The sequence below is a fragment of the Daphnia carinata genome, chromosome 1, assembly GCF_022539665.2.
Source record: "Daphnia carinata strain CSIRO-1 chromosome 1, CSIRO_AGI_Dcar_HiC_V3, whole genome shotgun sequence".
In the NCBI taxonomy this organism is placed as follows: Eukaryota; Metazoa; Arthropoda; class Branchiopoda; order Diplostraca; family Daphniidae; genus Daphnia; species Daphnia carinata.
In genome coordinates this window covers 5632606-5735517 of record NC_081331.1, presented here as the reverse complement: position 1 = coordinate 5735517, position 102912 = coordinate 5632606, and the positions used below count along the sequence as shown (strand labels likewise).

Below are 102912 nucleotides of genomic sequence, written 5' to 3'. Positions count from 1 at the left end.
TGTGGAAAGTAAAAAAATGTTTTTATTTAAAGAATAGCGAAAGTGAAGATTAGCTACCGCAAACCTTGGCGCATTTCGCCTACACTGGCCAAACCTCCTCCGCCTCTTTTACCTACTGCACCAGGAGCTCATTCAATTCTGAGAAAGAAAAAAAAACAAAACAAAAAAACATTGTTGAATACGATTTAGTGATTAGCCTACTTTTCTTAAAAAGTCAGTGATGGGAACGCATTCAACACGATAGATCAGCTATCTCTTCAAGACCCTTTGATGGTTGCAAAACGTTCGAATAGATTTGGCACCGCGCACGCTAGTCTCTCTTTTATAGAACCTAAAACTGTTTAGCTATGCTGTGCGCAGAATATTATGCAAATGCAGACGACTTATTGCGTTGGCCAAACGGCCAACAAATACCTGATGTAATAGATCGTAAAAAACACGAATCTTGTGCGGGTGTTTTGCGTAGGTTTCATTCAGTCTCCTGTGTAATAGTATTTTCGAGAATGACTCAAACAAAAATCTTTGTTGATTTCCCTTTTTATTTTATTTTTTCCTTCGTCCCCCCCCCCCCCCCCCCCCGTCAATGCCGTTCTTTCACTGTGGATACTACACATGCGACACAAGCGGATAGAAAAAGAAAATGGGGAGCCTTACGGGACGGAGTGGGAGGGACTTTTACTTGGAAGTTGGCAGAGCCCAAAAGCAAAGTTCAGTGCGCCCCGAGTGCTCAGTCGCAGCCTGACGCTGGTCCAGTACGGACCTCGTTTGTCTGTAGTTCTACGTTGTTCTAAAAGTTTCGATTTCATTTTCCAAAGTGAATCTGTTTTCGTCGTACACGTCGAAAATTGTTGCGTTTGTCAAGTTATCTATTGACAAATCGAATTGATTTATGAATATATATATACGAAAACATTTTCGTTTTTTGGGGTGGACGTTTTGCTACACCCAACAGGTGGCTGACAGTGTTCTTTTTGTGACAGAAAAACGCCCCCTTTATTTCTCCTGAATTCCATCGTGGACATATTCGTTCAAGTCATCTCAAAGTGTTGCTGCTGCTGCACCAGAACAAGGACAAACATTTCGTATTGTGAGGCCAGTGTCGTCCATATGTGTGTGTGTAATCTTATCCTCAGTGTGTGACTGGTTTTCAAGACCCACCATCTTTTTTTCTTTTTTTTTTTGCTCTTGTCAAACATCCGCCTTGTTTATTCAATTTTCTTTTATTCTCCCAATTTTTTTGTTCTTCCCTTTTGGAACTCGTCAATGTTCAGTCGACTGTTGGGATTTGTTTTCTTTCTCTTTTTTCGTACTCGTTTTCAAAACACACACACACACACACAATTATCCGAGAAGTGAGTGACACATGAAAGATATTTCGGCACATGCCCATCAGAAAGAAAACCCAAGGTATACTTGCTATTTTTTTTTATTTCATTTCTTTCCCCCTCCCCTTTCAAACGTATATTCCCCACTTGATATCTTCTCCCCTTATCTCTCAAGTGTGTGTGTCCTTCCGGAGTTAGCGAACTGGAAAAACACACTCGTTACATTACGAATTGATAAATAGAATATAAAAATCAACATGTTGTTGAATAACAACGGACCGAGTGACACTGTTGTCCAACCACCGGGAGGCGTCTTCCGGCGACAGAAGCAACAAGAGGCCGAACGGCACAGCAATAACAACAGCAGTAAGACGAAGAGGAGCGGCAAGAGCGCATCGGCTGGAGGTGGCACTTCATCTGTTCGTAATTCGTGGTCTTTTACGAGCGAATTGCCCATGCAAGTGCCCACTGTGCCCACTGTTAAAGAGAACATCTACGTCGATCCGGAGACGTTGATCAACGCCAATGGGGAACTGAAAGCCGTCTCGCGTTCCAGACTGCGACAAAGGAGCGTGTCTAACTTGAACGCGGCTGCGTTGGCCGGAACGAGAGAACGTCGTGATCACAGCTCGTCTAATCGCCATCAGAATGGAGGCACCATGGCGAAAGGTGTGGACTACATCCGCATCCATCACCCGACTCCGGTCCGGGCTGCGTTAGCAGCTCAGCACCAACCGATCGATCTGACGGCCACCGCCTTACCTCCAGCCACGAACGTCGTTGACTTACAGATTCAAGACAGGTCCGAATACGGAAATCCAGACGGATCTTCGGCCCATTCGACGGCTGAACGGGACAGCGGAGTGGTGGCTAACGTGAAAACTGGAGATCAGACTGGATTGATTCATCCAGTCATGGATTTGTATCAAGCCATCAATCAGAATCAATCGAACGATTACAAGATCATCCAGGGTTATGTGATCCAGCCGGAAATGGGCGCCGATGGCTGCATGAGCTCGCAACAACACGCTCATCCGGGCCAAGCGGCTAACGCGCCCATGGTGCGACACGGTTCCGGACGTGGATCAGCAACAAACGCACGTGGTTTCCCATCGTCATCTTCATCATCGGCCGGATCGACTGGCAAAACGTCGGCGGAAGTTCATGCGAGCCGGAAACCCGCAGCTGCTGGTGCTCCAGTGCCCACCAGTACGGGACCGAATGCTGTCAAAACCGAGTGGACCTTCCTTCCGTCGCCTACAGCCAACACCACCGAACCCCAACACCGTGAAATCAACTCCAAACCAGAGGTATGTTTTACTCTGCCCTTTTTCTTTTTTTTTTTTTTTTTTTTTTTTTTTTGGATGGTGTAGGGGGCTCTTCGTTACCTACCCCCTGAAACAAACCCCAATTTAGGGAATGGGGGTTTTAAAAATGGGGTAAGGCCAGATGGTTACTCAACGTATAGCACAAACACATGCAATAATGTATATATATTTTTTTTCATACCGTTAGAACGCGATAAGAATTTATTAAGTGTAGTACACATGTAGGCGAGTTCATAAAGAAAGTGGGGGAGGGGGGTTGTCGTATCCCATCGTTCATCTTGAAAGAACAAAAGGATTTCTTGGAGGAAGAAAGTCGCACGTTTGGCACGTCTCGATCCGGTTGCGCCCGTCATTAAAAACAAAATAGAAATAAGAAAACTGATACGCTCTCTATTTTTATTTTTAGAGGGTTGTGTATGGGGAGAGAGAGAGCCCAGGTGTTGGGTGTTTTATTTTTTAAACTCACGGTCCCGCCCGTTCTTCATTTTGTTTTCTACCGGTTACACAGTGAACAGAGCGCTGAAATGTTTGAATCGATTATCTACCCCGAGCAGCGTGAATCAGCCACAACAAAAGGCTTTAATGGTGGCGAGAGGACTGTCCTCTCACTCACGACCTACCGCAAAATGCAAACGTGGCTGCGATGTTATGAAATCAAAAAAAAAAAAAAAAAAGATTTTAATGTTTCTCCTGGAAAAGGCCAATGCTTTACGGTGTGCCCAAAACAAGAAGAAAATGTCGGTTAAAGCCAATGGATTTTGTTGGGAAACGTAAAACCCACGGGGTGGCATTTGAGAGGGTCGACGACAACAACGACGGAAACCTACAAAAATATAATTTTCTCCCTTTTTTTTTTTCTCTTCTTATTTTCTTTTATTGCTCTTTCCTTTTTGTTATGTCGTCTGTGTGGCCCGTAGTTGCCATGGACGCGGAAACACTAGTGACGTCGATATGTAGACTTGCACGCATAAGAGCCGCGTGCAAAGCCAATTGGCGCACTCTAATATTTATGGACGCACTACGGCCATGCCCGTGACTATGGAAACTATACAAATGCACACCGTCGATGATGATTGTTTCAATGGGCATCCCCCCCCCCACTATTTTTTATTTGATTATTTGAACTGGAAAAAGCAAAGAGGGACATACTTTTAAAAAAAAAACCAGCGCGCGCGCAGCGTCAGTTCCAGCCGCTACTTTATCAGCCTCACCATATAAGGTCTTATCATTTTTTTTTTGTTTTTGAAAACAAAAATAAAAGAAGAGGGTTTCTAACCTTGGGAGAGTTGAAAAAAAAAAGAAGCATTCCGTAGTGAAAGATATATACATCGTCGACCCACCCGCTGTTCGCTTTCATTCTCGTTCTCCTTATTTTATTTTATTTTTTTTTGTTTGAAAGTTGAAGGATTCGATTTAAGAGCTTTATGAGGCATGTTCCAATCGATTTCCAGCCTTTTTCCTTCGTGTTGCGTATCGTTTCGTGTAAAGTCTCTCTTTATTCCCGCACTGAATTATTCAAAACACCAAACTTGGGAGAGAGCGAGAATTATGGCCGTCATAATAACATTGACCTTACTGAAAAAAAAAAAAAAAAAGCACAGCGCAAGAGAAATGCAAGACAATTGGCTAGCTCTCCGTGTTGATCACATTTATAAAAAAGAATTATTTTATTCTTTACCGAGTTTAAAAAAAAAAAGGGAAACATTCGACACGGTTTCAATGCTGGTCGATTTGGAACTCTCCCAATTGTTTGTGTTGCGGTTTGCGTTATTATAAAGCGCACACACCGCGATAGCGGATTCCAAAAGAAAATTTCCATCTAAGCAGCTTCCAGGATTTCATTTTTTTTTTGTTCTCCAATTGTTTTCACATTTTTTTTTTTTTCATTAGAAAAAAGGAATTTCTGCTTCGTTATTTTTCACGTGAAGCGCACGGGGGAAAGCCACACTTTTCCGGTTTTCTCTTTCTGATCTGGTACCCCCCTAGCCCCCACGATTTACAAACCCTGAAATGCTACAATCAAACAACAATACCTCTTAGGGGGCATTGAGCAGCAAAAATAAATCCTGTAGAGGAGTAAAAAGGCTCAGGTTCCAGCCCTCGCTAACTGCGGGATATTTTTAGGGTGTAGTTTTTTTTTTTTTTTTTATATTTTATTTTGAACATCCAACTCGCCTTTTTTTTTTACACCCTCTCTATATACTACGTCGAGCTGAAAATGAAGATTTATTCTTCTCGTAGACTGGCGTAATTGCGCAACATGGAGGCCCCTGCGGAGGATTTTTTCCCCTACCAGTAGAGTGGGGAAAAAAGAAAAAAAAAAAAAAAAAGATGTGTTAATGATTATGAAAAAGATAGCGCGACTGTTGGCGTCTGCACGCATTCAGAGGTTTGTTGATTGGCTAATCGCACCACACGCACTAGAGATGATGAACTGTTACGTCCCTTCCCATTTTCACGAAAGGGCCAACACAAAAAGCAAAAAAAAAAAAATCTTTTCTTTTTCTTTTGTGTTTTTAAAGAGGAGGAGTTTTGATCTACCAGTGAGTGTGAACATCTCGCCAAGATGAAGTGGATTTCATTCTGTCCAATTTCGTGTCAAGTCTCTCAAAGTCACGCTCGTTTCACGTCAACCGTGCACAATCTCCGGCGATAGATGATTATTATTATCCTGTTGTATACGCACACATATCCTGTTGAAAAGGCTTTTTTTTTTTTTTTTTTTTTTTTTTAATATTCTTTTCAAATGTCGGATCACGTTGGGCATATCACGCGAAAGGATTTTTTTTTTTCGATTCGCTTGTTCCCAACTTTCATTTTTTTTTTCTTTCCAAACTCGAGGATCACTAAAAAACGGGCGATACGGTGAGGCTTTGAATCTCTTATTTTGTGGTTGCGTGTATTATAAAATACTCCACACGCAGACAAACATTAATAGGACTTTCACTCGTGAACGCATCTTGTGTGTACTTTTGGTTTTGCGAATGCATCGGGTGACGTGGAGCATGAAGAAACACGCCCTTGTTTGGGAAAAAGATGGACGACAATCAGCCATCGATCGTTGGCTTTTCCACGTCGTTGTTAAACGAACGTCTACACATTATATCAGATTGCTGGAAAAGGAGCGCACGAAGAGAGCCACACGCTCATTAATTGCGGCCGCGCGAAGAAGTGCCCCCTACCACTTTCCTGAAATCTCTTGCTGTTTTCTTTCTTTCTTTTTTTTTTTCGTGCTTTTTATAGATGCTTTTTAACCTAAAAGCCTGCAAGAAAATTATAGTCAAAAGAGAGAGAGGTAGAAAACAAGATTTTTACCTTTTTAAATTGATATCTGTGGTTACCCGCTTATTAGTTCCTATTTGGTGTACGCTGCGAACGGTGGTAAATTATCAAAGCAAAACGCATACACAACAATAGGGACATAATGCTAAACCGGTCGGGATCAAACCGGTGCTGAACTTAATCGCGACCTGGCTCAGTGGCGCTCGTTTCAAAAAGGGCCATCATCTCTGAAAAGAAATGGGCGCCCTTGACTCTCTCTCTCGTGTTCGTAATATTTACCATATCAAACCGTTTTTTTTTTTAAACATGTTATTTATGGGACGTGCATCTTCCGTAGCTCTTTTAATTGATTAAAATTTTTTTTTTTTTTTTTTTTTAACAGGAATCTTCGATGGTGCGCAAGGGACTTCTATGGGTCATGCGCGATCGCATTTTCTCCCGCTACCACGGTAAACTATTTTGCGTATTTAAAATACAGTGTTGTCCAAAAATACATGTTTCGTCGTTCATCATTTGAATAATCGTTCTACTCTGTCTTTTGTTTTTTTTCCTAGAACGCTTTTGTATCCTGACCCGAAACTACTTGCACTGTTTCAAGAAAGGCTCCGAAGCAAGTTTGACTCAAATGGGCAACTTCTTGTTCAAGGTATGCACGGAACAGTACTAAAAAAAAAAAAAAATAAATTACATATACATTTTATTTATACATAAGAGAAAAGAACTAGGAATACATTAGCGGACCACTCGAAAAAAAAAAAAAAAAAAGTAAGAGTGGCCCTTTTTTTTTTTTTTTTTTTTTGAGTAATTGAAACCCCCGAAAAAAACACACACAAAAAAAAAAAGTGGGCAGACAGAAGAAGATGAAAAAAAAGGGTAAAATTTGAATATCTATGCGCTCGAGTTGCTATCGCTTGTATTGCCGAAAATGGACACGCGTGTAGAGAAACAAAAAAAAAAAACAAAACAGATCGTTAGTGAACTCGTATACATAACGTATGTATATTCACTAGCTGCCTTGAACTTTGGATTTGTAGACCGATCAGCGCGAAAAGAACCTTCCTTGTTATGTTTTCTTTTTAACGACTCGTGTGTATGTGTAACAAACTGAATTATATATTCCATTTGGGATGTGAGGAGAGTTTGTTTTTGAAAAGGAAAGGGGGGGGGGGAGCATCGTCAAGAGGTCCGGCGCGTGTCGTAAACAGTTCAAAGAAGAGCGAACGACTTCAGTGACGGCTCCACGTTATGTGAAATCCTCCATTACACACATGAGAGACTAAAATTGGTGTGTGAATATGCTTATGTAGCCCCCCTCTCTGTCATTTATTTTAATTTATGTAAGGGGAACATGTTTTCCCAATATCTCTTGATGACGTTTGAATACGTTACCATGACGATATTTTTGGTTCACCTTTTATTTATTTTTTTTTTTCCCTACAAGCACGTAACATGTTTTAGGCTGTATATAGCGTAAAACAACCCTCCGGATGCAAAAGAAAAAGGGAGGGAAATGAGTGTTTGCTTTAAGGGCGTCCGGAATGACCTCCGCATTCTCTCCCCCTCTTTTTTTTTTTGTGATTCCAATTCAAGTTAACTATTATTGTTCTTCTATAGTCATCGCTGTATGTGCTACTCATCCAAAGGTACACACAAAATAAAGGGGGGGGGGAGGAACACATAGGAATAAGGGGGGAGAAGAAAAGACAAGGCTTGGGAATTTTTACTGTCAAAGAGAAAAGAAAAGAAAAATTCTTTTGTTAGTCGAAGGATGTGCTTTTTGGAGGAACCTGTTTGGTGACATTTTCGTCTTTTCCAACAGGTGAACTTGGCCGAGGTGATTGCCGTCCAATGGCTGGACAAGAGGGGGACAGCTATTGTGTGCTTAACGCTAGCCAAAGAGGGCCGACTTCTGCTCAAGACGTCTATGGATCTCAACGGATGGTTTGACGATTTACAGGTTTGTCTCTACTTCTTTCGTTTTACCTGTTCATGCCGTCAGTCAGTGTCAATAACGATCTGTCACGTCTTAGTGTTGCGTCAAAGAAACCATTGGACGCCGCCAGACTTTGTTAATGGACCAGCGAGGAAGGACTGAAACTTTCACGTCATCGTCCGTGTCCGTTGCTCAGCAACAACAGCCGCAACAACAACAACGACCTGCTCCAGTCCAATCGGTTTATCGCGATCGGAGTCTGGCAGCCAGGGAAAACAATAAGCCAACCAATCGATTCTCTCGTAAGTACCTCCTTTTTCTTTTCAACGCTAAAATGCAAAAGCATTTGCGCCCCTCTCTTCGCTTTTAATGGGTTATAATAACTTGGCTAATGTGCAGAATCGCCCCCCCCCCCCCGAAAAAAACAAAGCCAAAACAAGGATTTTTTTTTTTCTCAATCAAACCATCGTAAAAAATCTTTAGGATATCAGATCAGTTTTATCACGTTTTAGTGCTACAGAGTGCTTCTCTATCAAAGTCAGCTGAATCGTTCATCTTCTGTATCACGTGAGTTTTTTTTTTTTTTTTTTGCCCTCTCGGTGGGTTTCTTCTGCTGAACTGTCGGCCTGTCACAGTCCTCCGAAATGCTAAACAATGGCCACTCTTACCGGTTGATTGTCGTTTGAAATCTAGAAATCACCAGCTTTGCACGTTGGGCACACGTTCGGGAAAGCCTCTTAGGACAAGTGAATTGTTTTCGATTTTTTATTTGTGTTCTCCTCTTCTACTTGTACACTCCATCACGTGTCTAACTGTCCGTGACTAGAAAACGTCGTGCTGTCGAACGGTCACGTTGCTAATAGCCAACGTTGCAAATGAGCGGTTTTTTTTTTTAAAGGGAGGAACATTCCAACAGTTCAGTCACGCCAAGCATTTCCTTTTTTGTTTTGCAAATTGTCTTAAAATGTTGGCAGGACAATGGTATCCATTTTCTAAGAAAAAAAAACTGGGAAATCGTAAAATATTTTGGTTTCGAAAAAGAATTGCGTAATAAACTTTGGGCTAGTCAAAATACATAAAAATCGAGTTTGCTTTTTTGCAAGACAAAAAAAGAATTTTGTTTTGGCACTTTCGGATAAAATCGACGTTAAAGTGTTGTACGTTTCACATGCGACAAGATACGTGAATTGAGATGTAAAAAATGCAATTTTTTTTTTTTGTATTTTATGATTGCTGATTTTAAGAAACGGGTCATTTGAGACGTTTGAAATGCAAAGCTTGTGCGTCACGTTCTCTTTCGGGGGTGTCGCAGTAAAGATACTATAAACGAGGAAAAAGGGAAACGCGAAACGATGAAACCGCATCAATATTAAAAATTTAACAGTCCCTTTTTTTTCAATGCACACTCGTATTTGCATGTCCCTTCCTTTTTCTTTTTATGTATTTCATATTTATGTGTTTTCTTCTTCTTCTTTTTTTTTTTTCCTGATATGTGCAACTTTGATTGGATTGGCGTGTGCAGTGATGGTTGACCACGAAGTGAAATTGACAGGGACCGGCGGCAGTACTTCAGATCATTCAGACAATGGGCTGAATAATAGTGCAGTATTAACAGCCGAACCTCAGAGCCTAGGAAACTATAACGCCGTTCCGGCTCAGGTGACGTCTTCAACTCCGCCACCCGCAGTACAGAGTCCTCCCGTCCCGGTTCCCTATCGAGGTTAGTATGACGAAGATGCGGCTCCTCTTTTTTTTTTTTTTATTTCACAAAGAACAAACCGTTTTCTTAAAAATGAAATTAGGGGACCAAAAAAGTACATAAAAAGAAGTCAATAATAAAAAAGGCTCGCTTCAGTGATCCAACTTTGGTTTGGCCATTTGTGTTACAGATTATTCTTCCTTGTCATCGTTTTTTTTTTTTTTGTTGTTGAAACTTTCCTAGTTCTCATGACCCAACTTTTTTTTTTCTTTCCGTCCCAAATAATCAACAGTTCGTATCTTGATTTTTTAAAAATGTCCCTTTTGTTTTTTTATTTTTATTAGAACGTTCCGTGAGCTTCGACAGGTCCCGTGCATCCAAAGCTGAAAGGGAAGCCAAACGGAGATCCTACTACCCCAGCAATCACGTCACGCAAGTGTGAAAACAAAAAGGACAACAACAAAACAAAACAAAATCAATAATTTTGGAGTTTAAATATTGAAAACTTCAGATTCAACACGATACGGCTGGTGGACGAAGCCGTACCATGTTTATATATATATGTATCCGCTTATCCGATTTACAGTCGTTGACAGAAAAAAAAAAAGGGGAGGAGTAATCATTATCATGAAATCTGAATATCTTGTGTCTAGTCATATAGGAGCCTCTTTTAAAAACAAAAAAAAAACAAAACAAAGAAATAATGCGATGTGTGGCCCTTTCTACGTCGTTTTGGACAAACAGTAATAATCTCTCAACTAAAAATTATTCGCCCTTTTTAACCTAAAACAGTTTGGTAAAGTCATTCCGTTTGTGACGAGATGAGAATCGTTAATAAATATAATACACTTGTGTATCATTTTCACATGTAATTTAATCGCTACTTAAATCATAACATTACAAATGAAAAAAATAGTGGAGACAGCAGAGAAAAGATCTGTGATTGAGACCTGTTGTTAAGCATGGCTTACCGTGGCAATTTTCAAACGAAATTGAAAAACAAGAAATCGATGGCACCTATAATAAGGAATTCGCAATTATATAATGAAAATTCCCTTCATTTCGTTTCAGAAGTCACGATCGTCAATGAGATGGTACTTTAGGAAAAGGACAAAAAAAAAAAATTGCACGTTATGACAAGGACTTACAGACGGAAAGACGTACTACACACCGTTCAAACACAAAGGCATTCGACAATGACTCGTTACTGTTTGGAACTTGTGCCCTAATTAGGGGCCAAGTTTTTGTGTGTGTCTTTTGTTTTTCGTCCATTCTCGTCCGTAAGTTTTGGGCGGGCGATCGGTCAGAACGAAATACTTCGTCACGAGACAACGCGCATTACAAGATTACAAGTGAGAGAACGGTCGTTGGCCCGGTGATGATGACGAGACGTCCGGATTCAAAAGTTTTGTTGGCGCTTCTTTTTCTGATCGATGGCATCCTGAATAGGTTGGCGTTTGGCCTGGTAACGACGTCGTAAGTCATAAATCTCTCGTTCCATCTCCGAGTCCAGGTTGGACATTCTCTGCTGCAATTCTTCAAAACTCAGGAACTTGAGCTGTAATCATCAATGCATTGTTTTAAGGAATGAAATGACGATCTGATTAGATAAGAATTTCAACTTCATCAGAAATGCCCCCAGCTGTATGGGAACGCCATGCTCCCATTTCGTTTACAGCGATACCTTTGGCCACTCTCAATTTCTTGGTTCAGCTCTAATAAGGAGGTTAGCGTGACATTATTTTCCCACCCTAGCTGCTATCGACAACAGCCCTATACTTGGGAGTGCTATATAATTCAGGGGTCTGTAAAAAAAAAAAACTGGTTTTCAAAAGCGATCTTCAACAAGGAGACACAAGAGAATGGATATCCTCTTTCACACTCTTCAAAATTCGAGAAGAGCTCGCCAACGCAGAGGTACAAGTTTCTACATTTGTCAGGTATTGTTCGTCGTGTGTGCAATCCAAGAAAATTGCTCAAACGGAAAAATGGATATCACTTCTCTTCAAACGCATCTCCGATATCCCCTACGAGCACTTCAAAACTTGCTACAACTGGGAATGAAACAGACCAGAAACAAACTGAAAAAAAAAAAAAAAAAAATGGGGAGCCAGGAATGTGCGCTGTGGCAATAGCACAGCTGAAGGAGGTATCCGGTGTCAAGAATGAGGAGAGGGGTGATTGTTCAGATTGCTCACGAAGCTATTTCTTTTGAACTGCTTGAAGACAAAAAAGAAAACAAGAATAAACATAGCTTTCTAGCTCCTCTTCCTCCCCTTGTTTCTATCGAGATTCTCCTTTTTATCAGACGAACGATGGAGTGAAAAAGGATGAATGCAATACGCAACTTACGAATTCAAAATCTCCATCCATGAAAGGCCGTTGCATTTTAACGGGATTCTCCGCATGAACATTGGCGCCAGGAATTGATGGCGGGATAACAGCTACTGGAGCCGGTTCTTGACTGGGTGCCGACATTACTGTTCGTGCTATCACGCCAACCGTCGAGCCTGTGCCAATCGAGATGGTAGTAAAAAAAAATAAAAAAAAATTAATTTCCGCCCATCGTATTATAAAAGCACGAAAGAGAGTGGTGAGTCAAAGCGTGTTTCCATTACCCGCTGAAATTTGATTCAGCTGACGCTGTAGGTTGCTCTCAAAACGTTTCTGTTCTTCCGGGGTCATGGGAATGGGTTGGGCCACGGTTGACGCCGGAGACACTTGGGCGGGAGGCGCACCGTCGGCTGAGAGTTTCTCAGCATCTTTCTTTTCGAAATGATCGAGAAACAACGGACGATACTTGCTCTTATTTGTCTGACCATCTGAAGTTTGATGCCCTACATGAGCGCAAACATCATCAATTATTAATCATATGATAAGACATTACAGATGTACTATTTACTTTTCATGGTTGAATCGGCATCCTCTTCTTCATCAGTATTAATGACCATGGTGCCTAAGTTGTCGGTCAAGTCATCATCATCAGTCATTGTTCGACCGCTTCGGCCGTGAGGTACTAGGGTTCCCGTGCAATGTTCAATCATGGTACCCTCGCTGGTTCGACTTCCAATCATTGTTCCGTCGTCGAAGTCTTGCGAGGGCACCAACGTTCTATCATTGGCAGAAGCGTTGATCATGGTTCCACTGTCGGGTTCATCGTCATCCTATGTAACCGATAGGGGGGGGGTTTTATAATATGGGAACAGAAGCCTTGTGGTCAATTCACTCACCGACTCGACCAAGTTTCTGCCGCTCAGTCTGTAGACCATATTTTCTCGAATTTCTTTGGCTTCAGCTATCATTTGACTAAGAATGGCAGCCGGTTGGGCCATTCCTATGAATTCGTGTTGTAAGAGTTCGGTAGCAGTAGCGCGTTCGTCTGGATTTTTGACAAGGCACCTACAAAGTGGGGAAAAACAAAATAGCACAGTTTAATCTCATTAACGAACGCAATGTTGGGCGGAGTGCCGATATTGCTACTTTCCCCTAAAGTAAACCGGTTATTAAATGATTAGCATTACAAATTTTGCGTGGTTTCTCGTTCTTCAATCAGCCTACAGCGAAATTACTCAATGCATATTTTATACCAGTCATGACATCCCAATTACGTGAAAATTATTCAAGGGAAACCCGCAAAATCCAGACAAATGACTCCTTATAAAGAATTGTGGGCAGACAAAAAAAAAATCTAATTTTAATATTTTTGATAGAGTACCTGGAGACGAAGTCTATAAATTCGGGAGACCACTGATCTGGCTCTCGGAAAGACGGCGGGGGCTTAGTTGGGATCATAAATATTGCGCGCATCGGATGAATATCTCCATAAGGCGGTTTTCCTTCAGCCATCTCCAAAGCCGTTATTCCTAAAAAAGAAGAAATCATGTCATTAATTAAGAATTCACGAATGAAAATGAAAATGATCTATCCTACCTAAGCTCCAAATATCAGCCACGCAATCGTAACCTATTTCTTGGATCACTTCGGGCGCCATCCAGAAAGGCGTTCCAATCACGGTGTTTCGTTTGGCCATAGTATCCTATAAGTATGTAAAAAAAAAAATTCTTATTTAACATGCCCATAAGTTATGCATATATCATGAATGAAACTCACTGTTAATTGGCCAGCTACCCCAAAGTCTGCTAGTTTGGCATGCCCTTCTGAATTCAGGAGAATGTTTCCAGCTTTGATGTCTCTATGAATTTTCCTTCTCAAATGTAAGTACTCTAGGCCACGAAGGGTGTCCAACAAAACTGTGGCAATTTCAACTTCTGACAGAGTTTTCTTTCTTAATCTCATGATGTCAGAAACTGAGCCAGCACCACAATATTCCATTACAATCTATGGGCAAGACATTTTTATAAATCTTGATTTCAACTGATTCATTAGATTTTATGAGCTTACCCAAAGGTCTGTATTTTTGAAATATGACCCATAATATTTTACTACATATGGAGAGTCACATTGTTGCATAATAGAGATTTCTTTTATGATTTCTTGCAGGTCTGTGTCCACAGGAACCTGTTTGATTGCCAATACTTGCCCGGATTCTTTGTGCAGGGCTTTGTAAACACTGCCATATGACCTATGAGAATTTCAAGTATAAAAATAACACACACATATAATAAAAACAAGCAGAACATTGATTGATATTATGTTACCCTTCTCCTAATTTGCATATAATGTCAAAGACTTCTTCTGGTTGTCTAGTTAAACTCTCCTCGGACAGCTTCTTTAATTCGCTAAAAAAAAAAGGAGTAGAAAAGAATATGGTAAATTTTTTTGCAAAAAATTGTGTGCTGTTCTTTGTTACCATGTACATTTTGATAGAAAAAGTTAAGCATGAATGTTTAATACTACAGAAAATTACTGGTGTAAGATACTTACTTTTTGGAAGACATTTTCCTGTGTATATTCGGATTTGAACGCGATATATAAGTAAAAGTTCTTTCAGCTTAAATCATCCTCTCCAACTACGAATCGGTACACTTTCAGATGAAAAACGTAAAACTTTTATTTATTTCCAAGTTGACGAAGACTGCCAATAAGCCGCCATGTACCCTATCACTTGTCAAATATCAACACACGCTAAACATTTTGTCGCTAGGTGGGGTTGGTAGCATCAATATGCAGCAGACTGCTATATTTGACTCTCCGCCTACCGAGTGTTCTACAGTTGCTTGCAATTTTTGGATTTCTTTCCAATAACGTGGTTGTTTCAATCTCCTGTCATAAAACCTGAATCATCAATGCCACGAAACATTTAAATTGCATTCCCGTTCGCATTACTTGATAGCTCATTATTTATAGTGATATGTCGGTGCCACACAGGAACCAAATAGGTTTCCTGCAACAGCCTTGGAACCAGGAAACGAGATTAGATCGACAAATGTGCTGCGGCTGTGCTGCAGTCATGTCCGACTTCCGGCTGAAACTGAGAAGATTACATAAATCTATCATCAGTTGTAAAACTTAATCACGTAATCGATGAAAAATAATAGAAATCGTATCCCTGACTCGTCAACACCTGCGGCACAAAATGGCGCCAATGAAATCGTCAGCCATCCAATTGCTCGGGTTGACAATTCGGATCAATCCATCTAAAAACAAGCAATAGCCCAGTGATGTGACAATACATTGTGACCAAAAAAAAGTGAAAAAACTCCCTCCGTCAACCAAAAGGAAAGTTAACCGCGAGGCAAGAACGACCTCGCTACAATCATCTTAAACGCCAAAGTATCTCTCTTTTAAGAGACACGTCAGGTATGTGAAATTATTTCAGCTAACTTGTAGTGAATATGGCATAAGGAAAACGAAAAAAAAAAAATACGCAATAGTCGTTGAATCGTGATGAAGAGGCATACACTTTGGAAGGTCTTCGCTCCCCGGAGGCTAATGTACTTTTTTGCACCTACCTTGACTGGGATTTGGCCCTACTGATTATAAGTATGGAGGTGGAACGAAAATGCGCGTCGGGATAATCTCAGTACGACCTTGGCTACTACATTAACAAAAGACTTGTGGGAAAAATAAATAAAAAGGGAAGCAAGTCTCTCGAGGCATTTCACTGCAACAATTCTCAAAGACTTGGAAAATTAGCAACCGGTGGCTGCGCGTTGCCTTTTTCTGCGTGACGAGGAACTTGTTTGGCGGCTTACCGCGTTCAGGAAGTTGCACGATTGTAGTCTGATATGCAATTGCTATTGTGAGGGCGTCCCTTTACCGTTTATGTCACAGCAAATTTGCACGGGCACGGCCTGAGACATCCGGTATGTCGTCAATGCAATTTTTTTTGGCACATTGGCTACTAAATCGGACGTGACAATTTCAGAAAAAAACACGAGATTCGTTTTTTGGGTTCCTCTTCAGCACTTTATTCTGGCTGACAGTCATCAGGGTTACGTCAGGTAGAATTACGAACGTTGCGCAAGAACAATGTCCTCTTTTTTCCTTGCGGTTTTGTTTCAACAGATTAGCCTTAGGTATTCGTTTGTAACTTCAGGAAACCCATGTAATTGCGATGGTTCTGTAAAATCATGCATGGTGAAACGGTGAATCGAGTTGTTTTCCACTTTGTTCATAAAAAAAAACGAATTATCTAAAGGAAACCTGTCGATTTATTGTTTAGAATTCTTTTCTTGTAATTTTCCAATCGACGAAAAACTTTCCATTGCATTTTACTTCCATGTTACATAAAAGGTCTGTCGGGGTCGTTTGTTGGATACGAGTTTTCCGAGGCCACTTATTCCGAATGCACATGTAAATGTTGAACATTGCGTTTTTGAACTTGCTTTAGTTTCCTTAAACGAGCCTTTCATTTACACGTGGCATTCGCGTTTGACAATGGATTTCGTGATCAACGGTGAATTGCAAAGCGCTGATTGATATTTTGACATTGAAACTAAATGCGCTGTTACCAGAAAAAGTTAATGTTACACGTTATTGTGTTAGACAACAAGCGATGCGCGAAATTGACGTAACGTATTGTGGCGGGTGGATGTGACTAGGCAATGTTCAATTGTTTACACAGAGCTGATCATCGCGAAGGTCGGCCATGTGTTTCTTTTAAATTTATCGTTAAAAAACTCGCAAGTGGGCACAGCGCAAAATAGTCTTGATGGTCATCCTACCTCCTGAATATTTTTCTTCGAATTTCCTGTGACCATTGTGTTTGAAGAAGAAAGACCTTGTGTACGGGCTACTAAACCCTGGAAATGAGCCTTTTGCTGCCAAGATAAATTGTTCCGCAATTTTAACGTTTGCAATGTATAGGTAACTGTTTGCGTCCACCCTTTGGCCAGCAGCAAAAGTTGTTTTTACGGTTCAATTAAACAACTTGCGCTCGAGGCTGTTGATCTCCAGCTTATACCTGAAGGGTTGGTTCTTCAGGTGGTTATGCTGAATAAAAAATAAGAGATACGAAAAATCCATCCCTGACTCCGGGCACTCCGTGTCCCGAAGGTACATACATCTACGTAACGTGTGGCCAAATGCTGGACCCGATCGTTGAAAGTTTAAAAAGAACCAGCCAAACGAGTTCCGCAGGCGGAGGCCGCAACGGAAATTGACACCCGTCGATTCAAATGACTAAAAAAACAGAGAATATGCTAAGTACGGACAGTGCACTGTCAGAGGATGTGGTATGTCCTAATGAGATCACAAAGGTGTGGGGGGAGGGGAGAAAAAAGAAGGTTGCAACAAACGAACAAAAAAAAAAAGTGGAAAACATCCATACATTGGCGCCGTGCAGCCCAGACGGCGGTAGCCTACAACGCCAGTTCCGCTATACGTGAAACGCCAAAAACCAACACAATCAGAATTGTCATATAGAATTTTTTTTTTTTTTTTTGAGATTTAGTTACTATACTTTTTGAATTTGCATTTTGACCAAACAAAGACGTCCGGTCCAATTTTTTTCTTCGCCGTTTTGACATGTCCCTTCGCCGAATAGCGAGTTGCAAAAATAGGTCTTTTGAATGCGAAGATAGAACATAACGAATCTTATAGTGCCACGGAACACGATGTAAAAATGTTAAAGACAACAACGGGAGAAGGGTATTCCGAACGAAAGAATATCACGAATAACGCTCGCAACCTTGTCGCAACCGCTAGCGTGGTTTTTTTTTTTGTTTTGTGTGTGCATGTCCCTGACTCTCTGCAGGCTTGTGGTACAGAGCGACACAGAAGAAAGAGAACCAGCAAGAGGGGGGGGGGCTGGGGAAGGGGGGAGGGAGTGGAGTGGAGTGGAGTGGAGGTTTTTTTGGACGGAATGTACACGCATATAGAAGGCCGCCAACTGGCGAGTGCTATTCAGTCGACTAAAAGACGAGGTGCTGCACAGGTGCGACACCTTCCGTGCCTTAACAATATAAAACAAAAAAAAAAAAACTTTTAAGCCGCTATTTTTTTTTTCTGGACGTGATTTTATTGAACAGTTTTTTTTACTTGTTTTGCTTACACCTGGTGATATCAATCTGCAATTGAATTTTGTGGGGAGCAAGAAGACAAGTGTCCCAGTTCGCTCACCTCGCAATCAACCCCCGTGCACGTCTGCCCAAGTTCAACGAACCAAACTCTTTGTTTACTCATCCCGACTGTTAAAGCGACATCCGTGCACGTACGTGTATCCCTGCCAACGGCTAATCTTCGAACTTGAAAAACAAAAACTGTTTAGAAACCAAGAAGAAGGGCAACGTATTTGCCAATTATAAACCCGGGGATCGCATCAGACAGAGAAAGGGGTCGGAAAAGAGAGAATCAAAAACTGAAAGTTTCCTCGGTGTGTCTTCAACTGAACGTCGAAAAGAGTAAGTCTTTTAGGCAAAAAGAGAAAATCTGGCCACCATGGGCCGATGGATGCATTTCTGGATGGCCGGCCTCCTCTTCTGGATGAGTGCTAGCTTGGCTCAGGATCCGAGCGTCGTCCTACCCCAGGGCGAGATACGCGGTGTAAGTTTCTTCTTATATTTCTTCTTTTTTTTTCCTGTATACTTGTCGCCTTTTTTTGTTAAGTTCTTCTTTTTCCTTTTTTTTTTTTTTTCTATCCTCGTTTCTTTTTCTCTTCATGTGCGCAGAGATATACAGCTCTGTTTGAGGGTAATAACACGTTGCCAGCGGGGGCTAAGAAAACATTCAGGTCATCTCTTGGTCCTTCAGACAAGAGTTACCCGTTCCAGCCGGAGCTCTGCCGGTTGACCCGTCTGCTGCACGGCATATGCGGAAGTCGAACGGTGTAGTTGGTTGGTTTTTCGGTTGCAGCGTTCACTTTCTAATCATTTTTATATTTCCAATCGACTCGATTTGGAGCAGTGCCCGGCGCCAGTGAATTTCAGTCCGCAGGCCATCGAGCCGATGAAACGAAAGCTAGTCGACCAAGCCTTTTTGAAAGTTTTTGTTATTTTTTTTTTTTTTTTTTTTTTTTTAACTCAATGAGAGTGAAGTATATAGGAGAAAGAATAAGGTGAAATTGATAACGAGAAAATAGGGAAAGAGGGGGAGGAAAAATAAAGTACCCACCTTTTATACATCGAGCTATCTAAAAGCCTTTTTCGAAAAAAAAGAATTGAATTTCATTTAGTATTTCCGCTTTTTTCAGTACTTGCCAGTCTTTTGAAAAAAAAAATTTATATGTTGAATAGTTTGTCGAAAAGAAAGGACGGAAGGAAACTCACATTGTTTTCCAAATGTATATGGAGCAGCCGAAAAACAGAAATGATTAAATGTTGAAAACACATTGCGATTGCGCTTCTTATTATCGCGGTTTTGGGTGTGTATATATATTCCACGATTGCCACTCTCTTGAGGTCTGACCATTGGCGGTTCACAATTTCGTGTTGTTGTTTTTTTTTTGTTTTTTTTGTATCTAACTGTGCAGGTAGACGTGGCATGAAGCGAAACGTTAACCACTGCATTCTTCTTTGATGATCTTTCATTTCCTCAAGTGCTTCTATAACAAGACACGATTCATCCGCTGGCCAGAAAGCTAACAACGGATGGCCGGCGCATGATGTTATTGTTTTTTCCAAAAGATGACTCACATATTTTTTTTTTTTTTTTTTTAGGTAAAAAAACCTTCGAATAAGCGTTCCACCGTTGTCGCCTTCCTCGGCATTCCTTATGCTCAGCCGCCTGTAGGACCACTCCGTTTCCGGGTAAACTTATTGCATCACATCAACATTTCGTGTCTTCGTCAATTGCTCATGATACCCTAAGGGCTAGATTCAATGCTACTTGCGCGCGTAGACACAGTGAGAGAGATAACAGTCCACCTACATATAATGTCTAAAGCACTTTAATTAACCGTGGATGCCGATTATCTACTCTTTTTTTTATTGCTGTTGGTTTCTTACCTGAATGGCTCAAGGACTACTAGATATTGGGTCGTCGACCTTGTCCGAGAGTACGGGGTATATAATCAGACGTCCTTTTCTTCCCTGCGGAACAAATTTGAGAAAAAAAGGGATTTTTTTTGGTTTTAGAAGATTGAAACCACCTGATTAGGAAAAAAAAAGGATTTATGGGTCCATGTACTTTAGGGGGGGTTTCCATTAGTCTAAAGTCTAGTCCCTTGTCGTCCATACGGATAGAGGGTTGGTCGGGTCAATCAAACGTCTGTGCGCTAATGGGTCATAGAAATCGACATCTTTTTTTAAGTGTCTTTTCGTTCTCTCCGCGTTCTACTTTTCTCGAGTGTAGGAACGAGTTTTGAATGGAGGGGGGCACATTTGTCCCTCATCCCAATATCCATGGCGTCTCTCTCTGCAAACACTACATAAACCCAACGCCGTAATCATTTGGCCCTGATTGTTTCGGGGGGGGGGGGGGCACCTGAGACGGCGCCGAAACGAAATTTCTCTTGTTGGCGCTAGTTTTTTTTTGCTGCGCATTTTGTTGGAAATTATTCATTAATCATTACGTCCCCCCCCCCACACACACTTTTTTCGTTGTTGTACGAATTCTTTTTTAGCCAATTTACGTCCATTATAAAAACCAAAACATGTAAAAACATAACACGACGCGTTACTATGTCAAAGAGAAAGTTTATTTTGTAACGAGTAGTCGTTGAGAGGAGGCGAGATTGTTGCAGTCACAACATGGTGGGAGCTTGCATTGAAACCAAGAGGCGATAGGTCTTTTTGGAAACGGCCAGCGCGTATGGGAATGCATTAATGAAGCAAGCGTTTTTTAGTATTCGATCGTAACCTAGAAACGGCCGTTCCTTATATGAGCTGACTGGTTCAAGGTGAAAGAAAAGGTGGGGCCTTGCCACGATGAAAAAAATTTCCAAATTCGTTCGGGAAAACCGTAAACAAGGAAATCTAAATCCAAGGGGAAGAGTCGCGGTAAAAATCCGTCGATAACATCTGCGCGAAACAGCGATGGGCGATTCTTCTTTGCATATTATGCAACGTAATGGATTTCCCCGTGAAAAAAGAATTTTAATTGTTTAAAATTCATGGTGTGTTGTTTGATTTTTCGGAAAATTCCAGATGCCCGAAGAAATTCAGCCATCAAACAAGGCCATCATCGCCACCCAATTTGGGCCAGCGTGCCCACAACCTGACATGGATCGATTGAAAACGTCAGAAGATTGTCTTTTCGTGAACGTTTGGGTTCCAGAGGTAAGATTTATTTTTCATTATTCATTGGTTTTTTCCTTTTTTGCTGCTGTTTTTTCGTTTACTTCTTTCTTATCGATTGGAGTTGGCGCGTTGACAGCAACCGTTTCAGCCAATTTCACGAATGTCGTGACAACTTGACGTCATCGTGCAAAACCCCATAAACTCTCCCTTGTTTTCCTTTTCATCTGTAATAATTTTTTTTTTCTTTTTCAAACTTTTCTTCGTGTTTGATGCTCGTTTTGCCATTTTGCTTCCCCAAATCGGGACTGGGGAAATCCAACGTTTTCACTGTTGCCTCTGGGCTGATTTTCACTCTTCAATGGTTTTTTTGTGTTTGCAATGATGGCGTCATTTTCTTTTCATTTTTAAACCAACTTCCATTCAATATATTTTTTTTTTTTTTAAAGAAACTGTTCTGCCTTTACAATTCCAAGAATATTGAAACAAATCTTTTAATTTTTTTTCTTCATTTGTTTCCAAAACAGCTACCAGTGGACTTCAAGACCTATCCGGTTATTGTGTTTCTGGAAGGTGAAATGTTCACTCAAGGCAATCCAGGAAAATACCCAGCAGAGGATCTTGCTGCCGAAGGACTTGTTATTGTCTCCGTTCACTATCGATTGAACATTTTCGGTATGTTTGAAAAAAAACAAAACAACTGTTGATAATCGTTTGTTGAAAATCTGTGTTAACTGGAAAAAAAACAAACAAACAGCTGAATGACGAAAGTTTTTGTTTAAAAAAAAAATTCAAGGCTTTTTATCATTGGAGACCCCGGAAGCACCCGGTAACTTGGGCCTTTGGGACCAGCACATGGCCCTTCGTTGGGTGCAAAACAACATTGGAAAATTTGGCGGAGATCCGACTCACGTCACACTTATGGGTCACGGATCGGGAGCGGCTAGCGTTTCCATGCACATGGTTTCACCAACCTCGAAAGGTATTGTTTCTAATTTCCTTTTCGCCATCGGCAATGTTAACCTTTGTTTTTGTTTATTCCTTTTCATAAAAAAAAAAAAAATTACGGCAATAATAGGATTGTTTGAACGAGTCATAGTCATGTCTGGGTCGCTTTTCGCACCATGGGCCATTTCGCACTATCCGAAAGATGCCGCTCAAGCTGTTGCCTATTTACTTGGATGTCGATCTCATCGTGTCGACGAACATTTACTTCACTGTCTGCGAGAGCGTGAAGTGCCCGATATTCTTCAAGCCTTTTCTCGCCATCAGAAAGATCTGAACACCACTGAACTGTTTGGCCCCGTTGTCGACAGTTTCGTGCCGATGGAGTCAGCCTTTTTCGGCAAAAATCCGCAAGCAACTCTGCAGAAAGGCGATTTCGATAAGAAAATGCGTGTCATGACCGGCGTGGCAGAAAGCGAAGGCGCTGGCATGTTGAGTAAGTGAAACTGTTGTACAAAAAAAGACTAGACTTGAATGAGTTGCAAATTGAAAATGTGTTTTGATTCGTTTGCTCAGGCATGATTCGCAATTTGGCCCGTCGAACTTACGACGATCTAGTGCATTTGGTTCGGACAGCTTCGATCCCGCGAGCCGTTGACTTTTACGGTTTTCGTACCGCATGGCAAGCTGTCTATCGCACGATCCGTTACCACTATTTCGACAAAGTTGCTGACAAAGATAAGGCCGGCATGTTGCAGCAGTTGCTCCAATTCTACTCGGAAGCATACTACAAGGCTCCGCACGATCATTTCGTCACCGGTCTGGTCCGAAACAACGTCCCGACTTACATCTACCGTTATGCTTACGCTACCTCCGATCCGTTCAACAACGTTCTCAATACAACAGGTGCGTTTTGATCTATCTGATTGATTGGTGTCTGGTTTCTTCTGTTATTAAAAAGGAATTGCTTCGTTTCAGGTGCTCCGCACGGCTCAGAATTGCTGTACTTGTTCGGTCCCACCGTCTACCGTCAAGAGATTGGCGTAGGTTTCAGCAGACAGGACGAGGCCGTCAGTGACTTGATGAAACGTGCTTGGCTCGAATTCGCTACGTTAGGGTAAGTTTGAAAGGGATCACGACGTCTTTTACGAACAGCAATTTTTATGCGATTAATGTCGTGATATTACAGAGACCCCACACCTTCACAATTTGGATTCAAATGGGAACCGTCAACTAAAGATGAGCTGAAAAACTACGAAATCCGCGAACAATTGGCTCGTGTACCTTACCCACGACACAAAGTGGAATTCTGGAACGAGTTTTTACCGTCATTGGAACGAGCTGCACGTGGAGAAGAAGACGTTGCCAATCCTACCAACAGGCCCCCATTCGACAGCCGATTCCGTGGCGGTAATTTCATTTTAAATCTCTTGTGCATATGCAGATTGAATTGAAAAGGTTCTCATTTGATTACAGATCCAACTCAGCCCTACCAGTCCATCATGTGGGTGTTGATTGCGGCCATTTCCGTCCTGTTGGTGGCCTTCATTTTGAGTTTGGCCAGCATGAGACGTAAAACGCCGCTTGTCTGAGGATTTGCCGGCAGAACTACCAAATATCGCACCAGTGCAATTCCACCATCACCATCACCCACATCATCACCTCCACCGCCCATCTATCATGTCCATCCTTCACCACCACCACCGTCGAAATATTACTTCAACCATTCCGATCAAGCGCCGTCTCGCCATCTTCCTTCGCTGGAGAAGAGATGCACCATTCGATTGAGGAACAATCGACGCCTTCACGACCGTTTAAACGATCGCTATACCCTAAGTTATCATAGCGATGATGACTGCTATTGGGTCAACCCCGTTCAGCGCTGCGACACCGTCAAAGCGGGACGCACATGCTGGCTGCAGCTGGAGGAGCAAGCCAAAATGGCTCGTCTGAGAAAGAAGAGACTGAACGACAATCCGCAAATCCGTTTGGCCAACATTCTGCATTCATCGCTGGGCGCACTTCCGCCGGGCCAGGCACAGGTGCCTTTACGTCGTCGTCGTTCGGTATCTCGTTTAGCCTACTGCTATCAATCGCAGCCCGATTTGCGTTGTCGTTCGGCCGGCTTCCCGCACGCGGATAATCATGAGCTCATCCTGACTGCATTGTGACTGACAGAGATAGTTCTCGTCTGATGGATTTCTAATGTGTGATTCCTACATTGTGTTACCGTTTTCCTGCCATGAAGAAGAATTGAGTTTGTTGTCAATCCGATTTGCAGTGCTGTTGTTTGGGGATTCTGAAAACAACACGCACACAAAAAAAAGAAAATAATTCACAAAACTATTAAATAATTAAGGTTATTCAAGTGCCAGTGCTTTCTGCATTTGTTTTTGTTTGTTTTCCTCTTTTTTTTTTTTTGAGTTTTGAGATCGACACACATCGTAATCTTTTTGGATACGTCTATCATTTTTAACACGCACCTTCTCCTTACACGAGGCACTAACATTACATAGTAGTTCTGTCGGCTGATAGCCTACATATAAAATTTTTGATGTTCTTGCTGTACGTGTTCTTTTCTTTAATGTATGCGATTGTGACATTCTTTTTTTTAAATGTTTTTTTTTTCCCAATCTCACGCGCAAGTTTGTACAAGGAGTCGTTGTTTTGTTGTGAATGTGACGAATGCCGCTGTATGCCATGTAAGTCGATCAGCGTCCAGAACCGGACATTGTTGTTGTACGCGTCGAATTGGAATCAATGCGCTCTCTTTTTTAGCCTGTACCAATACATTCATTTTTGTTCCACATTTTGGCCTTATTGATTGAAAGAGGTCACCAATACAAACTGGATTGCATCAGACTGAAAATATTTGATGGTCACTGTGAATTGAGTATCAAGAATGCAGATAAGGTGGAATTACAAGAAATTGTTCGGAGAATTGAACCACTGTATATTCATTCTTTGCACAGATCATAAAGAATTCTTGTATTTCTTAATAGTGTTGATTCAGGATACATTGTAACAGAAACAACGTTTGAAAGAGTAAAGATAAACAAAAAAAAATTGCTTGAACGGCAAAAAATGATGCTGGTACAAAGTTACGCAATTAAAAGAAAGACGTTACAACAGTCAAATAACTCAAATATATAAAAGCCACACATAAATGTCACTGGAAAATCCACTATACAAAATGCGGCAAGTATTGATAACGGTATTAGTCTAACCCCACATATTGTGATGAAGTTGAATCAGAATTCTTTTGCTTTTCTCCCCCATCGAAATACTTTTTCTTAGAAATCATGGCTAGAAAGTCCAGGATAATTTGCATTTTGTGGCTGTGCGCCAGTGGAGGGTGTTTTCTCCGTTAGTATTCCTATCAACGTGTCTAACTGTTTTTTCGTAGAAAACCATTGATTCTCTAGTTTAGACAATCGATTTTCCACCGAACTATTCATGAGGACTATTTGTGACACGCAATTATGGCACAGTCTGTGGACGTTTTGCATCAACTCATCGAATAATTCTTCAGTCAAAGGAGATGACTGGTTCGTACTACTACGATGAAGCTCCCGATAGGATTTCTTGTGTGGTTTAGCTAAAAGAATTTTCAATATATTGTCTTTGATATCTGGAGGAAAACGATTGTCACGTGGATCGTTAGGTCTGACAGTGTACACTCGGTGATGAGTAGGAGGGACAACGAGTATCTTTCTCTGTATAAATTTTCTAGCTCGTGTGTCAAACCAACAGGGCAGTTGATTCAACCAAGGTGAAAAAACAATACTTTCCATGCGAGCAATCAATCGAGTTTGCCTGACTAAGCGATCCAGTCCAGCAGATTTGCGAAGTCCTTGAATGTCGGAGACAGCCAAACCAACAAGTAAGTTCATCAGTACGACGACGATGAAAAGAAGAAAAGCTAAGAAGACCACAAGGGTAGTGATTGGATAAGTAGGATTATAATCCTCATAAAAATATTTGCTGTACTCTAGCTCGCCTGTCATCATAACTATCGTTGTCACCAATGAATATGGTAACCGTGCAAGGGATTCGGTATCAGGATAGAGGACAGATAATCCCAAAGAGAAACCAACAATTAAACTCATGTAAGCTGTTAAAAATTTTGCAATGTTTGCAGCGACGGTTGTGAACATTTGCACGTAAAGGCCGAACACTGTTGAGTGAAGAGAACGGGTGTAAACGTGTGATGTGTAATTAAACAATTCAAGTTATTTGGTGCTAACCTGGGAATCGTCCAACGTGCATCATCAGTTCCATCCAAGCCACTACTATAATGATTGCAGCCATATGTTGTTGCCAGTCACCGTGATTCAAATTCTTGGGCAGATTGATGGCCACAACACCGATAATAAGGAAGCACTGTATGTAGTTTTCAGAGCTACGAACATATTCGCTTGGCGTTTGAAGCAGCTGAAAGAATTCCTTTCCCAACGAAAGAGCTCCAAAGGCCTTATTACGGTTAGAATAATTAGACGTGATTATCATATATGACATACACCGTATTATTACCAAATTCAAGTATTTAAAAGTGTCTTGCAACCACAACGGCCATTGAGGATATAGACAATGGGTTGAATCCAACGTTACATCTGATTCATTGTCCACTGACGGTTGCTGATTATTGGCTATCGAACAGTTGCGGTTGCGATGGACGACGTAGATTGAAAGAATGTTAGCACTTAAAGAAAGAACGAACGCAGCATGAAAAAGAAGTGAAACTATGAAAAGAGCACGAATTTTAAACCATTTCAAGTGAAGAAAGGCTCTTATGATGGGATGCTGAAGTATGTGCCTCTGTCCAGCTGCCACTAAAGTGATCAAAAAGCCCGTTTCACCAACCCGTTGCTGATCTCCACCAGGCACTATAACTTTAAAGTCCAAATGGAGTTCGCAATCAGGGTCAAGTGGATCGTGATCGGCCAGTATCACAGCGGAATCGAGTCGACGAGGAATAGTGGCAAGAACGTCCGGAGTTCGTCGAACCAGAAAGTCCAAAGCAGAGACTCCGCCTTTTGTTTTAGCTGACAGATCTGCTCCCGCTTGAACGAGGACTGTAGCAGCTTTGGAATTCTCATTGATGGCTGCAAGATGAAGAGGTGTGCAACCGAAGTTGTCGCGTCTGTTAATATCAGCTCCAGCAGTGATCAAAAGATGTACAATATCAGTGGAACGTGAGGTTTTAATGATGGCGCTGTGCAGTGGAGATTTGAGTTCGTTATCACAGATGTCGTGCCTCGCCCCTGCTTCTAGCAGTGCTGCAACCGATTCGACTGATTGTGATAACGTGGCCAAATGTAGAGGTGTTTGACCGCGAAAATTAACGGTGTTACAATCTGCTTTGGCATTCAGCAACAAATGAATGCAACCAGAGTTTCCGCGTTCCGCTGCCAAATGCAAGGCACTCATTCGCTCACGACCGAAGAGGACACGAATGTCTGCCTTTTTCTGCAAGAGCAGCTCCATCAGGTCTGTGTCTCCTTGAGTTGCTGCTACGTGTATCGGTGCTTCGCTATATGCCTGCGGACTGTTGACAGCAGCTCCGGCTTCAAGCAAATGGATTGCACAAGCGACACTACGGGCTCGAACGGCCCAAACGAGAGGTGTCGAGCTGTCGGGATACTTGGGATCCGCCAAACCAGCATTGACATCAGCACCAGCGTGAAGCAGAACTTTAACCGCATCAGCATTTCCTGCGGCTGCTGCACAAATCAACGGCGTAGCAATTCCGAGCTTATCCCAGGGATTGATTTCAGCACCGTACTCTCTCAGTGAAATGATACAGTCGGCTGCTACCATCGCTGAAGAACTGGCCGCGTAATGTAGTGCTGTTCTCTGCTCGGAATCTGCAGCCTTGGGGCTAGCTCCGCGCTGAAGAAAAAAACGTAACATCGCAATGTTGGTCGTCATTGAAGCGTACAGGATTGCTGCATTGAAGCAGGAAGAAGGTAATTCAGACCAGTTGCGTGACTGTTCAGTTGATCCTAGTATGGTTTTGATGTGGACCGAGCTTGCTTCTTGGTTGCTCAGTAATTCATCTATACTATTCTTAAGTTGATCCTCTGTCCAAACAGAGGAACAGCTGAGCCATAAGGATGGCTCTCCAGTTTGAATATTGCAATTCTTCAATTCTGTGCGACTTGTATTTGATTCGCTGGATATGCTAAAAGTAGGATCGTCCACCACGGTATCAAAATGATTAGGATTGCAAGTTGCACCATTCGTGGTTGTCCATGGCTTCCGACGATCTTGAAACGCTTGGCGATTAGCATACTTTCGAACTTTTGCTCGACCGCTTCTCGTTCGAAAATCTTTGTTATCCCGTCTCTCTTCACTGCACTTTTGATCACCGAGTGTGCTGGGCATGTCATATTTCCCCATTCTTGAAAATGTGGAAGACAAATGAAATGAATACTCCACTCAGACAGCCACTGCACGATAGATGAAGAGAACTCAAACGTGAACTGGTATAGGCTTCGTCCGACGAACTAATGGCCCCTCCCTTCCTATCCGTCTCTCACTCCTCTTCCTTCAGTTTTTTTCCTCTGTCTATGACTGCAACACCGTTTGTTTATTTTTTAAGACGCCCAGAAGAAGCGGTCGTAAGCTTGCAATGAAATTGACCCCAATCCATCAGATACACATTGGCAACTCGCAAACGGCATTTTACTACGAAGAAATAAAAATGAGTCATTTCGCATCCACAGATCTAAACAATTCCCGCACATTCCCTTTTTCACTACATTCTTCTAAACGCTGAGAGTTCGTTAATCACGTTCTCGATAGCAAGGTTCCCGATGGGAGAGAACTGCCAAACAAAGGAAACTCGAAAAGCAGGAAACGTCTTGGTAAACGATTGGGGTTTACAAAATTCATATTTCACCAAAAGGAAATAATAAAGACAAAAGTCGCTATTTGGCAGATTTTATTACGTATTTTACGGTCCAAAGTCAACGTGTCTAAGAATAGCACGTTAATCGTTCGTCCACAGCAGCAAAAGTTAATTGCTACGTGGGTTTCTTTGAAGCAATTTTTGTGCTCTGTTTTCGTTACCATTTCATTTTTTGGTTGTTCGCCCCCCTTTTTAAACAAGAACATTACACTGTTATCTAGTTTCACGATTCATAGATTTACGAAGCATGATGGCTGTTTAAAAAAAAACTTTGCGTAATGATGAATGGAAATTTCAACGCCATTTTCTACCTCAACGTGCTAAGGTATGATTGAGTTTTGCTCGTCTGTCTTATTTTGACATTAAACATTGGCTGATTGTAATTGTTTACTTTGCTCCGGCGAGCAACTAACCTAGTTTCCCTCATCGGTGGCGCATTTGCACCGAGAAAAGTAAGACCGAATGTTTACCAGACTTTGCTCTCCGGATGTATTTACGGATTGTATCAATCGGCTAGCTCTGGTAACTGTTAATCTTCAGTGGCCGGCGATAGATCCAACGACCTGAAATAGACGTCTTTCATGGCATGAAGGATGGAATGTGTTAGTTCCAAGATTTGACGATGTTGATTTCACCGTTATGTTATTTCTTGTCTAGCAAACCATTTTTTTTTCCTTTTCGCAATGGCACGAGGAACGTGTGGACTTCCGAAACGTAACGAAACTCACTCGAAGCCCAGTCATTTTCCAAACAACGCCCTTAACTAAATCGTGCAAGATCAGGGGGAAAAAAACATTGTGATACTGCTATCCAGTAGCCAGGATTCGTAATCGAATTTTTCTTTTTCTCGATTTTTCTTTTCGACTCGTCCTCTCCATAAGCAATTTGAATGCTTATGGGTAGGAAAAAGATGCACCGAAACCTGCAGAATCTCACCGAAACCCAAAACAACCAAACCAATCGACCAAAAAACTACCCGATTTACGCGGGGCAGATCCCCAAATTAGTTTGTAGATTGGGTTGATTGACGGGCACAAGCAAAGCGGCAACGTCGGCAGAACTACTTTGTTTATGCGTTGCGCCGTATGGAACAGCCAAGTCGCGCGTAAACTCACTGACATAAAAACTTCCTTTAGTTTTCCATTATATCTAGTGGTGGTATATTCGAGTGTTGGCACGAAGTTGTTTTTAGCTGAAGATGTTTGATCTTTTCCTTTATGTAAATTAATTTTATGTGTGCCATTATGTTGCTGAAAAAGAAAACAAAAGTGGCAGAGCTGAGAGAGTCTGGTGGGATGACAGAAGAGAGAAAGTACTTTTTGATTTTGCTATATATTGTTTACCTTTACGTAAGTTGTCCCATTGAAGGCATAGTTTTCAATTGCAAAAATTCTTTTTTTTTCTTTTCAGAACTAAAGTGCATGCACAACGAAAATTTGCTCAAGGAAGTCCAAGTTTTACCCTTTTAAAAGACAGAGAAAAGGAAAGTGGATCAACATACCAAACAAATCAATCAACTGCACCTGGTTCTACATATAATGACCCAGCAAATTATGTTGTTCCGGACGTTTGCCCGAAGACTGAAGATTTTTTAGAATTTTTGTGTTTTCGAAGTTGCCCAAATTTTCTTCCAAGTTCCTTAAACTATTTTGGGGATCCTGTACATCACAATTTCCCTAATGGAGTTCCCTCTTCAGAGCCTGTCATTCCATCTGGAAGCACAATTACCAAGCAAGAAATTTGCAGCAAAGTTGATCTGAAACAGGCAGAAGCCAAACTGCCAATGGCTTCCAAATCAAAGCCACTTAAACAAACATCACAAGTAAAGAAAATACCTAATGTTAATCAAACAAAAATCTCAGTTGGCCGGATTCATTCCAGCTTTCGCAAAACTATCGTCAATTCCGGAATAATGACTCGTATGGGTCTTATGAAATCTTGCACAGATCTTTCGGCTTCCAAAACCTCGAGAAACCTAACTCATAAAAATAAAAAGGTTCGTAAAGCAAGTCCCTTGCCGAAGAGAGTATCCACCCGTTCGCAGTTACGAAATGCAAAATTTCAGTCCAGTTCGAGTTCAGCGTCATCTAACGGCGATTCAGATTCGGATGCAGAAAGCTCAGATGGGCCAACTCCATCTTCTGCTACTGTGAAAAAAAGAAAACTGTCGCAAAACAATCGTACCTTATCCGCCAAGAAAATAACTTCAAACTTAGAACCTGTGACAATGAAAACTCGAATCCGTAACAAGGCGGAGAATCCCAGCGTCCCCGTGAGCAAAAATACTCGTCAGTCTTTAAAAACTGTGGTAGCATCTAATCATCCGCCAAAAAAAGCTTCCAAAGACCCTGCTAAAGCCGAATCTGTTCACTTACAACGAAAGCCATTGGATTCGGAATCGAAACGCTCTTCTGTTAACGAGAAGTCAAAAGTCTCATCTATCAAAGAAAATTCGAAAACAACGATGTTGAGGGAAAAAAACAAAAACTTGGTATCGGATTCTGACACAGTTAAATCGACTGTAGCAGCAAAACAGACTCGAGAATCATCTAAAAGACTCAAAAGCCCCCCAGTCGTTGCTTCCCCAACGCGACGTCCATCACGACGAACTAAAGAAGCTGCCACATTCTTTATGACGCTTATCGGTCAGGAAGAAGAATTTTATTCATCCGAATTAGACGATCACAATATACTTCAATGTTTGGAAGACGAACAGAAATCACCCCCTAAGAAGAAAAGTCGGATTCCTGTTGAACGCAATTCGAAACCGCACCCGTCGCCATCTCCTGTTGTTCGAGGAAAAAGAAACAGTGCTGAATTGTCAAGCAGTCGTGCAAAACGTCGATCAACTATCTTGCAAGAAGCAGCCAAACGTTTCACAGAATCGCAGAGCTCCAGCGACAGTTCAGATTCTGAAAAGGACGATTCATCATCCTCACTCTCTTCTTCTTTGCGCTCTTTATCTTCTTCGTCAAGCGAAGACGATGCACCTGTTCGCAGTATAAGAACGCGATCATTTGATCCTACTCGTTGTACCAAAACTTCGTCTAGCAAAACAAAGAAAGATGACACTCGCGGTGCACGAGCAATTATGACGAGGAAGAAATCATTGAGCCAAGCGCAAGAAACAAATACAAAAAAGCCAGCGCGATTGGAAACCAAAAATACTAAATCCACCAACATAGTAAAATCGGAGGCCAACACCCGCAAGCGACCTACCAATATCAAGAGGACGGTGGAAACTCCCCCATTAAATTATGACCTGAGTTCGTTGATCGATGCACCCGTTTTCCATCCGGACGAAAAAGAGTTTAATGACCCCATCGAATATTTAGAGAAAATTCAAAATGAATGTGAACGCTTTGGCATCTGCCGCATAGTTCCTCCAGCTTCATTCAAACCCGAGTGCCAAGTAGCAGATGGAATGCGTTTCACTGCCAACAACCAATATGTTCATCGAATGTTTCGCCGGAGAGGCACAAACTCGTGTATTTTAGAAGCCATTCACCGTCATCTTAGAGAACTCAACATAGATTACCAACCGCCCCCTTGCATTGGTGGCATCGAAGTAGATCTCCCTGGCCTCTATGAAGCTGTCCAAGATTTAGGAGGTCCAGGACACGTCCTCGAGAACGATTTGTGGTCTAAAGTTGCAGAGACATTGAAAGTAATCCACATCTCAATCCGATTGTCTTTTGAAACATTTAATAAAATCTTTTTTCTTCAATGTCCAACCCCAGATTCCTCAAGGTGCCCACGATCGTTTTTCAAAATTGGACTCTATCTATTGCAAGTACCTGCTCCCTTATGCGACTCTATCGGACGAAGAGCGCAAAAAACTAATGCACAAGATTGAATCCCAGAAGAACCGACATTTAACTGATGACGAAGATGAAAACGAATGCGTCGTTAAGGGCAGCAGTATGTCACTGAGTACGTTTTATCGTATTGCGCGCAATACTTTATCGATTTGGTTTCCCAATGCTAATTCATCAGCCACTGATGCATCTGATTTAGAACCAGCGCAGGTAAAAAAAACATAACTTCTAAGCATTCCCAAAGCAAAGAGATTATTATTGCAGGTGGAAGCCGCTTATTGGAAGCTAGTCACAAGACGTGCTGCACATGTGTGTGTCCATTCTGGTAACATCGATTCAGGCCAGTCTGGTTATGGATTTCCTTGCAACAAGACATCTAGACATCCATGGAACTTAAAAGGTATTTTTGTAAAAAGATTGAGCCAGAGCTATGTGATTATCCCTTTTTTCTCATTCTCTTTTTTTTTTAAATTGTTTATCATGTAGTGTTAACCAACAATAATGGATCGGTTTTACGCAGTCTTGGTCCCGTTCCGGGTTGCACTGTTCCCACGCTACACGTCAGTATGCTTTTCAGTGCCTCGTGTTGGTACCGTGACCCTCATGGCCTTCCATGGATTGATTATTTGCACACTGGGGCAGATAAAATATGGTAACTTAGCAATCTACCAGTTTAATCATAAAGTTAAGTATATTCTAAACACTATTTTGGGCTATCTCAGGTACGGAGTGCCTTCACTACAGGAATCTGTTTTACATCAAGCCATGAATAAGCTTGTTCCGGATCTCGTAAAGGGTGACAAATCCGTCTGGTTGTCTTCAGATACTGTCATGGTTCCTCCTACGATGTTAGCCGATCAGAAAGTCAGCCTGAGTCGCACCATACAAAAGTCTGGCCAGTTTGTTGTCGTATGGCCACGCGCGTTTACTTCTTCGCTGTCTACAGGTATGGTTTAGAGCATACAGAAAATCTAAGTCAAAATATGGGATTTAAAAACAAATTTGTTTGTTTACTCACAGGTTATAGCGTTTCGGAAAGCGTCTGCTTCGCTCCTATGGATTGGCTTTCTATTGGGGACGCTTGTTTCAAAGAACTTAGAATCAACAACGAACCCACTGTTTTCTCTTTGCAGCAGTTACTTTGGAGTATCGCTCATGACACTCGCTCAACTGTCAACGTCTTGAAACGTGTCCTACCCATATTGAAACCGGACATTGACGAGGAAATTCAACTGCGATCCAGTCTAAGAGACTTTGGTGTTCAGCAGTGGCGGAAGTTGCCAGTTACGACTGAGTCGAGCTCAAAAGATGGGAAAAAGCGACGGCAGACTTCTGTCACTGATGACGGTGAAATGGAGTGTGAAATATGCCAAGCTAGTCTCTTCTTTTCGCGAGCTGAATGCCATTCCAAAGCAGATTCACCTGTAACTTGGTGTCTAATGCATGCTCTTAAGAAAATCAAAGACCACCCTCGAGTCACACAACATATTAGGGTGTTTTACGTTCACGATGAAGCAGAGCTTCGTAAAACAGTGCAAAGTCTGCAAGATCACGTAAAAAGTAAAGCCTTGCGAAGGGCGCCGGTGCATCACCGAAGCTCGACTTTGTAATGAAAACAAGCTCCAGAATAGATTTTATGGATTCATTAATCAAACTTTCAAGCAATTGGTTTACAAATTACAGTTGCCAAGTGTGTAAGTATTTAACCTCAGGAATTTGAAAACAGAAACTCGTTTGTAATAATTTCCTTGACATGTGTAACTAGGTTTTTAATAAAAAAACAACCGTGGAAATCGAAGAGCAACGAATGTATCGTCGGCTCCTTCGACATTTGTCTTTTCCCTAATTTTCAGAAAACAGAAAATATTAATTATAGTTAAACTTAAACTTAAACTTAAACTTAAACTTCTAGCATTGTAGGTAAATGCTTTTTGCATCTAAAATACGAGGGTACAATGTAAAGGTGCCCATTTGACTTCCAGCCAAGAAACAAGTGAAGTATATGCGGACCCGTTACGGGCAAAAGGGTCCTGTTTGGTCAATCCAATAACTTGACGCCGCTTGACTTATCAGGGCTCAATTTCGTTGGTAGGCAAATCACGCTAATTTTTTTTTTTTTTTAAATAATTTGGCGCCACTTAAGCCGCCATTTTTAAAGGTGACTACTTCCTTTGACCACTTACACCGAACTGAATCGCTTGAAACAAATCTACCCGGGTTGTAAACGATTAATACTTTTTCAGGCAGACCGGTGCGGTAGATTACAGGTAATCGGGGATGAAATCTCAACTGGGTAGAACTTTATTAATGTATCAACAAACTTGATTTTGATCTTCTAAAATGAATTCAGGGGTACATGGCACGATGGTCAACCTTTAGGGCTATCCTACTTCCTGCCCCACTTTGACAAAAAAGTTACTTAATCGTACCCGAGTAGCTTTTTTTTCGAAAACCGTGAGGTGGGAACCCCGATTACAGTAAATGAGAACCGGATCCCTATGTCTGGTGAACGATAAAACTGTTGACAGGAAAGAGAGTCCCTGTCGGGAAATTCGTCTGTCTGTTTGGAACATTTGCGTTACTGAGCGTTGTGTTTAAAATGATATTACGTACAAACAATGGCGTGTTTTAATGATGACCACGAATTAGACAACGAAAAGTATTATGTAGAAATTCTTCGTTATCTTGAAGATCCAACTGGGGTGAACATCAATACCAGCACAAAAGCCCAATGGATCAGAACACAAGCCGCAAATTATTTCGTATGCTATTGTGTTTTTTTTGCATCTCATATACAGTTGTTATTTCATAATTCTTATGCTAATTCTTTGAAGCTGAAAAATGGAGAATTGTACTATGGTAGGCGCAAACCTCGAAAAGTTGTACTCGATAAGAATGCTAAAGCTTCAATTTTAGAACAGATTCATGTTGATGGAACTAAAGGTAAGTGTGAATAGGATACATAAAGGAGTGCTTAACATGCTTATAATCTTAGGCTTTCACAATGGAGTTAAAAAAATGCACAGGATGTTACAGCAAACACATTTTTGGAGATACTCTTATAAAAGCATAACCGAATATGTCCAAAATTGTATGGTGTGTAAGTCAAATTCCACAACAACTCTTCACCTTGTGAAACCAAACAAAGTTACGTCTCCTTGGACTGAAATTGAATTTCATCAAATCAAACCAAATCAATCTTCTCAAGAGAAGTTCTTGCTGTTGATACTTTATGATCCAGTATCCTTTTGGATTTCAGTAGCAGCAATCAAACCTAGTTCTTATGACATGGCTGAATTCTTGTTTGAAAATTTGTGCAGCTATGGTGTAGCTATATGCACAGTGTATGGATTGAATTCATTTGAATTCATGGAACTCAAAGGAGAGTAAGATACTATGATTATCAGTAAAAGTAAAGGATAGTTGATTGACTGATTAATTATCACTAAGGTTCACCAAGCTGATTTCTGCGACAGAAACAGCTACTGTTCTAAATGCGGAAACCCACTTAAAATTCTCGGAGAAGGAATCTGCTGAGTTTGATGCCAATATTAAAACAAGAATAGACACGTATCTAGCGGAACATCCTAATGATTGGCACAAACGACCAACGATACTCGGTTGGTTATGGAAGGTAATGTTGTAGACTTCATAATGTTAGGAGGAAATGATTGCAACTATTTGTTCAATTTCCAGTTAAGGAACGAGATTGTCAAAAACACTTCGGCGTTGGACACCATATCCAAACGCTGTTTTACGAAAACAAGCGATGCCGGAAATCTATTCCCAAAAACACGGAAAAAATCGAAATTGTTCGATTGTCCCCCATGTGACGAAACATCATCTAGTGAAAACCGATTGACGCGGAGGTCTAACTTAAAACATCGGATGTTGGGCGCTGGGAGCACGCTCCATGAAACAGATGATACATCCGCAAACCCATCTTTGGACAACAGAACGTCTACTTCGACTGCCGTAGCCGCCGTTAGAGCTTTAATCGCCCAAACAAAGGATGTGCGCAAATCAAGAAATGAAGGTCATAAGCGGGGTGAATATCACCGCTACACTCCTGAAATGAAGGAAGCAATCGCAATACATGCCATGCGTCATGGTACTCACAATGCCGCACGCACTTTCAGTACCTCTCTAGGTAGTATGTTGGGCATCCTTCGTGTAAAATCATTACGCTTTGCTGCACATTTAACAATAATCAGGTTTCCCGGTGAGCTACAGCAGTGTTAGGAATTTCGTTCAGGCCCACCATGCATTCAGTTCTCAACTTAAGGCAGAAATTGGACGCCATGCTGCAGAATGTGGGCTTGACGCTACCCAAAAGCTTTATTCAACTAAGTTGGAAAAAACGATCAGCATCTCCTTAATAAGAAAGTTTCGTCGTATGTATCTCCGTATGACTCCAGCCAATCAACTTGATCATAGGTAACTACTTAGTTTTTCTGTTAAAACTTGTTTTCATTGGGGTGTACATTTTCAGTGGATCACGGAAATCGATATCACTCGCACGCCATCTATTTTGCGCCTCAGTCCGAGAAGAAATTGGAAAATATGCGGCTGTACATGGAGTACCAGCAGCTGTGCAGCATTTCAGTGACAAATTGCAATTCTCTGTAAAAGAAAGCACGGTGCGGAAATTCAAAAAAATATTTGGGACCCCAGCATCAGAGCTTCGTCGTAAGCTTTCGTCAGCATCATCTATGCATCCTCCACCTCCTCCCCCTTCACCACCTTCATCGGTCGCCCCTCCTTCCTCTTTACCAGTTCTTCAGCAACATCCGGACGCTGGTTACTATCACCAACCTTATGGGCACTACACCAACACACACATGTATGTCGGTCATCAGTCAGCAAACAACTACCATAACCAACACCAGAACATGTACCATGTGATGTCCCAGCCAGTCCCCCCTTATCCGTCCTACAGTTCTTTGCCACCACCTCCCCAATATCAGCCATCTTTTAGCTCTGTCCAGCTACCAGCGTATTCAAGGAACTGGAATGAAGAGTGTTCTGACGTTTCAGCGTCCATAGTTCACCATCCTTCGGAAAATCCTCCCACGTCCACTTGCCTTCCTGTTCCTAGAACTCCTTCCCCAGCGATTGTTCCTCCTCCTCCTCCACCGCTTGAATTAAATCCCGCTGTTCAAACATCCGTTCGACATGAGATGCCAGCTCAGAAAACTAAAACGTCAAAAAAAAATGGTCGAGGTAGCTATGCGACGTACCCTCCACAATTTCGTTTAGAAATTGGACGCTTTGCAGCCGAGTATGGATGTCAAGAAGCAGCAGATTATTTCAAAGTACGTAAAAGAATTTCTTCTGAGTACGCACTTCGTAAGTTGATTGTTTTCACTTTTTAAGGAAAGAGTAGGCCACGAAATTCCTGAGAGCACAGTCCGAGGATTGCGAGACAAATACGTTGCACAGCAGAGGACTTCCGAAGAACAAATCACCAACCTGAACGTACTTCCCCGCGGAAGACCACTCCGTCTAGGACCGCACGACGAAGCCGTTCAGGAATGCATTCGGGAACTCAAACGCTCCGGAGAACGTGTCAACGCGTTTGTCGCTATGGCTACTGCCCGCCAGGTACTTTCACAGATTACCGTTGCTTGTGATTCTGCTTCTGATCAATATGTCTTTTTATACTAAGGTTCTCCTCCAAAAAGAGCCATCTCTTTTACCAGAATTTGGTGGCCCTGTTAAATTAACAACTAACTGGGCCAAATCGTTTTTGAAAAGAATGGGTATCAACAAAGAAAACACGTCACATAATGACGACGCAACTTCTTCTAATATACCACCGGACTAAAGAAGTATGTTAAAACTAGAACTTCACAAGCGATTCAGAATTTCACGTTTACCATAAAATTGGGGGGTATAATTGTTTTACCTGAAGAAAGCAACCGTGTATTCATCACAGTGGCGATGTCGGACTTCCAAAAGAATTCAGTTCTCTTTGTGCAATTTCAATAATAAACCGAAACGGTGATAAACTTTCATTGACGTGTTGCTTCATCAATTCCATCAATTGAATTTGATCAATGATATTGTTCTGTTGATTGGTAGGGAAAAAAGTTTTGCTTCACCTTTATGTTACCAGGTTAGGGAAAAGGCTTCTATATGAATTAAGGTAAAGATTAAAAGAAGCCCCCAATCTCTTCACATTTATGCCTACTAATTATTGTCTCATTTTGGCTAAATTTGAGACTTAGTTAAAAATATATAAATTCTTTTTTTTTCGACCGTAGCCATCTACCGGTCAGACTCGTTATTACAGGCATGTAGGCAATTTGAGTCCATTGGATCCCAATGGCAGTGAGTTGAGTAGCGTGGCTGGAGAAAAACGCGTGGCTGGAGAAAAATATTTAAAAATGGATAAGATAATAAAAGATAAGGATGTAAGTATAAAGATTATTATATTGGTTTTAAATTATTTATTATTGCTTATTAGATCATCGTTTTGGAAATATATCGAATTGAATAACTTTGATGTGTCATGCTAGCGCTGTAGCGTACTGGCGCGCCAGTCGTATTTTAATTCGGTGTTTTTCCAAAACTGTTGATGTTATGAAAAAAAATAGCAATTTTCTCGAAATCAGTATTCGATTTTGAGTATATTCTGGCATTTTCAAGCAATTCCAACGATGGTCAATTTTTGACGGTTTTTGAGGCAATTTTTCCACGGTCATTTTCTTCGTTTTTCTCCGTTTTGTTATGCCCAATGTCAAAACAAAGCCGATATTCGTGATCAGCGTTCAATTTCAAATCGGAATAATGTATTTTAAGCTAAATTAAGCAAGGATTACGAAAATTGATATCTTTTACACGTGAACCTTATGGCATTTGAATTATTAGAAGTGAAAGTTGCTACAGCCCTTAGTCTTGCCCCGGACGATCGCTGAAACCCAATGCAGAAAACTGAATATCGTACCAATAGGTGGCTATAGTGTTTGGGGGATCGTCTGCAGTAAAAATTCTTGATAGAAAGTTGGTACTGATTTTTTATTCGACGCTTAATACTGTTAAATACTATGGCAATCCGTTTTACCCCCCCCCCCAAAAAAAAAAAATCACAATTTTTTCTTTTTTTTCTCATTTGTGTTTTTTAGCTCAAATTTTGAGTCTACAATTAAGTAGTTACTGGGAAAAAAACAAATTAGAACAGGGCACTTTCCAAACAGTGAAGGAGGTTTTTCCAAACTCATCCCTAACTGAACATGAGGATGAATTGGCATTAGGTGAACACAGTCAGGTACCTACACTTTTCAAATAAGAATTCAAAATAAGTATAGAATTTTAACAAACAATTATTTATTGTTTAGTTATTCAGTCTACCACCTGACAGTGTGTTGAAGTTAAATTCTGTTAGTGCTGCACTAAAAGAATTGTTAGTAATAAGTCCATGCGGCGAAGGAAGTGAACAACTGTGGGACCGTATTTGGGCTGAAAATGGGTGTGGTACGGAAACCCAGAAATAGCACGAGTTCAACATAAAACATGAATTAGGTACTTTTCGGTTTTTTGTCTATCGAAAAAGTATTTTTAATGCTATTATTTTGCATTCACAGAATTTTAGTGGGGGATCAAGTCAAGTCTGGAAGTGTTACAGGATGGAAGAGTGAGCCTACAGTTGAAAAACACTGAAAGTGCATTACCATTAAGGTATGAGGTAAAGTAATAGAGTATGCAAATTGTCTAATGAGAAGTACCATCTTGTGTGAATGAATACTGTGTAACAGCAATCCTTTATAGTTCTGTCACAGCTAGAAGCCTCAAATAATTCTGCTTCTCTTGCTAAAGAACAACTTGTCCTTTACGTTCAGAGTGTTGGTGAAGCTGGGTACTTAAATGGCCCTAAAGATGTTTTAATGTTGCTGCTGTTGCAGAGATGAACATCATACATGGACTCTTTAGGTATGAAAGGAATTTTCTTGAAAATTTTTTGAATTTATGATGAAGCTTTTCTCCTCCTTTTTGCCAACCAGGTGTAATCTACAAAAAAAAAATTTTATCCAATAGGAAAGGAATTTCAGCATACTGGGAACACAACTATCAACAATGCAACATTCTAGGGGTGCTATTTTATCATTCAAGAGCCTTATACAATGATTTTCATCTGCAATTTGTATGGCCTTTCCCAAGCTTCTGCTAGAAGTTGAATCTATAAGTCATGTAAGTCACATGAGCAACAATTGAGATGCTTAATGGTGTTTTTCTTTTCTCATTGTAGGTTAATAGTAACATTGGATCTGAAAAAATTCTTGGTTGGGGCATGACACTGAATAAATTGTAATGATTGAATGGATGACATGACATTTCTATACTTCATTCGGATTCCCGAGACGGTATTTTATATTAAAAAAATTGAAGTGCATATCTGGGCTCCCTTCCTTTCCGTAGCCCCGTTTCCCCTTGACTCGTAATAAGCCCGTAGGGGGTCATGCCCCTACTGTACGGTATATATAAAAACAACATATACCGAGGTTTGGAGGGCTCTGGCCGGAAAGGGGACGTGGATGTCCGCTTAGTCCGATGATGTGTTCACGGAGGGCTCTGTGGCTACCCACAAATCCGAACTAAAGGTTAATCGCTCCTGTAAAAATGTTCCAAATCTTCAGCTCTTCTTCCGGCTTCTCTTAGCCAATCACCGGGTAATCTCCCCGGTGGGTCAACAAGGCAGTGTCTCCCCCTGCCTGGGTTGACGGCAACTTTTGAAAGGGCTATTGTGCCTTTTTAAAGTTGCAAAAATAATTGTAATATGCAGAGAATTGTCAATAAATTTTTTTTTATAAAATATTTTTTGCAAAATTTGTCTCTTTCATTGTCTGTGTTCGCTTTGTTCACACATTACAATTACCAATTTTTTTTTATTTAGCTTGCTCAATTCATCTTTATTGTTTTTGCCACCGTTGTATCGTTTATCTGTAAGTATTCAATTATTATTATTACACTTTTTGAATTCTTGAACTTAGACAAGGAACAACGTGTAATACCTGGATATTTTCTGAAGTTATTTTGTATTTATATGTTGTTTTACTGGCATGGGAATCGATCCCTAGACATTCAGCGTGCAACGCCGATGCTCTAACATTGAGCCACGAGATATATTTAAAATTTTTATTAGCGCATATCATATGTTATCGTCTAGGATGTTTCTGCAGTCTTTCACAACTATATGTTTATCTTTCTATTGCTTTCGTAAGGTCCATAGCTCTGTGGTAGAGCATTCAGCTGCAATAACTGTTACCCTGGGTTCAAAACTTACTAGATGTATAAAGATCTATATCTAAATGGAGAAAAGAATATTGCAGTAATGCATTTCAGTTTTATTCAAAGTGTAAATGCAAGTCCGCAAGTGACTAGAAAAAAGCCAACTTCACATCATATGATTCATGGCTCATTGGTAGAGCATCGGCGCGGTATGCCGAACATCCAGCGTTCGATCCCTGGATAATAATTGAATGCCTACAGATAAACGATAAACTAATGGAAACAATGGTTACCAACAAAGCTGGCATAAAACAATATAGGTGAATTGAGCAAGCTAATTAAAAAAAAAGGCGATATATGTAATGTGTGAACACAGCGAACACAGACAATGAAAGAGACAAATTTTGCAAAAAATATTTTAAAAAAAAAAAATTTATTGACAATTCTCTGCATATTACAATTATTTTTGCAACTTTAAAAAGGCACAATAGCCCTTTCAAAAGTTGCCGTCAACCCAGGCAGGGGGAGACACTGCCTTGTTGACCCACCGGGGAGATTACCCGGTGATTGGCTAAGAGAAGCCGGAAGAAGAGCTGAAGATTTGGAACATTTTTACAGGAGCGATTAACCTTTAGTTCGGATTTGTGGGTAGCCACAGAGCCCTCCGTGAACACATCATCGGACTAAGCGGACATCCACGTCCCCTTTCCGGCCAGAGCCCTCCAAACCTCGGTATATGTTGTTTTTATATATACCGTACAGTAGGGGCATGACCCCCTACGGGCTTATTACGAGTCAAGGGGAAACGGGGCTACGGAAAGGAAGGGAGCCCAGATATGCACTTCAATTTTTTAAATATAAAATACCGTCTCGGGAATCCGAATGAAGTATAGAAATGTCATGTCATCCATTCAATCATTACAATTTATTCAGTGTCATGCCCCAACCAAGAATTTTTTCAGATCCAATGTTACTATTAACCTACAATGAGAAAAGAAAAACACCATTAAGCATCTCAATTGTTGCTCATGTGACTTACATGACTTATAGATTCAACTTCTAGCAGAAGCTTGGGAAAGGCCATACAAATTGCAGATGAAAATCATTGTATAAGGCTCTTGAATGATAAAATAGCACCCCTAGAATGTTGCATTGTTGATAGTTGTGTTCCCAGTATGCTGAAATTCCTTTCCTATTGGATAAAATTTTTTTTTTTTTGTAGATTACACCTGGTTGGCAAAAAGGAAGAGAAAAGCTTCGTCATCATAAATTCAAAAAATTTTGAAGAAAATTCTTTTCATACCTAAAGAGTCCATGTATGATGTTCATCTCTGCAACAGCAGCAACATTAAAACATCTTTAGGGCCATTTAAGTACCCAGCTTCACCAACACTGTGAACATAAAGGACAAGTTGTTCTTTAGCAAGAGAAGCAGAATTATTTGAGGCTTCTAGCTGTGACAGAACTATAAAGGATTGCTGTTACACAGGATTCATTCACACAAGATGGTACTTCTCATTAGACAATTTGCATACTCTATTACTTTACCTCATACCTTAATGGTAATGCACTTTCAGTGTTTTTCAACTGTAGGCTCACTCTTCCATCCTGTAACACTTCCAGACTTGACTTGATCCCCCACTAAAATTCTGTGAATGCAAAATAATAGCATTAAAAATACTTTTTTGATAGACAAAAAACCGAAAAGTACCTAATTCATGTTTTATGTTGAACTCGTGCTATTTCTGGATTTCCTTACCACACCCATTTTCAGCCCAAATACGGTCCCACAATTGTTCACTTCCTTCGCTGCATGAACTTATTACTAACAATTCTTTTAGTGCAGCACTAACAGAATTTAACTTCAACACACTGTCAGGTGGTAGACTGAATAACTAAACAATAAATAATTGTTTGTTAAAATTATATACTTATTTTGAATTCTTATTTGAAAAGTTTAGGTACCTGGCTGTGTTCGCCTAATGCCAATTCATCCTCATGTTCAGTTAGGGATGAGTTTTGAAAAACCTCCTTCACTGTTTTGGGAACAGTTCCGTTCCAATTTGTTTTTTTCCCCTAGCTGAGCTTGTAGACTCAAAATTTGAGCTACAAAACACGAATGAATAAAAGCAAATAAATAGAATCATTACGTATTAGGCCTTACCATCCTTAGCTTTGCTGTTCTCTAATATTTTGTGTTGTTCTAATAATTGGGCCTGCAGCTTCATAATTTGATCTAATAAACAATAACTAATTATTGAAAACCAATATAATAATGTTTATACTTACCATCTTTTGTTGTATTATCTTATCAATTTTTCAATTGTTCCTCCAACCACGCGTTATTCTCCATCCACGCTACTGAACTAACTGCGAATGGCATCCAATGGACTGAAATTGCCTACGCCAGTAATAACGAGTCTGAGCGGTAGATGGCTACGTGTCGGAAAAAAAAGAAAAAAGTGTGATTTTTTTTTTTTTTTTTGGCGAACTTTTTTTTTTTTTGGTGTAAAACGAATTGCCATATAAAACGGATTGCCATAATAGCCTTCTCATTTTTTCATTTTTGGCCAAAATTGAAATTTGATTAAAAGTACATGATTCCGTTTCAGAATCGAATGCTTGCCACGGAAATCAAGGTTATTTTTCAATAGGTCTTATAGTTTTAACATTATACGTCAAAAACACAAGTCGGGCTTATTTTGTCGGGCTTATTTTGTCGGGCTTATTTTGTCGGGCTTAAAATTTATACATAAAAAAATTGACACTTATTGGAATTGGATGAAAATCACAGGATATACTTAAAATTGAATGTTGATTTCGATAAACTTGTTCTTTTTTCCATTAAGTCAATCGTTTTTGAAAAACACCGAATAATTGATAACGTTAGCGCGCTAGTACGCTACGGCGCAAAAAAAGTGTCGCTAACAGCACTTTGTTTTCTTTTATTTTCAAAACGGCTGGGTTAGGGAAAAAAGTAATAGCTGAATTGAAATCTGCGTTCAGTTTTATTATACTGTGTGAGTTTCGTCGAATTCCAAGAGATTTCGTTTTTGACCGATTTTGACAAAAGTGGGAAGGCTATAGCCTTCCCACTTTTTCAATTTTGGCCAAAATTTAAATTTGTTGGAATTCGTCGAGATTCACAGAAATGAAGTTTGCTTTCACGTAGTGCTTATAAATTTTTAAATAAACGGATGAAACGGGTCATAAATGCCGGCGCACCAGTAGCGCATTAATTCCATTTATTATAAAAACATCTGGTTGGACGAGAAAGCAAAAATTTTTCCTGATATCAGCATTTTATTTTAGGTTAATTTAAACCAAATTTAATGTCAAAATTACAAGACTGAATTTCCGCCATGCTCAAAATTAAGCCCGACAAAATAACCCCGACTTTTTCGACCATTTAATATTTTTGTCGAAACATCGAGATGTAGCTATAAAAATACGTGATTTTGATTCGAAATTAAACAACAATAAAAAATATGTCGTTTGTTTTTTTCCTAGTGCTTATAGTTATGGAATAAAGCGTAACAAACAACAAACCCAAATATGTGCGCTAAGTCAACCGTTATTGAAGTATATCAAAAGATTTCTAGGAAATCGTAAATCGGTCGTAATTTTAGGTTTTCGCTGCTAGATGGCGTTGTCTTGAAAACATTGTCTTAGGTAATTAATCCATGGGAAATACTTCAGGTACGATAAATTCGTTTCAGTGAGCCTAATCGAACACTCATTTTTAAAACTATTGTTTAAAATTCACTGCTGGAGCTGAGTGAAATTTAGCGTAGTTTAGCGTAGTGTCATAAAACGAATAGGCTAGTTGGGAAATTGTACACGCCATAAAAAAAAACAGGACAAGCGCAGCTCTAGAGCTGCACGCAGTGGCAGATCTACACAACTTGATAACAGCGTCGCGGTGGTAGGTTACCTATTTTGCAACGACCGTCGCGACCGTGCGTGATATACGTTTTTGGCTTTTCCCTCATGCAAAAGCATAGGGTTAACAAGAGCGTTCCTCTCGCAAGTAGATGAATATATTAGCTATTGAGAGAGTATAATAAAGTATGAATTGCAGGTCCTTTACAAATAAAAATTAATTAGGCTACTCATTATTCTTACTGAAAAAGCTTAAACTGGATACAAATAATATTGGCCCTACACAAGTTGAAATAAAAATGATTGCTGTTTGAGGACTGCAAATTCTAATAAGAGCTATTTATCAATATCATTTTATTATCTAGTTTTACAATTTATTGTCATAGTAATCCTTCAAATAATCTTCCTTCAAAATGATACTTACTAGAATGGGACGAACGATTTATTAATGCCTAAATCCTCTACATTTAACCTCAAGTTACTCAAGCAGACGGGTACTTCTTTAAAATTTTGTTCAAGGTTCTATATGGCAACTTGGATTTCGTTCCAGCCATGGTACTTTCCATATTTTTGGCTTGTTGATGATCATTCTGTAAATGTCGAAATTGTCAATCTATATTGCAAGATGTGAAGGTATGAAGACTTACCGTAAAATTTGTATAGCATGACTGAAATGCACCGATCTCTTTTGAACACAATGCTTGGTTGAAATCATGCTTTTTGAAGCAGGCCAACATTACAGCCATGTCTTGGAGACAAGCCACCTCTATGCATAATTTTTTAAGGTCAAATTTCATGTTTATAGGTTAAAGAATTTATACCTGATGTTCTGTCACCCTTTCCAGAAACTGAGTCCTTCAACTTCAACGGTAAAATTTCTTGAAACGGAACCGGTTCCCTACAAGGTCTTCGTCCGTTTGCCTTGTTTACACCAACGGTGAAGCGTGGTGTCATTGCCGCCATTTCTAGTGAAATTCAATTATTAATAAAGAAAAACTTGTAAATAGTTGACTTCAGAATCATCACTGACTCAACTCTTGCTGATGGGCTAAATGCTCAATGGACCGGTAACGTGGTAAGCAAATGTTACTCCACTGTTGTCATGTTATGTATACTTTCTATTTATTACGGCGATAGTGTGCGCTGAGGTGTACGGTCTGCTGCGATAGATGGCACCGTGACAGACAGCCTGAGTGGATCTGGATTGAAAGGGATAGTCAACTTCGTATTTTCGGCACCTTTTGACTCAAAAACGATTCAAGTTAATTTAGCAATGGCGATGTTCAAACGAAAAGTTCACCTCAATTAAAACCATAGCTTACTGACGACGAATCGATTTGAATAATCTCTTGAAATTATCCGATATGTAAAACCGTTACGATGATTTTTAACGCAATGCTTGGAAAACTGAATCAGAAGCCAACAAATAAACAGCGATAGATTAAAATAGTCACAGCAAGAACATTTTTGATCGCGCAATGAAAAAGTATCCCAAAATTTACTGCTACAGGCATTGGCGATTTAGTGTTGAACTTCAAAGGCCTATTGGTTCTATAACTTTATACATTAGTCGGCCTCTTCACGGCACGAGTGCTCAATTTTTTCCTGTACAAAATGTTACATATCTCTAGTATTGTATAAGCAACAAATTAAAAATGAATAAATGTTAGTTCTGTGATACCGCCTGTGACATAAATTTTTCCGAACGAACTTTTACAACTTACACGATATTGGACCTTCGATATGATAAATACTACGAAAAACATGTAGGTTGTATTATTCGAGTACGATTAATATTAGCAAGTTTTAAAACTGAGTTGAGAAGAGCACGGGGAAGTTATACTCCATCTTCTCTGACGATTAAACAACCGCTGCGTCTGCAACAGCGACACCAGGACAGATTTTTTTGGCTGCCGATGCATCAGTTTCAGCATTGTCCTCTGGCTTTCTTTTTTTTCGAATCAAGTGCGTGATATCGGTGGCAGGCTTTCCTGCACTCGGTGATTCTCCAGAAAGTGTAGCCACCTCAGTTTCCATACTACCATTCCCTGCAGCTGAATTGGTAGATGTTCCTGGTTCGCTTGTGCCGTTTTCGGCAATTTTGCGAAGTGCCTCCTTCTCCAAATCAATTGTATCGGCAATTTTTTCACGAATATCAGGTAACAAAGTTTCCAGCTCCTCAATTTCACCCTCAATAGTATGAAACAAGTTTTTAGGCTCTTCCATGGATGGCTTTTTCTCCGCAGGATTCCTAGATATCAAGATCACCCATTGTCATATGTTTTGATAAAAATAGTAAATTTTTATAACTCACTTGAGGTTTTCTATTCTAAGTTGGATTACAGACGCCGCCGCTTCAAAACTATTCACAGCTTCCTTGAAGTCGGTCGTAAATGTGTATGCGACACCAAGTTGATAGTGCGTTTCGGCCACAGATCTATAGTTATGCAAATCATTTTTTTTTTTTAAGGAGAAGCTAATCAACACGCTTTAACTGGAATCAAAACCTGCTATCAGCTGGGAATGACGCTTTTTGGATCTCAAGGCATTTTTGCAAATCCTCTATTGCTGACGCATAATTTTCTGATTCAATTGCTACTTCAGCCAATCTAATAAGAGCGTCGGCCAGCTTTGGTTTTGCTAGCGGATCTGTTTCAGCTTTCCTAACGAATCGCACATTTGGATTTAAAAATCATCTCAGGACAAGTAAAAATATGAAGCAAAAATGCTACCTCTGATAAATATTTTTGGCCAATTCAAAGACTTCCCAAGCAAGTTGAAGATTTGAAACTTCATCTGCTGTGATATCTTCATCAGCAGAATCAACTTTGTCTCCTGTAGCAGGGCCAGCAGCCTTCAAAGATTTGCCTTTTGATTCATTTTTGGGTTTTGCAACAATTGTTTCTTCAGATTTTCCATCAATATCTTCAAGAGCTTTTCTGTCCGAGTTCAACTCTGAGTCATTTCCTTTTGTCTGTTCAGAACTTTCCTTCATTTCGACATCCCCAGATTTTCCCTCCTCTTCTTTAGGTTTCATTTTTTCTTGAGCATCCTCAGAACTTGATTTTTCCTCTTTTGAACCATCAATGTTCTCCTTACATTCAGATTCCGCTGATTTCTCAGCTTCTCCATTTGTCTTCATCTCTCCATTAGCAACCTTTTCTTCCTCTTCTTCCTCACTTTCGTCTTCATCATCACCATTTTCTTCATCCTCCGATTCAGAGCTGTCTTCACCTTCTTTTTCCCCTATAGCGAAAAGCCTATGCACAAAAACTCAAATAAGACATAGTAACTCATTACCTTCTACAGCATCTCCTAAGACATCAGTATTGGTTCGAGCCATTTCCAAAAGAGCCATGCCGTAATAGTAGTAGGACTCAGCACATTCATCTGCAAACTCTCCATACTGCTCAACAAGTAACTGAGATGATTCTGCTAGAGCAGCAATGGCAGATGGAATATCAGATACAAGGAGATGGCGACGACCTTGTACCAATAGGTTCATGGCAATTTCGGTGATTTGCCTGTGATCAGTAACGGAAAACAATCTCGTCATCACGTGCTAGCCAATCTTATAAAGAAGTTAAATACTCTTTTTTTGATGACGATTCTACAGCGCCACTAGCAGTGGCAGTTTCCGCCGATGCTCCGTCCACAGTGGAGGGAATGTCTGCCATTTTTTCTCCAACGCAAAAATTACAAACGCAACAAATGGATAAACGAAAAAGCCGTTAAATATGCACAATGGTTAGACGACAACTTGATACGTCGGTAGGTGTGTGAGAAGTAGGATTGCAGACGGTTCAGATCAGACTATTCGCCCCTTCGCGAGGGCGAGCACACAACGACATAATAATTGGCGGGAAGCGACACAAACACCATCTAGAAGAAAAAATTGTGTCGTTTGACCATATTCCAAAGACATTTGGAAAACCGTGTAAACACAGATTATCAGTCACAAGCTGGAGCAGTTAGCCGCCTAGAATCTACGAAAATTTTCGCGCATCGATACACTGGTATATTGTTCCGTAACTCTCTTGGAAAACGTTTGGATTGCATATTTTTTTGGCGGTGGATACCTTGGAGTCGATTCAAATTGGAACACGTAATCAATTTGACTACTTCAATTATCGTGTTGACTGCTAGCTTTGCTAGATTTCTTACCAGCAGCTCCTCTTCTGTAAATGCAAATCACAAGACAAATAACAGGACAAGAAATTTAGAAGCCAAGTCCAGTTTTTATGGGAGCAAACACTTTGTAATGCTCAATGAATGCTTTGAAAAAAATCAAACAGAAACAATCATTGGAGCAGAAGCACTTTCCTGGCCAGCCAAGCCGATCCCAATAAAATGCTACACATTTTGACCACAATCAAAGTAAGACGAGCTGCATTAGCTGGAGACAGAGAAAGTTTTGTAAAAAAAAAAAAAAAAAAAAAAAAAATTGATCGGAAGTTACTAGAGAAAATAGACGATGAGGTGAAATAGGTATGTCGATAATGAAAACAAGGAAAATGGACAGATGGAGAAAACAAGGCATGATGATAAAGAGTCTCACACAGATAAAAAAAAAATTATAGATGACAGCGCTTGTAAGGTAGAAGCAAAAACCATCGGAAATAAGAGTCGAGTTCCACATAATGAAAGAAAAAAAAAGGGGGCCATCAACATGGTGGAATGGTGTGGAACGTACGCGACGCTTATTTGCTTGTCTTAAATACACACGCAATTTTTCATCTCTCTCGTATCATGTACACTTCACGACTACGGCACACATGGGGGGGAAAATATACGATGGAAAATCTGGGCGGGGAAAAACAAAATAAAAGTACAGAACACAGTGAACAACATTTATGCTCACGAAATATTTGGAATGATCGGTGTCGTCGTGTGGCTAGCAGACAAGAGCGCCAAAGAATGCCAAGAATGCCATAAGATTACAAGAATCCAAAGGAAACAAATGGGGTAAATCACTATACTGCCAAACAAATGATTAGTCAGTCAGCAATACATAATAAACCCTCGGCAAGGTTTCGTTTTAGTTCAGGTCTTTAACCGTCTTGTTTTTTGTTTTTGTGTTTGTTTTTTTTGTTTGTTTTTTTTTTTCGTCTTTTATCTTTTCTTTTCTAATTTTGGTTACTTTGAATTAATCTACAATTCAAAATTTGAACAACGACGACGACCGGGCCCAACTTGCGGTTCAATCTCACACATTCACTCAATGACATCAAGAAAAAAAAAAAAAAAAAAATGCACAAAGAAAACACAGTTCACTAACATGACGCGATACTATTTCATAAAATTATTAATATTGTTTCGGATTATAAAAGATAATGGTACTGTATAATATAATATTATCAAACAATTTCAACGAGCGACACGGGTGTGTGGGTGTGCGGTTAAAAAAATAATTATAATAAAGGCGCAGTAATATGGATGGATGCTGTGTTATCAATTTTTGAAACAAGAAAAAAAAAAAGGTAATAATAATAAAACAAATGAATAATTCAGAAGAAGGCGCCGTAATGTGGCGTTGAGCGTCGCCTGGGTAGAAAAACAGGACATCTATTGTGTGTTTTATGTACGAGTTGATGTGTACGTAACCAGCGTTCAGACTTGAATCTGATCGCGATCACGTCGTGAGCGTCTGATTTCTTCGTTCGAGTTCGTTCTGCCGCTTCCGTTCCACACTGGAAACTGACGAAGAAAAGGAAGATGAAGCAGCTACGGCATTGGCGCTAACGTGTTGCTCGTGCTTTTGATAAACTCGTTGGGGCGAGGAACTAAGCGCCAATGCCGGGCTTACAGGACGCGATGCCGACGAACTGACGGCCGTATTAATACAATTGTCTTGGCCCTCGTCAACGTTCACCGGCGCACTTGGTAATGTTCCTTGCGCCTCTTCCTCTTCTTCCACATCCTCCAGATACGACTCGATCTCGGACTCGAAGCGCTCCAATTCTTTATTGGCCTCCCGAAGGATTTTCTCTTCGCGATGGCTTTGCGCCTCGACCGACAATCGCTTCATCAGCGCCGCACTCCAATCGTTGGCCAGAAATTGGCTCGAATGCCACTGCGGGTGATGCCACACCCGCTCGACGGGCACACATGCCGCAGATTCCAATTCGGCGGTTTCTTCGACGGCCGCAATCGACACATTCGGTCCACCGTTCGTAATTGCAGTGATCGGAACGGTTTTCACTCGTTTCTCTTCGGCGACGCGTGGAATTGTGTTGCGACAAGATTCCACAGATGCGCCCATGTTGCTCGACGCTAAAACGACGACGCTGCTGTTGCTTCGGCCGACGGCGTTCGTCTTGCTTTTCGACTGTTGGACAGCTGTGAGCAAACCCAGTGGAGTCCTCTGCGCAATTTGTCCGACCGAGTCCAACCGGCGAGTAGGTAGAGGAGTGTAATCCGGTTGCGGAATGTATGGTACTTTATTCGGCTGCTGTTGTTGCAATTGTTGCGGAGTATCGACTAATCCGCCAACCGCACGGCTATTCTTCCAGGCGTTGTTGTTTTTCTGACCGTTCATGATGTCCAGCGGATGCAAATTTGGGTAGCAAACAATCTGCCGGAACGAAAAACAAAAGGAACCGTGAAAGCACGATAGATGGTGTGAACGTTACTAGTACGTCCTAGTAACCTCTTCACAAATTTTCAACCTGTTCACTTATATATGCGAAAGGCTATCACATAATCTCTCGAATTATCCACTTTGGCGATAACGGCAAAAATCAGGTTGTGGATTGTTCGAACGGTGACGAACCTACTCAAATAAGTGAGGTACGGAAGTGAGCCTAGTACGTGTAGCTGCGATAAATGCGCTGCGATGACTCTAACAGGCTTTTGCTTAACCGCACGTAGTCACTTCCTTTCACGCACCTGCATTCGTTCCTACGGAAATCTACGATCGGCTACAGGATAGATTATGCGTTAGCACACAAGGCCGTCCATTTTGAACGGCCGTTAAGTATTGAGCCTCGACAAACGAGATGAGCTCTTTTGACGTGAGAAAGCACGCAACGCCGACGTATTAAAATACAGTACCCACGTCAGCGGGTCATTTCGACCTGCTCCTTGTTTTTTTTTTAATGGCTGTAAAAGCCGCGTTCGAAAATCCCGATAACGACGCAGATAAAAAAGACGAAGGGCCTTGGCTCGAGCCATTTTACACTCCCGCACGCATTCACTTGACCGCCTGGAACCGGTGCGATTGGCATTGTAACTTATGCGTTATGCCTTATCTCATGCGTTAGCATGTTCTACCATCACGAACACATAAACCTATTAATATAATAACACGCTGAGTTGTAAACAACGGCAACAAATGAAACGTTCTCCCTGCCCTTTTTTTTGTACTCGTGCAATTGTCAACACGTCGTTAAGAGAGACAACATTAAGATCCGGTTACATACCTGAATGTCGGATATGAATATGGGATTGTCGAGGGCCAGGGCCGAAATGGACGATTGCTTTTTCTGGATGGGCGTCGAAGCGGATGAATCGGACGAGTTGGAAGACGGCGTCGATGAGAACTCTGTTGATATAGAATCACTAGATCCGCTAGCCGCACCGCTACCCGAACCGCCCGACTCGTCCGGTCCCAAACAGCTCAACACGACAGGAAGGTAGGCCAGTCCGTGAAATAGACCGAAGACGACAACGCCGAAAAAGAGCTGCATTTTTTTTTTTTTTTGAGGGAAGGAAGGAATTTGTTGACGTTTTTTTGTTTTTTGTTTAACTATATAAACACAAGCAATAATAGGCTGGAAAGATGTGATCCTCTATTCAGCGTGTACAATACCTTGAAGAATGTGGTGAAGATGTGCGAGTCGGTATTGACGAGTAGGACAAAGGCAAGGAAAGTGGAAAAGCCTCCATTCCAGACGGCTGGCCCCATTCGGGTCAGCGTCACTTTGGCACGAGCTGTAATTTATGATCAAAATATTGTCAATACGACGAAAAACAAATAAACATTTTTTAAAAAAGATTGGGCTCAAGCGATAACGCAACAAACACCGTAGGTCGTATATCAAATTTTGTTAGACGTCTTTCGTCGCTGAACACTAACGCAACGCGGTTTAAGATATCAATGAAAGTTTTTGTTTCCTTCATTTTAATATTTCGCCCTCAAAACAAAAAGGTAAACTTGTTTCTCCTCTTTGTTTTGTTTTTTTCTTCTCTCTCATTCTTCTTCTTGTTTCAGGTTGTAATTATGCCGTACACAGTGCGTTCCACATTCGGTGGAAGCGACTGCTGTTGCACTGAGAAGAAGAACAGAGAGAGAAATAGGAAACCGACGAGAAGTCGGGTGGAATCGAGGACGAGAACGAGAGTCAAACCACAAAGAAAAAAAAAAAAAAAAAAAAACTGAAATAAATGTGTACGCGATAGAGGGAATCACATGGAAGGAAAGAAGACGAAGAAAGCGGATTTCGTACTGGATTTGGATCCACGGATGGTGGTGAAAGTATGGCCGATGTGGGCTGAGTAGTCGATGGCCAATCCGGCGGCCAGGATGACGATGATCGAAGAGGAGATCTCGATGGTCAGGCCCCAGAAATACATGAGACCGAGCAGGTCGATCAGCGTGAAAGCGATGCACGTGAAGACCCAAAAGACGGTCACCAGATCCGAGATGAGGATCAGAGTCACGCAGACCACGGCCGCCATTGTTAGACCCAAGTTACGGATCAATTCGCTACTAATTACCTGCAAACCCAAACAACAATTAGCCATTCTTCTTTTACGCCCACATTCACGTCCGCTGGTCAGGTGAAAAATACTCACTCGATTAGCTTCCCATTCGATGTAACTGTGCGTGAAAATGATGGGACTGGACAAGTCCGTTGCGTCACCGAAGATGATGTTGTTCGACAGGGACGTGATGGACTCTAATGCCTTGTTCTTGGCCGACGCATTTTTCAGCGACAGGTGGTGAAAACGAGCTCTCGAACCCTATTTTCATTTTTGAGGATCAAGAAAACAAAAACAGTGGCGATAAGATCATTGATTAAATGAGATAATAAAAAAAAAAGAAAAGAAATATCAATAGAGCTCTACGGTGATGTTGAAGTTGCCTTCGAGATCGAGAATGCTGCCTTCCACTTTGAGGTCTTGCAGGTGGTGGCGGCCCTCGGGGCTGAAGAGATATTCTTGCACGAGCTCCTTGAAAAGCGGCTCATCGTCGGGAAAATCGACTGTTTGCACGGGCGTTGTGATTCACCAGACAGACCAGAAAGAAAGAAAAAAAAAAGGCATTCTAATTATTTATTAACATATTGTGATACTTTTGGGGAATTTCTAACAACAAAAACAACCAAAAAAAAAAAAAAAATCAGATTTTCTTTTCAAATTTGGGGTTTCCGACTTGCAGCGTGCGTGCGTGTGTAACGACTCGCGGGAGAAAGCCAATAAGGACGTTAATATGAACAGCAGTAGAGCAAGCGCGAAGAGGACAACAAAATAACGACGAGCATTAGAAGAAAGTTAGAAGCTGCTGCTGTGCATTACCTTGTCTGGTTCGGTTGAGCCAGTTTTGAAAGTCGTCGTACCAGAAGTTGACCGAGTTCGGTTGGATGGATGGATTCGTTCGCAGCAGCTCGGTCATCCGGTTCAACTGGTCGCGTTGACCTATGTAGTCGATCCTCCCTAAAATATTTTTGCACCACGGCCAAAAGAACACACACGTTGGAATTAGACAAAGCATAGGCGAAAAAAGCATATCAGATTGCTGATTGGCACAACACGAGTTAACGTCTCGTTATCCCAGTCAGGTGTATATGATAAACAGAAAGGGAAATCGATTTTTCTTAAAACTATTTTGTTCATTTAAAAAAAAAAAAAATTCTAAAGAAATCTACTAATTATTTCTTCTTCCACTTTGATTTTAATCAAGGGGAAAGTTCAGCCGGTCTTCCGAAATACGAAATCAAGCGTGAGACGCAAAATTCCAAGAAAGAACAAAAAAAAACTATAACTGGAAAATAAAAGTTTTCTCGAATTTTTCCACATCAATCATAATCATCCATCGTTTTGATTGTGCATATTTAATGGCAAGCAACACTCATAAATAATTCACCGATGTGCGCTTGTCTTCAACATACTATAAATCAATCGTTCTTCTAATTAGCAAAAAATAGGAAGAGAGGGGGAAAAAAAAAAAATGACAGCTGATGAAAGCAAATAGAGAGAGAGCAGTAAAACAATGATTGTTACAAATGCTCGTCCTACATGTGGAAGTCTACACACTAGAACGGCCAAAGCCGGAATAAGAAACTCGCAATTTTTGTTTTTTTCTGTATGTTTTCCAGTTCGAAGAATGTAGATCAACAGCTAACAACTCAGGCAAAGAAAAGATAGAGGGGGGCTTTTACTGCTAAAGAGAAAAGAAAGAAAGAAAGAAAAAAAAAAAAATAAATAAAAGGCAAAGTAATAATTACCTGTGTAGATGGAGGCCCGTTCCCCGTTCTCGGGAAAGTACTGCTTCATGGCGTTGAAGTATTCAGATGGGTAAGAGTGTTCCTTGAGGTACCAATTTGGGTCAAAGTTTTGCTCCAGCTGTAACAAGCCCCAGATGTTAACGGAGACGGCGGCGGCCGTTACGATAAGCACGAAGACCTTGACGGGTGTACGTAACAGGAAAGGACCGTAGAAGCGTTCGAAAAATAGTTTGAGCAAATCACGTTGCGAGCACGGTGCTGGTTGCCAGTTATCCGCTTTAGGGCGGAAGCAGCATCCGATGCTGTGACGAGCTTTGCGCCGTTCATCCAGCACTGTCAACGCAACGAAGAACGTCACTTCCAAGACGAACAGCATCAAGATGCCCGACATGGCATTAATGCAAAACGATCGGAGAGCCGGCATGCTGGTGGTGGCTCCAATGGCGAAGGCCGCAATGTCCGTGACGGATGTCACTGTAATCGAAACTCCAGCGTGTTTCATGGCTCGAGCCATTCGTTCAGGAATTGGCAATTGTTTTTCCTCATTCGATAAATTATCCAGTGCCTTAGTTGAGATACAAAAACGTTTGCAAGTTGAAAAGTAGGTCGTAACAGGTGAGTGGTGGTGTTCATTTGTAATTGTGCTCACCTGGATGATGACAAACATGTCGTCCACTCCAATGCCGAGTAACAAGAACGGTATAATGGGATGAATGGGTCCATACTGGACACCCAGATAGAAACAAAGGCCGTAGGAAGCCAAAATGGCCTGGGCGACGACTGAAACACCTACGATGGACAGGACCACCTAATTACAAAATAGAATGCAATAGTTGTTCATGATTTTCTCTTTTTCGTCAAGATGTGACAGCACAGTTACATACCCTTTGTTCGATCCAATTGAAACGACCCATAGCGAAGCTGAAGTAAAAGATAATGAGCGAGAAACCCATCATCAAAACTGTAAAGTTGCTGGTAACCGCTTCGGCTATGCCCTCCACGTAACTATTTTCAAACAAAACATGATAATTAAACACGTTGTTTCACATTGCAGACTACATTGTTCCTAATTATCATAAACATTCATGGCCCTTTGATTTTTAATTATCGATTTGTTGCGACATCTATTGGAGTACCACCATCTTTTGTTTCGAACATTCGAAAATGAAACAATGAAAGAATACGTAAGACATAAGCCATCTATAGACCAGCAGGTTTTTTGTTTTGGTTTTTTTCCCATCCCATATATGTCGCCGTCCGTTTGTCAGAGAAAACAAACCAGGGACCGGGCTGAAGGACGCGACAAAATTTTAAGCGACCAGAAAAAAAAAAAAAAAAAAAACTGATGTCCTCTTTTCACCAACGGCCTTCGGTTTCATTTCCCCCTTTTCTCTTTTCCACCATTTTTTTTTTCCTCTTCTGTCCACGCATATCATTTACCTGCTTGATGCCAGTGAATACAAACGGACGTCATCAGGTTTAGTCAAATTGCTGTGCAGCGTCTGGTGAATGAAATCCTTTTCCCACAACGTGTAAACGCTGGCATTCTAAAAAATCAAAACCGGAGAAACGCACGTTCGTTAAAACGAAATTTTTCTTGTTTCCAATGTTTATTGCTCAGTTGAGTTCTTTTTTTTTTTTTCTCTTTACCTGTGGGTTGTTGTCTAGCAACCAGGTCATCATAGTGGCACCGACGTGGTAAATGCTGCCATTGACGTCACGTCGGACATCCGACAGTAGAAATTCCAGCGAATTGACTGGATCACCTTGGTCGTTCCTGACATGAAAGCAAAGGGAAATCCGGGAAAAAAAGAATGTTTAGTACCTCCATTATGTAATTGGGAAAATGCATTTGTTAAATACCAAGGCAAAAAGAAAGAGAGAGAGAGAGAGAGAGGTGAAAGAGAAACTTGAACTAACCCTTGAAGTAGAGCGGCATTGATGTCAGCTAGGATTTGGCTTTGATCCAGTGACTTGATCCGTTCCAAATCCGAGTCCCAAATCTGGAGGATATTGCGTACTAGGCAATCGTCAGGCTGTGCTAGTAAGTTAACCAAATGTTGGGCCCTTCTTCCTAGAAATCCTCCTCCACCTTGTCCTCCACTTCCCGATGCAGACGTGTCGTAATCGGCCTCGTCATCGGCAAACACTTGACTGAAATCCAATTTGGACAGATCGCCAACGTCCCATTCATCTTCTTCGCCCATTTCTGGGCCATTAGCGATGTCGCTGATCGCGTGATGCGGATGATGATTAACGCTCTTCGCTAACGACGTGTATGTGTCGTTGTTTGAAATGTGTCGTCGGCGTCGCCTCCTGTTTTGGCTGTTGCTGTGTTCGTGTTTCTTCAACGTCGTTCCGAACCTATCACCATAAACAGAAGGTTATTTTATAATCTTGTTTCAAAAAATGAGTGGCATTCAAAATAGGACCGGGTGGAACGTGATCAGTTGGATATCTAGTTGGGTTGGGTTCTTTAGCAACATACCAGATGAAATTAAAAACAAAAAAAAAAACATTTTTCGCAAATGCCTTCGTCAACTTTCAAGTTTCTCTCGTTTCATTATTATTTTCTTGATTATATTAACGTATTTTTTTTTTTTTATTGGCCGTGCGTCTAACGTTTCGTTCAAAGAGAAATGCTGGTCGTTCGTTGTAAAACTAAATAAATCATGTCGTCAAAAAGTCCCGCAAAAAAAAATATCAAAATGAAAAAGTTTTGTCTACACGCGTGTTTCCGGTAGTTGTTTTTGTTTACAAAGAGAGATCTGTACGGACACACACACACACACACACAAAACACGTTTTGTTGTGTCCGTAACGTCGTGCCATAGTCGTTGTTGCACACCTTGACGCAATAACGTGATACAACGACTATAAAACGACATCAAGTGAAAGTGAAAGGTAACACACACACACACACACACACAAAAAAAAAAAAACAGAATGCCAATAATGTCGGGCTTTTTTTTTTTTGTTTCTCTTTCCGTTTTACGCAATCACGACCCGACCGTAAACAAGAAATATTTGCAATAAAATCACGAACACATTCGATAATGAAATTCCTTTTTAAATTTTACCTGAAACATAAATTCGTCCATTGATGACCGTCGGCTGTGCTGAGATTTCTGACTGCCAAATCCATTTCGGCCAACTATCGAGAAATATTTTGAATCAAAACAAGAGAAGAAAAAAAAAAAAAAAAACACAAACAGAATTTCAAAAACAAGTGTTTTCCTTCCTTACCAGGACAAGGACTTCAGGTCTGAGAATGTTTTGGTCAGCGGCCACGATGACGGACTCGTAGCGGACATCGTCGCTGAAATGCCGTTTGACCCATTCGGAATTGTGACGGGCCACCGAGTCGTGCGTCGTCCAAAGGCCGACACTGTCGTGTTCCTCGACCCAGAAGAAGAGGCCACCGCCCAGCGTCACGATGAGCAGCAGGCAGAGGCCGATGGTGAACCACGGATGCCGTCCAACGACGTAGCCCAATCTGTTTAAGATAAAGGGGGAAAAAAAAACGCTCATATAAGTTCCAGTATTTGACATTGTCCTGGGACGATCGTAAAACAAAAGCAAAAATTGAAAGCAAAAGTTATTGGTGTTTACGACTGTCGCGTGCTATTGGGTCGTCAATTGTGACATTCATCTTCGATTCGAGCTGTTTCGACGTGAGAGTGAAAAGAGAGCACGTTCACTTTTATTTTTATTTTATTTATTTTTTTCCTGGAATTATTTGCGTATGTCGCAATCGGAAAATTATGGCCAATTCTTTCGCGTTAAGAAAATGGCGTATTTATTTTTGTCAGTTTCTTTTCGCATAGAGCGACGACGCCCGTTCCGCAAATATGGTCGTTAGAAACGTGTGGGTAGGGGCGGAAAAAAAGAAAAGAAAGGTGTTGCTTCATTTATATTACAAAAAAAAAAAAAAAAAGATTGAGGAAATCACGAAGAAAAGGAAGAAAAAAAAAAAGGACCGTTTACAGACAACAAATGGCAAAGAAAAGAAGAAGAAATGGCGATGATGAAACTGGCGCTTTCTCCTCCAAAAAATAAAATAAAAATAGGCAATCATCATCCGAGACTTGAATGAATTGCGCTTTAAGGAATTGCTGTGTACAATGAACGGGGACGCGGTCGAATCCCAAAATGAATTTTAAACTTGTCAAAAAAAAAAATATTTCTATTTTCTCTTCACTGACTTTCACTCTCGAAAGGTTTGTGCATCATTACTGGCCCATGGTGACACCATTGATTCTTGACGTCCTCTTTCATTGGCGGGCTTTTATATATTAGGTGACACGGTTAAAAACATCGACGTACCCTTGTTTAGCAATTTGGCCGTATGTTTTTTTTTTTTTAAATTTATTTTTATGGCTCTGGCGACAGGCGCAATCGCTTGATTGACGCGTCATAAAAACTGATGGCAATTAGAGAAATACGTTCACTTTCGCTTTCGCTATAGACCGGAATCGAATCATTTTTTCAACGGCCAGCCGGTAATCTTATTGGTGCGCGTTTGACGTGTTTTGTTTTTTTTTCGTTTGCGTTTTCTTTTTTTTTTTTTTTTTTTTTGAAAATCAGAAGAAGAGAAAAAAAAAAACTCGGGCGATAGAGTTCTGTGCTTGTTTTTGTATTGCCGTCGTCTATTTTTTATTTGATTTTATTTAGTGTGTTTCTAGGCTAATAGAACCTTTTCCCTTTTTCTTGCCTCCCTTCCCATTCTGATGGCCGGCCACATCGCGCGTCCTTTATTCCCGGTACCGGAAAAAAAAAAAAAAGAAGAAAAGAAAACAGACGGCGATCGAAAGATTCAAAATAGAGACACACACTGACGTCAATTTGATTTCTTTTTCTCTCTCTTTCTCTCGTTTGCGGTTCCCTTCTTTTCCAACAAAAAATATTCACTTGAAATCAATTTTTGGCATGTAGGTATAGCCACATGCTAAAAACAATTGGTCAGACATAATAATTGAATGTTTTACATTTTCTAGAATTCAGTAAAAAAAAATCCATCCAAGTGTGCGTTTTATTCCTCCCTTTTTTTTTTTTTTTTTTTTTTTTTCGATTTCCTGACTTCGTCTTGGTACTACTGCCGCTGTAGTACGTTTTGGATAATTGAGGTCACGATAGTCTTAAGGTTGTTGACCTGGCTCTATACGTCCAGGCTCTCTCTCTCTCTCTCTTGTAGCTTTCTGCTTTCAGGGCCGGCTCTTTCTTTTCTCTCTCTCTCACACACACACACACACACACACACACATGTTACAAACGAAAAAAAAAATAAAAATAAAAATCATCATCTCGTCTTTTGCCTTCTTTTATATCGCACAAATGTGTACGTCAAAGGGCGGAGATTAAGGACAATGTTCGTCCGTCCGCGGGACTATAGGGGAAAGAAGGATAACCTAACCTCCCCCCCCCCCCCCTCCCAGTACAACCTCCATGAAAAATCATTTTCTAATTCGGGTGAAGGCGCCCAAAATTCGTGGATGTGTCGGTCATCACCGTAGAAGAAGACGAAAAAAAAAAAAAAAAAAAAAAAATTCTTTTCCTTGTTGGGTTCAAATTTGGAATCAAATCAACACGGATTTCCTACGTTTGATTCTTTTCCTTTCTTTCTCTATGCGTTTCCCGCGGGCTAAAACGTGACCCCGAAAATTTCGTTCTCAAAAACATTTGGTTTTAGTTTCTTTTATGTTGTGTGTGTGTGTGTGTGTGTGTGTGTGTATATAGTTTCTCTTCTTCGCTTCAACATTATTCGACATATCACAGTGTGGTATACGTACAAGAAGAAGAAAAAAGGAGGTTGGGTTGGCCGACATTACGACGTGTGGCGTCAAGTCCTCGAAAAAAATAAAACATTTCGTTCAGTAATTTAATTTTTTTTTTTTTTTTTTGGCAAACTCGCAAAGGGATTATGTTACATCCAAACTATTGTGTTCCAAAATCTAGTGGCGTCATGCGTATTTTTTGAACGCTGAATAGTAATCTTTTTTCGTGTGTGTGTGTGTGTGTTTTGTTTGGCCAAGTAGGAATGGGGAACAAGGTCGCCAGCAGCCGGAATTCCCGTTATTGAACGAAATTTTTTTTTTTTTTTTTCCCGAACGACTGTGGGCGTTATTACGCTGTATGGTCAGACTGGAGCATCCTATACATCTTTTTTTTTTTTTTTTTTTTTTTTTTTCTCTATGTCAACGTACACCATCGTCTGTACGGTTGTTTTAGCCGTGTGCGGTAACGGAACAGTTTCGTGAATGTATAACGGAACCGGCCAATTGTCGTCTACTTCAACGGCCATTTTGACTTCGTGAAACGAAAAGGAGGCACACGTTTTTTTTTTTTTTAAAGACATCTATTTACACCATTTCCCATAGAACAAATAGACGACCAAGTTTAAAAAAAAAAAAAAAAGGGCCATCCGAACGAAGCAACAGCTGATACGGCGCACACGAGAAGAGTGGGGGGGGGGGGGGACAGAAAGAGAAAGAAAGAGAAAGAAAAAAGAGGAAAAAAAAAAAAAAAAAAAAAAAAAGAAAAGAGATGGAATACCTGCGAGCCATCAACTACTAACCCAGATTCCCCTAAAAGCAAAATGCTACAACTTCACCGTCGCTTCGGTCGTCGTGCGTTTTCCCCTCCACCCGCTTTGCGCCCACTTTTGCCTTACCGTCCGCCCGCCCGGATAAAAAAAAAAAAAAAAAAAAAGCCAGACAACACGCATAAAAAAAAAAAAAAAAAAAAATTACCGCAGCACCTTAAGTGCCTTCTTCTTTTTGATTTTGTTAATAAAATTAAAAGACGGGCATATTTAAAGGTGCGTCGTATTTTGCGTTACGATTCTTCTTTAGCCTAGCGACAAGATTTTTAAACATTTGTTTGTTTGTTTTGTTTGTTTTTGAATGGAAGAAAAAAATCGTTGTTCTTGTTTATCCCGAATTGAATCAAATGTTTCGTTCAAAGGCGCGTGCATTTTCTCCTCATTTTCTCCGGCACACACATACACACTTTTCCTTTGGTTTCCCACAGCTAACAAACACACACACAGCATCGACCCGTTTCTCTTTAAATATAGACTTTTTTTTTTTTTTCTTTTCTTTTCATGTGTTTCAGGCACACAAACACTCGATTAGGACATTGTTATGTATTCTTCATCGTTAATCGCCTCGTTGGCTCATTATGTATTATTTTTTTTTTTTTTGGGGGGGGGGGGGGGGAGCTCATTTGAAAAAAAAAAATATATATATATTAATGAAAATGATGTTGTTACTCTACTTTCCCTTTCGAAATTTTAACCCGCCCTATTCCTATTTTTCATGTTTGATTTTTTATTCCCCCCCCCCCCCCCCCCCCCCCCCCCCCCTGAGAAATGATGGATTGGACAGATGGAGAAAACGTGCAAATTGCCTATTCGTTACGAGTGAAAGTGATGGCTGTTGATTTGCTAATGTAGCACTTGTTTCAAATAGCCGAGTTAATTTTTTTTTTTTTTTTTGTCTTGTTTTGTTACCTGAAGAATATCGCTTCCATGGCACCGTTGACGAGGTGAGTGGCCGGCTCGAGGCATCTCAGCCTCCGCACGGACGAAGCCACCGATGAAACGGAAGAAGAGGAAGAAGAAGGCGGTGAAGGTGGCGACGGCTTGTTGACGCTACTGGCTGAAGAACACATGATGATTGATTGCGATTTTTTTTTTTTTTTTTTTTTTTTTTTTTTTGACTGGTGATGACTTTTGTTTTTTTTTTTGTTTTTTTTTTCAAGACGGTAGCGCGTAATTTGAATCTATTTGCTGGAGGTTTTTTTTTCACTTGACCTCTTCGAATAATTCAAATACTATTGAATCTAAAGGAATTTTACGATAGACTAATAGGATGCGAAGAATGAACGCATCTTTTATAATAAAAATTAAAAAAAAAAAAAAAAAAAAAAAGGGAGGAGGAGGAGGAGAGAAATGCGGTCTCTTGTTTGTCAACTAGTTCCGGTCGTCATGGTCTCCTTTGGTTTGCACAATAACGCGAGGCATTTAATTACGGGTGAAATCTTGCTGAAAACACGGAGAATAACGATAATTACGGAAATTTCGCAACGCTCACCACCTCTTGTTTGCGCACAATTGTACGTGTCCAATAATCACTTGAGAGGGGGGGGGGGGGGCAGGGAAGGATCAACAAGTTCTCAAAGGCAAATTTTTCAAATGTCAGCTCTGTGTGTTTCGTTTAATGAATTCTTTTTTTTTTTCTTCTTTGAATTCTTTCCAAAAAAGGTAAAGGATTTTGATTGATGATATTTTTTCGTTATACGTCGTCAATGATATTTACAGTTATTTAAAAAAAAATGAACCGGAGCACATGAATTAGAGTGTACAATTAGAAATGAGCCGCTGGTGATCGGCTGGCGAAGAGAACAAACACTGGGGCACACACTCACAATTCCAAAAAAAAAAAAAACTAAGCACGGGCTCACATGAACATGACCCGCAACCGACCAGTGTGAGTAGTCGTCGGCGACTGCGTCCGCCGTGCTCCTCGTACGCGCGGGAGATGATCGGACTGGGAGAAAAGGCGGAGGAAGAGGGCAGGACGAAAAGGGTCTAAACAAGCTCCGAAAAAGACCAGTGCCAACACTTTGGGAGTAGGATAATAAAAAAAAATAAAAATAAATGAAATATATATATATATAATCCTCTCCTTTTGCTCGTGTATAGGCAGTCGTGCACACACAAGACAACTGGCTTTTTTTCTTGAAAGAAAAATAAGAAGAAAGACAAAAAAAAAAAACGGACCCTCCTCCTTACCACCTTGTGGTCTCCACCTACCTCCCTTTTTTTTTTTGCCTGCAGACGAAAAGAGACCCTGCAGGGGTAAAAAGAGAGAGAGCATAATAGTTACAGTGCTACTATACTATACTATACTATACCCACTGTCTTTTTTTCTTTTTTTTTTTTACTATAGATGCAATATGTGTGTGTGTAGGTTACACGTTCACAAGAACCTGTATGTAAACGAAACGAATCCAGAGGTTCTTCCCGTTTCTAGTGTTTTATCCTTTTTATTTATTTATTTATTGATATTTTTGGCTGCGTATTGTAATATTTTTATTTACGTTGTTTCTTATCTGAATGAACGAAATGGATTCGGTACTGAAGAACATCAAATTAAAGAGGGATGCCCTCAGGTGATCGAAAAAGAATAGGACCATAAATCCTTGTATGATCGTCGAAACAATACGGGATAGTGTTCCAAAATGGGGCACACTAAGTTTTTTTCTTTTCTTCTGTTGTTGTTGTTGTTGTTGTTATATAATTAGCCTATTTATTTTTCATGTTGTAGGTCTATGGCATCTCTCTTATTATTATTTTTTTTGCTTCTCCGGAATATATGGCGTGACACACATCCATCGACCTTGAATTACTTACGGTAAAGACACAAATGCCATATGGTAATTTTTATTTTATTTTTTTTTGCGTCCGCGTGTAGGTGGAAGGAGGAGGGGGAGGCAAGAGGAGGAGGAGTACGCAATGAAGCCGAACGGTGGTGAAGAAAAATGCCTATGCGCATCAGCCCTTATTGCGTGGACTCACCTGTATGTGTGTGTGTGTGTGTCTCTCTGTTCCGGGTTTCTTATCAAGAAAAAAAAAAACGGGACGAAGAGAAAAGAAGAAGATGGTAATAGAGTAGCCTATCGTACAAGTTATAGCAGAAGAAGAATAAGAAAGAAGAAGAAAAAAAAAAAAAAAAAAATCAGTGGAATGAGTTTTGCTGATGGTGTGGTAGCTGGAGAAAGAGAGAGAGGCAGGAGAAAAGAGAAGCAGACTGACCTCTTGGTGATGGGAGGAGAAGGAGGGTTCCTCATTTCTTTTCTTTCACAATTTTCACAGCTGAGACTCTGAGAGAGACAGAGAGAGAGAGAGAGAAAGAAAGAGATATGTGGGTCATCCTTTTTCTTCATTTCTTTTTTCTTTCTTGTGTGGCTGCCGTTGCCTTTTTGTACAGTACGCACGAAGCTCCTCCCATTGTTTCACTATACACTTCCTCGGCAACTGGCTGCTGCTGCTGCTGCAAAAAAAAAAAGAAGAAAAACTAGCAAAAAAAAAAAAAAACAAATCGGGAATGTTGTTCTTTTTATGTAGAAAAGAATTTCCGAAAGAATGTCTTGAAAAAAAAAAAAAAAAAAAGATGGCTTTAGCTAGACTGGGTAGAGAGTTTTGACCTCCATTGATTAAGTCGAAATAGCCTTAGTGTATCTGTTTTCCCTTTTGATGCTGTGAGGGGGGGGGGGGGGGGGCAACTGGTTGTGTCTTAAAAAAAAAATAGTTAATAGCTTCGTTATGAATTTTTTTTGTTTTTGTTTTTTACTAAGAAAAAAGAGGCACACAACGTCCATTTAATTTGTTCCCCCCCCCCCCTTAAAGAAAAAACAAATTTTTACTCGTCCTACGGCTTTCTATTTCAACTGGAATTCGTTTCTCTCGTCCGACATGAAAAAAAAAAAAAAAAAAAGATAAATCCGCCCCCGGAGAACAACCCTACACACAGGTGGGCAAAACACGCAATCAGGAATTATTTTTTGAAAAAAAAAAAAAAAAAAATATATATATACTGTATATAATATTCCATACTTCCTTAGAGTTCAACGTCCACACCATTTTGCACTCTACACTCTCGATTGAGCTTTTCAACTTAACGTAAGACCTGGTTCTCTTTTCGACAATGAAATTCGAAAAATAGTTCAAACCATTCGGGGGTGGACTTCACGTCAAGAGTTTCGTTGTGGTTGGAGCAAATCAATTCATGTGGAATTGCCGGACGGGATTATCTCTTTTTTTTTTTTTTTTTTTTTTTCTAACCGCCAATTGTTCCTGACTAATTAATATGCAAAACTAGACGAAAAAAAAAAACCAGAATAACGGCCAAAATGAATCTGGAAGAATCGCACCAGAAAGAGAAAATTAGAACAATCGATTTCTCCGCAAAGGGGCGTGCGGGATGATGATGATATTTTTGTTGTTTTCACAAACACGTTTTTTTTTTTTTTTTTTTTTGTTTTTTTTTTTTTTTTTGTTGAGATGATGCTCTCGGGGGTTGTATTCATCTACCGAAAAGAACGATACGATCGAAGAGCCAATATCGTTATGGAAGGAGGAGAAAGGGAACGAAATATGCACCGCTAATCAAATGGCGTGACGCAATAACTCACACACGATTGGCTGATGGTGTAACACTTCAAATTCAACGAAGAGTATCACATTTTCGCATAATTTGCATGAAAAACATTGAAAGTTTTTTCATCTTCAGAGTATAGTGTAGGGGGGGGGGATACGCGTTGCCCTCCATCCAAAATAGAAAAGGGGTGAATGGGCAACAGGTCGTCCCGCGTTCGTGAATCAGGGCGAACTGATGCTGCGTGTCTTTATAAACTAACGTCTGATTGTTGTGTCGATATGATTGGCGCTTTCTACACGCCGATTCGTACAATGCCCCCGTGCGTTTTTGATTCACGTAACGAGTTATGCATCCGCACAAAGCCATAAGAAGAGCATCAACAATTCCATTTAAAAAATCACACGATAAATAAAAAATGAAAAGAATACGTTCGTTCACCAACAGTTTTCCCTTTTATTAAAACAAAAAAAAAAAACAAAAAAAAAAAATGATTTTCACCTGCATACCTACCGGCAATTTGCTCTAAAGATACAAGAAATTGAGGGTACGTGAAAAAAAAAAAGATGCCATTGTTGCACCGTTGATGACGGACAGACTCCGGCAGGCAGGTAGACGCGCATTACACAATTTCCGTCAAGCGTCCTCCCCTACGGGCCATCAAACAAAATGAGAAGAAACATTTCGTTTCTGGTTCGCTTTCATTCAATTGTCGTCGGCTTCCCCTTGAACTTGCCGTCTATTTAACATGGCAACAATGGCGTGATTGGAACACACACACAAAGGGCGATTTCTTTCGCTGGTATTCAAGAAAGTCTTTTCCCCCTAAAGTTGAAGGTCTTTTTGTTCAACGGTCAATCAAAAGAAAGTGCAGCAATAGAGTTTCCTTTATTTGTTATAGGGTCAGCAGAGGATTATAACAGTATAAACATAAGTGAGGGCAATTGTTTTGTTCTGCCAATAGGCGGGTCGTATAAAAAGTTTCACTTTTCCTTTCGAATGCGATGGACCGCAGCGAACGAAAAGACTAGAACGTATCGCTTACAAGTGCAAACAGCTTCATGTGAGAAAGGACGATGTGTCTGGAGTACAAGCGACACTGCTCTCTCTCTCTGATGCCAACCTCAAGCTGGAAGTGATTGCCCCCCTCCTAAAAATGCGTGTCCTAGATTTTCGGTACGTTGTATTCGTTCCTCTCACACATAGGCCTGTCTTTATCTCGCCCTTCATGCCAGGTGCGTGAGAGGGTACGTACAGGTCGATATGGGGTTCCACTCACAACTGTCGCTCGCTTGTTTAAGGTCAGGGTCTTCACCTTTCTCGACCTTTCACTTTATTTTCAACTGAATCCTAGGCCTGTTTTTTTTTCTTCTTTTCAACATTAAAAAAAAAACAAACAAAAATCTGTCAAGGCCAATGATAAATGATTTGGTGGGCAGTCTCTTCTAATTATTTCTTCTTCATCATCTTCTTTTATAGGAAGAAGTGGATGTCGCTTTTCGAGCTTGTTGTTTAGCCTAAATTGGATTCTTTTGAAGACACGGGTAAAGTAGAATCTCGTATTTCGAGAGAGAAGAATGAAATAAATAATAAAAAATAAAAAAAAAACAAAAAAAAAACAGGCTGAAGACGACAGGTGCGGAGACTTTCTTTTCCGCCTCCGCCCTCATTTCGCGTTTTTTCGCTGCCGCAGCCTTGCATAGGTGGGTTGTGGTGGTCAACAGGCGTCGCGGTTGGGTCGGCAAAAGAAAAGACAAAAAAAAAACAAAAATATCGCACAGCATCTCTCGGTAATAGAAGAAGAAGAAGAAGAAGCAAAAGATCCGGGATCGGTGGTTTTTTTTTTTTTTTTTTTTTTTGCTACTTGCACATATTGCATTGCGAGAAGGAGAGAGACTTTCTCCTTTTGGGTAAGCAAAAAAAAAAAACAGGCCCATTGACGTCTACGCGCATCGCTAAACACGTATGCATTTCCATACAGACAGGGCGAAAGTGCGTGCGTCTGCCCGAGCCAGAGAGATCACATCATCTTTATTTTATTTTTTATTTTTTTTTTTTTGGCTAGATTTATTACGAACGAACAACTTGTTTGATTGCTCGTTACGCAATCGATATGCCCGTGTGTCATATCCTATTCTTTAGTTTGTTTCTCTCCACCTGAAAAAAAAAAACAAAAATTCTATAGCGATTCATTTGTTCTATAAATAAGTTCATCGGTTATGTTTGCCATCTTTTATTGTTGCGGTCTCTCGTCACCTGCTGTTCCATGTTTTGTTTTTTTTTCTTTCTACGAGCCGGATGCGGACTATATTCAAACTAGGCCGCCGCGCATGTATATACAAGTTGCCAACAGAACTGTGTCGATAATCATTTGTTTTAGTACAAGCCAACCAATATATATATATATATACTGTATATATCCCCCATCGTAAGAATAAACAATAGGAAATTACTTATTCAAATTTCCCCCTTTTTTTTTTTTTTTTTTTTTTTTTTGTAGCTCATATCGTGAGATGGGCGGCTGGAAGTTTACCGGACTGGAGAAAGTGCCAGTTAAATAAAAAAAAAAAAAGATATAAATTGTGGACTTAAAGGAAGAGGAAGAAGAAGAAGAAAAAAAAAAAAAAAAAAGTTTCACCGAGACTTCTTCTGGAGGCGGTGGCGATAGCTTGGAGGAGTTTATACGTTATGTATACACATAGCACACATGCAGACGCCTTCTTTTTCTTTTTTATGATTGCATCGCAGAGGCGGACTAAAAGGAAAGAGAACACGGAAATAAAATCAAAGAACAAACAAGCGAAAACTAGAGAACTGGTTTTCTAGTTATGAATTTTTGGATGGTGTCTCTGTCTGTTTGATCGTTCCAAGAAGGAATTTTTTTGAAAAACAAGTGGACCTCTTTAGCCCTAACATGTGTCATGATCGATTAAGATAATCGAGATGAATGTTTACGACCTGCGCAAGGGAAACTCGTCATTTCGATCCACATTTTGTTTTCTATTCGTCTTGATGTGTTACGATTCGCAGTTGTCTCTTTCTCTGGTCACAACTAATTTTCGTCAGGAACCGATTTTTTAATCGGACGTGATTAATTAAAGGAAAAAAAAAAATACAAAAGGGGCGAGATCTATAAAGGGCAACAGGCGGCAGATGTTGAACCAGAGAGAAAGCCTGCCATCAGCAAGTAGACACATCAGCTGTTCCCGTAGCACCAATGAGCTCATAAGAATAGGACGACAGATATATGTACCCTAAAACAACTGTCTACTACGTTAAATTAGATCTTCCCCCTTTTTTTTTACACGCTGTCCAAATTCTTGTTTACCATCCGTCTGGAAAAAAAAAAAAAAAAAAAAAAAGAAAAATGGCAAACATACTTTGGCTCATTCACGTACTCGCGCAAGGGACACAAGGAGGCGCTACTTGCTGATGCACGACTCGATAAAAAAGAAATTTTTTTTTTCTATTTTCAAAAATAGTCGGGACGGAGCGCGCGCATTTTTCGGAAACGTTCCGATTTATTTCCGTCTGCAGTTGGACAGGCACTACATGACTGCTGGAACATCCAGTTTGCCGTTGGATCAACGGCTAGAAAGACGCGGTTTAAAAAAAAGTCACATTCACTTCAAACATTTGGATTGTTATCGAAAACACGATTGTTTCATTTATTTTAGAGCTCGATGGCTTCTTCATCGGGTGGTGGGCCTGGAGACAATGGCGTTAGCGAGAAACCAAAGGGCAAGTGTCTGTTTTATTTACGCAACATCGCGACTTTTCTAGTGTCGCACATCGGTCTTGTCTCCCTCGTCGTCGGCTATTGCATCATGGGCGCCTTCACGTTCGAAGCGCTGGAAGCCAAGCACGAGCTGCAGGTCAAGCGCGAAATGATTAAAGTCCGCGAGAGCGTCACCGACGACCTGTGGCGTTTCACCTACAAAATGGACGTGCTCGTCCAGGAGGAGTGGACCACCAACGTCACGGACCGTCTCAAGAAATTCGAGACGCATCTGATCGAATCGATGAAGAAGAAGGGATGGGACGGCAGCGAAGAGACGGACAAAGTTCAATGGACCCTGGCCGGAGCTCTTTTCTACTCCATCATTCTAATTACGACCATCGGTATGAATCGTCTTTAAACTTTTAACTGCCAATTTGAATGAGTAAAGAGAGTTGAAACAGGATATAAGACGTAAAAGCACTGCCTACCCAGGGTGTTTTTTCTTTTTCTTTTTTTTTTTTTTTTTGTTTCGAAGTCGCATCAGACGATAGTGAAGTGACAAAAGATGTAAGGAAAGAGATAAAAACAGTCTCTTCTCACCCTATATCTTCAACGGCTGGGCTATTTCTGGCCTCGTCTCCGAGGCTGCACAGTGTTCAAGAGGTTCGATGTATATAAACTCTCTCCCAGATACAAGAGACGCGCACCATCGTTTTTGCCTCTGACTCGTCGTTTTTTTTTTTTTACCTTCGCAAACAACAACAAACAAAATGCGTGAACTATCTTAGCAAAAGTTGCACAACAAGATATTATGTCCCCCCCCCTCATCTCGTTTTTTTTTTAACAGGGGGCTCATATATCCGTTTACAGTTATATAGACTAAACAAAACGCCATGATGCACACAAAAGGGGTATTCTATTTCTTTTTCGTATGTACACACCTGCGATGTTGAAAACGATCGTCATTTTTGAAACATTAAACAGAGAGATAACAGCACGTCATATCCATCATCATTGGTCATCCATTACACTCATTTTTTGTTTCGTACGAGTGAAATCAATAGTGATAAGGAGAACGTGACGATGTTAACGCAATGATTCCGCAAGCCACTCGGCTTCCGGAATTGCCCGTTTTCTTGCTGTCCGGATGATAGCCAAGTCCCAAATCGTCGGCCCTCTCGTGGATGACGACGGCCCGATGGAGGATGCTGCGTTCGGATTTCTGTGACAAGGAAATCAAATGGTCAAACAGGAAGATATCAGCTTGGGTGTGATAGTCGCCTATGGCATCGATGTTGCCCAAGTCACCAACATGACGGGATTGATCGCTCACGCCTCCGTGATCGTTCTGTATAGGGATCGAGGCATCAAACAAATGAATGGGGTAGTTTTAATAAATTGTTATTTGAATATCGTTGGTATTTGTGTTGTATACGTTGAATGGGTTAAAATGCGGTCCAGCCGCGTTGCAATCGTCAGACAAGCTGCCAAACTGGTGAATGTGAAGGCCGTGAAGACCGGGAGTCAGGCCAAAGACAGTCCCGCGAACGATGACGGGTCCACCTGCCGTCGTTTGCGTGAAATGAATTTGGCCGCTAATGCCGGGATATTTGGAAGTGCCTCTGATGTCTACCACAGCTGATACTGGCCGTTGCTGTTTGAAACAATAGAGAAAGTTTTATATTTTATATTTAAAAAAAAAAAAAAAATGATTAGTAGTCGAGATTGGCTCAAAAGAAAAACGTGATCATTGTTCTCACGAAAGAATAACGGTTGTCGAAGAAATCGATTTGGCCCAGGCAGACAATTGCAACGATGAGGAGAAATAGGCAATGCCACATCACGGAATCGCGTCTTTTTTTTTTTTTTTTTAAATTAAATATTGGTTAAATGAATTAGAATGATTTACTAGCAATTGAAAATTGTGTTAATATACCTCGTAGTTGCCATCTCTAAGTTGGGAATGTGTGTAAATGCCTCGACGGAGAACGACTGACTGTATGGATCACTTTCGCAGAGTTGGTTTATATATCCAGGAAGGCTAAAGAGTGTTGCAATCGAAGCACTCTAGATAGGTGCGTGTATGTTTGTACTGAATGTAAAAAAAAAAATAAATAAATACAGAGAGGTCTTTGTGTTGCATTGCGGTTTGTACGGATAAAACCAACATCCAATTTTCTCTCGATTTGATGGGATCCCCTAACGTCTCGTATTTTTTTGGGGGGGTATATCACAACAATGTTTGAAAGCGAAACTGTCGCAAAAGACCAAACAACTTTCCCTCACCAGCACCGATGGCGTCATAAATAATCATTTCCCGATCAAAGTCGTGGGCGTGACACGTTTCGAAACATGGGGAAATGAAAAAAAACCCTGAAACAGTTTGACGAAATTCTGCCGATATCCTTGACTTATTTTCCTCATTTACATATTATTAATTGGTTTCTATTTTAAAGCTTTTCAACACGATCCCCCCTAATTACTTCATTGTATTTTGTGATGGCAGGATATGGACACATTGCCCCGAAAACGCCATGGGGTAAAATGTGAGTATCTGTTCTTTTCAAATTCATTTTATGGTAAATAATTGAAATTATTATTTACATAGGGTGACAATCTTTTACGCCATTCTCGGTATCCCTTTGATGCTGCTCTGTTTGGCAAACATCGGCGATGCGGTAAAGCATTTAAAAGAAAACGCCCAATATCTTTTAATCAATCAAAAAGAAATGAAAGTCGTCAGTTAGATATACGTCATATTACACAGATGGCCCACTCGTTCCGGTTCCTCTATTGGAAAGTTTGCTGTTACGTTTGCACCCGAAAGCCGAAAAAGTCACGATTGAGGCGACAACGCACCAGACGTTCCAACAGCGGCAGACAGTCGGCCAGGTGATTCATCATTCACGTTTTCTGTTTTGAATGAATTTCTAGTAAAAGAGTGTTACACCAACGTGAAGGTACCAATCCTCAGCAGCTGGAGGGCCTGGTGGTAAAGTGAATTCATTGCGACGTTCGCAGCGTTTTTCGCAACGTTCGGCCGACTCAGCCATGTCTGACAGCGCCGTCTCGCGTTCATCCTTTTCCGAAACGGATCAAGAGTCCAAGTAACGAAACAAAAAAAAATAAAAAACAACACATCCTTTAAGAGATGACAAACTGATGGACAAAAAGTTTAACCGCAGATTTTACGACGAGACTGATCGGGAATTTGAGATGATGCAACAGATGAACGGGCCACAGAGAGGCCGACGTTCTCAACATCACGGCCGGAACAACAGACCGTCGGGTGCTGCTCCATCCGGAACGAGCCGCTCAGGTCGTGGGAACAACGCGGAAACGGAAACGAGTCCTGGGGGTAATGGGGTTGATTACCCACCATCAACCCCGTCCAGTCCTAACGCACCGAAGACGGGCGATCCCAACGCCATGGAAAGTGGATTCTTTAATAAATACGCCGATGACCAGGTTGAAAATAACGCACGAACTAAAACCGACCATCCCATCGACTCTAATAATAAATCGGTATGTTTATGTTATGGTGTCACACCAGCCCGTCATAGTAACATGACGTGAAGTGTCTTTTTTCCATCATTTGAAAGGGGGTCGATCGAAATCGTGGCGGTAGTGATAAACGGCACGATCGTTTAGAATTGGAATCTGATCTGGACGTTGTTGAAGGCAAAGAGATGATGAGACCTACGCCACATCGTTATTCCAACCGATCACGTAAGTTACCGCCGTTAAATCGGGACTCATTTGCATGTCTTCGACGAGATTGGGTCGATATAGGCTCGTCCTAATTAATTGGCAGGAAAGAGACACTTTGAATAATAATCTCGTTTCCTTTTTTTTTTTTCTCAACTGTCGGGCGTGTGGATATCTCCGTTATCGATTTCTCTCCGTGACGCAATAATGACGCACGACGTGTGAGCATAGCTGGAACTTCTGGTGCTGGCAGTGGTAGCGGCGGCAGCAATCGCCTCAGCCGACTGACCGAGCAGGAAGAAGTGGACTACGATGACGACTACGTCTACGAGGACGACTATATCGACTCGGATGAAGAGGAAAACGATCAACACCACAACAAACCGGTGCCGATCTGGCTGAGCATTCTGCTCGTCGTCGGCTACATTTTCGGCGGTGCCTTCCTGTTCAGCGGTTGGGAGCAGTGGTCCTTCCTCGACTCGGCTTACTTTTGTTTCATAACACTTACCACAATTGGTTTCGGCGACTTTGTGCCGGCCCAGAACGTCAAAGAGAATGTCGAAGTTAGCATTGCCCTCTGCTCCCTCTACCTGCTTTTTGGTATCGCTCTGCTGGCCATGTCCTTCAATTTGGTTCAGGAAGAAGTCATCAATTCTGTCAAGTCCGTTGCCAAAAGACTGGGAATCATTAAGGACGAGGACGACGAAGATGACCGATAACCAAAAACAAAACTGACCACAATGAACCAGAATTCACATCCTCCACACTATGCACCGTTTCCTCAATATTTCTTCCTTTGGTTAATTGTTATTTTGTTTTCATATTTCTTTTTCTCTTACCTTCATGCCTAGTTGTGGTGAATACTCAATCTGTACGTTGCTGCGTAACGGCGAAATAGATCATGTTCATAACAAACCCCGTGTACACTCGGTTGGCTATCCTATTTCTTTTTCAAGGTACGATCACCGGGATATTCGACATTTAAATGGGGGCGTTAAAAATATTTTTTTTAATTTTTGTTCTTTCTCAGAGGTCTACATCCCGCCATCGTTAGTCCACTAAAGGGGGCGGTTTCAATATCAAATTCACGCACAATATAGTTCCAAAACAAAAGCTGCAAAAACTTTTAAAATTCACCATAATTTTGAATTTTGGAATATTTAAACTAATAGAATGGTCATTTAGAATATTTTCTTCCTTTAAAATGCATTAAAATGCAGGATTTCTAAATCAATTTGGAAAAAATGGCGGCCGTCACAGCGGAGGCTACACAACTTGCGTTGGCAAGCCGTGAGATAGGGCTTGCCTGTGTGTAAGACTGGTGTGACAGAATCGTGAGGTCTCTTTCGTATACCGTTCGGTTTCTCAGGAGGCTATTTGGAAAAAAAATCCCGATAAAGAAGAGTTTTCCTACTTAGATTGTACCATCAGACCGTCATAATGGCGCAGATGTTACCCATTCGGTTTCAAGAGCATCTTCAGGTAATTTTGTCTTTAGTTTGTTGAGTTGTTTTAAGTAAAAAGAAAGAAAATACTTCTGCGGGTTTGACAGCCTGTACTCGGCCGGCCAATGACTCACACCGGCAAATATTTTTTCAAAGGGCTCTACATATTTTCTGGTCTTACATTGCGGCTTATATGACGCACCTGCTTTTTCATTGTCGAAGCAAATGTGATGCAGGTTGATCATTGGTGACTGCTTGCTGACTGTGTGTCAAATGCCTGATATTTGTCCAGTCACACCTTTCGCAATCAATAAACTTAGGTTACGTGCAGCCTGGTTCAATATAATAAACAATCAAGTGCTGAGTAGGTGTTTTGCTCGTGATTGCCCTCTTAAAAAATGTATCCTTTGTTAGTAAGGGTTCTAAAATCAATACTCATTACATGAGGGAAAGTTATGTGCATTCTCGATCCAATTGCATTTTACAAAATTGCATCTCTTTGTCTGTAGCTCACAAGTATTGGGATCAATGCCGCCAACATTGGATTCAGCACCCTCACCATGGAGTCGGACAAATTCATCTGTGTCCGAGAAAAGGTGGGGGAAACAGCACAGGTGGTCATCATCGACTTGCATGATCCTACCAATCCCATCAGGAGACCAATTTCAGCTGATTCAGCCATCATGAATCCAGCCAGTAAAGTTATTGCCCTAAAAGGTAGGAAAATGATTTCAAAATCTTATGTTAAGTAAATTTTATTAATTTGTTTCTTTGTGTTAGCTGGAAGAACCCTACAGATTTTCAACATCGAAATGAAGTCCAAGATGAAGGCTCACACCATGACGGAGGATGTGGTGTTTTGGAAATGGATATCTGTGAATACCATTGCCCTAGTCACCGAAGGTGCCGTCTACCATTGGCCCATGGAGGGCGATTCGCTTCCGCAGAAAATGTTCGATCGTCATTCGAGTCTGACAGGCTGCCAAATTATCAATTATCGAACGGACGCCAAGCAGACATGGCTGCTTCTCATTGGCATCTCCGCCCAGCAAAATCGTGTCGTTGGAGCAATGCAACTTTACTCTGTCGAACGCAAAGTCAGCCAACCCATCGAAGGCCACGCCGCTGCTTTCTCGCAGTTCAAAATGGAGGGAAATCCAGAGTTCTCTACCCTTTTTTGCTTTGCAGTCAGAAGTGCACAGGGCGGAAAGGTACGTAGACCGACTTTGCTTTAATAGAAGACCATTGTTAACCTTTTCCATTGATCAACACAGTTGCATATCATTGAAGTGGGAACCCCACCTACCGGAAATCAGCCTTTTGCGAAAAAGAATGTTGACGTTTTTTTCCCACCGGAGGCACAAAACGATTTTCCCGTGGCAATGCAGGTAAATTATTACCGAAATTCCCTCCCTAGTCTGTGATACATCAATTCACTTCATTTTTTGTCATTTTACGTCAAGGCTGTGATTGATAGTAACGATTCGATGCCTTAATGATCATTCCTCACTGCGTTTACTAAAGTTAAGTGCATTCTTAAAAACTCATTTTTAGATCAGTCCTAAGCATGACGTGCTTTACTTGATTACCAAGTACGGCTACATCCATCTATATGACATGGAGACTGGTACCTGCATTTATATGAACCGTATTTCGGCGGAAACTGTTTTCGTTACCGCGCCCCATGAGCCCTCATCGGGTATCATTGGAGTCAACCGCAAGGGCCAAGTAAGGAGTTCTTTTTCTTTGTATTGATTTGTGGTCTAATAAGTGTTTCAAATGTATGTGATTGTTCGCGGTTTCAAACAAGGTGCTGTCTGTCAGTGTAGATGAAGAAACTATTATCCAGTATATTACAACAGCAATGCAAAACCCAGATCTTGCTCTGCGGATTGCCACCCGCAACAATCTTGCTGGGGCTGAGGAGCTTTTTGTGAGAAAATTTAACACCTTGTTCCAGGGCGGACAGTATGCCGAAGCCGCAAAGGTACGTAGAAGCCACATACCCCAAGTTTCGTTTACGATTAAATTTGTCTTACGTTTAAAATGTAAAGGTTGCAGCCAACGCACCGAAGGGTATTCTGAGAACCCCAGCGACGATCCAGCGCTTCCAAGCAGTGGCCGCCCAACCAGGCCAGACGTCTCCTCTGTTGCAGTATTTCGGCATCCTTTTAGATCAAGGCCAGCTGAACAAATTCGAGTCGCTTGAACTCTGTCGCCCTGTTCTCCAACAAGGTCGCAAGCAGCTGTTGGAGAAGTGGCTGAAGGAGGACAAACTCGAATGCTCCGAAGAGCTTGGTGATTTGGTGAAGCAGGCTGATCCGACTCTGGCCCTGTCGGTTTACCTCCGTGCCAACGTGCCCAATAAGGTCATCCAGTGCTTTGCCGAAACTGGTCAATTCTCCAAGATTGTCCTGTACGCCAAGAAAGTTGGATACACGCCCGACTACGTGTTCCTCCTCCGCAGTGTCATGCGTATCAGCCCAGACCAAGGAGCTTTGTTCGCTCAGATGTTGGTGCAAGACGATGAACCACTGGCCGACGTTGCTCAAATTGTCGACATTTTCCTAGAGCAAAATATGATCCAGCCGTGCACGGCCTTCCTATTGGATGCCTTGAAGAACAACCGTCCGGCCGAAGGGCCCCTACAGACCAGATTGTTGGAGATGAACCTCCTCTCTGCCCCACAGGTGACAGTCATCATAAAGTTACTTCCCCAAGTCGTTGGGTACATTTCCTGATGTTTGCTCTTTTTCTCTCAGGTGGCCGATGCTATTTTGGGTAACCAAATGTTCACCCATTACGACAGGGCTCACGTTGCCCAGCTGTGCGAAAAGGCCGGTTTACTACAGCGTGCTCTTGAACACTACACCGATTTGTATGATATCAAGCGTGCCGTGGTTCACACCCACCTTCTCAACCCAGAATGGTTGGTGAATTACTTTGGTTCCCTCTCTGTGGAGGATTCGCTGGAGTGCCTTCGTGCCATGCTCCAGGCCAACATTCGCCAGAACCTCCAGATTGGTGTCCAAATTGCCACCAAATATCACGAACAGCTGTCCACGAACTCGCTGATTGAGCTCTTTGAGTCCTTTAAGGTTTTTGGTTGATGCTTTTATTTGGTAGCAAAAAGGTGACATTCTAAGTCGTTTCGGTTACTATATCAGAGCTTCGAGGGATTGTTTTACTTTTTGGGATCCATCGTTAACTTCAGTCAAGACCCCGAGGTCCATTTTAAATATATTCAAGCTGCCTGCAAAACGGGACAGATCAAAGAAGTGGAGCGCATTTGCCGGGAATCGAACTGTTATAACGCTGAACGAGTCAAGAACTTCCTCAAGGTGCGATATCACATTTTATTTGTTAGGGAATTTCAATTGACTCGTGATTTTTCATAACTATTAGGAGGCCAAACTGACAGATCAGTTGCCGCTAATTATTGTGTGCGATCGTTTTGATTTCGTTCACGATTTGGTGCTCTACCTTTACCGCAATAGCCTTCAGAAGTATATTGAGATTTACGTGCAGAAAGTTAATCCTTCTCGCTTGCCTGTGGTTATCGGCGGTTTACTGGACGTTGACTGCTCGGAAGACGTCATTAAATCATTGATCTTGGTCGTGCGTGGCCAGTTCTCAACCGACGAGCTTGTAGAAGAAGTAGAGAAAAGGAATCGTCTTAAGCTGCTCTTGCCCTGGTTGGAGTCGCGTATCCATGAAGGATCGGTCGAGCCAGCCACCCATAATGCCTTGGCCAAGATTTACATCGACAGTAACAACAATCCCGAGCGCTTCCTGAAAGAAAATGGATTTTACGACAGCCGCGTCGTGGGTAAATACTGTGAAAAACGCGATCCCCATTTGGCCTGCGTTGCCTATGAACGTGGGCAATGTGACCGAGAATTGATTAAGGTCTGCAACGAGAATTCGCTCTTCAAGTCTGAGGCTCGCTACCTAGTTAGGCGCCGTGATCCTGACCTTTGGGTGGAGGTTCTAAACGAGAGCAACCAATTCAGACGTCAACTTATCGATCAGGTCGTCCAAACGGCTTTGTCAGAGACTCAAGATCCCGAAGACATTTCCGTTACGGTCAAGGCTTTTATGACCGCTGACCTGCCCAACGAGTTGATTGAACTTTTGGAGAAGATTGTGCTTGACAACTCTGTATTCAGCGACCATCGTAACTTGCAGAATCTCCTCATCTTGACTGCCATCAAGGCTGATCGCACTCGTGTGATGGAGTACATCAACCGTCTAGACAACTACGATGCACCAGACATTGCTAACATTGCCATTTCTAACCAACTCTACGAAGAGGCTTTTGCTATTTTCAAAAAGTTCGATGTTAACGCTTCGGCCATCCAAGTATTTATTGATGACAAAAATCTTCACTTGTAACTTTTCACAAAATTTCTTGTTTTTTTTTAAAAACAGGTGTTGATTGAAAACGTGAACAATTTGGATCGTGCCTACGAGTTTGCTGAACGCTGTAACGAACCAGCAGTTTGGTCCCAATTGGCCAAAGCTCAGCTTCAGCAGGGTCTGGTCAAGGAGGCCATCGATTCTTTTATTAAAGCCGATGATCCTTCGGCCTACTTGGACGTTGTATCTACGGCACACCGCACTGGTGGCTGGGAGGACTTAGTTCGCTACCTGCAGATGGCTCGGAAGAAGGCACGCGAATCTTTCATTGAATCCGAATTGATTTATGCCTACGCTCGAACTAATCGGCTCGCCGATTTGGAGGAGTTCATTGCCGGTCCCAACCATGCCGACATTCAACGAATTGGTGATCGTTGCTATGATGACGGAATGTATGAACCAGCCAAACTACTCTACAACAACGTTTCCAATTTTGCCCGGTTGGCTATAACTTTGGTTCACTTGAAAGGTATTTACAAAGAAATTTATCTGTTTATTTTGATGTACTAATTCCATTTGTTCGATGTTTTAGAGTTCCAGGGAGCCGTCGACTCGGCTCGCAAAGCCAACAGCACCCGAACATGGAAAGAAGTTTGCTTTGCTTGCGTAGATAACATGGAATTCCGTCTGGCTCAGATGTGTGGGCTTCACATTGTTGTCCATGCTGATGAACTGGAAGATCTGATCAATTACTACCAAGATCGTGGCTATTTTGAGGAATTGATCAATCTACTTGAAGCAGCTCTTGGATTGGAACGCGCTCACATGGGCATGTTCACTGAACTTGGTATCCTGTACTCGAAGTACAAACCGGAGAAAATGCGCGAGCACCTCGAACTCTTCTGGTCACGCGTCAACATTCCTAAAGTTCTACGTGCTGCCGAACAGGTGAATCAACGGTAATATGGTACATTGGTGTAGCATTATAATTAGTTTTAAAACATGTTGTAGGCACATCTGTGGGCTGAGTTGGTCTTCCTGTATGACAAATATGAAGAATACGACAATGCCGTTTTAACAATGATGCAACATCCAACTGAAGCATGGAGGGAGGGTCATTTCAAGGACGTAATTACCAAAGTGGCCAACATTGAACTCTACTACAAGTAAAGTTTGCCTTAATTTTCTTAGTGAGATAACTTGTTTTCTACCGTTTAATTGCATTTATAGGGGCATCCAATTTTATTTGGATTACAAGCCAATGATGTTGAACGACTTGCTCTTGGTGCTTTCTCCTCGCATGGACCACACTCGTTCTGTCAACTTCTTCACCAAGCACAATCACTTGGAAATGGTTAAGCCTTATTTGCGTTCAGTGCAAAACTTGAACAATAAGGCAATCAACGAAGCTCTCAATAGTCTACTTATTGATGAAGAGGACTACCAGGTAAGAACATTTGTCACCCTTCCCTTAAGATAACATAAAAAATTAATGGTGTTGCTCTTTCTTTTTATCCACGTAGGGTCTACGCACGTCGATTGATGCGTTCGATAATTTCGATACCATCATGTTGGCCCAACGCCTGGAGAAACACGAATTAATAGAGTTCCGTCGTATCGCTGCCTATCTATACAAGGGTAACAACCGCTGGAAGCAGTCGGTTGAGTTGTGCAAGAAAGACAAACTGTTTAAAGACGCGATGGAATATGCGGCCGAATCGAAGAACGCCGAGATTGCTGAAGAGCTGTTGGCGTGGTTCCTCGAACAGCGCAATTTTGATTGCTTTGCTGGCTGTTTGTACCAGTGCTACGACCTTCTTCATCCCGATGTCATTCTTGAGCTCGCCTGGCGTCACAAGATCATTGATTTTGCCATGCCTTACCTTATTCAGGTAATTTTCTTCCTGAAAAGAAAAAAGGTCGCTTAGTTTAATATGCATGCATTTTCGATGTTCCAGGTCATGCGCGAATACATTTCCAAGGTCGACAAACTGGAAGCAGCTGAATCAGAACGCCTTGAAGAAAACGACTCCCAGAGTCAGCCGCCATCTATGATGATTGCATCACAGCAGCTCATGTTGACGGCACCCGGCTATGCACCTGCTTACGCTCCAGGTTTCACCCCGGGATACGGTTACGGCATGTAGAGAATTTAAATTCTGGTGTCATTTTCTTCACTGGTTTTGTCAGCGGCGTTCGTGTTCTTTTCTTTGGCGTTCCTTTCCAAGTGTTTTTAGAATGAGAAGTAAGTTACCAGCAAGATTGTTAGAAATTCGTGGAGTGTGCGGACAAGAAAATTCCGACGCTAGATTTTAGAACAACTTATCGGCCTGAGGCTAAGTGAAGTAGTAGTAGCCAACTGCTTCCGCTGTCTGTCGATGCCGGCGGAAACCAACTGAGCCAATATTTACGGCTAAATGTTTTCTTTTTGCAGTTGATTGATTGGTGATTTTTTTCTTTTTTTTTTTTTTTTGTGTTTGTGAATGTATTCTGATGCTTAAAGTCCCTTGAATCAGTCTCTTCGGAGATATAAACCAAACCATAGTAGTGCGATGTCCACCAGTTATGGATGATTTTTCACCTTTCTCCGCTGCCCGCTTGCGTCACCTTTCATACCACCAGCGATTTCTTACCTTTCGGTACTCTTCACATACCAGGTTTGATCGAGTTCTAGTAACTTGTACATTTTCATTCCACTTGTCTTGGCTAAAGTGTGTTGTCATCGGAAGAGAAATTCGTTTGGTTTATTTATGGAGTGGGACGACGATATGCTTGGCTTAAGTTTTTTTTTTTTCCAGAAATGATGAAAAAAAAGGAGCTGAGTTTCATTTTTGTGGATGTTGCGAACGTATGGCCATCTCCTCTTTCACCCCCACTTGTTTGTCCTTCTTGTATACACCTACACACAAGACAAATTCTTTCCGTCTCTTTCACCGTTTACCCTTCGTTGGTGGTTTTATTATTCCAAAATACGTTGTCTGTTTACTCTTATCTATTAGTTGGTTGTTTCTTACACCTCCCCATCCCCATTCCTCATGTTCTACGATGTCTGTAGCCCATCTAAAATGAATATGAATAAATACAGTTGTCACCACGATATTCGTTTGTTCTCACTTATGTTGTCTTGTTCAAAACCAATCAAATCCAAAAACAATTTATTTTAGGATTTTTATACTAATAGCGACAGCAAAATTAAATTATTTAAAAACTAAGTATCGATAATGCGGTATTTTTATAGAGGGAACATGACAAGATAAGCTTGATGTGAAAATTTGCTATGTTTATTTAAAGTAGCATATTCAAGAAAGGTTCTCCATGCGTGCATTTATACAGATCAACATGATATTTTCTATAGCGAACTGGAAGGGGCTTCGAGAAGGATTCAATGCAGTAAGCACTTCGAAGGATTTCTACGTTGAGTTGCACAATCCATTGTAAGGCGTCGCCCTTTGTGTGTATCGATACATGGAGTATCGAGATCGTGTATATGGTTAAATAATCGGTCTCGTCCCAAGCAATTTCCTTCGGCAGCAGAAATCTTCCACACACACAGCCACACGAAGGTAGCTGGTTTTTACGTCGTCAGAAGTCTCCAGGTATTTTACGATTTTTATATCATAGTATAGTAAACTAGTATTAAAATGTACGTGTAAACAGCTTGGTTGATTTCAGTTCATAAAATTTAACCATAGTTATGCGAGGATAGTACCATTTTATACTCGTTTTAACCGGTTCGTAACGTGAACAAAAATGGCTGACTTCTCTGAAGTATATGTTCTTTTATGCATTTGATGTTCATAATAACGATATAAGAAGTTGCATTCAAAGTTATCAGTTGTAGCACCACCTTCTTCCTTATTATTATTTTTTTTCATTTAATGAAAAGTAATTTTCTTTGTTGTCTGCTAGGTACATTACTCTTAAACATGGCTCCTCCAGTGTATGCTGATCTTGGCAAATCTTCCCGTGACGTGTTTGGCAAAGGCTATCATTTTAGTCTGCTAAAGCTTGAATGCAAAACGAAGACTTCCAATGGAGTTGAATTCACTACTGGTGGTTCTTCGAACCTTGACAGTGGCAAAGTGGTTGGAAATTTGGAGACCAAATACAAGGTTCCAGAATATGGTATAGTTCACAGACTAAGCTTGTGTATTCTCTGCAACACCAGTTTATAAAACAAACTATCTTTCAGGCTTGACCTTCACTGAGCGCTGGAACACAGACAACACTCTTGGAACTGAAATTGCCATTCAAGATAAAATTGCTCAAGGATTAAAATTAACCTTTGATTCCACTTTTGCTCCTCAAACAGGGTATATTTGTTATGTTTATTGTTTTTTATTTTCATCAGATTATGTATATATACATTTTTTATTTGACCCATTCACTCTTATACAGCAAGAAAACTGGTGTCGTCAAAGCTGAATTCAAGCATGACACTGCCACCTTGAATGCTGATGTGGACCTTAATTGTGGCCCAACAGTCAATGGCGCAGCCGTTTGCGGTTACATGGGATGGCTAGCTGGCTACCAAATGTCATTCGACATGTCCAAGTCCCAGTTGACCCGCAATAATTTCTCCATCGCCTATGTAGCAAAAGATTTCGCACTCCACACCAACGTGTACGTCATATTGCTTGAATTCGCAAATCGTTGTGATAATCCTCATTTTATCTTTTGAACAGTAACGACGGACAAGAATTCGGTGGAGCCTTATTCCAAAAGGTTAATTCTAATCTAGAAACAGGTGTCCAACTTGCCTGGACCGCCGGTTCAAATGCCACGCGATTCGGTATTGGTTGCAAGTACCAGTTAGATAACGACAGTGCAGTCCGCGCCAAGATCAATAACGCTTCCCAGCTTGGCCTTGGCTATCAGCAAAAACTCCGCCAGGGTACGTTGTAACTGAAAGTTGAATCATATTGAGGCTTATTCGTTTTCGTATTCAGGTGTTACCATTACCCTATCGTCAATGGTTGATCTGAAAAACTTCAACCAAGGAGGTCACAAAATGGGTATGGCGCTGGAATTGGAAGCCTAATTTAAGAAACGTGTTTTAGCTTCTCTTGCGCATTGTGCAAGTTTCTCATGTAACTTTAATCATTGGCAATTATGGCAGAACCTTAGGAAATAAAGATCCGTTCCAGTAGTATTCAGTAGGTGATTAATTTGTCTATCGGCAATGCGAGCTCTTTACAATTGCGCCTAATTTTACTTCTTTGGCGCTGGAGCTGGCTAAGTTGTTGAACAAAGTAAACTGACCTACTTCAGTTGTATTTCTTTGGTGAGATTAATTGGACATTAGCATTTGAAGAACTAGAAGTGCATCTTTAAATGCCAGTGCCTGATCGAGAATACACAAGTAATGTCGATTGGAACCCATTTAAGTAGCATTCAACTTCATGACCGAACAGTTCGAAAAATACTTGCTTTATATGGACATATTTTATTAAGCTTTACATCGAGTTAATCTTACGCAACAGCAACAGTCAATATTGAATATGCTAGTAAAATAAATTCAGATGTTCCACGATTTTCTTTTTCATATTTCATAGTTCCTAAACTTTTCTAGGATGGAATTGTACGTACAATATTGAGAACCAATTTTAAGTGAAAGCTTGCTTTGTTTCAGTTTTATTATCTCTGACTTGCTACTGCTTGATTGTAGCATTTTTTGTTCATGTTTTGGTATGGCCCAGTGAAGAACCTGTGTTAATTTTATTACTTCAATCTATTTTACTTTAAACCTACATAGAATGACATCCTGATATTGCACACGTAATACTTACGGCAGCAGATTGTTTATTTATGACAATCCATTGCTTGTATGAAATTGTTATTCCACTTGTTTTCCATCTGTCATAATCATTTCGCTTTTCTGGGTCACAGAGCACCTCCTTAGCTTCCTGTTGGAATGACCAGAAATTAACTGTATCTATCACATTACTTGGTTAATGTGCAGAATCTATTTACCTGAAGTTTTTGAAACTGAGCAGTGGACTTATCATATGGATTCTTATCAGGATGACAAAGTAATACTCTGTGTTTGTATTCAGTTAATATTTGGTCAACCTATTCATGTATGAAGTGAATATGAAAAATTAAAAAAAAAGAACAAACAACACAAATCTGACAGAAACTCACACTGGAGGAATCATCGCAACCTAATGTGTAATAGTAGTCATCTTCCAGGCATCGCTCATTGAGTGTAACTGCATCCATATCGTTAACCAAAAACAAGAGTACATATGGCAATATGGCAATCCTTTTAACCCAAAATCATGGCCTACTATAATAAACGCCCAGTAAGCGCGCAATACCCCCTGCGCCTAAAACTAAAATTGCCAGAAGGGCGTAATACCCCAAATCGAGCACCACTTTCCTTACTGGCCGTTTATTATAGAAGACTATGCCCAAAATAAAAGTAAAAGGCCTTTTTTTCTGTTTGGCTGCTATTGCCATCTACCGGTCACATTCCTAGTCAATTTTCTACTCACTGACCGAAAAAATTTTAAGCCCGACTTTTCCCGGTCGGGCTTAAAAAATTTTTCGGCAAAAACTGCCACTCACAGGAATTGGTTGAATATCACAGGATACACGCAAAGCTGAATGCTGATTCGGGGAAAATTGCTATTTTTTCATAAAGTTAATCGTTTTTGAAATACACCAAATATTTGGGGCAATCTAGCGCACCAGTACGCGACAGAGCTAGCGCCAAGCAGCAGAAAAATTGTTCGGTTGTTTGGTTGACTGTACATAAAGAATTAACTAGAAATCTGACCGGGAGATGGTGATAGCAGTGAACAGAAAAAGGCCGATATTTGGGGGGGGGGTAAAACGGAATACAATACGCTGTTTTCTACAAGCGCGCTGTACCGTACTGGCGCGCCAACTTTTGTTTGGGAAAAATCGGGCTTATTTATTTTGTCGGTCTTATTTTCAAGCCCCTAATTTCTTGAACATCGTGAGCCGTTCAGTGAAGTAAAACTGAGTACTTTACCAATAGATATGGCAATCCGTTTTACATGGAAAAAAAAAAAAAATGGCGGAAAAAAAAAAAATCACACTTTTTTCTCTTTTTTCCACCCGTAGCCATCTACCCGTCGGTTTCGTTATTACAAGTATGTATGCAATTTCAGTTAATTGTATGCCATTAGCATTCAATTGAGCAGCGTGGCTGGAGAAAACTGCGTGGCTGGAGGAGCAATTGAAAAATGGATAAGATAATAAAACAAAAAAGTGGTAAGTATAAACATTATTATATTGGTTTTCAATTATTAATTATTGTTTATTAGATCAAATAATGAAGCTGCAGGCCCAGTTATTGGAACAACACAAAATATTAGATAACAACGAAGCTAAGGATGGTAGGCCTAATACGTAATGATTCTATTTATTTGCTTTTATTCATTCGTGTTTTGTAGCTCAAATTTTTGAGTCTACAAGCTCAGCTAGGGGAAAAGAAGAAATTGGAACAAAACAGTTTCCAAACAGTGAAGGAGGTTTTTCAAAACTCATCCCTAACTGAACGTGAGGATGAGTTGGCATTAGGTGAACACAGTCAGGTGCCTAAACTTTCCAAATAAGAATTCCAAATAAGTATAGAATTTTAACAAACAATTATTTATTGTTTAGTTATTCAGTCCACCACCTGACAGTGTGTTAAATTTAAATTCTGTTAGTGCTGCACTAAAAGAATTGTTAGTAATAAGTCCATGCAGCGAAGGAACTGAAGAATTGTGGTACTGTATTTGGGCGGAAAATGGGTGTGGTATGGAAACACAGAAATGGCATGAGTTCAACCTAAAACATGGATTAGGTACTTCCCCGTTCTTTGTCTATCGAAAAAGTATTTTTAATGCTATTATTTTGCATTCACAGAATTTTAGCGGGGGGATCAAGTCAAGTCTGGAAGTGTTACAGGATGGAAGAGTGAGCCTACAGATGAAAAAACACTGAGAGTGCATTACCGTTAAGGTGTGAGGTAAATTAATAGAGTAATGCAAATTGCCTAATGAGAAGTACCATCTTGTGTTAATGAATCCAGTACAACAGCAATCCTTTATAGTTCTGTCACAGCTAGAAGCCTCAAATAATTCTGCTTCTCTGTCTAAAGAACAACTTGTCCTTTATGTTCAGAGTGTTGGGGAAATTGGGTACTTAAATGGCCTTAAAGATGTTTTAATTTTGCTGCCATTGCAGAGATGAACATCATACATGGACTCTTTAGGTATGAAAGGATTTTTCTTCAAATAATTTTAAATTTATGACGAAGAATTTCTCCTCCTTTTTGCCAACCAGGTCTAATCAACCAAAAAAAAATTTATCCAATAGGCAAGGATTTTCATGTACTGGGAACACAACTATCAACAATGCAACGTTCTACAGGTGCTAGTTTATCATTCAAGAACCTTATACAATGATGTTAATCTGCAATTTGTATGTCCTTTCCCAAGCTTCCACCAGAAGTTGAATCTATGAGTCATGTAAGTTACATGATCAACAATTGATATGTTTAACAGTGTTGTTTTTCTTTTCTCAATATAGGTTAATAGTAACATTGGATCTGAAAAGATTCTTGGTTGGGGCAAGACACTGAATAAATTGTATTGATTGGATGGATGACATGACATTTCTATACTTAATTCGGATTCCCCAGACGGTATTTGATATTTAAAAAATTGAAGTGCATATCTGGGCTCCCTTCTTTTCTGAAGCCCCGTTTCCCCTTGACTCATAATAAGCCCGTAGGGGGTCATGCCCCTACTGTACGGTATATATAAAAACAACATATACCGAGGTTTGGAGGGCTCTGGCCGGAAAGGGGACGTGGAAGTCCGCTTAGTCCGATGATGTGTTCACGGAGGGCGACGTGGCTACCCACAAATCCGAACTAAAGGTTAATCGCTCCTGTAAAAATGTTCCAAATCTTCAGCTTTTCTTCCGGCTTCTCTTAGCCAATCACCGGGTAATCTCCCCGGTGGGTCAACAAGGCAGTGTCTCCCCCTGCCTGGGTTGACGGCAACTTTTGAAAGGGCTATTATGCCTTTTTAAAGTTGCAAAAATAATTGTAATGTGCAGAGAATTGTCAATAAAAATTTTTTTATAAAATATTTTTTGCAAAATTTGTTTCTTTCATTGTATGTGTTAGCCGTGTTCACACATTACATTTATCAACTTTTTTTTTTTCTTCGCATTATTTGTTTTTGTCAACTTTGATGGTAAGCATTGTTTCCATTGGTTTATCATTTATATGTTAGTATTCTATTATTATACAGGGATCGAACCCTGGATGTTCGGCATACCGCGCCGATGCTCTACCAATGAGCCATGAATCATATGATGTCAAGTTGGCTTTTTTCTAGTTACTTGTGGACTTGCATTTACACTTAGAATAAAAAGGAAATGCAATTCTGCAATATACTCTTCTACATTTATTGTACTTCATTTTTTACACATCTACTGAGGTTTGATCCCAGGGTAACAGGTATCGCAACTGAAGGCTCTACCACAGAGCTATGAACCTTATGAAAGAAATAGAAAGATAAACATATAGTTGTGAAAGACTGCATAAACATCCTAGACGATAACATATAATATGCGATAATAAAATATTTAGATATATCTCGTGGCTCAATGTTAGAGCATCGGCGTTGCACGCTGAATGTCTGGGGATCGGTTCCCATACGGGTAAAACAAAGTACAAAATTACTTTAAAAAATATCCAGATATTACATGTTGTTCCTTGAATCTAAGTGGAAAAATTCAAAGAGTGTAATAAATAATAATTGAATACTTACAGATAAACGATAAACCAATGGAAACAATGCTTACCATCAATGTTGACAAAAACAAATAATGCGCAGAAAAAAAAAAGTTGATAAATGTAATGTGTGAACACGGCTAAAACATACAATGAAAGAAACAAATTTTGGATAAAATATTTTATAAAAAAAATTTTATTGACAATTCTCTGCACATTACAATTATTTTTGCAACTTTAAAAAGGCATAATAGCCCTTTCAAAAGTTGCCGTCAACCCAGGCAGGGGGAGACACTGCCTTGTTGACCCACCGGGGAGATTACCCGGTGATTGGCTAAGAGAAGCCGGAAGAAGAGCTGAAGATTTGGAACATTTTTACAGGAGCGATTAACCTTTAGTTCGGATTTGTGGGTAGCCACGTCGCCCTCCGTGAACACATCATCGGACTAAGCGGACCCCCACGTCCCCTTTCCGGCCAGAGCCCTCCAAACCTCGGTATATGTTGTTTTTATATATACCGTACAGTAGGGGCATGACCCCCTACGGGCTTATTACGAGTCAAGGGGAAACGGGGCTACGGAAAGGAAGGGAGCCCAGATATGCACTTCAATTTTTTAAATATAAAATACCGTCTCGGGAATCCGAATGAAGTATAGAAATGTCATGTCATCCATTCAATCATTACAATTTATTCAGTGTCTTGCCCCAACCAAGAATCTTTTCAGATCCAATGTTACTATTAACCTATGCTGAGAAAAGAAAACCAACACCATTAAGCATTTCAATTGTTGCTCATGTGACTTACATGCCTTATAGATTCAACTTCTGGCAGAAGCTTGGGAAAGGCCATACAAATTGCAGATGAAAATCATTGTATAAGGCTCTTGAATGATAAAATAGCACCCCTAGAATGTTGCATTGTTGATAGTTGTGTTCCCAGTATGCTGAAAATCCTTTCCTATTGGATAAATTTTTTTTTTAGATTAGACATGGTTGGCAAAAAGCAGGAGAAATGCTTTGTCATAAATTCAAAAAATTTTCAAGAAAATTCCTTTCATACCTAAAAAGTCCACGTATGATGTTCATCGCTGCAATGCCAACGAAATGAAACATCTTTAGGGGCCATTATATTTTGTTTAATAAACTCATGATCTAGAAACCATCAATCAATTACCAAATTATTTAAGAAGACATGTTTGGCAAATGACAGTCATTGATAGAAAATTAATAATCTTTGAGCACCTCTTCGATGGCTGAAAAGGCAAAACGCTGCTCAAGAAAGAGGACAAGATCCAATTACTGCAACTGAATATTATCAGCGTAACTCCAACCAAATATTCCAAAACATTTTTAACTTCAGGCAACAGTTCAGGGAAAAGTTCACTAAAGAAAATGTAAACATTCCCTTCGTTATGCAGGGAATGTTGTTGTAGTTATAACAAACAATCAAATTTGTCTCACAGCCTGAATGGGAAAAAGGAAAATGTTTGTTCCTAGATAGGCCGATCAACCAGTATCTAATATTTTGTGTTGTTCCAATAATTGGGCCTGCAGCTTCATAATTTGATCTAATAAACAATAATTAATAATTGAAAACCACTATAATAATGTTTATACTTACCATCCTTTTGTTGTATTATCTTATCCATTTTTCAATTGTTCCTCCAGCCACGCGTTTTTCTCCATCCACGCTACTGAACTAACTGCGAATGGCATCCAATGGACTGAAATTGCCTACGCCAGTAATAACGATTCTCAGCGGTAGATGGCTACGTGTCGGAAAAAAGAAAAAAGTGCGATTTTTTTTTCCGACATTTCTTTTTTTTTAATGTAAAACGGATTGCCATTTTTTTAAAACCCCGACCGAGAAAAGTCGGGCATAAAATTGTTTTCGGTCAGTGTACGTAGAGAATTAACTAGAAATATGTCCGGTAGATGGCGATAGCAGTAAATAGGAAACAAAAGGCCAATATTTTTTATTTTTATTTTGGGTAAAACGGATTGCCATAAAATGATATTTTATGAACTTAGGCAGCACAAAATGACGGCAGAGGCAACAATAGCTCGAGTATATGGCAATCCATTTTACCCAAAAAAAAATTTAAAAATGTTGGTCTTGTTTCTCTTTTACTGCTAATAACGCAGATCAAGTTCATTTTTCAATGGGCCTTATAGTTAATGAATTAATCCTAAAAAACAAAAAATATATTACGTCTATGATGCAACTTTAGCTGGTGTGATAACGCAAATGGAATTTCTAGGAGAAATTCGTTAATACCCGTTTCCGTATTCATTTATCAAAAATAGCCTCCAGAAAAAAACTTACTAACTACTACTACCCTAACCTAAACCATCAGCTCCGTTTTACCAAAATGTAACAATGACGGTTCACACCCCCAGTGGCCAGAAACCAATTTTGAACCAAATAGATTTATTTTTGTTAAAAGCTCCTAGTTTAATTCAAATCCAGTTAAATGAATAGAGCACAAAAGAAACAGTGCCACTGAAAAAAAAAATCTTAGAGAACAAAACACAGGATTTCAGTCCGTAAAAGTAACGGCAATACGCGACGAAATTCAGAGCTTTGGCAAAGCCAGCTGTGATTTGACTTTCTATGCCACAGTGACCTTTGCCGCGTAAGATTTTGATGTAACCTTTATCACCCCAATCAGTATTTCAGCTGTTTGCATTAAGCCAATAGCAAGCACTTTCTTCAACACCCCAACCAAGAATACGGATTGGCTGACCTCCTAGTGTAAATAGTTATAAATCAGGAGATTGCAGAACCTTAATAATAATAAAATAATAAGCATGATAATATTTCATTGGTAGAGTATAATGAAAACATAGGCTTTGGCGAATAAGTGCCATCTCTATGTTTATGCTTTCAAACAAATGTGGCATGACATGTAACAACATGCTAATGGCATGTTGTTGTACCTTTTCCAAATGATTCGGAAAAGGTACAGAGGTCGATTCCAGACAAAAACAAAATCCGCATGAAATATGATTTAACGTTGTGTGCGTAATAGAAGTGAAATTATAACAAACTAGCTGAACTATGTTACAATTTAATAATCTCGTAATAAGTCACTAACTTTAGGAACCGAGTGGTACAACGTCAAATTGAACAACGGGTTTCGATATTTCGTTACCCACGTAGAACTCGGCGAGGTAGTGGGCACAAACACAAAGAAAAAAAACTGTACAGTACGTACCATTACCCACCGGACCCAATTCTTGAGACAAGGGTACCTATCTGTGCGGCCTAATACCTACCCATTAGACACGGGGCCGAGTCCTACTGCTAGACAGGGCTAGGGATGTAAAAAGATTTTAAGTCGTTTTCCATTCAAACGAACGTCCGCCTTTTGCGTCAACACCACCATTGTTTTCCGTGAAAAAAGAAAATGTAACAAGCCAAAGATTGCACCGTATTGCTCTCACGAACGCTTGCGCCGCTCACGGCAGTGCAGGATGTCTTTCATTAAAAAACATTTTGACTATTGGGAATTTCGTGTATACCACGAGCCATTTAATTTTTTAAGAAGCTTGCAAACAAACTGTTTGAACGAATATGTTGCGGAATGCTGAAACAGTCGGGCGAGCTATTTGTAAAAAAAATGGTTAAAGTTTTAGAAAGCGCGTTTAGAGCAAAAGTTTCTTAACTAACTAATTTTATTCTTGCCCATTTAAAAGACAGAGCAGCGAAAAATGTAAACAGATTTTCTGTCTACTGTTTGCCCTGTCCTAATTTACAGGAATTTTGCCGGTTGCAACTGAAATCGATTGCAGTATACATTAGTATGGTACTTTCCGATGATAATTAGAAATTTCATGCCCGTGTGTATTGTAAGACCTCTTTGAATCCCACCACCGCACAACCCACGAAAATGATTTAGCAAAGAAAGGTCAAAAGTTACTTTGACGACTGACCAGCAGGCCCCGTCTTTCAAGTAGGCTCTATAAACTTCAAGCGTCTGACTAATTCCCAAAGTAATTGCTATCGGCAAAATCACGAGTCCCACATGAGCTGATACCAATACAGTGCTGGACATTTCATCGTCTAAGTCGACGAGAATGATTGAAACGCACTAATTTGGACCAGATGACACGATAAACGGGGAAACGTGAACAGATTGAACGAAGTATTAATCCCACCAGAAATATCCCCTTCACCAAATCAATTATATGCATATCCATAACACACGCGGCAAGCAATTGGAAAAAAATTAGCATAACCCACACGATTTTTTGCAGTTTAGTTTCATGTATTCGGCATTGGCTTTGCACTGTCCGCGTTCCGCCCAAGCGCTGCAGTATCGATTCTCGTCGTTGCACGCCGCGCTGGAAGCTGGATCAACAAAATAAAGTTACGCCCCATAAAATAAACAAACGGATGAGGGTAAAAAAAAAATGAAAAAGTTTTTATGGGCGAGTTATAAACTTGGTGCGATAAACAATGTAGCCAGAAGGGATAAGCCGCAGAAACCGAGTCATCTAGTAATATAACGTCTACAGCATGATAAACGTATGCTACCAGTTGGTTGCAATAAACGATGAAAATTTGACGGAGAAACGCGGAGTTTTTCAAGACGCAACACACGTAAAATACTTTCATTACCCATGTTTGGTAAAAATATTACATGAAACGTCCTGCACAATTCTCGCTATAGAGACGTTTGAAGATCCCAGACTACGCAGCTTCTCGGTAAGTGACAAACAAAATTACGTATGTACGCTCACTGAAGGCCAATCATCACTGAAGATTGACGTTTCCGTCGCGGAAGTCAAATTGGAGTGCTTAGATTTAAAATTTGTAACCCTGATGCTAAAAGCCCATTTCAACTGCCGTAAATGTTCAATGTCGTGTAGCCTCGAATGCTTTCAACTCGACTTCAGAAAAGTTTTTCTTGGCCTGATTTGTTGAATTTTCCAAGAAACGATCCACGGCTTTTGGGTAAAAGTCAATATATAATATGAGGACGAGCTGTGAAAGCAAACTTTACTGATAGAACTCCGAAAGTCTAACTTTTCTCACGGTAAAATTCCAATTACAAGAGATGCCATTATCTTTTGTCGAGTCTCCTCAATCACCTGAACCAATCTAGTCGTATACCTACTCCAGACGCATTTCATCTTATTTCATAGAGGTTCATTAGTCGATTAAGGACTTACCTGTTCCGCAGAAGCCGCAAGCTTTTGGACAGTAAAGCTTCATGTACTCAATATTCTTGTCGCATTCGTTGGTCTTTGCCCTGAATGAACAAAGAAAAACAAGGTTTTACTCAAAAAATACGTACTCTATACTATAAAGGAATGATTTCAGCTGTGAAATTGCCACTAGTATAGGTATATACATTAGTACATTGTTTTTAGCATGCCTACAGGACTTTAAAATATTTACCATTGATCGCAGTAGACGTTGAAGTTGTCACAGTCCACTCCTACAAAACAAATACACGACAAACAAAACAGTGCATGTTTGTTATTGCAGTAACCTTATCCGCAGTAATATTTAGATAGGTCTTTAAATGTACAGAATAACCCGAAGTTGCAACTGAAATGGAATTGGACCATGAGCATCTTCATTCTTTTAAGCCAAGATTATTGCCACCTACGCCGACTGCTACAACAGCCGCTGTGTTGATTCAGTATGCTGTTGATTCAGTATGCTGTTGATTCAGCAGCCTCTCCCCCATTTAAGCTTAATATTGAGTTGGCTGACTTACCGCACATTTTGCACGATTTGCGACAGCTGACGCTCATCCAGGCTTTGTTTTTGGCACATTCGCCGGTTTCCGACCAGATCTTGCAGTATTTGTGACTGTCCTCGCATTTGCCTAAGGAATTTTGATTACGAGAGCTTTATACATCAGCTTATGATCATAAAGTTAATCCGCTACGTAGAATTATACATATATAGCGAAACACATGTCAACACTTGGATTCGGAGCACACGAAAACCCACCAAGGCTGGCTTAACTTTTACAGTAGGTTTTGTGGCTAACAATTAACGGAAGAGATGAAGCAATTGTAAGTCGTAAGAAATCATAGAAATGTAGTTCTGGAGACGTAAAACACTAAACTAATTTTTTTTTTAAAGTGAGCAGAAGAGGAGGCAAAGCGAGAAATTATTGAAGCCTGTTAAAGCTGTCTGCCGAACGGATGGTCTCATTAGCGCTCGATTGACGTTTTCAGATCATTAACCGAGTATAAATAAGAGCACCATTCGGAGGATATTTGGTGTTGAAGGTTCGACGAGCAATACGTGAAAAGTGGTGTCTGAATACTTCGTTTGCAGCCCTTAGGGTCCTCAATCGTCTACGGGGGAAAGTTTGGTGCCATATGTTGCTTTTACCATTTCAATGCTGGTTAAATATAATGAACTAAGGTTCCGCGCTTGTTGGCATGAAGGTTATTTTTTTTTAAAGAAATCTACAGAGCTGATTGCCGTATTATTTAGTGGATGTAGGGGTTGGGCATGTACCTGGTAATTCAGTGGAAACAAGAGGAGCCATTGTGGTGGAGACCGTTGATGCAGGGCCCATCTTTCCGCATTCGTACAGTTTATTCAATTTTTGGACATCCACCTTTTTTGGGAGAAAAAAAAATGGGGAATTATGTGTTATTTTCTTGTCTATGGTATAGGCCTTTTTGAAAGGACAATCTATCATGAAACAACAATTCGTTTTTTTTTCTGATTTAAGTGTATAGGCGGCTAGAAGTTAATCCTATTACTCAAGACTTATGGTCGAAATGGCACAAATATGATTGGAATTGAGAACTCACATCACTGAAACCTCTCCGCTGACCCAGCTCGGTGCCTTGTTTTTTAGTCACGATAGTGGGACGTTGACGATTCTTGGCAAAGGCAAAGGCATCATAGTGCATTACGGAACCTGTTTGTTGGCGGAAATATATGAAAACAGACGTCTATGTAGTCTATTGATTGAAAATCGTTGCTCGAGGAAACTATGAAGAAAGTTGGGTAAACTTTTTCGTTTTGCAATCGATCACAACAATAAGATCGATAAAAAATAGAAGAGCAGGAGGGAAAATAAGGAGGAAATAGCGATAAGACTGCAGGCAAAGAGATTGAATTGAAATATAGTGAAACAGAGAGGATATATATAATGTAATAACTTGTGTCGTATGGTGCTCCGAGGTACTGGATACGGTCCAGATTATACTTTTGAAAGTTATACGCCATCCCTGACAATAGAACAAGCAAAATGAAACAGAACGTTAGCATTATAAATCAGATCTAACAGACGATAGTTTCAATAACTGTATCATGCACACACAAGAAAATGTCTGCCGTCTTCAACAGCGAGATTTTCATCAACTATTAGCTGGTTTTGTTTTTCATTTCTCATTGAAATTTTGTTATAGAGACCATTCACAGAACCCTTCCACTGAGTGGAAGACCTTCAGACAGTCAGGACCTTTTCTGTAAATAACTCTAAATTTTTTATAACTAATCTAATTTCCATTTTGCTACTGTAAAGATTCATGCAACATTGCCTTCCAAAATGTCTTTATGAAATGATGCCACACATTGTTTTAAAATTCAAGAGCCAATTACAATTTTAAATCTAGCTACTGCAAAAGTCAAACAATTGCATCATGTTTGGTTGTAATAAGCAAAATGTAAAAATCCTTAATGCCATGCACGTAACAATGAAGAGAAATATAGTGACATACCGTCAATAATATTGTCCCATTGGATGGTAATGAAGTTGTCGCGATCGGCTCTGCTCTGCTCGTGCTGTCCATCGATGACATAAACATAAAAGAAGAGGTTAATAGACCATCAAATGATGACGCGATCACCACGTTACCAAACTAGCAACGGGCCACCCACTTCAGGTATTGATTATACACTTCGACTGAACCTTACCCAAAAGCCCGCTGCGTGCATCAGTTCGTGAATGACGATCCCAACGTAGACACAACCACTGCCCTGTAAATGGAAAGCACTCTGATCGTTACATTACACAAACGATGGGCGTTAACTTTTAAAAAGCAGTTGAACAAAAGAGAACAAAACCCACCAAAACAAACGTGCTAAATGAATAAAAGTTAAAAGACAACATAGTGAAGGAAAACGCGTACCAGGGAAACAGGCTGGGCGCCTCCGGTCCGGCCGACATTGCTGCTGCATCTAGTAGTAAGAACGGAAGTGTTCAGTAGGCCACAAAATAATGGTAAACAACGAACCAAAAACTAAATGCTTCACATTGTTTGAACGCAAACAAAATAACGACATTAAACATCTATTCTTTCAAGCAAATGGGTGGTAGCCTTCTAACGCAATGACGCTGTCTGGTAGTGGCCGCGCAACACTCAATTAAAATAGGAAAGGTGTTCTTATTATTGACGTAGAAAACATTGCAGGGAAGGAGGAAAGATTTCCTCGGTAATAGTCAGCAGGATGCCAAGCAAAAGGGGACACGGCCCTTTTCATAGTCAATGGTTGATCAATGATAGTCCAATACAACTCAAATGGTAAGAACTTGGCAAAGAAAACGGAGTGTCCTCACTGTAAACTGTAAATCATTCGCTACCATTTCATTTTTAAGAAAAAATTCCCTTTCTAAAGGAAGAAACGTGTGCCACACATCTACATTATCAATGTAGGAACATATTGCATACGCTAGGCCATGGCGGTGATGGGATGTTAATCTGATTGAATGTTTCGTGTTCCGCCAAGATCCATCAAAGACTGATGAACAAGCCCACAATCCCTAGAAACATTTTTTCCAAGAACATTACCAGTCGAAACCCACGCACAGGTCGCCTAATCGAGTGACGGTAAATGTCAGAGATGCCATGGCAACGAGGTTAAGAAACGCATTGCCAACACCATCAAAAAACGGAAAAGGAAAAAAACGTAGGAAGCGGAAATGATTTTATAAAAATTAGTGACGCCTTCAATTGATCAAGGAAAACAGAATTTCATTTAAACACTACGAAAATTCGCTGTGTTTAGCGGAAGATGCGCGTAAGGATGGCTTAAATGTCGCAATAGGATCTGTACGTAGAAAGGTCAAAGAGTATCACAATGGTGAATGCTCCCGCCGAACATCGAATGCCGGACATTCCCGTCACCGTGAAAGAGGTGCTTGCGCAACAATTGTAAAAAAATACATTAATATTTACCCCGATCCAGGCATGATATGAATGTAGTCTCGTTGGTTGGTGCGCGGCACGAAGCGAATGCAGGTTTTATTGTGGTACTCAAGCATAGCCCTGGCGATCACGCTCCGGTCGTTCAATACTTAATATTTGCAAATGTAGACTAGAATTACTGCGTTGCATATATATGGTGTGCAGGCATGCAAAAAGCTATACGCAATATGTCGTTCAATCACCGGTGTTTCACTCGGAAGGAACTTGTCAGTCATCATCCGTTAGATTCGTTAATGTTCTATAGTAATGCATAGTAGCAAGCGACAAAGTAAAATGTCAACGCTTTGCTTGAGCGTGTTGATTGCATGTTATACTCTCCCTGTATCACTCTTGCTGGATTTATTCATGTGGGACACAATGGCAATCAAATCATACATGATTATATGAGGTAAAAATACAACTTACGAAACATTATGAATTCCTCGAACATCATCGTACGCTTAGTGTTTAGCGTTTTTAAATCAAATGAAAGCGACTCACCGAAAGAAGCTGATATGACGTAAGGAATGGTGCTCGACGGCCAACGTAGGTTCATGTCAACAATAGCGTTTTTACCCGTTGCCTGACATTTCAAATGTCCCAAAAAAAAAAACAAGCGTTAAGTTACGCCAAACTTAAGACATCTACGTGCACCAGCGTATTATAGACCTATCGTATACTTAATTGTACGCGGAATCGATGGTATTATGTATGGAACGAACAAGTATGTGATGTATAAACGAAGGCGGTGACGCTGGAATAAATGATAAGAAGAGTAAAGTGCTTTGCTTACTTTAATGCGGGATTTGCCTGGTTTAAACGACTTTCCGACGGCCATGTCTCCGCTTGCAACACCTGCAATATCCCCTTCAAACAGGCCAGCAATTTCGATCGGATCGCCGCCCAACTTGTCGCGTGGTGGTGGATCCATAGCTGCATTAACGAACGTAAAGCAATTTGAAAATAGATAAATGGGGAATGAGGATTAAGTAGACTATACAAATGCTTCTCTACTTGTTACTAGCGAAACTTAGAGAATCTGCACTCTTTCGATGCTATTCCAACGAATGCCCTATAGCGCTTTTAATAAGAACCCATTATTTGGCTGTTCAAATACATTCAAGTGCAATATCTGATCCTCCATATTGATATTGGTGTATAGCCTTTTATCTTTTTTTAAGGGTTCTTGTCGCATATTGTTTGTGGGTCTCTCATCTTTCTTCTCCTTTGAAGAATCAACTTGACAAAGACGAGCGTAAACGTATTGAGTCGGGTGGTACATTGAGACGACGTTCATAGAACATCCCCTCGTTCTTATCGATTCTATTATACATTTACACCTACACCACGTCAATTCCACTGTTCAACATGTAACATCTTTGCTAAAAGACAAAGCCGAGAATTATGAAAAGAAAATTCTGAAAAACTTACAGACTTTCATGGCGTTTTGGAAATCCGTTGGATTTAGAGGCTCGCCAGGCATTTCACTTTGCTGTAAAGTTAGGATAGAATTTTAACAACGTCTTCAATGGCATCAAGTAAAAATAGAAATAAGTAATTACACGCATGGTTTGCTATGTTGAAAAATAACTAGTGATATACCAATAAGCTTCCATCACGACCTAAAACAATCGGCTTCAACTAACAATCACTAAATGATGTCCGAACGGGCTCGATAACCTTGTAAGCTAACGCCAACGCACGTTCACAAAAACATGTCCGCACAACTGCGTCCTTTTTCACACACAAACGTGGTTGAGAGTGTCCTTCGCACGAGCTATATTTCGCCGTTCTTTTGTTTTTTTTCCCATTACCGTCCCCTAACTCTATTGCGAATGTTCGCTATAGAATCACGCCTTTCCTCCTTTTCTTTGAAAGCTAGGCCGTTACGTCATAATGGCCTGGAGCAATGGAAGCAAATCAGCTTTTTTACTACGAGTTCCGAATTTGCAAACTTAATGTCACCTTACCCCACCCAACAGAAAACAAACAAAAAAAAAAGATAGGTTATAAAAAACATACCGAATCCGCGTTGCCCAGCGGAATATTACTAAGATCTGGGTCGTCATTCATAGGAGTGTCCGGTTCGCGGAAGGTGGTTGGATCAGAATCGGCAGCGCTTCGTGCCACCAGACTGGACAGAAGCAAAGCAGCGAACGAAGAAGTGATGAACCGCATCATGACAATGGGACTTGTTACACTTTTTATTGTCAACAGTTGACTAAGTTAGTAAGAGAAAAAAAAATGCTAAAAATAAGGCTCGTAACTAGAAATACTGCTTATATCGTACCGCGCTCGATCAAGAGTTACACTCGTTTAATACGTGCACGTTATGCTCCTCTTTATATACGCTGACTGTGGGTAAGGTGCGCGGTGCCATGCCCGCTGATCTAATGGCAGGTGCATAGTGATGAAATCGTATCAAGTCAGTTCCTATTCATTATTATACTGTTTTTGAGGCTAAGCAGCGATCTAAGACTACGGGAAATCTATCGTCGTCGTTCAACACGTTGAACTACAGAATAAGCTCTTATCTGTTTATTCAAGTGAGAGGGGGAAAACTGATGTTTGATATTCGGTCGGTCGTCCCTCTCGTTTTCTCTGCACCGTATACGGAATCACTTATACAGGACACGAGTACCATGATGAGGGTTCCGGTTTGCCGTGTCAATATACTCCTTCTCTCAGGTGCAGTGTTTATCCTTACCCGTGACTATAAGGGAATTTGATTAACTTACGGTCTATTTGCAAAAATGGTATAAAGAAATCAAACAGCAAATATCAATTAAGCCACATGGCGTGGGAGGACTCTTTTGGAGCGCACCTGGATTTAGAAAAAACGAAATTTGAAGGAAAGAAACGAGGAAGTTCTGCCTGACATAAAATGCATGTGTCGTCGAACTTGACGCCCTGTTTTCGTGTTCACGTCAATCGATCGTCAATGAACTCTAATACTAAATGCAACCCGGATATTGAGGATGACGTGCAACTATAAACACCTAGGCTGCGGCGTGTGTGACACATGCCAGCTGTTGCACGCTAGCTTTTTTATTATTTTTCCCGAATAATCATGATTGAAACGCCATTGGCGTCTCGTCACTCTGGCGGTGTGGCAACACACAATGCATGAGTAACACGTATTCTCTCAGTTTCAGTTTTGGAAACAAAACTAAGTTTTGATAACACCCCCAAAACAGTTGTGGCAA

The 102912-nt window shown here is 40.6% G+C and overlaps 16 protein-coding genes and 2 long non-coding RNA genes across 22 annotated transcripts; 10 read left to right on the top strand and 8 right to left on the bottom strand.

Moving 5' to 3' along the window:
• Positions 1 to 772: 772 nt before the first annotated feature.
• LOC130691450 (uncharacterized) lies at positions 773 to 10332 on the top strand. The gene is made up of 7 exons (XM_057514400.2): positions 773 to 2635; positions 6318 to 6384; positions 6490 to 6581; positions 7755 to 7892; positions 7966 to 8170; positions 9391 to 9588; positions 9912 to 10332. The coding sequence occupies exons 1-7, from the start codon at positions 1583 to 1585 to the stop codon at positions 10007 to 10009; spliced, it is 1851 nt and encodes a 616-aa protein (XP_057370383.1). The 5' UTR covers positions 773 to 1582; the 3' UTR covers positions 10010 to 10332.
• Positions 10333 to 10472: 140 nt separating this feature from the next.
• LOC130691475 (serine/threonine-protein kinase 3-like) lies at positions 10473 to 14639 on the bottom strand. Its single transcript, XM_057514429.2, has 11 exons — positions 14452 to 14639; positions 14226 to 14306; positions 13969 to 14149; positions 13678 to 13905; positions 13498 to 13603; positions 13283 to 13430; positions 12798 to 12966; positions 12470 to 12731; positions 12186 to 12404; positions 11920 to 12077; positions 10473 to 11125 (listed from the first exon to the last, which is right to left on the bottom strand). The coding sequence occupies exons 1-11, from the start codon at positions 14463 to 14465 to the stop codon at positions 10967 to 10969; spliced, it is 1725 nt and encodes a 574-aa protein (XP_057370412.1). The 5' UTR covers positions 14466 to 14639; the 3' UTR covers positions 10473 to 10966.
• Positions 14640 to 14763: 124 nt separating this feature from the next.
• LOC130691473 (cholinesterase-like) lies at positions 14764 to 24895 on the top strand. Of its 2 annotated transcripts, none has more exons than XM_059497165.1 (10): positions 14764 to 15327; positions 19626 to 19715; positions 21054 to 21185; positions 21671 to 21818; positions 21940 to 22125; positions 22222 to 22584; positions 22665 to 22994; positions 23067 to 23205; positions 23278 to 23498; positions 23565 to 24895. In XM_059497165.1, the coding sequence occupies exons 3-10, from the start codon at positions 21054 to 21056 to the stop codon at positions 23678 to 23680; spliced, it is 1635 nt and encodes a 544-aa protein (XP_059353148.1). In that variant the 5' UTR covers positions 14764 to 15327; positions 19626 to 19715; the 3' UTR covers positions 23681 to 24895. The 2 variants fall into 2 exon arrangements, with proteins under 2 accessions (XP_059353148.1, XP_057370411.1); XM_057514428.2 differs by lacking the exon at positions 14764 to 15327 and adding an exon at positions 17964 to 18513.
• Positions 24896 to 25254: 359 nt separating this feature from the next.
• LOC130691441 (transient receptor potential channel pyrexia-like) lies at positions 25255 to 28725 on the bottom strand. The gene is made up of 3 exons (XM_057514383.2): positions 26622 to 28725; positions 26336 to 26561; positions 25255 to 26265 (listed from the first exon to the last, which is right to left on the bottom strand). The coding sequence occupies exons 1-3, from the start codon at positions 28488 to 28490 to the stop codon at positions 25382 to 25384; spliced, it is 2979 nt and encodes a 992-aa protein (XP_057370366.1). The 5' UTR covers positions 28491 to 28725; the 3' UTR covers positions 25255 to 25381.
• Positions 27916 to 29639, top strand: LOC130691478 (uncharacterized). Its single transcript, XR_009001232.2, has 3 exons — positions 27916 to 28057; positions 29238 to 29326; positions 29407 to 29639. It is a non-coding gene; the product is annotated as an uncharacterized LOC130691478 (long non-coding RNA).
• Positions 29640 to 30027: 388 nt separating this feature from the next.
• LOC130691440 (protein Jumonji-like) lies at positions 30028 to 34623 on the top strand. The gene is made up of 7 exons (XM_057514382.2): positions 30028 to 30313; positions 30412 to 32668; positions 32742 to 33029; positions 33084 to 33219; positions 33306 to 33471; positions 33542 to 33765; positions 33840 to 34623. Exons 1-7 carry the CDS (start codon positions 30234 to 30236, stop codon positions 34427 to 34429), a joined length of 3741 nt encoding a protein of 1246 aa, XP_057370365.1. The 5' UTR covers positions 30028 to 30233; the 3' UTR covers positions 34430 to 34623.
• Positions 34624 to 35331: 708 nt separating this feature from the next.
• On the top strand, positions 35332 to 38836 carry LOC130691442 (uncharacterized). Its single transcript, XM_057514385.2, has 9 exons — positions 35332 to 35581; positions 35654 to 35762; positions 35815 to 36205; positions 36270 to 36453; positions 36516 to 36969; positions 37034 to 37256; positions 37312 to 38134; positions 38196 to 38423; positions 38488 to 38836. The coding sequence occupies exons 1-9, from the start codon at positions 35438 to 35440 to the stop codon at positions 38644 to 38646; spliced, it is 2715 nt and encodes a 904-aa protein (XP_057370368.1). The 5' UTR covers positions 35332 to 35437; the 3' UTR covers positions 38647 to 38836.
• Positions 38837 to 39985: 1149 nt separating this feature from the next.
• Positions 39986 to 40537, top strand: LOC130691480 (uncharacterized). Its single transcript, XR_009001235.2, has 3 exons — positions 39986 to 40089; positions 40160 to 40343; positions 40406 to 40537. It is a non-coding gene; the product is annotated as an uncharacterized LOC130691480 (long non-coding RNA).
• A 5816-nt stretch (positions 40538 to 46353) lies between these two features.
• LOC130691468 (uncharacterized) lies at positions 46354 to 47062 on the bottom strand. 2 transcript variants are annotated; one of them, XM_057514423.2, is made up of 4 exons: positions 46960 to 47062; positions 46751 to 46894; positions 46577 to 46695; positions 46354 to 46519 (listed from the first exon to the last, which is right to left on the bottom strand). In XM_057514423.2, exons 2-4 carry the CDS (start codon positions 46890 to 46892, stop codon positions 46412 to 46414), a joined length of 369 nt encoding a protein of 122 aa, XP_057370406.1. In that variant the 5' UTR covers positions 46893 to 46894; positions 46960 to 47062; the 3' UTR covers positions 46354 to 46411. The 2 variants fall into 2 exon arrangements, with proteins under 2 accessions (XP_057370406.1, XP_057370405.1); XM_057514422.2 differs by lacking the exon at positions 46960 to 47062 and having other exon boundaries at positions 46751 to 46953.
• Positions 47063 to 47680: 618 nt separating this feature from the next.
• LOC130691455 (histone-binding protein N1/N2-like) lies at positions 47681 to 49746 on the bottom strand. The gene is made up of 6 exons (XM_057514407.2): positions 49521 to 49746; positions 49230 to 49453; positions 48662 to 49175; positions 48437 to 48592; positions 48244 to 48366; positions 47681 to 48180 (listed from the first exon to the last, which is right to left on the bottom strand). The coding sequence occupies exons 1-6, from the start codon at positions 49604 to 49606 to the stop codon at positions 47790 to 47792; spliced, it is 1494 nt and encodes a 497-aa protein (XP_057370390.1). The 5' UTR covers positions 49607 to 49746; the 3' UTR covers positions 47681 to 47789.
• Positions 49747 to 51007: 1261 nt separating this feature from the next.
• LOC130691470 (uncharacterized) lies at positions 51008 to 64128 on the bottom strand. Its single transcript, XM_057514425.2, has 16 exons — positions 63888 to 64128; positions 59624 to 59873; positions 59458 to 59531; positions 58298 to 58741; positions 58028 to 58154; positions 57818 to 57924; positions 57262 to 57382; positions 57027 to 57185; positions 56378 to 56942; positions 55449 to 55586; positions 54999 to 55135; positions 54726 to 54893; positions 54377 to 54647; positions 53740 to 53861; positions 53351 to 53611; positions 51008 to 52503 (listed from the first exon to the last, which is right to left on the bottom strand). The coding sequence occupies exons 1-16, from the start codon at positions 64046 to 64048 to the stop codon at positions 51562 to 51564; spliced, it is 4047 nt and encodes a 1348-aa protein (XP_057370408.1). The 5' UTR covers positions 64049 to 64128; the 3' UTR covers positions 51008 to 51561.
• Positions 64129 to 71124: 6996 nt separating this feature from the next.
• LOC130691451 (uncharacterized) lies at positions 71125 to 75880 on the top strand. Its single transcript, XM_057514402.2, has 8 exons — positions 71125 to 71658; positions 73764 to 73803; positions 73866 to 73935; positions 74025 to 74149; positions 74218 to 74364; positions 74443 to 74782; positions 74860 to 74986; positions 75197 to 75880. The coding sequence occupies exons 1-8, from the start codon at positions 71220 to 71222 to the stop codon at positions 75682 to 75684; spliced, it is 1776 nt and encodes a 591-aa protein (XP_057370385.1). The 5' UTR covers positions 71125 to 71219; the 3' UTR covers positions 75685 to 75880.
• On the bottom strand, positions 72178 to 73288 carry LOC130691464 (superoxide dismutase [Cu-Zn]-like). Its single transcript, XM_057514418.2, has 4 exons — positions 73194 to 73288; positions 73018 to 73111; positions 72693 to 72911; positions 72178 to 72605 (listed from the first exon to the last, which is right to left on the bottom strand). Exons 1-4 carry the CDS (start codon positions 73205 to 73207, stop codon positions 72315 to 72317), a joined length of 618 nt encoding a protein of 205 aa, XP_057370401.1. The 5' UTR covers positions 73208 to 73288; the 3' UTR covers positions 72178 to 72314.
• Positions 75881 to 76299: 419 nt separating the features above from the next.
• LOC130691439 (clathrin heavy chain 1) lies at positions 76300 to 83322 on the top strand. The gene is made up of 16 exons (XM_057514381.2): positions 76300 to 76447; positions 76920 to 77127; positions 77191 to 77621; positions 77685 to 77798; positions 77965 to 78138; positions 78221 to 78397; positions 78465 to 79100; positions 79173 to 79508; positions 79578 to 79751; positions 79816 to 80772; positions 80842 to 81298; positions 81362 to 81717; positions 81781 to 81935; positions 82000 to 82216; positions 82293 to 82661; positions 82728 to 83322. The coding sequence occupies exons 1-16, from the start codon at positions 76406 to 76408 to the stop codon at positions 82914 to 82916; spliced, it is 4992 nt and encodes a 1663-aa protein (XP_057370364.1). The 5' UTR covers positions 76300 to 76405; the 3' UTR covers positions 82917 to 83322.
• An 888-nt stretch (positions 83323 to 84210) lies between these two features.
• LOC130691462 (voltage-dependent anion-selective channel protein 2-like) lies at positions 84211 to 85921 on the top strand. Its single transcript, XM_057514416.1, has 6 exons — positions 84211 to 84365; positions 84679 to 84894; positions 84962 to 85082; positions 85168 to 85392; positions 85455 to 85663; positions 85719 to 85921. The coding sequence occupies exons 2-6, from the start codon at positions 84696 to 84698 to the stop codon at positions 85808 to 85810; spliced, it is 846 nt and encodes a 281-aa protein (XP_057370399.1). The 5' UTR covers positions 84211 to 84365; positions 84679 to 84695; the 3' UTR covers positions 85811 to 85921.
• A 292-nt stretch (positions 85922 to 86213) lies between these two features.
• On the bottom strand, positions 86214 to 87125 carry LOC130691467 (J domain-containing protein-like). Its single transcript, XM_057514421.2, has 4 exons — positions 86914 to 87125; positions 86743 to 86841; positions 86559 to 86675; positions 86214 to 86476 (listed from the first exon to the last, which is right to left on the bottom strand). The coding sequence occupies exons 1-4, from the start codon at positions 86989 to 86991 to the stop codon at positions 86312 to 86314; spliced, it is 459 nt and encodes a 152-aa protein (XP_057370404.1). The 5' UTR covers positions 86992 to 87125; the 3' UTR covers positions 86214 to 86311.
• An 821-nt stretch (positions 87126 to 87946) lies between these two features.
• On the top strand, positions 87947 to 88946 carry LOC130691479 (uncharacterized). The gene is made up of 5 exons (XM_059496745.1): positions 87947 to 88011; positions 88065 to 88136; positions 88194 to 88334; positions 88405 to 88588; positions 88651 to 88946. Exons 2-5 carry the CDS (start codon positions 88134 to 88136, stop codon positions 88656 to 88658), a joined length of 336 nt encoding a protein of 111 aa, XP_059352728.1. The 5' UTR covers positions 87947 to 88011; positions 88065 to 88133; the 3' UTR covers positions 88659 to 88946.
• A 5461-nt stretch (positions 88947 to 94407) lies between these two features.
• LOC130691458 (zinc metalloproteinase nas-4-like) lies at positions 94408 to 101968 on the bottom strand. Of its 3 annotated transcripts, none has more exons than XM_057514409.2 (15): positions 101729 to 101968; positions 101138 to 101198; positions 100500 to 100639; positions 100208 to 100289; positions 99698 to 99815; positions 98651 to 98699; positions 98436 to 98498; positions 98240 to 98303; positions 97679 to 97747; positions 97325 to 97434; positions 97023 to 97125; positions 96265 to 96375; positions 95940 to 95979; positions 95711 to 95790; positions 94408 to 94886 (listed from the first exon to the last, which is right to left on the bottom strand). In XM_057514409.2, the coding sequence occupies exons 1-15, from the start codon at positions 101885 to 101887 to the stop codon at positions 94765 to 94767; spliced, it is 1371 nt and encodes a 456-aa protein (XP_057370392.1). In that variant the 5' UTR covers positions 101888 to 101968; the 3' UTR covers positions 94408 to 94764. The 3 variants fall into 3 exon arrangements, with proteins under 3 accessions (XP_057370392.1, XP_057370393.1, XP_059353497.1); XM_057514410.2 differs by lacking the exon at positions 101729 to 101968 and adding an exon at positions 101269 to 101289 and having other exon boundaries at positions 94410 to 94886; XM_059497514.1 differs by lacking the exon at positions 101729 to 101968 and adding an exon at positions 101309 to 101433 and having other exon boundaries at positions 94411 to 94886.
• Positions 101969 to 102912: the final 944 nt, after the last annotated feature.

Bases quoted from the DNA above. Each gene is read 5' to 3' on its own strand.
- LOC130691479 (XM_059496745.1), top strand. The intron at 88,335-88,404 runs GTGCCTAAACTT...TTTATTGTTTAG, and splicing joins CATTAGGTGAACACAGTCAG to TTATTCAGTCCACCACCTGA.
- LOC130691464 (XM_057514418.2), bottom strand. The intron at 72,912-73,017 runs GTGAGAACAATG...TGTTTCAAACAG, and splicing joins TCGACAACCGTTATTCTTTC to CAACGGCCAGTATCAGCTGT. The intron at 72,606-72,692 runs GTATACAACACA...ATCCCTATACAG, and splicing joins CGCATTTTAACCCATTCAAC to AACGATCACGGAGGCGTGAG.
- LOC130691455 (XM_057514407.2), bottom strand. From the start codon at position 49,606: ATGGCAGACATTCCCTCCACTGTGGACGGAGCATCGGCGGAAACTGCC. The intron at 49,454-49,520 runs GTATTTAACTTC...TACTGATCACAG, and splicing joins GAATCGTCATCAAAAAAAGA to GCAAATCACCGAAATTGCCA. The intron at 48,181-48,243 runs GTGAGTTATAAA...CTTGATATCTAG, and splicing joins CTTAGAATAGAAAACCTCAA to GAATCCTGCGGAGAAAAAGC.
- LOC130691468 (XM_057514423.2), bottom strand. From the start codon at position 46,892: ATGGCGGCAATGACACCACGCTTCACCGTTGGTGTAAACAAGGCAAAC. The intron at 46,696-46,750 runs GTATAAATTCTT...AATTATGCATAG, and splicing joins AAAGGGTGACAGAACATCAG to AGGTGGCTTGTCTCCAAGAC. The intron at 46,520-46,576 runs GTAAGTCTTCAT...CGACATTTACAG, and splicing joins CATGCTATACAAATTTTACG to AATGATCATCAACAAGCCAA.
- LOC130691462 (XM_057514416.1), top strand. From the start codon at position 84,696: ATGGCTCCTCCAGTGTATGCTGATCTTGGCAAATCTTCCCGTGACGTG. The intron at 84,895-84,961 runs GTATAGTTCACA...ACTATCTTTCAG, and splicing joins ATACAAGGTTCCAGAATATG to GCTTGACCTTCACTGAGCGC. The intron at 85,083-85,167 runs GTATATTTGTTA...ACTCTTATACAG, and splicing joins ACTTTTGCTCCTCAAACAGG to CAAGAAAACTGGTGTCGTCA.
- LOC130691439 (XM_057514381.2), top strand. From the start codon at position 76,406: ATGGCGCAGATGTTACCCATTCGGTTTCAAGAGCATCTTCAG. The intron at 77,799-77,964 runs GTAAATTATTAC...ACTCATTTTTAG, and splicing joins ATTTTCCCGTGGCAATGCAG to ATCAGTCCTAAGCATGACGT. The intron at 82,662-82,727 runs GTAATTTTCTTC...TCGATGTTCCAG, and splicing joins CCATGCCTTACCTTATTCAG to GTCATGCGCGAATACATTTC.
- LOC130691450 (XM_057514400.2), top strand. From the start codon at position 1,583: ATGTTGTTGAATAACAACGGACCGAGTGACACTGTTGTCCAACCACCG. The intron at 2,636-6,317 runs GTATGTTTTACT...TTTTTTTAACAG, and splicing joins AAATCAACTCCAAACCAGAG to GAATCTTCGATGGTGCGCAA. The intron at 6,385-6,489 runs GTAAACTATTTT...TTTTTTTCCTAG, and splicing joins CATTTTCTCCCGCTACCACG to AACGCTTTTGTATCCTGACC.
- LOC130691467 (XM_057514421.2), bottom strand. From the start codon at position 86,991: ATGGATGCAGTTACACTCAATGAGCGATGCCTGGAAGATGACTACTAT. The intron at 86,842-86,913 runs GTGAGTTTCTGT...ATACATGAATAG, and splicing joins GTTGCGATGATTCCTCCAGT to GTTGACCAAATATTAACTGA. The intron at 86,676-86,742 runs GTAAATAGATTC...TCATTCCAACAG, and splicing joins CTCAGTTTCAAAAACTTCAG to GAAGCTAAGGAGGTGCTCTG.
- LOC130691470 (XM_057514425.2), bottom strand. From the start codon at position 64,048: ATGTGTTCTTCAGCCAGTAGCGTCAACAAGCCGTCGCCACCTTCACCG. The intron at 55,136-55,448 runs GTAATGCACAGC...CCGTGCAAACAG, and splicing joins GCTCAACCGAACCAGACAAG to TCGATTTTCCCGACGATGAG. The intron at 52,504-53,350 runs GTATGTAACCGG...TCGTTCCGGCAG, and splicing joins TATTCATATCCGACATTCAG to ATTGTTTGCTACCCAAATTT.
- LOC130691440 (XM_057514382.2), top strand. From the start codon at position 30,234: ATGTGTGCCATTATGTTGCTGAAAAAGAAAACAAAAGTGGCAGAGCTG. The intron at 30,314-30,411 runs GTACTTTTTGAT...TTTTCTTTTCAG, and splicing joins GGGATGACAGAAGAGAGAAA to AACTAAAGTGCATGCACAAC. The intron at 33,766-33,839 runs GTATGGTTTAGA...GTTTACTCACAG, and splicing joins TACTTCTTCGCTGTCTACAG to GTTATAGCGTTTCGGAAAGC.
- LOC130691442 (XM_057514385.2), top strand. From the start codon at position 35,438: ATGGCGTGTTTTAATGATGACCACGAATTAGACAACGAAAAGTATTAT. The intron at 35,763-35,814 runs GTAAGTGTGAAT...TTATAATCTTAG, and splicing joins TCATGTTGATGGAACTAAAG to GCTTTCACAATGGAGTTAAA. The intron at 37,257-37,311 runs GTAACTACTTAG...GTACATTTTCAG, and splicing joins GCCAATCAACTTGATCATAG to TGGATCACGGAAATCGATAT.
- LOC130691475 (XM_057514429.2), bottom strand. The intron at 13,906-13,968 runs GTAAGCTCATAA...TCTTGCCCATAG, and splicing joins TCAAAAATACAGACCTTTGG to ATTGTAATGGAATATTGTGG. The intron at 12,732-12,797 runs GTGAGTGAATTG...TCGGTTACATAG, and splicing joins GCAGAAACTTGGTCGAGTCG to GATGACGATGAACCCGACAG.
- LOC130691458 (XM_057514409.2), bottom strand. From the start codon at position 101,887: ATGATGCGGTTCATCACTTCTTCGTTCGCTGCTTTGCTTCTGTCCAGT. The intron at 96,376-97,022 runs GTACATGCCCAA...AAAATTCCTTAG, and splicing joins TGTTTCCACTGAATTACCAG to GCAAATGCGAGGACAGTCAC. The intron at 94,887-95,710 runs GTAAGTCCTTAA...TTGTTGATCCAG, and splicing joins TTGCGGCTTCTGCGGAACAG to CTTCCAGCGCGGCGTGCAAC.
- LOC130691441 (XM_057514383.2), bottom strand. From the start codon at position 28,490: ATGGGGAAATATGACATGCCCAGCACACTCGGTGATCAAAAGTGCAGT. The intron at 26,562-26,621 runs GTAATAATACGG...AACCGTAATAAG, and splicing joins CTTTTAAATACTTGAATTTG to GCCTTTGGAGCTCTTTCGTT. The intron at 26,266-26,335 runs GTTAGCACCAAA...TTCACTCAACAG, and splicing joins GCACGTTGGACGATTCCCAG to TGTTCGGCCTTTACGTGCAA.
- LOC130691451 (XM_057514402.2), top strand. From the start codon at position 71,220: ATGGCTTCTTCATCGGGTGGTGGGCCTGGAGACAATGGCGTTAGCGAG. The intron at 73,804-73,865 runs GTGAGTATCTGT...TTATTTACATAG, and splicing joins AAAACGCCATGGGGTAAAAT to GGTGACAATCTTTTACGCCA. The intron at 74,150-74,217 runs GTGATTCATCAT...ACCAACGTGAAG, and splicing joins AGCGGCAGACAGTCGGCCAG to GTACCAATCCTCAGCAGCTG.
- LOC130691473 (XM_057514428.2), top strand. From the start codon at position 18,409: ATGGGCCGATGGATGCATTTCTGGATGGCCGGCCTCCTCTTCTGGATG. The intron at 19,716-21,053 runs GTAAACTTATTG...GGAAAATTCCAG, and splicing joins TAGGACCACTCCGTTTCCGG to ATGCCCGAAGAAATTCAGCC. The intron at 21,819-21,939 runs GTATGTTTGAAA...AAAAAATTCAAG, and splicing joins CTATCGATTGAACATTTTCG to GCTTTTTATCATTGGAGACC.